Genomic DNA, 129167 nt, shown 5'->3' on the forward strand with positions numbered 1-129167 from the left:
CTCTAGACAGAGAACAATGGCTTGAAACAAGAGAAATGAGCTACCTGAAATGCAAACAGGCTGACTAACACTCAGCAAGGCAAGGGCTTGGAGACTCAAAGCTACCAGCTCCTTAATCAAGAGGGAATGATGCAAGGATTCACTGCTACACTGAAGGTTACAGAACCAGGTGTCATTTTTTGATGGGTTTCCCTAGGCTGAGCTGGTGCTATTTTCACGTCTGACCAACAGTTTTTCTTCCAAACAGGACAGTGCTGGAGGAACAGCAGCCATGTGCACCACACCAGTAGATCCCTCAACAGCCTCTGCTGCCTTAAACTCACTCCAGCCTGTGCAGGCAGCTCTGCCTGCCCACTGCCTTGCTCCTCTACATGCTGGAGTGCAGTGCAATCCCACCTCTCTGCTTCTGTTTGCTTAAACCAGACCCTTGTTATTTTAAACAGGAGTTTATTGTATTTAATACATTATAAAATTTGAAAAAATTGTAGGAAAGCAGCAGATTCAAACCAGAGCATCTCTACCAAATATTAATTATTCTGGCCCCCTTTGAAAAACACAAAACAAAACAACAAAAAACTCATTCAAAAGAAAAGTTAACCTTTCACATCTGTGAGGGCTGACAAAAAGTGTGCGACTTCTGTACAAACTACATTTAAAATTTCAGCTTTCCAATGCAATGGATGGTCGTCTCCTGAACACCTGCCCATCCACCTCTAAAAAAGACAGACATAAACCTCCATATGCAAATAAAGTTGAGTCAAGGTGTGTACACATTAAAAAGTGGATGGCTGTTCGGCAATGAAAATGGGTGAAGAACAGTCCATGAATCCCCCCCGGCAATGGCTTGTACACCGTTAAGTGGGCCCAGGAAGGGCCTGGGACACTTAATGGCCATCACAGCACCAACCTCATCTACCACATTTTGTCATTGCATTTCCTACCCTTTGACATATACATACATATATATATGTACAGACATACATATACATACATATTTTGTGTGTGTGTGTGTGTGTGTGTTTTCTTTTATACCTTGAGGTTATTATTATCACTACTATTCCAAGTGTTCCCATATGAATTCAGGTGTGGTCTCTATATTTGATATAAATGTGTCGTTTATTCAATTTTAGTTCCAGGACTTGTTTGGAGTCCAGACTGCACATGAAATGTCCCCCTTTTTGTTTTTCCTCTTTGTTTTCCTTTTTTTTTTTTTTTTTGCATAAAGAAACATGTCCATTTTAGTCCAGAGGCTCTTGCTTTATTCGAATGACAGAGGGTGCACGAGATGTCCTTCTGAGTTCTCGTCTCAGTACGTATTCACTGAATTGGGAAGAGTCCACCCCACCTCCACATGAGCCAACAATCTCAAACCCTCTTTGCTGTAACCTCTCAAGTACCTGCAAAAAAGAGGAAACAAACACCAAGGTATAAGTAAATTAACAGGCTATTTGCTGTCCAATGATAATAACTGTTGTTTTCAAATAGATTCAGCTAGGGGGAAAAAAACGTGGTTACATAGCTTAACTGTACTGGATTGATTTCTGCTGACTATAGCCACTAAGCAGTGAAAAAGAAAAAAATGAAGAAAAATTTATTTTATTTTCTTAATACTGCCAACAAATCCAGTCTTCTTCTGGCCACAGAAACATGAGTAGAAAAACACATTCTCTGCTTCACAGAATTTACAACACAAAAGAGCAAATACACGATTGCATAGCAGATGCTGAGCAAACACCACAACTAAATGGTGACAGTGTAGATAACAACAGTCCTAATTTCAGAAAACCTACCATAATGTTTAGTAAAGACTTAAAAACCAACTCTGTTACTTTTGTCACCATCTTCACCTGTTCTGGGCTTCCTTTGCCTCAACTGTGAAGGAGACTTCATGAGATTTACCAGGGTCAGCCTGACAGCTGCCAAACACAAGGAAGGGGCTGATGCTCCTGGACCCCAGAGGATGTGGGACCCACTATTCAGCATGGCCAGACATCACAAGGGTTGTGCTGGAATCTGGTGCCTACCATGGCTTTCCCAGCTGTTTCAGCAGTTCTCAAACTGGCTTGCATGCATGCTGGGCAACACTGGCAGGCAGAATGGCAGAAGACTGCAAAGGACTAGGGCAGGGGAAGAAGCAAGCTGGGGTTTAAAAATGCTTCAAAGAAGACATGCCACACCTTTATATAAAATGCTTCAGGTTGGCAAATGTCTTTCCAAAGTGCTTGAGCATGGCTAATTGCACAGCAGTCACATAAAAAAGGAAGGGATAGGAAAAGAGACTTGGAAACAGTGATCAAAACACATTTGATCTTTAGCTTTTAACAATATATGCCAAAATCCCCTGCCCCTGCCCAAATGTGTCAGTGCAAGCCACTGGAAAAAAGGCGAACTTGGGTCCTGAGAAAAAATGTGGTGGAAGCAACTCTGGAACCTAGCTCAGCCCTGGACAATCAATTTGATCTGTACCTCACCCTTCAGGTCTATTGGTGGTCCTTGTCCTGTCTCCCATTTTTATTAGTACTGGGAGATACTTATGTCCTCCCATTGTCAATGTGGGATCATTACACAAGCCTGTACATATTTTACCACTCTGACTGTATATATTTTGAAGCCTGTACATATTTTGCCACTCTGACTCAGGTTTTTCACATCAGTAAATATGCTTTGTAATTCTTATTTGTGCAACAAAAATGTAAGCATCAGAATGAGTAACAAAGTGCTGAAGGATATAACTGCCTTGATAATTATCCTATGATATAGATAAGCAGCTATCCTTGAAACTTCTTTTCAGTTGTAATCTGACATCTAAGGCTATCCTAAATTTGCATTAATCTCTAGGACAAAACAATTTTGATGTTTCAACATGACAGCCAAGGCCAGTAAGAGACAACTGTCCAAGCATAACATGGTCTAGATAGGTCTACTAGATCCTTGTGTTAAGCGCTAGCATGAGTGCAGTGGCTGGCCAGCCTTCAGAGTGTGACCCAGTGCTCAGCTTGCTTCATCTGGAGAAAAAGAGGCTCAGGGGTGACCTTCTCAAACTACCTCAAAGGAGGCTGTAGCAAGGTGGGTGTCAGGCTCTTCTACCAGGAAACCAGCAACAGGTCAAGAGGAAATGGCCTCAAGATGCACCAGGGGACATTCAGGTTGGGTTGGACATCAGAAAGAATTTCTTCACTATCAGGGTGGTTCAGCATTGGAATGGACTACCCAGGGCAGTGGTGGAGTCACCATCCCCGAAAATATTCAAGAAATGACTGGATGTGGCACTTAGTGCTGTGGTTTAGTTGATGTGGTGGTGTTTGATCAAAGGCTGAACTTGTTGATCTTGGAGATCTTTTCCAACCTTAATGACTGTGATTCTCTACCTGGACAGTGAGACCTGGCAGATGGAAATATGCCAAGTTCAGCTTGCAAGCCTGTTCTGTAAAAGAACTCACCCATAAGCCTGCAGCATTTAGATGTGTTTAAATCAAACAGCATTGATTGTGCCATTGATGATTCCACATGGGAAGTGCTGGCTATGCAGGATGTGCTAACTAGGGGCAGGCAGGTGTCTGAGGCTGGCTGCTTTTAACCAGCAAAGGATAAAAACATAACACTAACACTGAAGTTGATTACAATTATTCCAGGAATTACCTGCATTTTTCTCCCAGATCTTTTCTTATCCATTTCATAATATCTACTGATTTTAGACATTGCTACATTGCATAATTGAATACTTTGGGTTGAAAGGAACTTTTAAAGATCATCAAGTTCAAACCCTCTGCAATGAGCAGGGACATCTTTAACTAAATCAGGCTGCTCAGAGCCCTGTCCAGCCTGACCCTTGAGTATGTCCATGGATGGCGCATCCACCATCTCCCTGGGCAACTTGTTCCAGTGTTTCACCACCCTCACTGAAAAGTTTTCCTCCTTTTATCTAGTAAAAATCAACCCTATTTTAGTTTAAATCATTATCCCATGTCCTATCAATTGCAACAGGCCTCTACTATGCTATAAAAAATCAGGAAAAAACACTGGAAGTGAAAGTGAAGGGTTTTCTCTACGACCACAGAAAATTCTAACACTACTGTAGTTTGTTTGCAAAGAGATTTGGTGATACATGAATTGAATGGAGAAAGACAACTCAGCACACAGAAGTAAGTAACTTGCTTAAAGCCTCCAGCTGATTCTGCTCACCAAAGCACTCCAGTGACATGGAACAGGGTCAGCCCACTGGCACCTGGCCAGCAGCCCCCTTTCAAAAACTGCACGTGTGACGTCCTACCTGCACTGAGTTGAGGTGACAGTATCCGTTCAGCGGGAATCGGATGACATGTGTAGAGTCGTGGTTCCAGCCGGCGTTGACAGAATTACACATCACATCCCCGATCTCCGGGAACACCTCCTCTATCAATGACTTATCTCCACTCAGGGTAATCCTCTCGCCGAGATCTGGGGCAACTCGCACCACCAGGCATTCGCAAGACTTTGAGAAGCGGCCACTCTCCCGGTCCTGTTTCCACCGTTCCATCTCTCCTAGCATGGGCTGAAGCTGGAAATACTTTGCTTCTTCATATAACAAGCTGTAGTCCTGAAAGACACACACGTTACTGTGCACAATTAAGAGAGACATTGCTTAAGGTAGATGGATATTCAGGCCGATGGTGCTCTAGGTCTGGAACCCTTTGGACAGAGCTCCTAATGACTGTGTAGGAAGGTGTAATAAAGCAACAGTGCAAGCAAAAAATAACCAACAGCCACTTGGAACACAATGGGTATAGCAGCACTTGCATGAGTAAGGAAAGGCTATGCTTGCTCAACTCCCGTCTCCAGAAAAAAAAAAAAAAAAAAAAAAAAAAAAAAAAAAAAAAAAAAAAAAAATCTCACTTTTCCCCATATTTCAGCCCCACAGTGATGTCATATAATAATGATCTCATTGAACAGATGGAACAGAATTCAATCAGGATTCAGAAAATTCATCACTAGGATCCATTGTGTCTTACAGCAATACTAGCAGGCATTATAACAGGTATAAGAATGTAAATGAGGAAGCCTGCAATGTTTGTTAGTGTAAAATGATTCAGATATTTGCATAATGTCTGCACATATTAGTGCATTTTAAAAATTAAGTATTTTTTAATACTTCCCTATTTTGCCACTAGTATTGTTTACTACATCATCTCAAATGCCAGAGCAGAGGGAAGGCATTTCTAGGCATAGCCACTGCAGAAGTAATTTAGAACTGATGATGTGGAGTCTGCCTACTGCCATTTTTTATATTTAAAATAAATTTTTTAAAATATTGTTTTTCTAGATGTAAGAGCATAAAACCATTTGGAAAATATTTATACAGAGAAAAGAGATACATGAGAATTAGGGATGAAAGAGAAACAGAATGACAAGAGAAGCCTGCTAACAGTAAAAATGGTCCTGAATTTGAACTAGAAACCAAATACTTGATGAGGACACCAAAATCATGTTAAAAATACTGCTTACATTTATTGTGTAACAAAAATGTAATGTAACCTATGTATTTCTAAGAAACAAGAAACAGTGTTCATTTTAATCACTGTTTTTTTTGTACACCTTAAAGTATAACTGGGAAGGACACCCCTTTGAACTTGCCAGGAATTACATTTTTAATTTCAACACAGCTACAGTATATTTAAGTGTTTAAAAAGCTCGACATATGTAATTTCTTAATATTGGATGAAAGGTGGCTTTTCCTTTTTCTGTATTTCTGATGACCTGCAGGAGAAGTGCAAGAGCAGCACAAAGCCATGCTAAGGCTTCAACAGAAGGAAATGATGCTTATCTGTTTGCTCCAAACTCCCACATTATTCAGGGAGATCTGCCCTTGTCACTATGGGAGCAGCAAGGATGCGTCTACAGCAGATGATTCAAAGGCTGCTGAAATACAGCTCTTGAACTCAGCCTCACACCTGTGATGCCTGAACGCCTGTCTCAGCTGCAAGGGGAAAAGGACTGCATAGCAGCGTGAACTGCTGCATCCCCGCCTCATCACCTCTCCTGTTCAATCCCAATTGCTGCATTTCCTGCAGTGAACCAGGTGCACTGATCTGTGATCACTAAGTGAAGGATCTCTTCTGACTAAAGACACCACATATAAACCCTCATACCTACTAGCAGATAAACATCACATGGATTCTGAAGCTCTGCCTCTATAGCCTTTGTCTGACATTGAACTAGCATTAATTCAATTTGTTACTAAAACCTAAAACCAAAAAAGTAGGCTCTTTATTAAAGTTTAAATAATAAACATAGAACTATTCATTCCTGACTGCTCTAAAACTCCAAAATTAAACTTGCAGTATGCGTTCAAGAGTCTGAGGGAGAAAAGATTCTATGGCTTAATGCCCAAATATTACCATGTGTGCAGTTTAAGTTTATTTTGTCAATATTGTGATTCACACACCATTTTCTGAATTTCAGTGTGGGAGTGAAAACTGGAGCTGCTACAATCACTGGGGAAGCATAAAAATTCATGAGAAGACAAGTAATCAGCAAAGCTCATGAGCAATCAGTTTCAGATTGTAACATCATTTCTGTTTCCATGAGTATGGTACAACATTTCATTTCCCTGGCTCAAATCTGGCAAGGTTGCTTTATTACCACTATAGCCAGGAGGGGAAAGTTTAATATTGATGCCACTCTAGGAAAGGAAGACACCACTGTAGCAACCCCATTCTTACTTTTGCCATGTACCTGAAATCAAACACCATACCCTGCAAGTCCACCTTCCCTATTCAGGGCTCTGTTTTGACTACACACCAGGATACTTGCTTTACCAAGGTACATGCAAAACACCCAAGTCCCTTGAAATCTCACCTTGAAATCATCAGGAATGAGGAGTTTTGATGTCCTTAAGAAATTCAAGATATATCTGAACATCTGCCCATCTCTGTCAATGAAATAATGCTGCTTGAGACTGTCGAGGACAATGGGCTCCGTGCCATCGAAAAGCCGGCCAATTCTGGAGAGGAAACAAGAGACAAGGAGCACAGTCAGACCAAGCTCAGCTCAAGAACTGCTCAAATAGCCCAGCGCTACAAAATCCTCCCATGCAAACTTCACTGAAGCAGCTCTGTGGCTTTGTTTCATTAGAAAAGGGCTGGTTTCAAACCACTGTGTAAGCCACATATTTTCCAGCATGGCCTCACTGAGTTCCAAGCAGCAGAGCTGGAGAGGTAGAAGGGAAGAAGCCAGGCCAGCAGTCTCTCCCACCCACCTCACTGCCCCAGTCTGTATCTCATAAGATGACAACCCCTCAATTATTTTGGACACCTCTTTTGATATTCCCCTTCAGCACAGCCCATCCCCTCTAGATGCTCCAACGCCCTGGACTGACTCATTCTGCTTTATAGAGCATGACATAGGGAACTTGATTTAGTTTGGAAGCTGTACCTGAGGAGTAGTTTGGTTTGGTTCTTTGCTTTATTTTCAATTGTTTTTTAAACCCAGGTCACTTTTTGGATACCATTTACTGCAACCAACACTAGGGCAGGCACAGCTAAGATGAGGGGCAGCACACTGTGGTAATATAAAGATGGGGGAATATAACAGAGTTGATAATATTTCAGTGTGAGGTAATGCTTTAATGTAATACCTTCTTGTGGCAGGTATCAAGCAGAACACTCAAATAATACAGAAAAATGTCTCAGCTTTTAGACACCACCCACTGACCACCAGAGCCACGCAGCCACCTAGAGAGCCTCCGCTTGGCAACAGGTCTTGCAACATCAACCACTGAGTACACATACATTTCTGGATGTGGGCCTCCCAAACCAGCTTTAGTTAGAGCAATAGGAAGGGCTGAAAAAGCCAAACAAAATCCTCAGTATAACACCAAATAAATGTTTTGTCACTGCACTGAGGCATTTGCAAAACACTCCTGAGTCACTGGTGGTTTCCCAATGAAATGAGCAGGAGTGATTGGCAGGTCTGACTTTGTGTGCCTGTCCGTGTGTCTGTACGCGCAATGTGGAAGCACTTTTTGACTACAAACAGTCGTGGCACACTGTTTTTGTTTTGTTTTAAAAGCAGTGAATAAACAATGAACCCCCACTACCAGCAATAAAAAAAAAGCCACCGAATACTCAGAGGTGATCAGCCCTCCTGGCTGCACAAAGCACCCCAGGCTGAGATGTCCCATCCACTGGCCAGAAGAAGGGGATGTCCAGAAGGCATTCAAGAGGCAACAGACAGAAGTGGTTCCCAAAGAGGGGGAGGCAGCAGGGCTTGCAGCAGGGTCTCAGGGAACTGCAGAGCGGCAGGGCTCCAGGTGACCATACACTGTGTTGCATCAACAGCCAAATATCCTCCCTTTGAAACTGGCACAGGCAACCCAAATTGAGTTTGGAATGATGTCTGTGCTTGGAGCAGGTATATATATAAGTTGTGAACAGAATACAAATTTCATCTATAGTTTCTCACCAGCTGGGAGGAGACCAGAAAAGAAATAAAACTCCATTAACCCCAGCTACAATTCTGTAATAAATGCATGAATCAATTCATGTTGCTTGAAATCTGTAACATATAAGGAATTAAATATATTTTGCATCATGAGCAGGTACAGAACTTTTTTTTTTTTCAAAGCCATCCCTTGAACTATTCAAGCTTTCTTCCTCAAAGACTTGTTACTGCCTGCCCTGCTGCTCAAAATTTGAGCTGCGACACCCCATATAACACAGGCTCCTGTTCACGTGGTGTGTGAGCCACATTTTATGTCTAATATGGAAGTACTCAGCATTTAGAATTAATTTTCCCTTATACTCAAGCATGTCATCTTCAAATTTATCATGGAATTCACACACAAAACTTGTATTTGGCCAAGTCAGTCATTACTGAAATGTATAATTGTAATTGGTTTCTGCAGCATTTTCCTAGTTCTAAATTACTTGTATAATTACATATTTTAAACCTCTAGGCTTTTTGTCTCCATTTTATTAATTGTTTAGAGAAGAGCAAGATAGTATCAGAGGATGGAGCCTTCAGACAAAACCATAATGCTGAGGAGAGCGCTCAGCCACTGGGAGTGCTACCTGGGACCTGAATGGCTTTGGGAATGGACTGGAAGCGTTAACAGAAAGCGCTGCCCTAGTGCTCTGCTGCTCTGCAGCAGCAACAGCAGCAGCAGCAAAATCCCAGGAACTGCAAAGCCCCAGTTCCCTCCTGAATCCCCTCCCAGGATCACTCTGCAATACACTTTCACATATTAGAACAGCATTGGACGGGTAGACCCCCAGCAGAGAGACATCTGTAAAGAAAAAAATTTTTTTTTCCTTTTCAGATGGGAAAATGCAGATTCCAGCATCCTTCATGTGGCCTTCAGGGAAAAAACCTGAGGTACTATGGGATCCAAATCTGGTGACATGGTCCTGCTCCTGATCTGCATTTGCTACACCCATCAGGAGAGGAGACTGGGCTATGCCAGCATCTGGGGAACAACCAGCATCCTCACCTCCCAGCATCCTCAGCAGGAACTCTTGTGTTCCCGGGGGCACAGTGGGAAGCGCTCTCTCCTGCCTCACTTGTCACCTCCTCTGTACAATACAATTTGATCTCCATCCTCCCTGCCCCCCATAGCTTTGCTGGCACTCCTGCTTGGTCTCACACTGGGATTATGCATGCTTAAGAGACACCAGTTTGCTAGCACAAGAAAGGACTGGTAAGTCATTATAATTTCACTTCCCAAGAAAACCTGAAAGATGTTTTTCCCCATCTCCTTCTTGACAGTGTTGGCTGATGATTGGCAAAGACACCTTTCTGTTTTAAATGACAAATATGTAACAGCTGAATAGAGTTTCGAGACAGGAGAGCACTTTGAAGGAGGATTGTAAAATAAGATGATAATTATATGCAGAATTACCCAAATATCAAGGGTAAAGGATAAGAAACTGTAGTCCATTTACAAGAAAATGTGCTTCTGAAATATTTAATTAAAACTAACAGGCTGGAATTTTCCATATATCAGGAAAATTAATGTCCCATGGGTTGAAAGTGCGACCTCCAATGGGTAATAATTAATGTCTGTGGCTTTAAGTATCATATTCCACTGTCAGAAATCGAATGCTTCAAGGGCTGAAAATATAAGCAGTGGAAAACCCTGTTTCCGTGTGAGAATTTGGTTTTACATAAAGGACACAAACTAGGTATAGCTACAAGCCCTTGTTTACTGGAGAAAAAACAACAGGGAATGGAAAATATCATTGTTTTAATTCCATAAAATACTACAGGGATGAATCTTTCTTCCCACAGATCAGCACACCCATAACAGCATTTCTATACCAAAAAGCTAGCACAGGAAGATGACATTGTTGGCAGGATTTCTCAAATTCTTCAGAAAAAAGTCTTGCTTGTCAAGTATAAAAATATACTGTCTGCAGCAAAACTGTATACATAGTGCGTTTATAGCCTTGATCTCTCATTGTATAAATATTTAAATATATTATTATTATTATACACATAAAGAGAAAAGACTTCACTTTAGTATATTCTGCCTCAGCTGGAAATGTGGGAAAGCAGCAATAATTAGGAAGAAGATGGCCAGTAGTAATTAAACAAGTCAACTATTGCAAAACTCTCTTAATGCCAAGAAAAAATGACAGAGTTCTACAGATTGTTTTAATGGCTTCACTGGACAGAGCTAAAATTCTTCATTTCTGTAATCAAAAGGATCCAGGGAACATGGAAAAGCTGCAAGCCTTGATGTTTGCAAACATGCAGAATATTACATCACTTTCAAACTACGGCAGAAATAAACTTTTCTTCTGAGAAAATACAGGTTTCTTATAATTGAATATATTCAGTATATAACTTCTTATATTAACACCTTTATCAGAGGAAACTACAAACTCCGAACTAACTGAAAATCTTTTGCAATAAACTACTTTCAACAGTTCTGAGCCGCCAGAGTTCCGTGCTCCCCACGTCTTTCACAGAACAACAAAAAGGGAAGAAAACTGGTGAGAAGTCCTTTTCTCAACCCATCAGAGGGGGCTGTGCAGCAGGAGGAGCATCAGTGATGCCCTGGAACCTGCAATCCCACACTAATGGCAAGGCAAGTAACTGCCTGGATTTCACCAAGGGTGGATATTCAGCAGCTAGCAAAGAGCAAAATACTCATGAAAACACATCTCTGTCCCTCCAATAATGAATCACATGACAAAGTAAATGTACTTTATTTGAGATCTTACTCATCTGCTTGGAGCCACTGCAGCAAAGTGATTAGGAGTTTGGTTCTTAAAAGTTAAGTGCAAGTTTTATTATCACATCATTATATTTATGTGGCTAATGGGAATGCTTATTTAACACTCAGGAGTGTGTGGAGAGTGAGCTGTAACAAGCTTTTACTTTTTTTTCCTCTGCAACTTTTTAGTCCGAGCTGTCCTTATTAATTTCTTTTCATTTTCTTTCACTGAGTGCTCAAAGGCAATTTGCATAAGAGTCCATTATAAATTAGATCTGTTTAATGGTATGCTCATCTCATGGCTATTTAATTTTACTTCCTCGTATGTCTAAATTATATAATTTTGCACTGTCCCCTAGCAGCTAGTACAGCTGAAGTGGTGTCCCTGCCAGTGAGAAATGTTATCCTACCCAAGTGGAGAATTATGAGGTTTCTATTCTTTTTTTCAGAGAACCACTTTGACAGTATCAACCTGCTTTTCTTTTTTGAATAACTCACATCATTTGGATCCACAGAGACTGAATACATAGCAACCTTTATAATTCTGCATAACAAAAGTTGGCTCATAAGCATTACAGAATACATTTGCAATTTTCAGGAACATATATTACGAAAACTGCATTTTAACCAAATACCCTGTTGTAATCTCTTGCTCTCAGTGCTATTATAATTTGTTCTTATCTTTTTCCTCTTACATTTAATTTAAGGTTTCAAGTCCATGAGTCTCAGGAATTTCTTGGCACATACAGTTCCTATATTATGAGAAGGTGCATTAATACAAATAATTATAAAGCAAAGGTAACAGGGGAAAAATGTATTAAAACCTAAAAGCTCATTAAACTTCTATAGAAAAAGTATTTATATAGGAGCCAAAAGAGAAGAAGAATGTACGGGAAGAAGTATTCAAACACCAGTTCTTATGAAATTTAAAAAAAAATGTTACATGGCATTTTAAAGAATAGATAAATGCCAAATACTGAGTAAAAGGATGTCAAATCTTTGTAGAAATATTTGCTAAAGATTAAGGAACTGAATCATTAACATGGAGAAGATTTCAAATATCTTAAGACTGTTACTTCAGCATGACAGTGAAAGAAAAGGTAGGGGCAAGCTCAGAGGGCTCATGAGGCATTTAGAAGGAAGTGAGATCGACAAAAAGTGGTGAATAATCTTAAAGGCAGAGCAAAGCATGCGAGGAGCAGATGGGAAGGATCTGAAATGATGAGTGACATGGTATCATCAGGGAACAAACTAGAGACAAAAAAAAAAACCAAACCAAACAACTAAGAAAAAAGAGAGAAACATGGGATTTGCTGCAACCTGCCTGATCAGAGGCAGCATCAGGAGCAGAGATGAAAGCCAATCAGACATATTACAAAATTAACTAATAGTTGCTGGATCTAATCCAGATGGACAAACTGACACATTAACTGGAAAAGTATGAATTGCACAACATGGTGTAGTCATGTTGCAGGAATGCTCCTGACACGAGAGCAAACTACGTCTTTCTACGCCACAGATGAGCATGGAGAATGAGAGACGTGTATCGAAATGACAGTGGAACAAAGGTGGCCACATGGGTCACAGCAAACACAGGGGTGAATTAAAAAATGGACAGTCAAGGCACCACAAGTCAGTAGAAGCATCCTAACCTCTGTCTGCCCAAAAAAATAAGTTTTTCCAAAATAAAATAAAAGCTGTATTTTCCCTGCTAAAGAGGTGACCTAGCTACCTAGGAGTTTCACACCAGGACTAATGATTACACCATGAAATAGAGCTAATACAGCAACTCCCCTGATGTACAGAACATGCTGGTTGACAATCAGTCACCCTAGTGGGTGTAGGGTGCCTGAATGCTCAACAGAAGCCAGTACAAAAATGTAGTCTCCGTCACTGGCTTCCCTCGAGCTGTTCAAACCCTCGTTCCCAAACCATGGAATCAGGACCATCATCTACCCAGACACAAATGGCACTGGTAGAAATGCTGACATTTTAGAACAGAAAGGAGTAAATAGTTGGGATGGGATGTTGAGAGCTGCTGACTCATGACCAGAGAACAGTATTTGCAGGTAGATGGAAACCATCTCCCACATTGCAAGATGGTAACAAGGGTGAGGCCAGGAAAGCACTACCCCAGACCATGGATGGGCCAGGGAGTTTCTGTTTACCATATTCCTTCTCTCTCTGCTCTGGTGTACCAGGCAGATGCAGACTGATAAGAGGAACAGGCTGAAACCTAATCTGCATTTTTTCACACAAGGCTGGACAGGTAAGTGTTTTAAAAGCGATTTCAATACCATGTCAGCCAAACCTCCTGAATCTTTAGGTTGCATTACAGGCTTCAGATGTGGCTGAGGGGGGTCTATCCACTGCTCACCAGTTGTTCTCCCACCCCAAACCAGGAGCTTTACCCCACAAACCCCATCACTTTTCAGAAAGTGAGGTTCCTCCATCTGACAGACACTGAAGTCACTGACACTTCCCAAGACATGCACGGACCATTCACTTAAGAGCTGGACTCGATGATCCTTCCAAGTGGATCCCTTCCAATTCAGAATACCCTGTGACTGAATATATCCTTGATCCTCACAGTTCTGCTTGTCTTCACATACCAAACACACCTTCAAGTTTTTTTGCTATCATACAGATATGTCTCCAGAAAACTTAAGCCTTGCAATCCCCAAATTGGCGGACTGCTTGGCTGTTTCTTCAGCCAAGCCAAAGACTGGTGCCACAGCCCCTCTCCTCTTCTAGGACTTTAAGACACCTCTGGGAGCAGCCAGCACCCTGAGTCACCCACCTGCCAAATCTTGGAGACTCAGAGCAGGGCAGGAGGATGCAGACACCTGCCATCATCCCTCTCATCACGGGGCAATTTGCTCGAGGTATTTGTGAGGACATCAGGCAATAAGGAGCTACACACATGGCCTTCCCTGCACACCCAGGGACCATAGTCACAGCTTGACCACCAGGGTTTTAGCCTTTTAAAGTGCCATCTCTACTGTTTCTTTTCAGGCTTGTGCATGCACTGGATATACCGAAGAACAGTCTAGAAGCCTTTAAGCCCCACATCTCCTACAGTGTTTGGTATCTTGCAAATAAGTCCTTAAAAACTTCCTAGTTTTCCAGAGCATATCAAAACCACTTTTCCTAAAATCACTTAAACCAATGAAATGTTAAATCCATTATTCATGCAAATACTTTTGCCATCTCTGCTTTTTGTAACCAAGTTTTCTTGGCAATGATAACATTTCACAGAAAAATTAACAAATACTCTCTTTGCTTGCCAAGATGATTTTACTAAGCTTGAATCCGATTTCATTGAGGTATGTTATTTGTTTTATCTTGAGGGAAGCTGCCTATTAAGTTAGTAGCAACCGTGTCCTTTTGCTTATGATATGGTTATTACTGAGCTATCAGGAGTACCTTTAAGTTATTAGGGTGCAATGGCAAATTAAGTACTTTGCGTCATAATTAGCTAATAACTTTTGAATTATATTTTAATCATGTTTAAGATGGTCAGGTTGGCTGTGAGTACAGATAATGGAGGATAGGAGCAGAACAGGAGTGTTTATCATTCAATACCAAAAGCCAGAAAGTAGGTAAACCAGTGGATGCACAACATCCCAAAGGCCATGATAATCTATATACTCAGAACACTGAACTCCTTCAAAGGCAGCAATGTTAAAAAGTGGAACTTGTGTCTTAGGATCACATTTAAGTAAAAAGCAAAAATATATCAGTTTCAACTCAGCCCCCTTTGAGCCTGTCAACTTTTTTTTTTTTTTTTCATAAAAAGACTGTTAACAATACCCCTCCTCAAATCCCTGTTGATAAACCTGTTCATGCAGATTCCACAAAAGAGAGGATACCGTTAAAGCAGCTTGGAAAACAACTACCAGAGCCATTTCCCTTTCAAAACTCATGATCAAGAAAAACCAAACAACCAACAAAAAAACCCCTCAGAATAGGGGAAATCCTTTGATGTATTCTTTTGCACATCAAGTTTGCCCCTCAGCTTTCATGAATTTCATTCAAACCACTATTAGCTCTCAGTATTTCCTCTGTATCCTTGAGAAGACTCAGCGTCAAAATTCCACATACGAATCACTGGAAATCAGGGAACACTCCAAGTTTCTCCATGAAATGCCTTAGAAAAGTAGTGGCAAACAAGTTCTGGATCCAAACCCAGTAGAGACCCCACTACAGCATCTATATGCTTTGCTGAATCTGTAAGATATTGCTAATTCTGCCCCTTTCCAGGATGTTACTTTGAGAACCTGGCATCATTCTCACATGCCTGGAACCTCCTTCCGTATAAATTACAAACATGTCAATGAAACCATAATGAATTAAGCTTTCCAAGATCTTCACAACTTTGACTACTTAGCCAAAAATCACATCGATGTTGTTTTATTAACTGCTGCCTTCTGTAAGAGAAAGGACAGCGTGTTTCCATAGACAGGACAAGAACACACTTGCCTTTCCCTTTGCAAGAGTTGCACAAGCTCCTTCTTCATTGCAGCCCATAAAAGCAGGAGACTGCACAATTAACCTGTGCTCTGGTGGGGTTCTACAGGAACTGCTTTCTGAGAGAGAGAAAGAGGCCACTACTGCATTAAAGCCTAAGTAAAAGCTTCCCATTAATGAATAAAATTCAGAGAGACAAAGCACTTCTAAAACTTTTAGATGTCTGTGTCTTAACTATGTTTGTGCCTGTGTTCCCAGAAAACATCACCCTCCAGAGCCCAGAATGAAGGAACGAAGTATTCCCAAACATCCTCACTCTTCTGCTTTCAATAAATACCCATGAAAGTCACACACAAACTTTGTAACACCCTTCTTAAGTGCGGTTCACACAGAGAACAACAATTTGCTGCTGTTAGCTTGCGCAGCAGAAACCTGTAAAACAGATTACCAGGTCCCAACCCTGGGCTTGGACTGTCAGAATACAAATTTGCCAGGGAAGGTGGAAAAGATGTTCAATCTGCTTTTTAAAATCCCTACACAAACAGACAAAGGAGAAAAAACCACATGTACAAAGAACACTATTAAGGTAGTCAAAACAAGCTTCACAAGTTAAGATATTAGAGATGCTCCTGCAAGTCGCATTTGCAAACCTCCCTTTATGTGAAGGATTTCAGACCTTAGATTTTAATGATCCACTCTTTTCTCACAGCACCCTGAACTTGGCACTCAAGTCAGGTACAAGGCAGGGTTGTACAGCCTAGCAGGCTGCTGCCCACAGGACCCCTGCTTCATCTGCTGGAGCTCTAATGGGTGAGGAAGGGACTGCAGGAAGGGAAAATAGGTAAGGTAGATGGGGGCTGACCTAGAAAAATGAACTCTGTCCAAGCATGTGCCAAATTTCCTCTGTGATGCTATCACTAAGCACACTTGCCTTAATTTTTTAAGCTCCTTTGAGTGAAGCAAGAAGGTACCAGACTAAGGAACATTGTGAACAAAGCACGCAAGAATGACTCTTCAGAACAGGACTCAAATAATATGCAGAAAATACAGCCCAAGGGACACATGCTGAACTGAGGAGGAACAGGAGATGCTGATGACATGTTTAGTAAATAAGCAACACATCTCTCTGCACAGAGGCAGGCAAATGTATTGGAGATAATATTATTACACATACACTATGAAAACTACAAAGGTCACCCTGGCTGCCCAAATAATGTTCTTTTCCTATAAAGCTTACTTTAATTGCAATGAGAGAAGCTGCAAGGCTATCTACCCAATAGCACATTTATTATACTTCAAAAATTTGCGTTTTCCCTTTCTTACTTAGCCCACCTGCTCAGAGATTCCTCTACCTTGACTGAAAGCAGAACTTTCAGACTAATACTCTAGATTACAAATTATTCTAGAAGGGCAATCCATATAGCATACAAGCATACAAAACAGAGGCAAGGAAGAGGGGGGTGTTATGAGCACAGAATTTAATATGGGAAACACAGGACCGCTCTTTTCTTGAATAACTCACATCCAGTGCAATTACATTGCTGTGATTCCTCGTGTGGACACACACAAGTGTCTACATAGAGAAACGTGTTTATACCCGTATAACTCATTCCCATACATTTACATGTTTAATCGCTTCCATGCTAGAGGTTGAAGTCATTTTTGCACTTCAGTAACTAGAAATATCACACCATTAACCAAATCAGTTCATACAGAACCTGCGTGCTAATCAGTTAAGAGGACAGGAAAGTCCACCTAAAACATCTTAGACAGTGGCTCTGAGCAATAAATAATGCTTATTGCACAGGTTAGAAACGCCAAAGCCACACCTGAACATTTTGCTGGTGGTGGGGTGATAAAAAAACACACAGATAACATTATTTCCATTGACAAACTTTACATATACAAACCAGTGGCTTTATTGTTTATTAAATTAGATGCTGCCATGGTGTAATCATCCCTGCAGCCATACCAAACCCAACAGTAGGTTAGATGCAATCCTGTGGAGGAGGCAGAGAGAGAAGAAAGGAAGAGAAGTGAGACACAGCACAGAAGCAATACAGCCCCATAAACTAGTGGTGCAAGGAATAATTAATCCATGGATGTGAAAATAGATGCCGTAACTGTAGAAAGCAAAATCTGCAAAAATACCACATGACAAAAGTAAATGTTACAACATGGTTCCTTTAATAAACAACATCCACGATGTGATTCAGCTGCCTGTTGCCACTTGAGATACTCTAGGGCATCCCAAAGTGCTGGGTGATGGCACAGGGACACTACTGCAGGCTTCTGCCCTGCTGGAACAGCCACAGAGTCCAAGCACAAACTGTGCACAGGATTAGCTTCCCATGCCAAGGTGAGTGTATACCCCACTCACAAAAATGACCAGAAACTAACTGTACCAAATGAAACAAAATCTAACACTCTTCCTAGACACTCATTTCAATTTTTTAAAAGTCAGGCTCTATTAAAGAAAAATTTACAAATTTACATGATATTAAATTCCGAGCAAAAGTTTGTAGTGCTCCTAAATTGTATAAGAATTTGTAACATTTTTAATTTAAGAGTTCTTTTACCCAGCATTTCAGGTTACTCTCACGCAGAGGAGATGGCTGGTCCTTCTTCCTGAGCTACAGCTTCTCTACAGGAATACAGAAGAGCGACATCCGAAGTTATATTTAGGAGCCCTGCTTCCTAAATGCAGGCAGTCAGCCTCAAGTATTTGAGCAGGGTGTTGAGGCGAGCTGACTGTAGAATCAAGCTGCAGCCCACGGACAGACACAGACTCCCGTGGAGGGCAGCCCACCCACACTGGGTCTCATTCCACGCACACCTTGTGCACCACCGCAGCGGTGATTGTGCACCCCGAAGATTGCGACAGCTCTGGCACGTAGCAACTAAGAAATGCTGAATGCAGGGGGGAAATGGTCTATGGAGAAACACTCAAATAAGCTTAACTCCATCAAGCTGGAGGATTTACAGCAGTGAGGATACATGTCTTACATCCGTTGTGATCTTCCTGTGGAAAGCAGCACAACCCAACAGTGAAAATCTTCCTGGGGTGGTTCCAGGCTGCTAATAAACAAGAAGATGCCTATTAAGCTGAGCACTGCTTTTAAACCAGTAGAAATATGCTGCTGATGAAGCAGACTACTGCTTGAGTTTGTAAGTTTTTGTGATTTCATTCACTTAACTGTGAAGCTTTTCTCTAAAAAGAGGAAAATATAGCTACACTTGGGACAACAGAAGCAAATAAAGCACCATTTCCTAAAGGTCTCTCCATACTGCATCTGCCCTTTTCCCCAGATGCTACCAACACCACACAACCCTCACAACAATAAATTAAGTTGCAGCTTGCAGTAATACTGAAAAAAAACCCCAATTGATCAAGAATCAACCGAGGTATGTATACCAAAAGACAAGGATTTCCTTAAGAACAAGAAGAAACAACAACTACGAATTTACTGAGAAAAAATACTGAATTTCAAACCTACAGTGTTTTAGAAAGTGCAAGTTCTAATACAGACATTTTTGGGGACAGAAAACTGTTCCAGAAAGTTCCCCTCGCCTCTGCTGAAAATCAAACACATTACAACCACCTTGCATTATTCCCTCCACTTCTGTACTTAGTTAATAGCCTTTTGCTCTATATGTGAATGTAATAAAATTTTAATTTCACAGAAATCCAGGTGTCTTGGTAGATTTTTGATTTTTTTTCCTTTCCTCACTCCAAGGCATAGATATAAATTGTTTTCTGCTATCTTTACAGGAGATCTATGGAACCGTGTTATCGAAAGTTGCAGAAGACTGAAAATAGTTTAGGGTAATCAAGAGCTGCACTGTTTCATCAAAGCCCCATCTCTCCAAAAGCCACTGGTGTTGCAACAAACAGTTTGGGGCTATAGTTTGATTTTGATTATTTTCCATTACCTTCCTAAAAACCTCCTCTTTTCGTGGCAGGCAGAAGCCAATTAGCACCATGAAAGGAAGAAGTTCTGGAGACAGATAATGTGTTAAAACAACCAACTTTCACTAGGAAGTCAGACCATCAAATTAAATATTGCTAACTACTGCACAAGAGTCTGTATTTATTTGTTTTAACCTCACAGTCCTGTGATGGAAGCTGATAGTGCAGTTCTTGGCCCCTCACTTTTACACAGCTTTTCTTCCCTCAGTGTATACCACAAGACAACTAGCACAAGTAAAGACAGGCGGCAAAATGGACCTGGGCTTTCCAGCTGTCCAAGAGAAGGCAGAACCAGCACCATGAGGAGTTTTAACAGGAGGGAGAAGGCACCTGAGGTCAGACTGGGCTCTGCCATATCACCACTGACACTGCAGCAGCACAGTCAACAAGAGCAGCAAGACCACAGGTCTCATTTGCTTGCAGCTGCCCCTCGAATCAGATGCTTTTCCCAAGCCTCACGGCTCAGCAGCTGTGCCCACTCCAACCCTGAATCCTGCAGCCCACCGAGAGCTCCAGCCACAGTGGGTGCAGGCACATAATCCATCTTTGCTGCCTCTAATTGCCACCAACCACTATCCGTGTGCTTTGATGTCAGAAGACCTCCGGCAGAGATCTGCCCCGGGGATCTCCGCTGCAGTAAAGAACGAGTCTGCCATATTCACACGGGTAACACAGAGGCAGCGACAGCTTTGCAGGGATCCCGAGAAGTGTTTGTGAAGAACTGAGCCTCACAACAGATGACAAAAGGAAGGGGTATTTCTCCACTGCGCTTCAAGGGCTGGTTGACCTTCCAGGAAAATCCTCTGCTAAACAAACACTGAGGGGCACAGAAACAACCAGCACATGACTGTGACAGCAGCTCAGGCTTCTTTGCAGGATTGAAGTCAGACCAAAGCAAGTTTGCTCCTCATGGTCCGTGAACACAGGCAAAATTAAAATCCACATCTAATTTTAGGAGCACATCACTGGCTTCTTATTTATTAGAAACAGACACTCAGACATGACAAAGAAGCAGCTTCACCTCAACGCTGAAGCAGGGAAAGCTGACAGTAACACATTCTTGCTGGCTGAAGCATGTGGAGTCACTTCAGAGCAGGGGCATCAACTCCCTCCACACTACCTGCCCTACCATTGCCAATATTTTGTTACTACGGCAGAATAATATTAGGACATCAGTGAGGAAAATAAACTCTCTGTTGTGATGGATGTGCATTTAGTCAGCAATGTGCTACAACAAACTTGACCTTTATCAGGACTAGATTTCACTGACTGCTTTTTTGGGACCTCACCCCATTTATTTTGTTCTGTCTCTGCAGCCTCTGCAATTTCTAACTGATAAAAATTTCATCACTTTTCCCAGTGGAAGCACACTGCAAAGAGAAATATTCTGGCATGCAAGGTCAAGGGACAGAGCCCTTTCTGTGGTCTTTCACAGCAACAGAAAAGGGTATTGGAAGAAATACTCCCAGAAGAGCTGCAGATGAGTTGTCCCAATGTGAAACAGCCTGGCACGGCCCAGCAGAGCTTCTGCAGGCTCAGGTTCAGGTTTGCAGAACAACATGACTCATTTTTCTTCTCTGAATAGGAACTGCACTGCCAGCTTTACGTTTTTACACAGTACCAAACCTGTTATATGTTCTTCATCACTCCCAGGGCCATTTATGTTTATCATCTTTCCCGGATTTCATTCATAAACAAAAGGAAGAAGGACTTATGCCTCTGATTGGACTACTTTGCATTTTAATAGGAAATAATAAACTGATCCATGTGGAAGCTAAACACAATTGGAAGTTGCACCCATACCAGCTGTTTCTATTTTCAAACCAGTTCTTTATGCCTTGTAATGACAGCAGACAGCAGCGACTTCCAATAGCATCTTTTTCATCCTTCATTTTGTTGAGCCTACCCAAGAGAGAAGCATGAAACATACCTGATTAGGGCTTTTATTTCTACTTCCCAAGAGGAGAATTAAATGCTCACCTAGAATCAGACCTCTGTGGTCGGGAGAGCAGCATCCATTCAGCTACACCATTAATCCAAAGTGGAAATTGTAGCTCTGCTGATGAGTTTATCGAGGTTAGCTACTAAGCAAGGGAAGGCCAGTATGAGAGGCATGGCCCAAGGCCCAGCTTTATGAGACTGCAATATTAGAAACTGGGAAAATGAGAATGTCTGATGAAAAGTGGAGCCTCCAAATACGCTTTAGCTACAGAAAAGCAGCAGTTTTTCTCCTTTCCCTTTCCCATAAGCTCTTCCAAAGGGGAAATAAGCAGGCAGGTATCTCCCTAGAATAACATTTGCCACCACTTCTCTACTCATGCATCTCCTTTGCATCTCCAACGATGGACACTGGGCTTTTCTCTGTGGCAGCACAATGGAGCCAGAGCGGTTCCCTATGGCATTACTGCAGCAGAGCTGGAAGCTGCCATGAGCAGAGCACCACCCTCATCAGCTTTTGAAAGGCCACAGGGAAGATTATCACTCAGGGGAGCTCATACACAGGAGAAGCCAGTAAAGCAAAATTAAACCTTAATATTCTACAAAGGATAAGGACATTGTTTTTGGAAGTGTTAGCAAGGCACGAGAAAAACGTATTTAAAAGTCAGCCACTAGCACATCAGGAGTCAATCGTGTTGGGCAGCAAAATATTCAGGCAAAATATAAGATGAATATAAATATAGCTTACATGTTTGAAAGTTAACATTAACTGCTTTTCACATGCTTTATGGCAACTTCAGTCCTGTGCAGCTGTAGCCACAGCACTTGGAGAAAAAGCAAAACATCTCATTGTTTCAAACAAACATGAGCAGTTTCATGTGACAAGCTTCAAGTATAAAATGAAAAAAATATTCCTAAAACTCCCACATTATACCGCTAGTAAACTAGAATTTCATAGCAAAAGTCAATAAACAATAGCTTTTGAGGCTGGAGAAATTACCATCATGGTGACATCTAATCTCTCCCCAGAAGTCAAGAATTATGACTAAACCCTTCCAACATAGATATAGCCTGAAATTCTATGTCAGAAGTATGTCCAATTGCATTTGGCAATCCTTAGCCAAGAGAGAGGCTGACTATAATTGGATGAATATTTGAAGTGCTTCATTATTCATGTAGGAAGGCTAGGTAAAAAGTGTTTTGTAGTCCCAAGACACTGGAGGGTGTGTGTTATTGGGTAATAACCAATTAGGAATGTTGACAGCGCTCTGCCTTTGGGATCACCCTGGCCAACAAAGCACCTGGGTGTATGTTGTTGTGCAAAGGCACACACCCTCTGCCTCCTGCTCAGTTTATTTAAGCTAGGCTTTCACCAAAGGAAATGGAGGACACCCCAAAGGATGTGCGTTTGACAGCTCAGTTACATTCAGAAATAGTACTGCTTTGTTGTTCTGTCTTCCAAAAAAACCACCTTTTTTCAATAGTATTTTTGAATTACTGATGCTACTGGTTATTGAAAACAAATTCCAGTTCTTCTGTTTTACTGCTTATAATCCAGCAAAAGAGCAATATTTTTACTATTTCCAGTAAAGAAATACTGACAGCAAAAGATCAGCTCCTACCCCTGTAATCTGGTAAAAAAACTGTGCCGCTATAAATACTTCAAACTCAGAACAACAGAAATCAATGATTTTCCTTTCATGCTAGTCTAAGAAAAACATATGTATCATTAGTACAGGCATGCAAAAGATTTTTAAAACTTCAGCATTTAAAAGTTAACAATCCTGACACTTGCTCACGAGAACCAGAAATCCAACACCAACTGAGGTAATGGTAGAGCTGTTCAACCCTATCACTATCTCCCACAACAAGGGTAGAAGGTACTGATGGTACAAACACTGATTTTTATTTTCTCCTTTATTTTCTTTAGCATTGTAATAAATAAAAAATAAAACCCCAAACCTGCAAATTTACATTCTCACTGGAAGCAAAGAAATTACTTTTGTGGTAAGAAAGTCCAACAGTAGTTTCTTACCACAAAAGAAACACTCAAAACTTCTCCTGAAAGATTTGCTTGTTTCAAACATGCAAAATTCAGTATGTTATAAGGAGGGACATATCAGTTTTTCTGCAGCTCTCATTTTCTGGCTTGTATCATATTTAGCTTGTCCTGTGGCACTGAGACTACTGAAGCATTTTCTCTGAAATCCCCTGAATGCCCCTCACCCTCTCCCCTATGTATCACCAAGACGATGATGTTTTGATGAAGCATCAAGCTCCGGCCCTTGAGATAATGGATTCAATGGGATACACTTAAAAGATCATTTTTCTCTTTTGTATTGACTGCTTGCACTGCTCTAAGACAGGAAGGGCTTTCATTTTTTATGTAAGCTGCAAGACCCCCAGGGTCCTCTAAACTGTTTAAGAGGGATCAATTTTCAGATGGGTAGAAGGGGCCCAGCAGACTGTCACGGTTTGGAGCGCCTTCCTCCCCTGGTATCACCGACAAGTTTGGGCAAACCTAAAACCAGCTCCCAGCTGAGCCACTCTGGCAGGGCAGAGCTTCCCACTGTTTGGGATTTGTGGTTAGCACTAGAACAGAGCTATAATTTATAGCATGCAAGGAACAAAATAGGAAAAAAAGTTTCACAGAAGGAAAATAATCACAGGGGATGGCGGAGATAAACAGCAATAGAGCTGCTAAGCAAAGCAGCGCTTGGCACTGGCGTAGGGGCAGGAAACCATCACCCCATGACACAGGTTTAATGCAGTGACATTGTTGCAATTACACCCAGGCAACCTAACAAAACAAATTTATTGTATGGCACAAAATATTTCCAATTCAACATTGCAACATTTATTTTTAAATTACAGAACAAAGAACAACTTCTGGGGTGTGGAAGGACATAATCCATCATTTGCTCTGAAGTGACACACTTATGGCAAATGCTGTATATTATAACTTTCTATGCCACAATAAGCAACTACAAGCAATTTCTTTGGCAAGGAATGCAAAGGGTTTGGGTGTGGTTCTGTGAGATACTGCTTATCCTTCCATCTCCCTCTGTGTCAGCAGGGAGCCAAAGGCAAGCCACATGTTGCTGCACTGGGACTTCAATCACTCCTGTTTTACATGTGTCACACAGCTTGTGACAGCATTTCACCTGCAACATGCCTCATGTGGAAAGAGCTTTTACCCTTCAAATATGGCCTGAATAAGAACTTAAATACAATTTTTAATTAAAAGGAATGGGATGTTAATAGGTCACTTAAAGAACAATTATGTCTACCATTTGATTGACAGGCTTCTCATACTTTACCAAGAAAACCCCATTGCAGTCTAGGAGGTAGAATTTATCTTTCTAAATTGCTGAACTGTGGAAGTGTACCCCACTGCATTTAACACTGCTTTGTGGAACTATCTCATCTTCTGAACAAAACCCTTTCATCTTTCTGTCACTCTCCTCCTTTACCTCCTTTAATCCTTTGCAAACAGAAAATTTTTGATTCATAGAAACTGAATTGCCAGTGTTGGTCTCCATCACCTAATGCCTGTTCTGCAAAATGCAGCAGTGTGAAGAAATTGCAAAGATAGGTCTTCAGTAATTAGCTTGGGTACCAGACGTGGCACAGCTGAGTTTGCTGGAAGCAGGAAAAACGAGTCCAGGCGGAGCGTCGCGCTATATTGCTTTGAGCACCTGAGCTACCCAAGTGTCTACACACACGGTGCTGCACAGTGGAAGGACTGGATAGCAAAGTGACTCTGAGCCCACTGCTTTCCTAAAGGCATGTCCCTACAAAGCACTCCACAAGTAGCAGCTACAAACTCAGCTTAAATACTTTCAAACGGTGACAGAAGCCCGCTGGTTCTCAGAAGCAGGCAGAAAGGGCCTTGAAAGTGCCAGAAAAGTGCCCACATTTGCTGCAGAGAGCTGCAACTGTGCAGGAAGAGTCCTACAGATCCAAGCTAATGTACACATCAGGGCTAGAAACAATTTATTTGATTACTGATGTAAAGACTCAATGAAAGAAATCAATGTGAATGAGTCTCAGAGACATCACTGAACTGATGTCACTAAGAGCAAAAGCAGTATCTGAGATATTCTTAAAATATGCTGGCTGCTTACCTACTCTGAGACAGCTCACTATTAACAAGAGCCAGAAAACCATGTGTGGGGGGAAAAGGACAAGCAAGCCAGCAAGGTGCTTTGATCTGATCAGGTGAAGATCACTTGTGACCTCTGTGAGCTCTGACTCCTTCCAACAGAGATAGAAAAGTGTGTACAAAAAAAAAAAAATGAAGGCAAAGCAATGAGAGACTTTAGTTGACTGAAGTAGGGTCAATGCTCAGAGCAGAACAAGGACAGAAAAAAAGATACTGAAAGGCAAGAGTCAGAGACATCAACATCTTGCATTGTGTAGACAAAGGCAAAAAAAAAGGTTGAGAACAAAAGACAAAAGGAGAATAAAGCTTGCTAGATGACACTTGTCTGGTTATGATATTTGAATAAACTGCAGACTGGTTAAGTTAGAGGAAAAGTTCACATAACAGGAACCGGTGACATTCCCTTGGCCAACACAGCATTTGTGCTTTATTTGCATTAAAATGACTGCAGATAACCATTGAGTCCTGAGCAGTTTTCACCGTTTCCTATGCAACCTCTGTCAATACATCCCCAAATGGCAAGAATACTTGTATACATGAAACCCAGCCAGAAGGTTGATCATCACCAGAAAGAAGTAAGCCAGAAGTTGGAATCTATATCCTAAAGCTTCAAACACACCCAAGAGGTGGCCCGGGTGTTGACGGCAAAACTGGAAGCCAAATATGTTTGCTTCTGCAAATTATGTATGTACTAGATGCCAATTTGCTTAGCAACTGCATTGCAATTTATGAAAGACCAATGAAGTACAAACAGTTTATGTGGGAGCAGAATGAGAACCTTGTGCTAACACACTCCTTGCCATCAGGAACTTACTCTGTAAGTACAGCAAAAGGCAAAACAAACCACTGAACCTGACAACTATCGTTCAAACCTGGGCCCTATCAGAAGTGACCAATAAGCAGAATACTTCGGTGCCACCTGAGTTTCTAATGAGATTTTTTCTTATTAGGTCAGCAAGACCCAGAGACTCAGAATATTGTTTTATCTTCCCAGGTATTGGTCAGGGAGAGTGAGAAATACTGCTTGGGTGCCCTCAGTCTAGCTTATGAAACCCTGCTATTAGGCAGAAAAATACAAAAGTTGTAAGGTTCCTATCCACAAATTTTCATCCACCAAGGATTGCAAGCAGCCTTTGCAATCAAATGGTTTCTCAAAGCACAGACCCTTAAACTAGTTATTGACAACCTCCCCTCTGCTGGACTTACAGGCTGATCCAACCCCTATAAACCCACATAAGCCAACTGGCAAAGGAATCCCTACGCTGATTACATGGCTATGGATTTTCTTCTTTCCCCTCAAGAAAAAATGGTTGTTACTTCTGAGGATTACTAGCCTCAGAAATAAGGAGCTGAAGTCTTTAGCTTTCTAACACTCCTGAATGTAGACACTTATTCCTCTGAACATATTTCCTTAAACACTGCCATAGCCAGGCAGCCAGAACAAGCATGTAATGAACCCCTGTAGCATCAAGTCTGCACATCTACATTCCCTAGCTCTGCATATGTGCAAAGAGCTCTCCAACAATCCACCATCTTGATTTTACTGTCATTTTACAGATTTGAGTGCAAAAGCATTGAAGAAGTACAGGACACTGTTTTTTACCCTCCAAGTAAATACACATAAGCCCACTTTTACTGACATTTAGAACAGGAAGACAGACATCAATTTTGTGGCCCCTTTAAGTGATGACTCACCACCAGTTACTGACCACATGATGTGAGAACCTGCTAATCTGATGGTGCTATTTCTTTTACCAGTCACCAGCCACAAGCAACAGCAGCAACTTGCTGACCTTGCAAGTTAAACATATTACAGGGCTACAATTTGAAAAATATTTACTTCTACTGAGGCAACTGTGATGACTGACCTGTGGTGATCATTAATTGAGGCAAAACAAGGTCAATATATACCCTAAGTTCAATATACATACCTAGAGCTACAATTAATCTTAGTTCAGCCAGGACCAGAAAATACCCCTCCAAGCTTTTTATTGACAGATGTGTGTTGCAAGAGAGCTCTCTTTAAAATATCAGTTGTGTAAATTCTCTGAATTTCTTTAAATGGGCATAAAGTATAGTATCATTCACAGCTCTGTTTCTATTTTCTTTCCAAGTCTGTGTATGTGGTTACACCAACCAACACAACTGTACTGCCTGACTGTGTTGAGTCTGGTCCTCATGAATCAACAGTGAATTTTTTATTAATACATGTTACTGATGATACCAACATCATCAACCTCTATCTCAGTTACTGGATCTATAAATATTTATGCTTAGAGATAGTAATCTTTTACACTTTCAATCATCATCCCAAAGCACTCTACAAATTGCTTTTTTGTTAACCTTGGTAGGAAGCAAGTGAAGCTCAAAGTTAAATCAGTTATCTTGGGTCACAGAACAGGTCAGCGAGAGGCAATGTATTTCCCTATCCCAAGCCCTCACTTTTCCTTGCCACAAGACCATGCAGCAATCAAATGATGAAATGTAAATGGTGAATAACGAGATGAGTAAGACAAGATAGATAACAAAGACTGAACTGACCCTCTGCCAACTTTTTCTGCCTATTTCCCTCCTGCCAGGAATGTTACAAAACATTAAAAAGCTGTGACCTGGACCATTCATGCTAATACAGCAGACAAAGGTGGTTACAGCAATACTGAAAACTTTCACAGAGGCTTGCTCTTTCACAGAAGCTTACCCTTGACATTGCAATTCTAGAAAGATGCAGATAGAGATGTACCTCTCAGGAAGATAAATCCAAATAAGGACAGTGGAAATAAAGATGCAGTAACACCCACTCTCCCAATATTTCCTTAAAAACCCAAATCACCAAATGCTCATTAGTTAGAAAATTTTGTATTTCTTCAAGTTCAGCATAGCTTAGAGCAGTTTGGGAAGTACTTTCTAAGGGGAGTAGGAAATGTGTGACAAGGCTGCTTTCATGGAGGTGTTACACAGGGAGGCCTATGCAAAGGGCAGACCACCCTCACCTCAGCTCAGCAGGTCTCCTACCAAGACAGAAGTCTCCAGCATGGTGCTGCAATTTGCAGGAGTTTGAACTAAGGGCCATGTCGGCTTGTTTTAGAGCTGGGGACTGATAACAGAAACTGCCAGAGCTCTGATACAGGGAAGCAGCACTGCCTGATTCACAGCACGTCCTTGGAAGTCTACCTACACAACTTGTGAAGGATAAGTCTTTCCTGCAAACTGTTGAAAAAGGCCAAGGACAGTCTGGGCATTCTCCTAAGTAATTCTGTGCTCTTGATGCAAAAGAAACTCTTACCAATAAAAAAAAATAAAAAATGCCAGTGTCCTAACTGGATCCATGTGTGTGAAATTTAATTTCCCTGAGGGCTGAGAGTGAAGATTGGGTAAGAAAACTGGGACACAAATGGATTGGTTCATATGAAAACCTGAAATAGCCCTGGGCAGAAATATGGAAGGATTGTGAAATACTGTATAGGAAGAATCCATCTTCATATGCAGGGAGTAACTCAAGATGGGAGATGTAGCAACACAAACAGATACTCCAAAAGATTCTACAAAGTTATATACAAGGTTTTAAGTGAATTTTTCCCATTCTGTGGTGGGAGTATAGGATGTGGCAATCCAATGCCATGGTGTTATGCAAATATTTGTACCAGATAACTTGGACAGACCTAATTAAAAGGTCAGATGCTTTGAACATACGAGATAGACAACACTGCTGATATTGCTGATATCAGAGATATCAGACAGCTGATGCTTGTATGATCAAAGTTCAACATCTTCCCATTCAGCTCCGATATTCAGCTGAGGTTGCCTTAGCCTGGTACACAATATCTTTTGGTAGATGCCGTGCAGACAGCATTAAGGCTGAGAGATGTAGGAATGCCGACTCCAAGCAAAGGGTTTGATCCCGCTGCAAGATGATAATGCACTGGAAGGAGGATAGGCTGCTGGGTTAAATGTAAGAGCTAGCCAGCCAGTGCTTCTTCTCTTCACAATCATAAATCCTAACACCTCAACCCATTCTCCTCAAGCTTTTTGGTGACCACAGGGAACAGTGACACTGCATGTATGTGCCTGAGCTCTTGGGGGAGAAAGGCTCCTTTAGCAGACCCTCATCTTGGATCTTCATTTCCTGGAATACTTTTTTTTTTCCCTGGGCAGTGGAAAAAACTATTAAAAAAATTTTTATTTTCAAAATCCAATCCTTTTAAAAAAAGTTTTGTACACCCAAGTCTTTAACAGATAGCTCACTGTTGCCAGATACCAACCTGAAGATCTGGTAACTTCAAGTAAACCAAAGGCTGTACAATCTGTGCAGGGGTGAATGCATCAAGGTCTACAGTCTCAGTGGAGAGAGCTACATAGAAGGGCACCTGTTCCTCAGACTTTAAAAGACTCCTCAGACTTTAAAAGAAAATTGCTATTTATTTTAGCAGAGACACCTCACATTAGGTCTTCTTGGTAGACAGGCTGATTCAAACTTAGGCTTCTTCTCGAAGCCCAAGTATGGCAAATTGTATTATTGAGCTTCATGAGACCATGTTTGAGGCATGGTCTCACTGGTTTCTTGGGAGAACCTGAAGCCCGTTGATGAGCTAAAGTATTCACAGGGGGTATTCCTTGTGAAAACAATAGGTTCTTCCTAGTCTGGATTATAACTGGGCTCTTTGAAATTACATGCTACTAGATTTTAAAATTAACTTTGAGGGCTTTTTAAAGCATTATTTTAGTTTCAGAATTTATAATTCTAGGATTACTCAATTCAAACCATCTATTAGATAAGCTGCTTGTCTGTTGGATTGCTTCACCGAGTCAGCTTTTGCCCAAAACATACATCAGTTCTGATTCTTTGGCTTCTTGAAGCACAAGAGCATTTGAGAGAAACCCACAATTGTCTGTCCAAAGCAAAGGGCAGGGATCCAGCAGCAGTAGCAAGACACTTTTCCAGTCACACCAAGGTTTCTTTGGAGGAATGAATAGGTATCTGTCAGTAGGCATTTTACATGTCAAGGCACAAACCAGGTTGGGGAACCTAACAGAAGAATTATAGAAAATGATCCCTTCAAGCTACAAGTCTTTACCTGATATCATTTAAGGAACTCTTTTTTAAAGTACTCCTTCCAATTCATACTCTACTGTCCAGGAAGAAGAAAACAGCAAGGTACAGGATGAGGTGCTATTGGATCCCAAAGGAGAAGGAAGAGTACCCTTGCTCCAAAGCAGAGAGTGCTCTATCAGAATAGGTCTCCCTCACACCAGCAAGTCAGAGTGACTCCAGAGCTGCTGGTTTGAATATCACCCTTTCAATCTCACAAAGAAAGATGACTCTGGTACCTGGCCCACAGATGAAAGGTTCATTTTAGGCTTCTGGCCCTTAGACTACATGTAATACGAGTCAGAAACCTAATGACTTTCGTGTCTCAACCTGTTACATGCTGGAGCCTGCAACTGATGCCTTGACTCATCCCTGGAGCACTGCTCTTTCAGGCAAGATAATCAAGACCTTATTTTTCATAGACAATCCTTCATATAACAGTAAGTCTCAGGAGGTTTCAACTGGCCAAAAATATCTATGAGACCTTCCTTAGTTTTGATATCATTTACACATGTGATATTGGCAGAAAAAGAAACATATAAGCAATGTTGACAAAAACCTTCTGCTAAAGTTGAGTACGGAAGTTAAGAGTCTAGGTAGATATAAAACTGACCAAGTCAGGCTCCAAGAAACGATTTGTATTAATGTCCAAATATTACTGGATAATTTTTACCTAGCACTCACTCTATATAAATACGTACAGACATATATACATCCCAACCCTCCAGTGGAAAAAAACCTCATGGCAAAATCTCAGACAAAACCCAAACAACTATATCATGATTACTGGCATATTGCTTCATGCCATTGTCTTGACATTCAAACGAGTTTAATAATTGCTCTTTTGAAGCTGCTAATGTTTAAAAAAGTCTCTCAAGTTCTGGAAGTGGCTGGGAATTCCAGGTTCTAACAGCTATGCTGGAAATATTCACTCATCAAGAGGTTCAAAAGACACTGTCAGAACTGAAACACAAACACATGTCAGAACGACTTGAAACAGAATGACTCTAACTCAGAGTTTGGGTTTTCTTTATATTATGTTTGAAGAGCTTTTAAAATGTTTAATTTATTAAACTGGCTTTGATACTACAGGCATAGCTTTCACTTTCAAGTGCTACAATGGCTCAATTGAGCACAGAATACATTAAGCTTAAATTCCACTGCCACCAGACACATTTTTGAATGACATTTTAGTGTTTCTTCACTTGAAGTAATATACTCTCTGTGAATTTGACAGGAAAACAGAAGCAGCAGCCTCTTATTCTGCATACACAACAGTGTCAGACACCATCACTGCTCCAGCTACCAAAAAAAACACGAAGCAATCACAATTACTAGGAGCTGAACACAAGAAGCCTCTAAAAAAAAAAGAAACCCAAAAGAACAGATTTGGTTTTCGAAGAACAGTTCAAGTTTTCCCAGACATTACTTCAATCTCTCCTGGCAGACCCAGGCTCTGGCATGGCTTCTTTAGCTCCCCTCTGCCGGGCCTTCCTTGAGGAGGCTGTCACAAGGAAGGCCATGTGCCTCGCTGCGTGTAGGGCTCTCTTCCTCCAGCCCTGCCAGGAGCACCACTTCAGCCCACCTAACTCCGTGGGCTGATGATGCAGGGGCAGCAGCATCAAGTGAAACCCAGGCTTTGAATGAAGCCACATCCCATGAAGCGGGCTTTGTGCCCTTTGAAAACTCAAGTCAGAGCTGTGGGATCAAGAAACTGAAAATCTCCTCCCTCAAACTGGAGAGAACACAATGGGAACACTGCCTGCCCTCTAGAGCAGGATTGGGCAGCAAAGGGCCCAAGGTAGATTTATACTGTGGACACAATGACTTCCTGCTGTCTCACAACCAACCCTTAGAGTTACAGTACCACTGCACTGCTTGTCTGCCAGCCACCAGTAATGCCCACACACACTGCTGAACGCACTCTAGATTTCTTAGAGATGCACTCTTGTTTTAGCTACTCTACAGGCACCTTTTGCTCACACATGCAGCAGTTCTCTGACTGCTTCATACCAGTGAGCTACCAGAGTCACAAATACTTCGCTCAAAAGGTACATGAGAGTTAAGAACCTAATTATTTGAAAAGTCCTAAGATTCTATAAAAAATATTCAGTTAATACTGTCTTAGAGTTTATTTCATTCAACCTTGCCTTTGCCTCAAGTGACACATCTGAGATGGCATGTTGACAGCACAGGAGAGCGGTTACTGTTCCAAAAGAAACAAAACAAATACTCCAACACCCCCACCTTTGGGATTAAATACAGTATCACTACAGTTTTTGAATGTAACAAACCACAGCATGGGTGCCCTGGCATAAACCCAGAATCCTAGGTAGTAGAAAGTAAGCGCTCTTTTCTCTCAGCTTTGTTTTAGCACACACACATCAGCATTTGCAGAAGTGCCATTTGTCAGAAACACAGCGGAGCAGGGAAAGAAAAGTAAGCCTCTAACTGCCTACTAACAAAGAAACCTAATTTAATTTTGAAACAAAAGGAGCTAAATTCATCATTCTGAGACAGCCCCAGGACGTCCAAGCACGAAAAGGAAGAAAAGGAGTTTGCCAAAGACATGCAGAAGAAGCTTTTTAAAGTTACCTGGAATCGGGATATTTTGTAAGCGTGGCCAAGCTGCTGGTATACATGTGCCCACCCACATCAATGTGAACTGGTGCGTTGGACTTTGTGAGCTGTGCTGGAGTGGGGATGCCTTGATTGTTCAATGGAGATGCAGGGGATCTAGTGATCAGAGGTCTTGACATATTGGGCCGACTGTCCTGTGAAAAGATAGACCTGGGTTAATGATCTCCTTAAAAACCTTACAGAAACCCCCAGTCTTTGAATCAATAGGACTGCCTCATAGTCTCAGATTATGACTTTTATCTTAGTAAAGCATAGACAAATATTCGGCAGTTTTTAAAACTAATTCAGCTCCGAGAGTTTGAAATGGCTACATTTTAAACAAGTGGGGCAAAACGCACTGATGAAACCCACAAAGAAGAAATCACGTTCAAAAACAAGTTTTTCCTGAACACTATTCGCGACAGTCAATCCCTACCGACAAAAAGGGTCATTCTCATTTTTAAGAGCTGATGAAAACACTAACAGAAAGAGATACAGACAAAACGACTGAGAACAATATTTTCCTCAACTGAGACAGCCCCAGGTACACTTTCTGTTCCTTCCCAAGCCCTCCGTCACTGCCGCACCACCAGAACAGGAATACAAACCCTCAACTCCTCCATCCTGCACACTCTTCTCTTGAATTCCCAATTCACATAGCACAGCAACAGAAGCAGAAACACCTGGACTAGTCAACTGCTCATGGACTGCAGACCACTGGACATCGACAGCCTTTGAGAAAGACATTTTCCATTTAAAAGTTACACGTATGGCGCCAGCTGCCCCCGCGTGCCGCGCACAGGCTGCCGGCGTGCGCGGCTCCCGGGGCCGGCGGGCGCGGAGCGGGAGCCGAGGCTCCGCGGGCGGAACCAGCGGGCGGAACCAGCGGGCGGAACCAGCTCTCGGTCACGGCGGCAGCGCCGCCGCCGCAGCAGCAGCAGCAGCAGCGGAGCGCAGAGAGAGAGCAGCGGCCGCCTGCGCGCTGCGGGTGGGGCAGGGCAGGGCAGGGCAGGGCGGTGAGCAGGAGCCAGGAAGGCAGGCGGCAGGCAAAGTTGGGGATTAAAATAGAAATGCGCTCGAGAGCGGTTTTGAGGCAGCCCCGCTTTCGACTGAAGGACAGCTCCACGCGGGGTGGAATCTTATAGGGATGCCCTGAGAACTAAAAGCCCTTGCAAATGACCGAGTTTTACATTTAAAAGGTAAGCAAAGCAGCGAGAAGTCAGATACACTTCATCACAAAACTCCCTTTGTTCTTTCAACACAGTCTTTCAGCTGCACAGAGAATGGATTCCTTGTAAACATCTCGGAGCCAGGCAGCAAACCTCAGCAAGGCGGAGCGCGGCCATCAGAGAGTTACGGGACCAGCAAAGCCCGGCGCCGCCAAAACCCTCGTTTCTCCATTTTTCATGGCTGCTAAAGGGCTCCAATCACACAGGCAACATGAGCCAGGTAATCGTCTGGCTGAAATGATTTACAGGCCAACATTGCACAATAAATCCGAGCAGTATGTAACAAAAGGCATCTATAAACCACAAGGTACTTAACTAATTTTCTTTCATGCGCAAAAGCACGCTTAGGTCTAATACTGATAAAAACTAAGGGAATGAAGAAAAACATCTAGTTTGGATGTTGGGGGGGGGAAGGGTTGGGTTTCTTCTCTTTCTTTATAAGCAGAAGTTAATATAAATCTGCAGAAATACCAGGCTTAATCACTACAATTGCTGGAGGAGGTGCCTGCAGCGCAAAGAAGACAAGTCCAGACAAAATAAGGTACACACGCTATGCAAAACTAATGTCTGCTACAAATGCTATGTGGTACAACCACCACCCAAGATGCTACTGATCTGCAGAGCGGTATTTAGTAAAATAATGAAGAAAAAATGAAAACCAACAACTACAAAGGTGAAAGTAAGAAGTGAAGGACTGATACAAACTAGGGGTGGGGGGAGCATGCGTTGGAGGGTTAGCAGGAGGAAAGCAGCAGGTCTGAGGAACACATTTCAGTGCTTAAAAGCAGACAGTTTGGCAAAAATAAAGTAAAATTATCAGTGAAAGTTGAGACTAAAACGAAAAATAAATTCTGTAACTTGTACGAGACAGCCACCAGCATGTCCCTTCACAGGATCCTCTCTGGCAGAAAAAACATAGCTCCCTTGCAATTTAGAACAGTGCAGCACCACTGAGTCTGTCACAGTTTTTCAATTGGACACATTCTCCTGTATACCCTGCCTGGGGCTGCTCGAGAGAAAATGAACAGATTTGCAGGGTTAATATTGTAGTTAGGCTGGAACCTCATTCAGCGTAACTGTGATAGCACTGGCTGCACAAAACCGTAGAAGAATGTGTAGTATAAACATCACTGCCAGGATGGGAGATAGGTTGAGGACCGTGGGCATTTTAAAAGGCAAAAGAACCCACAAAGCATAAGAAAAGGGAACCAGTTTCCAAACCCAAGTCATAACCAAGCTGCCATTTGCACAGTTTACCTACTAAAACTCCCAAGAAATAAAAATGCTTTATAGTAAAACCTTTTGCTCTTTTATTTCACCCTCCTCCTTTTCAACATTTCCTCTTCAAGTTACCTGTGTTTACTGTGTGTCATTATCACTTGTAAACAAAGTCCTTCTTCTCAGTGTCTGATATTAAGCACAGTAACCTAACCTTGCTAATAACCTTGCTCCAGTCTCAGCCCACAAAGCACATTTCCCTGCATAAAAACAGTTCAGTACCATTTTGGAAATTAAAAAATTGCATTTCTACTGCAGTTGCCCCAGAGAAACTAAAGCAAAAATGGGATTCAGAGAAGCAAGTCCATAAAAAAATCCCATTTTTTTTTAATGTGGCACAGCTCAATAGCACTGTCAGAGCACAGAAGATCACCATCCAATGGGTACAACATTTAACAGATCAGAGTTATATAACTGCATTAGTTAAATCACTGTATTGTTCAGCTATGGAAAGGATAACACAGGGGCAAACAGTCTGAAGAAATACATGGCTTGCATTGGATTACTGCAAACGTGGAAGTGAACAAGCTTTGGTAAAAAGTAATTAAAACAAGGCACTGCTGCTAAGCTAAGCTTCCACCACCTAACGTGATTACAAATACAATTCCTTAGCAAGAATTACAGGTGGAGAGAAGGGAGTCAGAGAAACTAAACTCAACGGACTCCAGCAAGCTATCTGGAACAGCTGACAACAAAAAGAAACAAAAAGCTCTTCAGAAGCTTTTCTTGGTGTCAGGCAGGTGAGACATGAACCCAGGAACGGGTTCAGAGCTCAGCCATGGCTGTTCCCACACAGGAGATCACAGAGGTTGTTGTCTGCCTTGGGAACTGCATCAGCTTTGTTCATGAGTGGGTCACAAAGCATGGCCACCACCTGCACTGGCTGGATGGGCAGTGATCCTCCAGACCTGTCAACAGTCTGACCCCTCATAGCTTTCCTTCTCAAACATTTTATTATTTATCCTACCAAAAAAAAAAAAAATTAAGTAAGAACAGAAAATACAGTTTTATAACAGTGCCATGAACCAAAATACTTCAAATACCCTGTAAAGCATTTATCATTATTAATATCCAGATGATTCCCCTCCACCTCCAACAACTTTTCATAAAAATTAGTTCCCACTTTCACTCTGAATGAGTGCATGACTGAAACTATGTAATCAAAGTGCCAAAATCTGTGTGCTAGGCAGGCTAAAGGCAATTATGTTGTCTAAAACTTTTCAGTTTTGGTTTAGCACACAAAAGCACTGCTCTTAGAGCAGTTTGGGGCTCCTCCACTTCCTTGCTGATACTTGAAAGAGTCTTTCCACAACAAGCAGCTAATAGGCACAGGTCTTTAGAGTACATCTGAACCTGCTTCACATTTTCTGATCTAGGCAAGCCCTCCTGTAGGCTCAACAAAAGCAAAAGCAGTCCTGCCTTAACTGCTCCTCCCGAGATTTACAAAAATCTGTATAATTTAGAAGCCTTCTTACCAAAAGGGGGCCAAGGATCACGGAGAAGAGCTTACAAATCCCTTCTCCTCTCCCTGCCTTTTCTTCTATACCATCTTCTCCCTAACTCCTCTCAGAAACATCGTTAAAGAATAGATCTGGGTTGAAAAAAACCACAGTAGCTGCAGGGCTGAAATGTGCACTCGTGCAACTGGTCTGCCAAATGACCATAACATAGGAACCATGTCAATGTTCTGGTAGCAAGTGGAAGAAATAGGAGATATCTGAAGAACATGAGTCATTACAATGTGCTAAGTGTACAAATATCAAAGACATGGGAGGCTTACTCCTCCCCTCAAAATATTAGCACTGGTGTCCTAAGTGTTATTTACACTCCGTAGTCTTGAATAAAGTCATCCTGGTTCCCTTCTTAAGATAGAAACCTTGACAAAAACCATGCCACCTCAAGACAACCCAAGCTCAGGCACAGAAGGACCGCCATTCAAGTACAAACTGTCTGCTTGACTCACTGGACTGTGAGGATCGTTTTAGTTTGCAGGTCAAGACACCGCTGGCTGGAATTATTTTAGGCAGTGTTTTCCCTGTAAGCCAGCCCAGCTTGACCACAAGTGTATATGCTACTCAGTAGCACATATATTCCCTGTCAAAGCCCCAGCAATAATTACTGCTGAGAAACTCAAATTACACATTTCTAACTCCCTTGGATTTTTTGGGGGAGGTGAGGGCAAGCTTGTCTCATCTGTTCTAGACATTAGAACGAATAATCATGCAGTAGTTTATTCTAATGTATCAAGTCAGTCTGTGTTCATTATCCTTTCTTCACAACAGAGACACATGAGACAGATGCTTCTCCTCACAAAAGCTTGGTGCCCAGGAACAACTGCAAACAGCAGTTAACACATCCACATCAGCCACCTCCAGCAGAAGAGTCTGAACACATATATCCCACTGTATGGGGAATGAATCCAAGCGGCAAACAAACTTCAGAAGCTGGCGTCAAATCCCTTCTCCTCCAGTACAGAGCAGAAATCACTCAAGTGTCAGGGACATCTGTGTGCCTGCACTCTGAAATAAACAGCAGGCTGATGCTCTGGGGTGCTTGTGGGATGGGGGAAAGTGCAGCTCAAGAACCTCATCCAAACCAGGAACATTAGGACTGCTCTTGGATTTGGCTCCTGCACAAGTGTCCCCATTTTGAAGATGCACTTTTTCAAAACAAACATTTCATTAAAGATTAAAAAAATAATCATCATCAGGTCTCACCACAATGCTTAGACAAGTATCCCCCCCTTTTTTTGAATTCAGCAAAAAGAGTTGCCACAACAAAGAGGCTGGAGAAAGCATTTATTCAACATAAACAGTATCAGTGTAGTACAAACAGCACTTCTGGAAGGTGTAGCAAGCAGGCAGAGATATAAAGCTATGTGTCCAAGAAACCCAGGAGCTTATCCTGCTGGAAAGGGAAAATCCCACCCTGGGTACCTCTATGGGCTGGTGATGTCCTCACAACAAATTCTCTGGCTGTGGCTCTGGTACTCAGCATCTACAGGTGACACCAAACTGGGCTGGCCCCTCAGACAGAGCCCTGCAAGGTGGTCAAAGATGACCATGTGCACCACACAGAGCATGCAAACTGCATTTTGATCTCAAGGTATGCATGCCATCATGGTGCCTTCTCTTCACCTTCATTCTGAAGAGCCCAGAAGCACAAAGAAATTGCCCAGATCTTTGTCAAAAAGTCTTTACATGTAAGTACATCCATCCTTTTCTTCTGCTTCTTCACCCTGACACCAATGGACGGTAGCTCCCTGAGGACATGGTTGGGCTTTACTGCTGCCACTGGGTCTGCAAAACAAAGAAACAGCCCATTGTTTTCCCCAGCAAAAATATGCCGATTGCACTGTCATGTTTTGCCTTTCATCAATATAATACAACTGCCCTTTCTCTCACAGCTGCAAGGTTTAGGATTGCTGACTCTGAACATTAGGAATTATGTTTATAAGGCAAAAGTGCAGAACAATTGTGTTTGAGCGTCACATGAGAAATAGGCCCAAAACACAATCAGCTGCAATTCAATGCCACAGTAAGCCAAGACACCGCTGAGACTCAATAGCAGTACTAGATTTATTATTCTAAATCTCTAAAGCTTCGTTTTAAACCCTGAATGTCTGTCAATATACAACAGAAGGTCAAATTATCCTATGCAAGACTGTCAAATATAATGGAGAGCTTGAAAAGCAGGAAGGTTTTCTGGATATGCTGAGCCACTGAACTGCAGAAGATCTACTATGCCAAGCAGCTGCTCACTCCTCACATCACAAGTGCCATGCTTGGGCCACTCAGTATTATTTGCAGAAATACATGCAGCAATGCATTTTAGAAAGGTGGGTGTCACAAGGCCACCTGAGAGAGGGAACAGAGATACCCAGAAGGGTCCCTCATACCCAGAGTGTAGGGTATAGTTCATTGTGTAACAAAAACCTTGGCTGAAACTCTTTCCTGAAGGTGTCAGGAACAGTACTGGGCTGTCCTCTCTGTATCCTGAAATAGTCCAAATGCAGATCAAGCCTACAAAGGTGATAAATGCACCTCTGGTCACACCAGAGTGGCTACAGCAGTGGTGACTGGAGCACTTACCCGATGGGACAATTTTAACCGGTACATTCTCCTTGTCCCAGTGGAGAATGTGGGAGTGGAGCGCTGATCTGGCCCCTCAAGACAGGGGTCCCTTGCAGCACATCCCAATTCTGGCTGCTTTCAGCCTTCTCCTCCTTGAGATGCTGGCACTGCAGAGCACATACACACGCTAAGTGCTGCAAGCACTGGAGAGACGAGGTGGCATTTCCTTGGGAAAATGAGCCTTGCTGGGATTTCAGAGCTGACCAGGACCTAGAATAAATGACACAGGTGCAGAGAACCAAATGCAAGGCAAGGGGCTGAAGGAATTGAGGTATTTGTTTGTGCTGGGTGGAGAAAGTGGAGAAAGCTGCCTACCTGGAGACGCAGGACAGTTAAAAACCACCCTTGGACAAGAGCTTGGAGGCACCTTGGTAATTCCAGAGCCCAGGAGCCAAGTCTACAGCACACAACTAGCTTGAGCAGAAGAGCTCTAACCAGACTTTCATCAGAAACTTGTCATTAAGCCCTTAAGAAAAATCTTTAAGTGGAGAAGAAAAATTCATGGATAATGGCAGAAGTCAAATGAGGGCCTGTGCTTACAGCAGTAAAGGCGAGTCCAAAAACCTGGCAAAGTTTACAGAGACAGGATGTATCTTCTCAAGTGCTTATAAACTTCTCTGAAAACCTTCCCAAGCCTCGAAACTGCAGACAAAAGTTTAATACCTCCCTCAAAATATTTTATAAGTTTGCACTCTTTATGGAAGATTAACTCAGCCCCTTGCTTGTCTGAGTGAGCAGTGCTGAGGTCAGCCCAAATGTTGTCATTTATTACATCCCTGTTCTTCTGCACTGCCTACCCATTTCTCCCTTGGGTCAAGCAAATCCTTCTGCTGGAGGTGGCTGATGTGCACACTTGCTGTGCTTGGGTCAAGTGACTGGCAAACATGGGCAGCACAGAATCTGACTGAAGCCCCTAACACAAGCAGGACCTTCGGAACAGATCCAGCCCAGTGTATTATAAAAAATAACCCAACCAAACTTGGGGGTCCAGCCCAGATTCACTACCCCAAACACAAACACTTTGGCTTTCACCATGGAAGGAGAACTTTCACAGCCTTTAGAGGTGCCAATTCAATTCTCACTCAGCAAAAGCATCCATTTAATTTACAAGCAAAACCGGATTTGAAAGCTGCTCCTAGTTAGTGCACAGCACACCACTGCCCACCTGACACTCTAATCACAGGGTGTTCACCCCAGCAGGTAAAAACGTCCCCTAACCATGCTGGAGGACACAGTGTTTAGATGCAGGAGGACATGGGACCAAAGGTAACAGATCTGCCATGACGCTGCTAAGGGTGTCCTATGATAGGGGCAGACTGGACAGCTGGCATTTCAGGCCACTTGCTCCACCAAGGGCTTGTCTGTTCTGCACCAGCATCTACTCAAATTGGCAATGAAACCGATTTAGCAGTGACCAAACAAAAGTGTAACTCCCCAGCCTGAGCTGGACATGACCAGTTCAAAATATTTCATGAGGTACACAATGCAGTGCTTCAGTCACCTTCACTCAAACTTCATTACTCTCACTTGCAAAAGAGGAAAAGTATCCCATCAGATATTGCAGAAACAAGACAGTAAACACGAAGTGCTCCCTTGGTCTGAGCACAGAACAACTGCAGCCATTGTGGACACTTAAAAAAAAAAAAAAGAGGAAAACACTATTAAAAGATGAGCAGTCCCTGGGAAAGGCTTCTAGGTCTGAAGAGCCTTCAGCAGCCTGGCAGCCCTGCCCACAACAATACAGCTTGATACTAAAGTCTTTGCTTCTGCTGCCCTGAGGACAGTTTCATTTACTTTCCTTTAAACCTGGAAAATAGGTCGCTTTTCTTCGCGTACCTCTATCAAACCTCAGGTAGCAAAGAAAACGTGAATTTACTTGTACTTCATAGGAAAGCAAGCACACACAGAGGGAGTTTCACCTTTTGCAAAGGGCAGACATGACTGACTACTTCCCCACCATACAAGGCTTCACTCATTCCAGTGAGAAGCATAGATCCAAATATCTTGGACCACTTCATCCCTTCTGCAAGAGGTTTGCCAGCTACTTTGCAGATAGCATACCTAAATGCTCTGGGGCTCCATTCAAAGTCTACACCTCCTCCCTGAAAGAGGCAGCCACTCAGTCAGCTCTCCCCAGTCCCAGGGTATAGCCCAGCACAGAGCAGTCCTCCCACTGCCTCTGTGAGGGATGCAGCATCTGCCAGCTCATCTCCTGCACCAATGAAGGCAGGAATGTGACAGCCACCTTCATCACACATACATGGGGTTTGGACCAGGAACAGCTACGGGAAGGAACAGCTACGGGAACTCTGAACACTGCAATCCATCTTTCAACTGTTCCCAAGGAGACTACTTGTAGGTTGAGATTTATTAATAATGTAATTTTTAGTCAGACTTTTCACTCAAGTGCTGTTGCCTTTTATCCACTTCTAGCAGGCACTCTACACGTATTTTGCAAGAGTCTTCACATACGGATAAGGGAAAAACAACAACAAACACTCCCTCCTGGGTTTAGAAGGAAAGGACTTCTCTTTGCCAGAACCACGCTGGTATATTTGAATGCAAAGTCAAACAAATCCTTACAATTGGTATCAAGATTTGAGTGGGAAAGAAACCAAGTGGTTACATCTTCTTGGACCAAATTTGCAATCTGTCCAATAATCTTCTGGTGAGAAGTAACACTAAAAAACAAGCATTGTTAAAATCTGTTTTGTTTGCAAGGTAAGATCCTATCAGCAGTACATGAATAAAGATTAATGTCTTGGATTGCAGTTATATCTGAAGATTTCAAAGACCCATAAAAACGTAGACTTCAGTGGGATAACTGGAAGATTGTCATGAATTGTCAGAATTTGAGAAATGGGTTTTTCTTCTTTAGATTTGACTCACAAACTGAACAAAAAGAAGCCTGTACTGCCTTATTTGAAGTCAGTTTACACTCCAGTTTGAATAGCACCTGCCCTTGGGTATGTTCCAGAAGAACATCTACCTTTCCACAAAGGGAGGCTAACACCCATTGTAAAACTTCCAGAGGCACATTAGATGTCTGTTCTCCCCCCAGCAATTTCACCCTTAGAAGTAGAAGGAACACTGCCAGTTACAGCCTGTGCTGAGGAAACATGAGTTATAATTTTACCCTGGGAAAATTGCTGAACTGGGAGCTTCTGGTGTGGCATAGGTCTTGCCTTCGCAATCCAATGGTTCTTTTGATTCAGAGAGGCTTTGAAAGGGTGGTGATGAAAAACATAGCCTCTCCCTTTGAATCAGCCAGCTGCCTGCTTTCCTTTGCACTTTTAAATTTGGTTTATTAATTTGCCTAGGAGCAGAAAGAAATAGCACTGACCCATCTAGAGAAGATATCTACTTCAGACCCAACATGAAAACAAAAAAAAAACACCCCAACCTGTGGACTATCTGAAGAATTTTTTATCTAGAATTGCCTTTACTACGCTAAGAAAAATACAAGAAAGTCTTTACTAGGTCTCCTGGCCATATTAAGAGGAAAAAGGTAAGGGACAAAATAGAAGGATCTGATAAAAGCACATCCTTGAAACGTTGTAAGACACAAGAGCTCTAAGCACTCTCCAGATGTTTCTTGAAGCAACCAATAATAAAATATTCTCAGCTGGAATTGCAATTTTGAAGACATTGAGTCCATTTGGTAATTATGGCAGTAGTCAGTAAAACAGACAGCTTCATCTATAACCTGACTACAGGAAAAAGGCATGAAAGTGCTTTGAAGCCACACATTTGTAATTATCTAATTTATGATAAAGATGTAAACAGAACCACAATTTTGAAAGTCACAGCTCAGTCTCGTAGAGAATTAGAAATAGGGTGTGAAATTGTAATATTAAATTATACATTCTTCACTCCGGGATAAATGAAACACCATGAGCAAAAAACCCTGACCTTCAGGACCCCTGTGTCACTCAGTTTTCTTTCTTTCTTTCTCATCTATTCCCCTTCCAACAAGTCTCTGAAGCTGAACTTAGCAAAGCAACGTCCCAGTCTCACTAAAATGATAATTTATCAAAATCCCACTAGAGGGACAGAGACTGCCAAGAGGGAGAACAGTGCAAGGAAAGGGTAAGAGTTGAACTTACTGAGATGACAGGCTTTTTGGAAATTCTTGTCAAGACGGACTGCAATAGGGAGCATTTACCCTCCTCTCCCATGCATTTCCAGGGCTAGCTGGGAATTTTTCCTCTCCTTTTGTAACTCCCATTAAAATTATCAGCCTACAGATTTCATAACAAGCAAGAGAATGAAAAAACCCAAACATTATCGTGAGAGAAATCGTATTATGATTAACTATTTCAAAATGCCTGTGGGTTACTTAATACCTTGGGACAGGCAGCATACCACCACAGGGGTGTCACTGCATGGGGACAGGAAACAGCCCTCTGCTAAAAGTATGCACGAGGCAGCACACAGCAATGGGGGTCTCCTCTGGGGATGACGAGAGCTCTGGGAATGGGCTATGCATATGGCACATGAAACCTGCACTCAAATCCATTGGTGACTCAGACACTTCTCTACCACTGCCCTGCTCCAAAATCTGTCCACCTTTGGATTTTTAATCCCTTACAGAGGAAGGTATGGTTTTGGGTGGCTGGTAGGAAGATGCTGAAGTCCCAAACGAAGCTAAATACAGCTGTGAGTAAATTCAAAAGGCTCCTTCATTGCAGTATCACATGAAGTTTTTTTATTTCACTTTGCCTCTTTTCTGGTGTTTGGAGTTTTCTTAAATGCTGGAAATGTATTCAGGGGGAGAAAGTCATATGCCCAGCATTCCCTATGAGGGTCAAGCAGCAATTCTGTTTTGTTAGTGTGAAGGACAGGATTCAAGGAAAGAACACAGGAGTCTGCTCTGGCAGGCAAAAAGAGTGCTTGGCAAGACAACGACCATATGGCACATCAACAAAGCATATTTTAGATCTGGTTCATTTGATTCCATTATATGTAAAAGATACTCTAAGATCCATGGCTAAGAAATACAATTTTGGTTTTGTTTTCAGACCTGTAGGGATTTCCCCAAGTAGTCCTTGTAGCTTATATGATAAAAACATCCATTTGGCAGCTAATTTTAGCATTTTTTACCCTCAGGGGTGATTAACCCCAGACCTATGTAACCCTGTGCTATATGCTAACAGCAGCCATCATTGCCTCTGCCAATCTCATGAAGCAGCAATCCACTATTTAGTTGTGGACAGACAGACACTGCTAAATGGCTCGGCAAACTCTTAATTTTATATTAAAAGGTTTTTACTTGATCCAACACCAAATCAGACCATGCATACAACCTCGGAAGAGTAGATGAAAACTACCTTATATACAATATGCACTCCTTTGGATGGCATAGCCTGCTTCTAAGTCTGTGGTAATACTTCTCTGGTCATTACTAAAACACAAAACACCAGTGGTTGGGCAACAAAGGGACCCAAAAATGTTTAAAGAAGCAGGAAAATTCATGCCCGTCAATCAAAGATAAATGCCTGTCTCACTTTCTCTAGCTACTAGCTTTTATTGCCTCTAATGTACAAGACATGTCAATAAAACTGAAAATAAAAACACATTGGCATACACCAATAGTCACCCTATCTAAGTCATTGCACGGAGAAGAATCACATCCTTAGATGATTCCAAGGGACAGCTCAAACTTAAACCAGCAAACAGCAGCTTCATCAAGAAAACAAAAGATAAACATAATAAAGGTACATTATTTTCAAAACACACAGAAGTTAAGTGAGACAACTCTGGACATGGGCTGTCATTGCCACAGCTGGACCAGCCACCAAGGGGCAACAGGCATTTGGCTATGAAATAAATGTCTCTTCTTCAGGCTGCCCTGTAACGGGGCTCTCGGAGAGCTGGCAGTGGCCAGCAGGCTCAGCTCAGCTCACTTAAACTGCTGTTGAGGCAGTAAGCTTTAGATGAACTCACCCTCATCCAGAATAATTCTTGAAGAAATCTTTTGTTGGGTTTGTGGGAAAGGAGGGGATGGCTTCATCTAACCAAAGCCAGAGGAAAGAAACTCACTGAATATCTTGAGTACTAAAAACCATGCTGCTAGGGGCCTCTCCAGGCCCAAACAAAGTTTTGAAATTATCTTCTGCAATACAGAAAAAACAACTTTAAAGAAGGATAAGGACAAAAAAGATTTAAAAAATCATTAAAAGAATAGTTTTGAGTATCATAAGCACGAAAGGGGTCAGGTTTAGAAAATCACTGACTACGATGAAATAATTTTTTTAAACCATATGCAGGAAACCCACCACATTCCAACAGGGACCTGAAAAATGGAAGAAACATTCACAAGAGGAAAGGCTGACAGCTAAAGGAAAATTGTATATGGCAACACATCCAGTTTAAAAAACCAATCTCAGATAAAGTATGGGAGATAACTGTGAAGGATTTTGTCTGGAACCAGGTAAATTTGAGGGAAACATTAGGAAGGCCTTACAGCTTGTGTCTCACTTCATGCTTGCCTCCCACTCAGGAGCAGTGGAGGAAACCATCAGCTCTCTCCCTGGTGTGGAAAAGGAGGAAAGCAGAGGCTGAAGCACTAGATTTCCTGAAATGGGCAAGGACAGAGTGCAACAGAGACACCAAAGAATCCCCTTTCAAAACAACAAAACCTTGCAAGGAAAAGGAAAGAGCAGATAGAAGAAGGAGAAGGCATTAAATTGCTAAGAGTGGGGGGAAAAAAAACTAAAGCAAACTCCCCCCAAATGCCAAACATTTCAGTTCGTAGGTCTCTCCTCCAGAAAAAATATTTGAGAAGCCTGGCTTCAGGAACAGAAGATATGTAATGCCAGAAATAAAGGAGCATTTGAAACAAACAAGAAGGGTTTCAGGAGTCTTGCAGTGATTGCCCAGTAGAGCGTAAGATAACTTCAGTAACAATCCCAAAGTCGTAGACTGTCTCAGCTATCTTCCATCCCATTACAAATACAGTAAACTAAACACTTGATTTCTGATGAACACCATCTTAGAGTTGAAGAACCAAAAGGGAATAGCTTGGGGAGAGGTTTACCTGTGGGGAAAGGGGCTAGAGTGGAAGGATCAATGGCTAGATTTTGTTTTTCAGCAGAAAAAACAGATCTTGTGATTTCCACCCACACTGCTTTGCACAACGAACAGAACTTCAATCCAGAAATCAACAGTGGGTGAGGGTATGTGTGTGCCTTATTCCACACATTTGAAAAGCAGCATGGAATGAGGTGTGGCAAGTGGAATTCCTGACTCCAGCCCTGGCCAGGAAAGATGGCTTGATGCCAACCACACCATGAAGGTCTTGTCATCTAAAATTCAACTAAGTCCTGAGGTGCCCAACACTTTCTCACACTGAGGTGTGCCACAGACACAGAAAGAACTTCTATCAGACTCACAGGGTTTGATGGCCACATGAGTCTTGCCTGCCACATGCTTGCTTCAACAAAACCTCTTAACCCATCTCACAGTGAGGAGTCTTACAAAGTGCTCAGCATCAAGTAGCTCCACCAAGAATAGCCACACTCCTGCCAACAGCAGCCTGACTTGACCAGAAGCAAGTCTGGAAGTTTCTATGATGCTGACACTGTGGAATCCAGTAATAAGGATGGAGGTTCACCTCGTGAGGGCACAGTGAAGCAAGCCAGGAGGTTCATCTAGGACTAAGAAACCCAGGAGAAATGTGAATGCATGGCTGAGCTTAAGCAGTAGCAGTTACATTATAAATGGTTTTAAACACGACAAAGGAATGGAAGATAAGCAGACAAACTCTAATACTCATATGCAAATTAGAATCAATGATGATGATTGATTTTTAGAAAGGTTCTAATGATACAATGCCAAATAATTCTTCCCACTTGCAGCCTGGCACCATTTAGTGTATATTTAACTTTTAAAAAAAAATTGAGTATGTTTTTTTCTTCTCCCCCTTTTTCCATGTTGACGCTTGTTTGCATTACATCTATTTTGAGCTAAATTAAATAGGAGAAGCAGAGTTTTGATTCAGTAGTAGCAATAAATGGGGTTAGCCTGGCATTGATCTGTGTAAAGGGGCCAAAGCTAGGACTGCCAGAAGCAAAACATGGTCAGTGAACTCTACAGCACAAAGAGTGACCCTGCAGCTGAATTCCTAGCCCTGATTACAACAGAAAGAGACTTGCTTTCCTGAACAAAGAGTATTTCAGGCAGCAGATTAGCAAGAGAAAGTCTACTTGCAATGGCAGTCAGAGGAAACTGACCAAAATTAAGAACCACAGCAGACTGGAGGATTTGAAAAAGCCTCTGAACAGTCCAAAACAAATGCCTGCCTTACTCCACGTTTCTTGTATACCATCATCAAGTCCAAATGCTGAAGAAACAATATTTTTCTTTTGCATCTCAGTTAAATAGCTTTAAGTTAGTAAAGCGTGCAGCAGGGAAGATGAGCCAAAATCTTGTTAAGGATAACATGCCAAAAAAGTTCCCTTGAAGACTAAGAACATTTATCTTGCAGCACTACAGAAAGGGCAATCACATTTACTCTAAGAGGAAAGGCCCTTTTTATAAATCACGCCTTAAATTCAGCCAGCAAATTTGCACAGAAGAAGAATTTCACAATCCTTAGGAAACACGGATCAAATTTGCTCGCTCTCTGGGTGTTTGTGCTGTTGTGCAATGCAGAACAGGGAGAGCACAGCAGTAAATCTGGCCTCATGACTACCAAGTTTAATCACAGTTTATCTACGATGGAGAACAAAGTGCCTCTTATTCCCACTGCACTGCGATCCCACCAGACCTCAAGCCAAGCAGGGTCGGTTCAGGCCAGCTTTTGGCTAGAGGCTGGCAGAGCACTGGAATCAGCCATTCCGAGGTTGAAGCAAGCTCACGTCTCACTTCCAGCGAGGCCAATTCACACAGGAGGAGCACACAAGGTGTTGGGTACGCAGTCATCTCTAGCAGCACCTTCAGCCACTGCTCCCAATGCTTTGGCAGGTCCTCTGGCTATTCACAGGTCCTGCACACAGTGAGAAGCTGGCAAGAAGCACAGCCCTGCCAAGTGATCCAAGGCTGTTGAGCAGCAATGTTTCTTTTATCCTCATTTTTTAACCCAGGACATTTGGGTGACATGGTGCAGCATGCCCAAAGCTCACCCATGCTGGAAATCCTGAGGCAGGGCTGATGCCCAGCAGTGCAGCCCAACTCCTCAAGCTGGCTTCACCAGCAGCAGTGGGGATCTCAGCCCCCAGAGCAGTGACAGAAACAGAGCAGCACTCATTATCACTGCTTTGTCTTTCAACCTATTTCTTTTCCATATTTTACATGAGCATTTCCTTAAAAACAAGGATCACAAAACATTGAGTCATGTCAAATCCTTATGTATAAGCTATTAAAGATCTTCAGCCCATTTTCCCTGCACAAAGTCCCATCTGCAATTTTTGCTTGCTTCTTTACCAAGCAGAAAGAGGCAAGGTGGAGACCCACAGAGGAAAGGGGGGAAGGTTTAAAGAGTCTGTTGGCATACTGACAGCCTGCAAAAAATTAAGTCAGAAATCTGCAAGACAGCACCTTGTTTTTTTTAATGCTGCTTGTTTGGTTCGCCACTTTTAATAGGGGTTGATTACATCCCTCTTGAGTTTTGCGGTGGCTGCAATGTCAGAGTGTGGGACATGGCTGTCATGACTGGGAACTTGCTGACTGATTTACAAGAACACACAAAGCCACATAACCAGAAGATTTTTATTATTCACTCATGTTCTGAATGTTCCTTTCACCTTTCATGGAATAAATCTTGAGAAAGTGAAGATTTATTTCTAGTTTTAAATTCAGCTTCCCTTTTGTAGAAGGGTGCCTAAGCATAATATACCTTTGCTATGGAAAAATCACCCCACAATATTCCTCTGAACAGCTCGAGGTCAATATACCTACATTGGTAAGAGCATCTTAAAATTGTCATGTTAACTGTTTAGTGGGCAGTGAGCCATCTCAAATAGATCAGTTCATTATTAAAAGTGGCAATTATTGTAAATTATACTCTTCATAAGAGCAGCTACCTAAGCTTTAAATATGTTATGATACTTCCCTGACCATTCCCTTTAAATGGGGATAGCTGAGGGCTCAGACATCATCATGCAGCAAATAGCTGTGCAATTTCGGACAACTCTTTTTTAACCACTCCTCTCCCCAGGGCTACCACCCCCATAGCACAGCTGGCCAAACAGACTACATGCCCCTGCCTCCTCTTCTCCAGTTCACAGAATAAACATGGCAACTCAATTTACCAGTGACAATGACAGCACCCAAAAAATACTAATCCCTTGACCGGGAGATTTGTTGTAGCTGCTGAAGTGCAGGCACATGGTTCCTTTTGCTGACTCCACAAGGGAGCAAAAGCCTTCCACAAAGGAGGAGGGCAGCCGAGGGCAGTAACATCAAGCTAAGATTTGCCAGGGCTTGTCTGTCAGAGGACAAAGTTTTGCATTTTAACCACTTTTGGCACATTCCACATTTGGTATTTTCAGGAGCTTTCTAGGATGTTTATGAAACAACTGCAGGGTAGGCAAGTAAATTGATGGCGGCACAAAGAATGCCTTCCCACATTCTTCTCCCATGCTCCTACCATTGAAGTAAATGAAGATGTAGTTTATGTTTCTGTAATTACAGTTTGTTAAAAGGAGAACAGGTTGTTAAGTTATGGTAAGGAGCCCATGAGCCTGTCCTCTGCTTTTAATACCACAGCAATGTAGATTTTACTGAATAAAAAGACCAGTCAAAACATTACTCAGAGAGGATCTACACTCTGATGCCATCCAGCATAATCTGCAATAGTCACATTAATCAAACCAATCAATTGGAAATTGTTCTTATGAGAGCTGTTTTAACATAAGTCAACACTGTCAAGTTTCAGTCATCTAATATTTACTGAAAGGATACTACTACATATTTGCTCTATGACATTTCTGTACCATACATCATCAGCTGTTTCCTTTTAATCCTGCATTTCCCCCATTAAATACTGACAGCATTTATACAGCCTTGTAAAGCTCTAGTACAAAAGAATAAGCCACCAGAACTTTTCCCCATACATTACTTACCAACTTAACTATGTAACACAATGTGAAAGGTTTATGCACACCAGCTGGATCTCATTACAGCTACGTTTCTGTCTTTTTAAAGTGTACTTTATCTGGAATATTGAAGTCCCTTAGAATTTCACTTAAAAATACTAAGCTGACATACACACAACTCTTTACTGCAGGATGCTAACTCAGTAAAATCAAACCTGTGGACACTAATTTCTGGAGTTTAAAATGCATCAGGTTCAATTCAAATATCTGAAGCCAAATGAACAGACACCTCAGCCTAATTCAGCCTTCCCCTCCTAACCATCACTACAACTAGAGTTGTACAATACGAAAACCAGCAAGAAAAGTGAGAAAGGAAGAGTTGCAAGATAGCATTGATATCCCGACCGATGGGTGCTAAGGCTCAGAGGTACACCAGCTTTATATAGCAAGATACATCTAAAAAGCAGGAATCTGAGCTGTGATGAACTCAATAGGAAGACGATCAAAGAGTTTGCTAAATACCCAGATGAACCAAAGAAAGCTTGTCAAACATTTTGGTATGACCAGTTGAGAGATTCCTGTTCATTCGCGAGGCAAGAATTGTGGTTTAATAAAAGCATAGAACAAAACCAAGCATAAAAAACATCATGTGCAGTGATTTTATTTTTGTTGTATATTTGACTGTAATTACTGTCTTAAGTACTTTAATTGCCTGGCATCTCCTCAAGTACCTTGCCTGTGGGGAGGGGAGGCAGGGCAGTTTACAGTTTGTTATTAATGAATGAAGTACAAACAAGTTTACCTTGTCTGTAATCAACGTTCCCATCAAAACAGTTTGAGAGGAAAATGTAAAGGGGTCCATACATCCCACAGGCCCAATGTGACTCTGTTAATATCTGCTTCTCAATGGTTAATGTGCTTCTGACATGTCACATCTCAGAGGGAGAAGTGGCAAACATCTTTGTAACACCCACATGAAAAGCATCACCTATCTGTCTATTTGTGTTCTCTTCTACAGACATCTGCTCTTGGCCACTGATATGGGGATGGGGTATGGGGACAGGCCCCATATGACCTTCCTTGCATGCATTTTAGGTGAGAAAATGGGGTATGCAAGCAAATCTGTAGGGTCAATTATAATAGTGTTGGAATGACACACATCCAGCCCTTCTTCACTGGAAATAATTTTTGCCTGGAGTGGAAATGGAGTGGAAGGAAACAAGAATAAAATATGAGAAGCAGCTGACACGGGATAAAATAAAATATAATTGTCTGCTTCATTAAGAAATTATTAGAGACAAGAAGCCATAAGTAAAAGTCAGTGAGTTATATGAAAAAGATGGTAAAGCCAGGAGGATGGAGAAGCAAACTGCTATTTTTCACAATTAGTGAAAGACACGGAGCATAGAAATTTGGCCATTAGTCTTGTTTTTCCACTGAAATTGGTACAGAATTCTGTTGCTTTGAGGTAACATCACATCACAGCCTAGCAGACCACCCAGGCAGGAGGTGCACCACTGGCAGAGCAAGCTTTCTCCTGTGGCTGTCACCCTGTCTTGGTGAGCTGGTCAGGAGCTCACCTCTGGGGCAAGAGCAACTCTTCACCACCCAGGCTGCCAACAGCAGGGACAACCAGCGTGAGTTCAGTAGCTTCCACTGCAAGGACACTTGCCCACTAAGACCCAGACTGAGACTGCTAATTTTCTCACAAGTCACCAAAAAATGTGCTTTAGGAACAGCTAACACGCTTTCCATTTTTACAGATGGGGACCTTTTTCCCCACCCCCTTTTGTTTTTTTGACTCTTTCACTAGTGCAGCCAGAATAACATCTCTGCCATCTATCTTGTGCCTGCGTACAGCCTTCCATTAGCTGGTACAGCATCTCCAACATTGTCATCTCCTGTGTCTTGAAACACAACTTACTTTGGTGGCACTGTCGCACTGACATGCAGGCAGCACACTTGTTGCTCCAGGGAGGCTTGATGTTGTGGTGGCCACTTTTCTCCACAGTTAAACACAATTTTCAAGTCACAAAATGACCAGCATATTTGACAGTTTCTCCAAAGTACATTCCTTATACAACTGTGCTCAAAGCATCCTCCTATCATTGTTAAAAAACGATCTGATCTGATTGCTGATCAGATGAACGTCCTCTTTAGTAAGTTTCTTATAAAATGCACAACCATGTATCTTGATGTAGCTGCATATATAAAGCATGAAATCAGACCCTGTACATTTTGATTTGAACCTCCTACTCATGCAGATGCATAGGCAGAAACTTGATAGAAGAGATCATAAAAGTTTAAAATATATTTATGAAAAAAGTGGAGCACGGTATGATAGCAACTCAACTTCTCAAGAATGGGTTGCTGAAAGCTAGCACCCAGCCATCTACCTACCAACAAGAAATTCCTGACTTCTCAGAGCTGTGACACCATGTGTTTCCTTAGGGGGAAAAAAAAAAGTGTTTTGATCAAGCACAGTGCCGAGGCATTTAAGGTTGTCATGTAACATGAACTGACTACACAGGAGAAATTCAGGCATTACCATACAGAGAATAGACTAGCATGCACAAGTCATTTTGGATGCAGACAGCTATTCATGCAAATAATTCAACAATCCTAGTATTCCACTAGAAAACTGTGAGTCAGATTAAACCTGGGAAAAACAAGACACTCCAACTGTCTCCCCTCGACCCCATACACTTCCCAAGTGCCCTCCCTGTTTGGCATCCAGGAGGGATGAAGCTGTCTTGGAAAACAGGAACCCACCGGGGTTCTTCTCAGGAATTTTATGAAGTAGCTTAAGGATTAAGAGAGTTTATGACTAGCTTCTACAGTGCTCTGATCAAAAACATGCTTTCCCAACTTCCTCAGAGAGCTTTAATAAGATGCGAATGAGAAATTGATCCAGACACTTTAGTTTATAAGGAGTATTTCAAGTAGCTTGAGGAAACTACTTTATTGTCCATTAGGCATAAAACCAAACACAATGCTTACAGGCCATTTTACCACCGTGCTGACAGCAGATTTCTTTCAGAAAACATACCCAAGAACCAAGGCTTACTCCAACACAAAACTCTACAGGAAACCACTGTTTTAAATTTCACATTTTTGAAGGTTAAGGAAAAAAAACCTTTAGATTTTAGTTCCCCTAAGAGGCAATAATACAACTCACTTAATTTAAGTCCCACTCACTTTTTTTATTAACTTACTATATAGTTGAAGAAAACTCAGACTTCCCTCCCTGCCCCTTAACTGTTCTTTTATATTTTCCTCTAGCTGTTCTACTTTAAAGAAAAATATGCACAGTTCTTTGCCATCCCTCTGGGTCCATCTTTTCCTTGATCAGATTTTGTTTCAGTCCACCTACTACATTTGTTATTTAGCATTACGAAAGAAGAATGGTGGTTTTTCCCCCTTAATTTCTTCCTCTAATTTTAGCCCTCTCCAAACAGAGACATTATTTTTTGCTCCTTGAATCCATTAAACTAATCCAGCAGAAGCACACTGGCATACAGAAGTTAATCTAATTCCCCAGCTGATATGCTGCAACAAGATAGTTGGTAAGGTATTCTCACCCTGCTTTTCCTCCCCTTTTATTTTCCATTTCAACTTATTACTTCCATCTCTTTCGTCTCACAAAGTAATCATGCTCTGCCTTCAAAATCCTGCTAGCTCCGTTATTTAACCTTTGTGGCCGCCAGACAGGTTGAAAAGCTCACATCTGCTCCTTTCCCCTCCTAAAATCTACTCCTTTCAGATAAAGTAAATAACAGCTATTTCAGACCACTATCATTAACATTAAAGACAAAGCTTTTCAGGGTGGGGCTTTTTTGGAGCTTTTTGATTTTATAATCAAAAAACTGGGGTGAGAGGGAAGACATTTTAATTTTTCCTTCTAGCATTAGTTCCCTTTTTGGGATGAGAGCCTGAGAAGATTCCAGAACCCTGAGCCACAGGTGGGGCTGCATGGCCACAGCTCCAGTGGCAGTGCTGTGGCTGGAGCCTGAACCAGCTCCCTGCAGGAGGGAAGGGACACGGAGGGCACTGCCACCCCCTGTGCCAGGCCAGGGGCAGCTGCTGGCAGGGTTAGGGTAGCTGGGTATCTCTGGCAGCTCCGCTGCCAGTAATCTATGCAGAACAATGCCACAACACCACGACACCAGAGCATTTCACAGCAACTAAGTTGGTAAGATCATATCCCTGTAGCAAAAGAAGCGTCCAGTCAAATCAGTCCAGCACTTTACAGAAATAAAAATGCCTTAGTAAGTAAGAATAGTCAGCTGAGTTACCAAGCAGGAGGAGGAGGAGGAGTGTGTTTTGCTGTTTTAGGAAAAATTTGGACATGGGCTTTCTGTATTTAAAAAAAAAAAAAAATTCTCATCTATTTTATTTTTTTCCTGGAAAGATACATATTTGACCTGATGCCTTTGTATCTCTCAACAATTAAAACAACATACACAAGCTTCTGAATATTTCACATGACAATCACAGTTACTACCATATCATTATCCTGTGCTGCAAATCCAGCCTACTATTACATTCATGATCCTGATTATATCCACTGGCAGTCTGGAAGCGAATATACTGAGACTGAGAAAAATGGAGTGGTTAAATTCTACTTTAGCACGAGAAGGAGAGATCTTTTCTTAATGTATTACCACAATGAACTCTGAAGTGTTGAATTATCCTCCTCTGTACCATGGGGATAATTTTGCCAGTTACACAGTAGTGTAGTGCTACTTCCATACATCAATACAATGCATTAGCAACTCAACGAATATTACATTTAGTATTGAGTCACTGTACATTCTACATGTCATGCTCATTTTGACACATTTGTACTTCCTAGTTTGAATAAACCTCATTTTCCTTAGCTTTTTAAAAAATTCCTGACTTTTGATACTTTCCAATGCCTAAACCTGAACAGAACAGCTTGTATCTAGAGTACTGCCAGTGGAAACAAAAAAAAACAAAATTGTATTCAAGTGCATCTCAAAAGTAACACACAAAGTCTCCCAAAAAAGGTAACTTACAAAGACTCCTAAGAGATAAAACCAGTAATAAGGTTACTTTGAAAGTGTGTCAAATACCCCAAAAGGAAGGCAAAACTACAAAGTTCTGAAAGGACATTAAAGTTATTTTTGCTTTTCAAAAATCAAACTGTAACTGTGTTACACATACTGCTCTGGATTGGCAGCAGCTTCAGAAAGCTGATTTTGCAGCAGTTTGAGGCTGACACCGAAACCACGTTAGTCCCATTCTGCCTATTTTATTTTCAAATGGTTTTGGGGCAGGGGGGAGGGGGACTTGGAAGGGAACAGATTCAAAGGCTGAGAAATTTTGCATTGCCATCCCTGCTAAGGAATATAACTTTTTCAAGTGTTTGTGCTGGGGGAAAAAAACCCAAATCATATTCTTACCAGATTCATTCAGTTCTAGAGAACTTAAGTTTTCCTCACATGGTTTCATGGACCACATAGCTTTGCCTTATCTGCTCTTCCTCAAAGAACAATTACTTTTCTACTCTGAAGTCAGTCAGTCACTGATCAGTGTGTACTTTCACAGAAAGTGTTTTGGTTTTTGTTTTTTTTTCCCCTAAGAAACTGTATTTTCAAAGATAATCAGCAAGATACATACTTCAGCATTACTAAATTAAGAGACAAGTGAAAATAAACTGAAAAGCTCAACAGGTTGTTCTGAACTGCTGATTAGGCAAACCGTGCATGCTTAGAGCATCATTATTTCCACCATCCCTTAAAAAAGCATTTTAAAAACTTGAGCAAAATGTGAGCCTGGTCTTGAAATAGTCTAGGGAGAGCTTCCAGAAACTACTGTATCATGACAAGAAAGACACCATATTTTCTAAACCCAAGCTGGAAACTAGTACTGATCAGCTTGATAAAAGCCTACAAAAAGCATCACCACAAACAGCCAGTATCACTGTCATATCTGAGATAAGGCGAATAGCATGCAAGCTTTTTTTTGTGACTAGCCAATGCTGCTAGTTATAAAATCATTAGAAACACAGGAAAACCCTCAAAAAGGCAATCAGTTGAAGCAGGCTCCCTCTTTATCTGAATTTCAAACAGTTTGTACTACAGCCATAGGATTCTGTTAGGACATCTGTGCTCCCATTTACACTTTCCAACTTGTCAACCCAACTCTCAGCTAGGTCCTCCCAATTTGGCATCAAAACTAGATGGGTTAATTATAGCACTTCAGATGACTCGAATTCTTCTGAATGGGGCAATTCCAATACAAGGGAAGGAATTTATCAGGCATGTCACAGGTGAAACAGCCAGCCCTTGTTGAGAAGGAAGGAAGCTATTTAAGTCAACTTCATCTTCCTTGCTTCTCCTCTTCAACACATTTCAGACAAAAGAGTCTCAAGCCATCCCAAATAGAAATGAAGTGAGGAGGGCAACACAAGCGGATTTCCGCTTCTCTTTCACGCTAAACCCACACACCCATGCTCCCACCCCCACACTGGCCAGACACACCACACGCTTCTGCTGCTACTTCTCCAGGGCAGCTTTCAACCAGAGGATGCTCAGCAATTAACCACTGGTGCTACTGAGCCCAAGAGTTTCAGTGCTGTCCCTTGGTGTGCACTGCAGACACCTCACCATGAAAAAGAGCTCTCACCAGCAAGGTGAGGACATCTCCCATCCAGTCACCCTGCATCAGAGTAAGAGCTCAGTATGACTACACTGGATTTGAATGACTCAAAGCCAAGGCATCAGACACAGGATGCTGCCCTTACTGCAGACCAACCTCCCTCTGCCACTTTTGAAGCCTCCTAGAACCATACAGAGAAAAATCAACAGCAGCAAAAGAAGCAGCTAAAAATATCGTTGTGGTGAGTAAAAGCTCAGGATTCAACTGAAGGGTGTTGAGAAATCACTCTTGAAATTTTCCCAGCAATCTCTAATTTTGAATAAACATAAGCGCACACACACACACACACAAAAAAGGCTTAAAAGAAGGTGTTTTAGGGAAATTGTACATTTATGCATTATATTTCTGACAGGCTGACACAGAAGTACTAACAGAGTACACACAGGTGCCAATTGGCAGGGGAGTCTGAGAGCTGTGGCTCCTTCATTGGAGCTACCAAGCAGAAGAGTCTCAACTACACAGGCTCCTCTTCCTCTCACTCCTGATATCAAAAACCAAACTGAAACAAAAAACAGCATCATCAGACCTGGTCCCTGGGCACTTCGAGAAGGAGAGTGAGAAGTGAAGCACTGTGGTAGAGTTAAGCTCGGCTTAGAAATCACCCCAGCACCTCCACAAGACTTTTTGGATATGGAAACAGGAAAAGGAATGCCAAAATTCCTTTGGAAAGGAAAGCCAAAATTCAGCCTCACATCTTGCCTCCTATAAAGAGTTTTCTGCTCTCTTCCCTTTACACAGACAAATGCTCCAGCCCATGTTACCTGAACAGCACCTACCAAACAACTTCCCTTCCACCACGAGCTACCCCCACTACCAAAAAAGTTCCACTCAGCCCTCATCTCCTACACCCACCATGTAGCGTAGGTTTCCTACAGCTGATGACACTGTTTGAAGAGAAGTGATTACCTGTTTCCAGAAGTCACTAATGCATTATATCCAGACTACATGACCTATTTTAAGTAGCAAGAACACTGCAAACCACATCAGAACACTCAGGCTAGGATTCGAAGCAAGTCAGAAGTCCCAAGGAGATGCTAGCTCAGAACTGTGCTATATGGAGCAGAAATGTCCTAAACATACAGAGAAAAAAAAAAAAAAATCCATATATTGGTAAAGTGAATGGGGCTTTAAAATGTCATTCCATTTCCATTTCATTAAAATGATCTGTCCCAGCTACAGAAGTGTACTGGTGCACACCATAGGTAAGCTTATCAATTAACTAATAATTTATTGGAAATGTTTATAATACATTTGTGCACTACAATTTTGATTATTTTTGAAACTAGAAGTTGCATTAAGACCAACACATCAAAGACACTTGTTCTTATCAGGGATTAAGTCCTTAGCAAGTTTGAAGGTTTTCAGATCAACTAAAACTGGCTGAATGCAAAGCATGTAAATTTCTAAAAGCCCAGAAAAGCCATTTTTCCTTGTTGATAATCCCCAAAAAACAACCAGAACAGAATTCAATTGTACATCTTCCAATGTTACTTTCAGATCAAGGTATTACGAGAAGTTCCAATCCCTTCCTTATTCCCCATTCTAATGCCTAGAAGAATCTGAAAGCATTCCCTGGAAACATGATTATATATTTTTACTGTCTCAACACTAATAAATCTCTTCCACATCAGATAACATGCAGTTACCAACACTTGTCCCTTGAATCCAAAATATGATAAAAAAATTATCTTGCACGTACATATTTGGCTTCATGCCCTTAACAATTTCCTTCTGAAAAGAAGGGTGTATTTGTTGCTTCAGAAACAGAAAAGCAAAATAATAAGAAAGGACACAGAGAAAAAGATGAACAGAAGGGTTTCGAAAGTGACTGAAAATCTACAACATCTCTAATTAGGTTCCAGCTTCGAACACAATAGTGGGGGTACCATGGCCTGTTATCAAGTTTATAGCCAAGGGCACAAGACAATACAACCCCACATTCAATTTAATTACAGCCTATGGCTTTTGCAGTAGTGGTATGTTTCAAAGGGTTTAAGCACTCATTTATTTCTACACCATACATGAAATAAGGCAGCTCCCTGTCACACAGACTCACCAATTAGACTGAGCAGTTTCTGATCTCTTGCTCTCTAGAAACAGAGCAGTGGGCAATGGGAAATCTTTTACAGGATAATCACAGAAGACTTTTTATATATATAAAAAAAATCAGCTCTCTGCTGCCTTTAAGCTTGTGCATTTTATCTTTGATGTGCAGAGAGTACCAACATAGTCATTTCAGATTCTATAGGATGTAAAAGAGTGTCAAAATACAGCAGCACCTTCAGTGATGGTTTTTTTTTTTTCTCCTGATTGTATCACAGAAGTCATATTCATTTGAGCTACAAGGAACTGGTCACCTCTTGCATTCCTGCCATCTCTGAAGGCTGGATAAAGCAAGTTCTCCAACCAGCTCATGTGATGCAACTAAATAAAATTAGTCTAACTTGTAAAAAGGAAAAATATTTTGAAAAATTAAGTGATAGTAGAAATCTGAAACAGTTGCAGCATTTAATACCTCCAACATAACATGCCAATGCAACCAAGAGGACCTACAAAGAGAGTATTAGACCTTGGAATTAGCTCCACAGCCATGATTCTAAATACATGTATCAAAACACCACTCTTGGATCTGCTCTGAAATACTCTCCCAAGTCACCTTAAATCAACTCCCTAACAGCTGATTCAACATGGACCAACCTCAGCCAAGGAAAGAAAAACCAATTCCCTTCATTCCTTTCAGAGCATGTACTGCCCCCAAAGCTGTATATAAGATCACTACACCTAATTTCTATTCTGCTTGTCTTATACTCATCTTGGGAAACACTCACATGCCTACCAAACTTCATGTTCATTTTAAGGAATGTAGCCTGGGATACCCTACTTTCTTAAAAAGAAGAACCCTATCTCTCTTCAACAATCTTTAGAAGCACTCAGTTACTAACAACACTGACTTCCACCCAAAAGAGCAACAGCCAGGATTCCTGCATTTCAGTATGGAGTTTGATAAGAAAGCTTTGGGGACCATACTTGACACCACTACTACCTTATCCCCCTGCCCTCCAAGGATTTCAGAGGAATTTTGATGAGTATCAGGTAAAATAGATCCTTCTACAGTTCTACTTTCTACATCTGTAATTTAGCAGAAGACGAAAAATCTTCCTCATTAAAAAAAACCTGTAAGTAACAAAGTAACAAACAGCAGTCTGTAAGTTACATACAGTTTCTTAAACCATAGATTAAAGTTTCTTTAACCCTTACCTTCTACGATTTTAACCTCAGTGCTTCTCTTAAAAAAGACACCTAGCAAATTGTGGATTTTCTTGCAACCTGGGATAATCCAGTAATCAAAGAGAAGAGCAGTAACTAGGCAATAGGGCAGCCAGCACTAACCTCTGAAACCTGATCAATAGCAGTACTGTCACAAGAACTAACAAGGTCTTTAGCAGTCATCAGTCTTAATAGCCACTGTACTTCAAGCCCTTAAGATAGGGATATTGCCGCATCTATTACCCTGGTAGAAATAAAGCCTAGCATCTTTACACCACTATCCTAAGCGTCCTTCCCTGAAGTTACCTGATGAATTCTCCTGCCCTGCATACCGGGAAAGCACCTACCAACGATTCTGGTCAGAGTACCAGAGATACTTTTACAAAACACAAGTCTTTTTTCTGGCCATTTAAGGAATGTGCAGGATGTTCCCAGATCAATTTCTTATCCACTTCCTCCAAAATCCAAGACTAAAAAGAGTTGGACTTGTTAGCTACTTTTGATTTGCTCCCGGTTGTGCCTACTGTCTACTTATATTCCTCATGTGCTATTGTTCTGCCTTCTTTTGCAAAACCTGCAACCAGAACTAGATTTCTGGTTCAGGTCAAAGAAAGCCCTTCAAAGAGAATGTAAGGCAATGAAAAGGCATGTGCCAGATCAAAAGACAGCAAAAAGGGCAACTCTGAATTTAAAGCAGAAGGAAAAAAAAAAAAAAAAAAAGAAAAAGAAAAAAAGAAGAAAAAGGCATTTCAGGATTCCCTGAAACAGCTACGACAAATGCGCATGGATCAGATTTTAATGGCCAAGCTTTTGGTATATATCTCAATAGCTAATAAATTCTTCACAAACAGGACAGAGAAACACAACAGAGTTACAGAACAAATGTAACCAAAGCATTTGCAAGTGACTGGCAACTCTCCTCCCCCCTGGCAGAGGTCAAACTATTTTCCTACACCTATTTTTGGGTATTACTACTGTAGTAAGTTCAGCATGTACCAGATCTATAAAACCCAAAAGCTACCACCACATTGTAGCATCAAAAGTTCAAGCTTTAGCTATTGTTCATCTTTCAGCAACATGGGAGATGAACAACAGCCAAATTACATCTCTCTGTCATCAGCTTGAACTGAAGTACTGCTGTCAGTGGCAGGAAAATTGCTACACTTCAGAGCAAATAAGGACTGAAAAGAAAGTTGTGCCATGATGGCAGTGCTGTATGCTTAAAATACGCTATAAATGCTGCTCTTAAGACTGAAACCTAAAGCAATAGTTGGATCAAGACAAACATTTAATGTACCTTTCCTGAGCTCTGGAAGAGGCTCCTACAAACTCAGTGTTGAAAAGACAATTTGGGGCTAAACAAAAAATGGGAGCTACAACACAAAAGCATAAAATTAACATTCTTGCCCAGATAGTCAATGCAAATTGAAGATACCCCATTTAGTACTTTCATTTTCCAAACTTTGCTAAATGCTATTAAAAAAAAAAAAATCAAAACTCACAGTATAAGGAATATATGCTAAGAAACCCACACATTACGCCACCACTTTTTCACCACAGCATTGCATAAATCCATGAGTTCTGCACAATCTGCCCCCTGGAAGACTAATTACAAAGGCAACCAATAAACCACAAACTTATGACCTTCATGTTTTCAAGGAATCAGTAATGTTTGTCAACAGTGGAATTTAGTGTCATGGTACTTGATGAGATATATTCAGTAAAAAGGCCTAGAAACTCTTTGTTTATAATTAAGCAATAACGATTGAGGGCCGGGGCATTTCCTGGGGATTAATGACCAGGCTGGGAGAGCCAATGGCTTGAGGCAGTGCCTTGGGCCATTAACCTTAGCCAGTCATCAATTTCCCCAGGAAATGCCCTGGACCTCGATTAGTGTAAGTATCATAAAAGGTAGCTAGAGAGAAAAAGTTTAGCATTAACAGTCTCCCAAGGAAATCCATTCCACAGCCAGTATTTTTTCATTTTGTCACATCCCAGAAGTGCATAAGTTAAATCTGACACAAGAAAAATTGGTGACGAAAATGGGAGGGGAAAAAAAAAGACACTTTTTTTTTCCTATTAAAGATCTAAATTAATGAGATTTGTAGCAAAGGCAAGATTCAGCTACAAAAATAAGTGGGCACCTTGTTTAACTCATGAAATTGTGAATGGAAGCGAACGTTTCCACATAATTACTGATAAAACTCACATTGTCTACTTCTAGTACCCTTGCTGATTGCTCATCTTCTTTCCTGATACACTTAGGAAGAGAGCAGATGCCTGTGTACTCTATTTTAGCTATTTCTCCCTTTCTCCCCACAGCCCACTGTTAACGAGAATTACAGCTCCGAACGCTTCCCGTAGGAAGCTCAGCTTTGCAACAAACACTACAGCAGCTGCATTTCTCCTCGCCTAAGCTTTATGAAAGTGTGAAGGGATTTGCGGGCCAGGGTAGAGATAGAGTTCTCTAGTCTGACAACTGGAAGTACCAAGACACCTCATTTAACAGGTTAAAGACGCATACATTCCCGTGACCACTGACTGCTCTACCCAGTTCCCTCTTCCCATTCTGAGACGCACATGCAGCGCTCCTCCTAAAAAGCTGAACTGTGCCCGAAGTTTCAAAATTACTTTCAAGATCACTGAAAGCAAGGGGAAGAGGAATCTAGGGTTAAATACAGCGAGGAGCATTAGCTTTTACCTGAAATAATGAGCTAGAACAAAAACATTATCTGCACATCATCAAGCCTCCGAGCCATTCAGAGACACCAGATACACACAGCAGGGGATCAAGCTACAGTACTCCACTGAAGTGGTCCAAAAAAAGCCCCCCTGAAAGAAAGGAGAGGTCACAGGTATCTTAAAGAACATAGATGCTTATGCAGGCATTCACTGGGAGCCCTGCCCTCCCCCTCCCCACCCCAATTAGCCTTCAGGCTGGTTGATTAGTTGGCAAACTGTTTGAAAGGGTCAGTCTGTCCAGAACTGGTATTTCCACTCGGGAAACAGCTCAGGCATGTCCTATACCTGTGCCTGCCCAGCGCCGTGCTCCCTGGCTGACGGCTGCGATCTCTGTTATTACTTGACACAAGAATGTCAGAGGGGTTTTGTAATCACGTAGGGCAGCCAGCAGTAAAGTTCTTGCCTCAAACGCGGCATTTTATGGGGCACAACATAGCTGCGTACGCTTTACACATTTAGTTAGAATGGCTTCCAAACTTCAAGCCAATTGCAGAGGTGCTGTGAGGCTTTAATTGAAGTAATTTAGCTCCGGCGCTCAAACACCCGAGAGGAAAGAACTTTGGGAGGGGATGGGGAGCAGGCACCAGCACGTGCTGGCACACAGCGGAGGGGGCTCTGCAAGGCACACATCAAGGCACAGCTCAACAGCGTTTTTGACAACACCGTTTTACCTTAACGAAACACATCTAATGAATTTGGGCTCATTCCACAGCTGAGCTGCACCTAAACCCGTCTAATTGTGCTCTTACTGTATATTTCGCCACTATGGTAACTAATGCAACTAAAGGCAATTTGCCTCAAAAAAAAAAAAAAAAGAAAAAAAAAAGAAAAAAAAAAGGATCACTGCCAGGAAACAGAGCTATTTTAAATAAACAAATACAAGATGAATGCAATTGCCGTATTAACCCTCTTGTTAACTTCTGAAGTTTAAAATTACACCCTCATTACTAGTGTGTAATTGAGTATTCTCCCGGCTGTTTCTTGCATTTGAGGTTATTCAAATAGTTCATTAGCACATCAAGAACACCACACACACTAATGATACCTGATGCTCCTATCTACTATTCTGGCCCGACTTTCGTAAGTCACATCTCCCGCAAAAAGAGAAATACGAGAGGGGGAAAAGAAATAAAAAAGGAGGAAAAGGGGAGCCCGTTGGGCTGAGCTGTCGGTGCTGCAGCTGAAGGGGAGCATGGCAGCACCCAGGCACCATTCAAGTCCAACACCCAGGCACACAGTGAGTGGCCACTGGACCAGTGGCGGGGCATGAAGAGACTGGGGGGGCAAGTAAGTTGGATAACTCGCGTCCGGGCTCTTTGGGTGCCTGAAGAGTGAGCGTGACCCAAGAGCCACCCCAATGCTGGCAGTGTGCCTCAGTGCCCAGCCTTGGGGCAAGAAAGGAGGGGGGCAGTGCAGACTATGTGAGGCAGGGTGAGGGGTTGCCACTTATTTTTTTTTTTTCCTTTTTCTTTTTCCGGTTACCTGTGTGGGGGAAACAATAGCAGGTGAAACTACTGTGGGTGAGGTGGTGCTTCTGTGCCCATTTGCTTCGGGGAGGAGGTGAGGCAAGGGGTCATGTTTCACTGAGACCACCACCACGGCGGGCGCAGCGGCATCCAGGGGCTCAGCGGGGCGGCGGCAGAGTCTTTTTGGGGAGGCAGAGGGCCCACAAGCATCGCCGCCGGCCGCAGCCCCTGCCGGGAACACTGCCTCGTAGAGCGCCCGCTTGGCCGGGGCCACTGCGGCCGCTTCTGCTTTCACTGGCGCAGCGTCACTGTCTTTGGGCAGCACATAGGGGTTGGCAGCGGGTGGCCGCGGCCGAGGTCCACCATTGAGGGCGGCAGGGGTGTAGCAGCCCCCGCCAGCGGGGTGGTGGAGGAGGTGGTGGTGTTGGGGAGGGGGGTGGTGGTGGTGGGGTGGCTGCAGTCCTCCCAGCTTGGTGCCAATGCCAGCGATACTGTTGAGGGTGGCAATGGAGACGGCACCAATGCAGTGGTTGGTGTAGGTCTTGGAGAGCTTGGCCGCCTTGGAGAGCATCTGCATGCGGGTACCCAGGAGGTTCTTCCCGATGGCCTTGTTCTCATACCAGGTGATGTCACCCTCGCTGCAGTGGTCCCGCGGGCGCTGGAAGAAGGCCTTGCAGAGGGGGTTGCGCTTGGAGAGGTACTTGACAAAGCTGGCGTAGGGGCAGAACTCTGTGCCAGTCTCATACATACGAGGCAGGTTCTCCTCGTCGCTGCTCTCTGCCCGCTTCTTGCTCCAGGAGGACGAGCGCGACTTGTGGTAGGGCCCCAGCGCCTTGAAGTAGACGAACTTGCGTCCATCCTCATCCACGGCCAGCCCAAACGAGTCCTCCTCCAGCTCTCGCTGGTTCTCCCGACCCCGGGTGCAGAAGTACATGCAGGTCTCAAACCAGACCTTGTTGAGGAGCCCGAAGGGGCTCTGGGTGCTGAACACGCTGCACGTGTAGAGCTTGCGGAGGTCGGCGCGGGTGATGGCCTGCTTCTGCACCACCGGCCCCGCGCCCTGCTCCTCCAGCTTGCGGATGACAGCGGCCAGGGTGAGGTTGGCGGCGCGGAGCTCGGGGTCCTTGGTGAGGTCGAGGGTGCGGCAGTAGGGCGGCTCGTTGAGGTAGCGGTTGAGGGAGCTGCGGATGCTGATGAGGGAGGACTTGGAGTAGAGCTGCCCGCTCTTGGAGCGCGCCTCGGCGTAGAAGGAGCGCAGCACCCGGCAGAGCGCCCCCTTGTCCATGGTCTCGAAGTCGGGGCTCTGCGCCTTCTCGCTCAGGTACTCGCGGAAGATGCGCACGGCGTAGCGGGTGGCCAGCCGCGTGTTCTCGCTCAGCCGCGCCCGCTCCGGCCGCTGCAGCAGCAGGGCCGCCTCCAGCTCCGCGTCCTCCGCCGCCCCCCCGGGGCCGCCGCCGCCGCCGCCCCCCGGGGCAGCCGCCGCGGCGCCCCCCGGGGCAGCCCCGACGCCGCTGCTGCCGCCGCCCGGCGTACGGCCCGGGGCGGGCGGCAGCGGCTCCGTCTCCTCCTCGCCGTCCCACTCCAGACCCATCTCCTCTTCCTCCTCCTCCTCGTCCAGCAGCAGCCCCCCATCGGCTCCGTCCTCCTCCTCCTCGTCCCCCGTTATCTGCACCTCCTGGATCTCATCCTCCTCCTCGCCCTCCTCCTCCTCGCCGGCGCTGCAGTAGCGGTGCGGACGGGGGGCGACGCCGCGGCCGGACGGCCGGTCCCCCGCATTGTTCCCGCCGCCTCCGCCGCGTCCGCCGCCCCCTCCGCCGCCGCCGCTCCACTCTCCGCCGCCGCCGCCGCTGCCAGGCATTCTCGCCATATTGCCGTCTCCCTGCCAGTCCTCGGGCAGGGCGCATGCGCTATATTGGACCGCAGCGCTGGAGCGCTTTTGTGTTTTAATGACCTTCAGCTACCGGGAGGCAAAGCCGGGCTCTTAAAGGGGCCGCGCTCCCACTGGCGGCGGCGGGGAAGGGGCGGGAGAGGTTGGGATGGATGGGGAGGAGGCTGAGTCGCGCTGAGGGGGTACCGCGGGGAAGGGAGCGCTACTTACCGCGCCCGCCGCTCACCTCGGGTCCGTCCCGTCGAGCAGCGCTGATGGGCGCCGGGCGCGGGGGAGAACCGCCGGGCAGGTGCGCCCCGACCCGCAGGTTCCCCCGCCACCCCCGGCGCCCGTCCCACCTCCCCATCCCCGAAAAAGAAAGCACTCCGCGTGTGGAGCGGCTCTTTCGGTAGGGACGGACGGCCACCGAGCTGCTACGACGCCTCGCACCTCCTCATTCCACAGTAACTTAAACCCAGACCAAAAAGAAAAAAGAAAAAAAAAAAACACACACACACAAAAAAACAAAAAAAAAAAAAAAAACCCACAAAGCGATGAAAACAAAAACCCAAACCCCCCACACAAAAGGCTCGGGCTGTGCCTGTCCGCAGCACGGCTCAGACCTCGACAGGATGCTGCCGGGGAGCGGGCGGAGGACCCGGCCCCGTTCCCCGCCTGCCGTGCCGCCGCGACATCGCCTGCCGCCGACCTCGCACCTTTAATCGGGCGCCCGGATTTCGGTCGAGGGGCTCGGGAGGAGACGGACGCTCGGGGCATTGCATCCGTGCGCCTTGGCGTCCGCCCGGGAACAGCCAGCTGGGAGCCGCGGCGCTCGCTTGGCTTGCGGGAGCCCCGGCGAGGCTGGCTGCGGAGAGGGAGCAATAAGGACTCGGGGGCTGACGGGCGCTCCGGGCCGCCCTCTTGCTCGCTGGGGCTGCAGACCTTAGGGCAGCCGGAGGGGCCTCGGCCCCCCCGAGCCGCCGCTGCCTCCCATCGCGCCCGGGTCCTTCCTCTGCTACCCTCCTCCGCGATGGAGCAAAACCCGAGGGGACTCCCGCAACTGCGCCGGGGTGCAAAAAGGGCACTTTGCGGGTGTTCTCGCAGAGGGGAGCCCCGGAGCGGCGCAGCGCGGGCGGGGGGCGCGGAGCCCCGGCTCAGCCCTGCCCCCGCCGCCCGCGGGGCGCTCCGTCCCCCGCCCGGCTCTGCCCCGGGAAGGCGGCTGAGCTTGCACGCTGCCTTCCTTACTCTTCCTTCCCGGGAAGGGTCCTTGCCCGGTCTGGGATCGGGCAGGAACGAGGGCATAAGCCTACGGCCGCGCAGCGCGGGGAGAGGGAGCCTGTCCCACTCGGGACGGGAGGGAACGAGGTGGGTCCCCGCTGGTAGCACCCCAACTTTCCAAACCAAACTACCCCACAGAGCTCCCCGCGCTATTTAGCCGAGGCATTTCTTTTATTCGGTACGATGGAATAAATATTCATTACGACTGCTGGCTACACCTGAAATTATAGCCCTAATTGCAGAGCTGTTGGCCTGAGTTACCACATTTGCTGCTTACTCATCCGTAAGAATTGCTCAGCGCCGGGCCCCAGCCGTGGTGGTTCCTTTTGGGGGGGGTCGGTGCCCGCAGGTGCTGGGCGGTGCCGAGCCCTGTGGCCGCTCCCCCGGGGCAGAGACCGACGGCCACGGACGGGGCGGCCCGGACAGCCCCAGCTCCCGTCGTCCGGGAAAACGTGGGATGCCAAAGAAGGGATGTGCAAATTGTTGAGCAAATTAGGCCAATTCGAAATAAATAAGCACTGCGGGAAGAGAGCCTGCCACTCCCGGGAAATAATTGAAGAGAAACCCGGCACTGTTATATTGATGTAAGCCTGGAGTAATTACACGGAGGTCAAAGTTGTTGCACGCATTACAGAAGTTGTGCTCACTCTGTAGTTTGAGAGCGGATTATGTTCCCTCTTAGGTCGGTGGCACATGTATAAAATTCTGCATTTTTTTTTTCTATACACGTAAGAGGATATAAATAAGGAATTTTTTTTTCCCTTTCCTTGTCAGACTCTATCTGTAACCTAATCCTGAAACAAAGTTTCAAAGACCGTCCCATGAGATGGACCGAATGCCGAAACAGATAGCTAAAACAAACAATACCTTGTTGTGGTTAAAAGCTAAATGCCCCAGAAAAGCTCCTTTTAGGAGCTATTACAACCCACCCTAGAAGACAGATAACTGCAGGGCTTGCAGCGTAAACTTTTTTTACAGACATTATTTTTCTTTATTGCTCCTGTAAATGCTAAAAACTACGTGATTGGCATTGACCTTTGATTCTGTCTTACGGTCGTGGAAGCCACTTTTTTAAAAAGACCTTTTCAGAGCCATATGAGTGCAAAAGGTAATTTAATATTTTTTTTAACTTTAAAAAAGATGAACACCCGGTTGACAGCTTCTTTACTTGGATGTTAATTTAATCACCATTTTCTGATTACAGGAGGGGAACTATGTTGACAGACTTGCAGATGAATATGCAGCCCAGTATACAAATAGTAAGTGTAAAGGACATAAAGAACTTGCAGTGAGGTTGGAGGGGAAAAATGTATACAGAGCTTCCGTATTACACACGTCAACTGGAAGCACCTCAGCAGCCAGGGGGAATTTGGAGAGTAGCAAGTGAGGTGTTCAGAGTGCTGCAGGTGCCCTTAACTGGGAACGCACATGCATAAGTTATATACCTGTATAATCTATATGCAAATAGGTAAGATAATCATATACATATATGTTAACTTACCTATCTGTCTATGTTCCTAAAAATAGCATTTAGCCTAGTCAGTTGTATTCCAGAAGTTTGAATCCTATTGTTCAAGCTCTCCAGTTAGATAAGGTAATCGAACTGCATTCCAAAACTGACAGAGTTGCACAAGGTTGTCTAATGTGAGCTGGCATATAACATTAAACTTACATCCACTCCACCCTCCACGTCACTAATCAGAGGTTTATCCTGCCGAGAGCTCTGCGCAGGCAGAGACAGCATTCTACATTCTCCCCTAGGACTCAAGGTTTGAGGCTGATTATCAAATAGGTCCTGTCCGCACTTGGAGAATACATTTTATTACTGCTGTCAGTAAAGAAGATGTGATACCCACAGAACACTAATAATGGACTGGCCTCACTACGGATTATCCTTAGGACTACTTGGAGATCAGTTCATGTACCACAGAATGAGCCTGCCAGTTTAAAAACCAGAACAACCTCCTCCATGAGTCAGTTGGTTTATAATAAAAGTAGTGCTTGTTACCACATCAGCAAACAGTTTCAGGTCTTTCTTCACTTCTTTTTTAAGCTACTCTTGCCCCTGGCCTCGCCCCTGGCAAGCAGAGCTAGAGCTGTGTTCTTTGACAATCGGCTATTGTGCTGAAGCTTTCCACAGCTCAATCCTCCTTTAGACTAACAAAATCTACTTCGACGGTAGCCTCTGTAACTGGTTATTTCCTTACAGCCACCTAAACCTACATGCTTTGGCGAGTCTTGGTAGGTGTTTCATCATGACGCTTCACGAGGAACTAAACTGGAGTACCCCAAAAGTCAACAAGCAAAGAAAAACCATTGGGTCCGTTTGCTTCTTAGGATCCTGTCTAGGCATCTAGAAAAATTTGTTTAAAAAACACTGCTTAAAACAAGCTTTTGGGTTAACCCTAATGCTGGCCACCAGGCATTTTTAAAAGAAAATTACTTCTCCACGTACACTTTTACTGTTAGTTTAAATACAATAAACTTTTTTTTTTTTTTAAATGTCGTAATACGTTTTCTAAACACAAGATGTTTTCACTGTAGGGGCAGGCTATGTGGAAATTGGTATGAGAAATCCATATTGACACTACAGAACTAGAAGGCAAATAACACTTGGGACTCTTGGAAAATACACTTAGGGAAAAATCATGTCCTAGAAATCCTTCTCCCACCCAGAAACATGCAGTTTTGAGATAAGCTTTTTTAGCATTTCAGAACTGTCACTTCAAATGCTAAATCCATTTTTATTTTACTGTTTTATTTTTGTATATGATATTTCTTGTTGTTTCATTACTTCTTCATACTAGGGACAGCTAATGCTAGCATGTAGTGTGCTATAACAGATTTTAAATCTCCTTTATTTAAATATTTTTTCTTTTTTCTTTTTTTAGCATCTCCCATCTGTGTGGCAATGAAACAGCTTCATATAACTCAACAAAGGAGACATTGATTTAGTAAACTGAGGATGTATCCATCAGCACTAAGTTGCAGCTGTTCTTAATGGATTTGAAAATACAAAAGCTATTTCACCTCTTAGATTGTCATATTATGAAATGTTAGTGGTAGTTGCGCATATCAAAGGACCAGCCACCAGCCAAACCTTGTGAAACGTGAAGGCAGCATCAAGCCAGCCCCCTGTGAAGCTCCCCAAAGCCAACTGAAAGCCTATTTCCCTAGTACGCTCCTATTTTTTTTCCCCCCCACCCCGCCCCCGCAGGTATTTGCCGTTACTCACTCACTGCTCACTGCTATTTTTTTTTTTATCCTTTTACAAAAGCAATATTTCTGCTACTGAAGCCACGGTTTGTTTCCCAATTGCTTTGTTTTCAAAATCAACCAGAGAAAACCCAAGCCATCATCTTTGTAAGAAAGCATACATTTAGTGCTTGGCAAACTAAAAGGCAAGACTTTGCAAATCACCTTTATTTTCAATGTCAAGCAGCTGGAGCACTTTTGCTTCCAAAAATATGGAAGAGCTGTGTTGTCAGACAGCTTGGAGAGAGGCAGGTAATAAATTGCATTGTGCTGCATAAAGGTTTTAAGGGTCTTTTAAAATGTGCTGGAGGTAAGTTGCCAGGAGATATATTAATGCTTTTATTTAGCTGTATTTCAGTTCGTGTTTGTCTTTGCTTCTCTGGTGTTGAGATCACTTGAAACAAATTGGCTGGTCTGTGTGGCACAGTGGTAGCTGGCTAAAGTTGCTCTTGTGGTTGTCTGATCATTTCTACGAACTACTGATACCAAGCAACCTGGTGTGTTAGAGGCATAAAGTTTGTTCTCCATGGAGGCAGAAAGAGCTCTTTCTATCCAGGCTGATAACTGGTTGGTTTTTATTCCTTCTCAACTGAGTCCATACATTCTACATGAAAGTGAGGGAAGTTTAGAAGGACATAGCCAGTAACTCAAGAAAGGGAGCTCCAAAGAGAGGGATTCCTGTGAAATTACAAAGGTTACAGGTGTTGTAGCTCTACGTTTTTACTTTATAGAATGTTTTAAGCACTATGTAATAGAGCATAACTTTATGCTGTATTGGATATGGGGTTCTTGAAATCCTATTTTCTGATCATAATCTTCCAGTAGAAGTTTATTTGAAACTATGAGTTCTGGCTGGAAATCAGACTGGGCTGGATGAGGTCTAGAAATGCAGGGAGACACAACAGGTTATTTGATAACAAGGTCTGGCTAAGAAAACTCCTTAAACATTCCTTTAGGTAAAAAGGGAAAAAACCCAAAACCCTTGAATCCAAACAAGAATGTAATAACATGAGACTGAAGAAGTGCACTTTCCAACTTGCTTCTGTACTGTATGGATTTTATCTTGGTTCCTTTTACCTTCCCCATTGCATGACTCACATTTCCTGTGTTGCCATGAGGTGTGCTGAGCACTGATTCTTGCACAGGACAAGAGGTAGAGCTTTATACCCCATGCAACTTATTCACACCAGGCTTTTCTCAGAGGCTCCTCAAGGGACAGGACAACAGCTGGCCCGCAGTCCAGCATGGAAAAGGGAATCTTCTTTTGACCGTCAACTAGTGGCTTTAAAGCCTCTTTATAGAATGAATTCACTGTCAATATACTTTTGTTTTGATTTAGTGACTGAAATAAACTGATTATTCCCCTTTTCCACCAGTATTGTGTCTGTGTCATCATGAATTTGGAAATTCCCTTTCAGGTATTTATGTAGCAAAAACCCCAGTACCAATGGTCTGTCTTCTTGGATTTTCTCTTCTCAATTGAGTTATCTCAGCTGGGTTGACACAAACCCAATTTAAGCAACTTTAGAATTGTGTGAGTTCAAAGGAAGCCCACAGAGGGTGTAAACACACTGTTAAACAGTGTCACAGCCCTGCTCAGGCTGTCACCCAGACCCACCTTTCCACTGCTGTTGCATTTTAAGTTACACTAACTTGTAAAGCAGCATTCAAGTAGAAGGGCATAAATTCATGGGTCATATGAAAGAAGAGTGCTGGTATAAAAAAAGTATTGCAATGTTTACTGCCAGACCCCATCACCTCCTTTATCAGTGTGCTTTGTTTAATTCATACCAAGAAAAAAATGGTAGAAAATGTGGCAGAATATTAAAAAATAAGGGAAGTCCTTTATGCAAAACCTTTATGCATGAATTAAATGTTCCTACTGTATCTGTCTTCAAATGAAACTGGGGAAAAAGCCTCGGGATACTGTCAGGACTTTCATTTGAGGTTTAAAGCCAGAGGCCATAAAGGACCTTTCAGGTCTCTTTGCAGTTTGCACCTGCATTTTGCTGCATTTTAAGTTACAGAGAGCAAAGCCTGGAAAAGCAGAAAACCTGAAATGATTCAGAGAAAACAAAAAGAAATTTGATAAAGTTTAGTGAAAAGGACTGGATGTATTGGATGTAACTCTCTTTTTCCAGCATCAGGTAATAAAACAGATGAAAAATACCTTCTAGCATCTGGTAAGCATCAGTATTTTGTAAGAGTTTGACATTAAAAACATCCTAGCAAACCACTTCTGCAACTGTTGAGAATGCTTAACTGCAAAGCCTTTTTGTCCAGCCCTGAATTGTACTGTGCTTTGAATAGCCTTGCTTTTTCTATCTATGAAAGGCTAAGCTGGGCGTGAATCAAAGTTTTCTTATTTGAAGATCAAGGCTAAAACTCAATTTCTTTTTGCAGAACAAAAGGTATCATCAAATAAATTAAAATAATCTTTAAAATCCTAGAGCCAAGACTTTGCACATTCATGAATGCACATTCAAACAACTACAAGCAAGTAGTTATTTGCTAGTAAAGACCCTGCTTTTAGTAGGAATGAGCATTGTTAAAATAAGCAAGAGAAAAATTACAAGCTCTTCCTTTGCCTTGGACAAAACAAGGTCACATTTGCAATTTGCAGTGCTTGATCTCTCCCTTACCAATCTTGGCAAAGGTTTATCAGGTTATTCTGAGTAATTTCCTTCAAGTTATGAGTGTGTCACTTGGTCTGTTATGGACCTGTTCCTTCAGTTTACTCTGCTGTTTACCTGTGAATTGTCACACTTGTTCTTGCAGATCAGTGTCAAAAGAAAAAGAAAATAAAGCAGTGTTTAAAATCAAAGCTTCGGTGTGGAAGGATATAAAGTGTGAAATCCAGACCCATTGCTTTCATTCTGGCTTTAGTGATCATAGAAACCTGCTGTAGGGCAGGACTAATCTGCCAGAAAATTATTATTGAGCCCTGGTAACTCAGATATATGTGCAGACTTGAAAACGTTGTTCTTTGTGCCAACTCCAGGTCCTACAAGCACCTCACACAGTATCCTCCACCTGGCTCAGAAATACGGTTCCACTGTAAAGAGGAGGAAGTTTGTTAATTCCCAAGCAGCTGCGAACAATTTAATCTCTTTGCAAACAGCCCAGCATCCTATTCCAATTGTGAGTTTCTTGGGGGATGGAGAGTTTGAAGAGCTGGTGAGAGATAATAGGATCTTTCTTTCAAGGCCATTCCTATGAATTTGGCCTCAACAGTAGCATCTTGATGACAGGGTTGCCAAATCTCAGAGCCTCACAATACTTGGTCGGAGTTTCCTCCTCCATATGCTGGAACTGAGAGGTTTAAAATTAGTCTTTGGCAGACAACTTTGAAAGCTTGAATTACTTCTCTGTAAATACTTGGAAATCAGGAGGCGAGCCACAGTTTTGCAATTTTAGGAAGAAGAAATAAATCCTTGTAATTTTAAGATATGATTAAGATTTTATTCTGGTGGTTGTAACTCCTGGGATTTCCCAGATAAAATTGCCTCTGAGAACTGAGCTGATAACTTGAATTGGTTTTCTGGGCAAGTCTCTAAATTACTGACTTCTTTGCCTCACATAATTTCTTAATCAAAAAATCACCATCCAAATCCTATACACAAGCCGTTTTTGCTACCTCTTTGGCAATATATGTAGAAGAGTCAGAGAATCACAAAGAACTACTTCAAGAAGTTCATCCCCAGATTTCTTGGAGTTCTCAGAACCAAGAACTTTTTTGTTCTGATTATCAGAAGGTCTTTGCACTCAAAAATGGTTGTATAGGTATTTAAGCCAGCTGTACTTTTAAACAGGCTTGCACCTGATACGGTTTCCATGGGAGCTGCTTGGTCCTTAGCCATTTGCAAACATGGCTGCTTATGTAGATAATTAAATTAGAGTTAGTGAACACAGTGTTCTCCTGGACAGCTGACCTTCGGTCTTTCTGGCACATGGTAGTAGAATGAAGGGAAATACATTCTTTCTATGGTTTACATTTTCTGTACCACATTTTTCTTTTTCTTAAGACTAGCTAGATGTGACTTTCTGGATACTTTACCAAAATCTACTATTTCAGCCGTTACCCTTGGATCGTTCTGCACAACTCCAGACAAAGCATTTAATCATCTCAGTTCCTCTGTTTTCACTGGAGTTCAAAAATTTTCAAGCTTTTCTTTTGTCCAGCAAAATATATTGGGCTTGGCTTACCCTAAAATGTTTCATAATATTATCTAAGATCTAGTTTTATTCAATCAGAAAATAGTGGAGTTTAAGTTCTTAGGAATGTCAGTCATATCTAAAGTGTAGAGGCAGAATTACATGGGCTTTGTTTGTAAAGCTAAATGAATCAAAGTACCTGGAATAATTTTTAATTTTTTGAGGGCAGGCACTGTATTTCAAAGGAAGTTGTAGATTAATTTTTTTAACCCATTGCTTCAAATGGGTTTGTCAGATCCCATATCGAGAGGGACAGGATTTTGGCTACTGAATTCCAGTTTGGCCACTAGTGCCTGGGCTAAGTAGGAATGAGGAGAGAGAACCCCACATGCAGCAGAATAGACTAGAAAAGTCCTGATGTCCTACTGAGGTCAGCAGCACTAATTAGCATCCACAGACAGGAAATCTGTTTGAACCTGCCTGCTTTGCTTCCTGGCTTTGATCACACCCAAACTCATACAGGAAAACGATTCTGAAGCTGTATCATGCCATAAGCACATGGTGGGATGCTCATGGACCAGCCTGTCCACCCAGGACTTTTATAATCATTCTCACTTACTGGGATTGCTGAAATTTTGTTGTATGGAGGATACAAACCCAGAGGCCCTTTGGCTGCTCAACAGAATGAGTTTGACCCTTGCAGGGGTACCTGTCTTCCTGTGAAGTCCAAGAAGCCTGGTACTATTCTAGGACGTCATGTTGAGAATTCCAGCTCCCTGCAGTAGTACCAGACATACACACAAGCTACAAACCACCTCCACATTGGGGAGTTTTGCTAGATCTTCATGTCTTTATACTTTCTGTCCATGAACTCTGAGCTTTCATGAAGCTTCTCCCTAGTACCATGGACAAATGCCACTACTTCCCTTCTCTGCGATGCTCAAAAGCCCACCTGAGGTATAGGCTGCTGAATTCTGGTTTTGTTCATGCTCTCTTTGTTCATGCTCTCTGAAGGACTGCTCCACCTCTTAAGCTTTCTCTAGAGCTGGGTGACTGTTGATAAAAAAACAAATATACATAAATCCAATACTTTTTCAGTATTTTTGGTTAAATTAGTGGAGTAATATCTGAAAGCTTATAGTATGTTATCTGCTGATCAACAGAACAATTTTGATATTAAGAAATAAGAAAAGTTTTCACCACTTAAAAGCTTCAGAAATGTAAAGCAACATTTTCCAACATAATGAGAACGTAAGCACTGTGGTATTTATATTAGGCAAGACTCCTCCACACAATACATCAGTAATAATACATTTTTAAATGAAAGGTGGCAAATACTGGCTCTACAATAGTAGTTTCTCAAAGTCCTATGTCTAAATGATTATTTTAATAGGCAGTAGGCAAGCTATCACTTGCCTGTGAAAATTTATCCTTCATTTTAACCTCAGAGAGAGAATCGTTCCTCTCAATTTCTTCTGCTTTGCAGAAAGAACATGAAACAGGAAATGTTGTGAATGTTCTACAACTTCAACAAGAATAAAAAAATAAACCAAAGCAAAAAAAAACATTTCAGCTGAAAACTGGCTAACATAAATAAGGAAACAATGAAAAACAGTTAATTAAACTTCTGGCTTTGATGACACAATTGTTTTACGCAGTGCTAAAAGAATGTATCTCTCAAGTGTGTGTAAAATGTTGCCAAATCACAGAATAGTATGCAGAAATGGGCAGGGATTTTATTGTATTGACATAACCAGTTTGAAGACACTTGGCTGGGTAATGAAGACCAAACTTTTATCATGTGGAAATTACTTATTGCTTATAAAGCACCTATTACCTAATCCTGCAAAGTACTTCAAGAAACACTCCAAAAGCAAGAAAAGAGAATCTAAGACCACTGGTTGCACCTGTCTCTTTGCATCCAGCCATGAAGAACATCCTTCTGTTCTGGGCTGACACTGCCTGAGTTGACTCTGTTGAATCTGCCAACAGAATAAGGCTTAGCAAATAGACTGGGGAAAGGAGAATTCTGTCTCAGCTGTTTGCAGTCATCTGAGAGCTTCTGGTGATCCATGCCACTCTGTTTGTGCTCGCTGCAAAATGCATACACCTTGGGGGAAAATATTAGTAATCTGGGCACAAGAGCTAAAAACTTTCCGGTAGAATAATTTGAATCACATATTTGGCTTGGTTTCCTCATGGAAGAAATAGAAAGTTCCCTTGCTCTGTGAAATCAACCATCATTCAACTGACTATTATATTTTTAAAGGACATTCTCAGTAAACTGCAAGGATGCCAAGACTGCTGCTGTGCCCTAATGATATATGTGAGACCTTAATGTTGATACAGAGCTCAGGGTCATGAAGATTTTCTAGGAGAGAGCAAGAACTCCAGAAAATCTACCACCACATTAGCAAAATTAGCAATGTTGAGAAGAACTCTTCTTGGACTCATGACAACCAGTCTGACCCACTGTAACTTAAAAGTCATAACAGAAAGAAGTAAAATTCACCATGGACATTCCTCTTGAGTAAAGACCCCCCCCTTGCCAAAAAAAAACCAACCAAACCCCACAGAAATCCAGACCAAACAGATGTCTCTTTCCTCCATTAGCATCCTGTCTTGCTCCTTTTGAACCACTGCCACTGCTGTATCAGGGAAGATTTGATACTGGGATGTCAGGGCTGGGCTGGGTTAACCAAGATGGAACAACAGCAAACAACAGGAAAAGGTGGGGGGCTGGAGTTGTACCACAAAAGGACATTAAACAGTTCTGAATTTACTCCCACTCAGGCTGTGCTTTCCTCTAACAATCCCTGTGTCCTCTAAGTTTGTTGGCAGTTAGCCAAGCCTTTAGAGCCCTAAAGCCATCCTATTATCAAACTGTCTACAATTCTCCTAAATTTTGCTGAGAGGAGCATTTAAGGAAGGAAGATGTGGTCTGGTTGCCTGCAGTTCTTCCCATCAGCAGACCCAGTGGATAGAAAGAAACACTCTAGTTACTCTTGTAGCCCTGATCCATTTATGTTCCTTTGGCACATGCAGGCATATTTAAAACAGGTGAATTATTCTCAGCAGCACAACTAAATTTGAACTCTTGTCCTAGTAAAGGGCAGGAGTGGACAAGGCTCAGGGCAAGAGGATATTTGACACAGAAAAGGGAGGGGACAGATGTAACTGAGGCATAAAAGGATAAAAGAACCAGATTTCCTTCATCCCACAGCTGACAAGAGGTGGGATTTGCCTCTTTTCCCTCCCAGCAGTGACTCTGTCTTGGTGAAGGCAGCAGCAGGAGCAAGTCTCATTTTCTAGGGCTCTGACACAGATGATGTAGACTTGGGACCAGAGCTGATTTGTTCCTCAAGGCAAACTGCTGCCCTCAGCAGCTTCTGTGTTGCTAGAGCCTCAGGTCAGCTCTGTACAAAACCTCCAGCAACCTTCTCTGAAGACAAACTCCTGCAGTCACAGGTGAAGCCTAAGTAAATTTGCTGTGCCTGCAGAGGCAAGAGAGGATTTCTCCTGGGACACCTGGTAAGGACTCCAAACAGTGGTGCCAAGCAGCACATGTCTTGCAGTTGCCTTCATCAGACAGGACCACTTCACCCCAAAGGTGGCTGGAAGTGAGCAAAAAGTTGCATTTAAGGCACACCAAGGGTTCTCTAATTTGCCAATCTCACAACTCTCAGAGGAGTACAAAATGTAATAGTTTCTCTTTGTTCACTCCAGTTGAAAGAAACTAGAAATTTAATTTTGATGCCACTGTCAACAGTCCAGGCTTGAGCTGGTAAATCTGGCTCATAATTATCCTTGACCTGAGACTCTTCTTTCTTAGTCTTTAAGATAAACTCCTCAGTTTTCCCCCTCTTCTTTGTGCATCACACCCAGGTAACTGAAATGCTACACATCAGTCCCAGCTTGGACAGTGCTTCACCTCCTCATCCATCCTCTGCTCTCTCCAAATCACCTCATGCCCTTTCCTTCACCATGCCCATTCTCCCATGCCCTTTCCTTCACCACCTGTTCTTCCTTTGGGAATGAGCAGAATTACATACCCATCTGCCTTAACTGTTTCCTACATTTCTGCTAGGAGTGATTGGAAAGATGAAAGACAGGGAAAAGTGGTGCAGAAAATACTGAACTGATATGTGAAGCTACACTGAACATGCCTTGTACAATCTCCTCCTTCTACTTTATCTCTTCTCCTTTGCAATCCTGTGGAAAACTGGAGGAAATAAAACACTGCATGGCTGTCAGCTTCAAAGCAGGAGAAAAGAAAAACCCCTTCCTCTTTGAGCTGTGATTACATCTCATGATAGATGACTTCCCACACTTCTCTGGGAGAATCCCTGGCTGCTCTCTTGATCCTATGGGGCCACACAAACAGCTGAACAAACAGCAGTAATATCTGTGGGAAAGACAGGGTGATTCTACCCCTCTTTCTCTAAGTTTCTTCATTTTTCTATAACCCTGCCTGCCTCCTCAGGAGGTTCCAGCTCCTCACCTTGGCACACAGTGCTCAACAATTGTGACGCTCTACTCAAGGTGGCCCCAAGCACTGCAGTCCTGCCAGGACTGTTGTCCCTAGCCATGTGTGGGGGAATCTCTCTGCTTTCAGCCACGTGTCCTTGCTGGTGTTTGGGTAAAACAATGCTCTTACTAATCTCTAGTATTCATGACAACGTGATGTTCCAAAACAAAGCATGAAGAAAGAGATGAAACCTGGATTATTTTTTAAACTGTGTGTTTGGGAGTAGTCACTTAACTTCTGGGTTTGAGTTTTCAGACTGCAATAATTTTGAAGTCCTGTTCTACCTTTCCCTTCTCTTACTGCCTTATCCGTTTATCCTCCACCTCAAACATAAAGGCTAAGTATCCTTCATCCCAAACATAAAGGATGATTGTTTTTCCCCTTTTAAATCCAGGAATCTCTTTAATCCTAGATGTGAGACAATGGGAAACATATTTGGAGGTGAGAGGCTTGGCAACACAAGAGAGAATGCACTAAACCAGTTATTTATTTTCCAATCATTATACTCCACACCCTAGAGTTACTGGTCTTTATGGCAGCCTGGTCAAATAGAAAAAGACACAGAAGGGCAGAGGAGAAAGGTCCTATATTTCCAAACTGATGCATGGACAAAGTGCCAAATGATTGCATTTCATTCATTTGCCATAAACTGGGTTAGCTTTGAGCTTGAAGGAGAGAGAATAGCAGGTTTTAAAGTACTGCTTCTGGGTCTGGCATCAACATTTCTGTTGCCATAATGAGTCAGACATCAGAAGCAATACACATGAAAGGATGCAGGCCAATGGCTAGGCAAACAGAAGTGGGAAAGTAGAACTGAAAAATAAGTGCACGCGTCAGGGAAGGACTCCATCCTCACAAAGCTTCTGAAATTACAACCTCAATTTCCTTTATTTCATCAAATATACTCACTTTAAAATAAACCCTCTACCACCACCACTACCAATAAAAAACCCCTCTAGAATTCTGGGCAACGTTATTTTGCCAGAGGCAGAGTTTGTTCTGTTAATGGCCATTTGCCATGTACCAATGCCACAGTCCCCAAATGCTCTTGCACATTTCCCATCAGGCAAGCACACACACGATTAAGAACATTTGAGCAGTCATCCTTAGAACTGTGAAAAACATTAATCCTTAAATGAAGGGAAATCAGTCTTCTGAGCCACAGAAACCATGGCCTCAGATGCTCCTTCCCTCTGCCTATAGCAGAGGGCTCCTGAAGGGCTGCTGTATGATAAGGGGTACACAACTGGCTCTGGCAACAGACTGTGGGGTGGGAAGTGCATTCATAGAAAATATTTCAAACACTGATTTGCACCCTTGCTTGGGAGCTTCACTTGGAACTCAGAGCAGTCCAGGGACATGTATTTGGCACTTTTCAGCTGTGCCTAGAGAGTTTATATGCATTGCTTGGTACTCCTCTTTACTATACCTTGTTCTTGCCAACACTTTATAAAACATAAGTGTAACAAAGAAAACATTTATTCCAAGAAGTTTTAGTGATCTGCTAATCAACTAGCACAAAATATCAACTACAGAACTCTAGAAGATCTCCCATGTCCCTTGCTGTGCTCTGTAAATAGGCTTCCTTTACTATATCAGGACTTGTCTGTTGATAGTTTTAATAACATTACTGATTGATAGAGAAGATTTCATTTTATTTTGACCAACAATTGTACTGATAGAGTCTCATCACTGTTAGCACAGTTGTACTGATGTGAAGATACAAGTGGGCATCACCTCCTTGATCTTAGTTAGACGAGAATTTGGGAATCCATTTGGGAATCAGAGCTGCGAAATTTTGTCTTGCAAAATTATGTGACATAAAAAACCTCTACTAAAGCACACAGAATTCAATAACCATGTATATAACCCTCTGGTACCTCCATTGCTACAGTGTTAGATGGTGTTGATGCAACACAAGCCAAAATGGTGAGGTCACTGCTCCAATAGGAACACAGTAATGAGGTCCAATATCCACAAAGAACTTGCACTCACATGTCACTGTTCTGGAGTCAGTTAATGATTAACATGGATTAGCTCCTTGTGCCTTATGGACATAATATCAGGGGTTCTCAAAAATGTAGGGATACACAGAGACACTGCAGGGATTTTGAAATAGATTCTATTCTTTAGTGCTGGAAAACAAAGATCTTACAGAATATTAAAAACGTGTTGAATTCCTGACTCTGCTGCCAAGAGTCAGCCACCATTTTACATGTAGTGCCTTAGTATCTCAGGCCATGCCTGCCTTTTGTGATCCCACACATGTGCCGAAAATAAAAAGAACGTGATAAGGCAGCAGAAACATGATTTAGCTTTGATCTGAAAAGGGATCCTCACTCTCTTAGGCTGCTGAGAGTTTGTGGGCACCAAAGAGAATATGGTAAGTCTGCTCAGCAAACTAGAGGTGTGACATTAATACTAGTTACCCAACACTAGAGCCTTCCACAGAAGCACAGCTAAAATAAATCTGTTTCCCCACTAATTAGCTTAAAGCCAGCATAGCTATGTTGCTTCTCCTACTGCCACATTTTCTTTTGCACTTAACGATCTAATCACATCCTCCTTTTTCTACAGGGCCTTTGCCTCATTCAGTGCCCAGGATGGATGCTACTCATTGAATAGGCATCTGTAGTCCGGCAGTTTGTCTCAGATTTGCCTGGAGCTGAAGATACATCCTTTGATTATATCCCTGGCTCTGCTGCAAAGTTTCTGTCTTAGGATACTGGACTAGTATCTTAAACCAAAGCGGGCACAAAAACCTTCTGCTTTTTTTTTGCTGAGAGTGTCTGACTGTAACAACTTGAGATCTCATTTGTGAAAGAGCTAAGTGCTCATTACATGCAACTGGGGCAGAATGCTGCAAAATGCTAAATACTCAGAAAAAGACAGACACTCAGAGGTTCAAAATTAAAATTAGTAAGATAGTGTCATCCGTGATCTCCCTGGACTCCCTTTCCTGCATCCAAAATACTTCTTCCAGCATAGGGACAGTGTGACAGAAACAAGTACATATCTGGGAAATGGCAGTTTTGAGGTTTCAAATCCCCATTAGGACAAAAGGAAAACCATTCTCAGGTCTGAAGGGTGTACCTCTAACTCATACAGGTTCCAGGTGTTTAGGCTCTTCTATGTAGTTGCTCAAATCAGCAGACTTTTGGTACTCCTAGATCATCTGTCCATTCAGTTTAACCAAGAAGGCTTTTCCCTTTGTGATTTAATCAAAACTGAAAAATTCCTGCAAAAAACTTCAGTTTTGACAGACCTTTTCTTGTCAGATAACTGTTTTGTACATATTTCCTGCCTGAGCTGCTGAGACTATGGCAGGGCTCTGGGATGAGCGTGCCAGTCCCACTGTACAAGTTTTTGTTTGCAAGAGTTGTTGCTCTGGGAGAAGTCAAACTAGGCTTGCAAAGGCACGTCTGGAGCTCATCTGAACTCTTCTGTAACAACTACAGATGCTCTGCAGTTCCAGGGAGCTCTCCTGGCCAAGGTCATTATGCCATGCTACAGACACAGAGGGTCATCTACTTCCTTGGTAAGCCCAGTAACTCTGGGCTGTCCCCCCAGCCTCAAGGCCCTCAGGTTTGCCCAGAAGGCTACATTGCTTCAGGCTTAAAGTGGTCAATGGATACAACATTACATAAACCATTTGAATGAAGCTGGCACCTATGTAAATGTCAAAGTTTCATACCTTCTTCACATACATACACCCTGTCCACACCACATCTGAATCTCTTCATCTTTAAGGAGAAGACTTTAAGTGTCTCAGAGAGGGATCACCTGTCCTTCAAGGCTGATGTCCAAGGGCAGCAAGGAGCCTCCCAAGCAGCCCTATCACTAGGCACTACAAAGCAGGTGTAAACAAAGCTGTTCCAAGGGGAGAAGACACTAATCTCATCCCTCTTGGACTCCAGCCATGTATTTCTATATCCTTTTCCAGCAAATCTTCCCACTTTCAGAAGACAACAAAATTTAGGCAAGACTACTAAAAGAGATGGAAATATTTCAGGAGGCTGTGGCAGCAACTACAGCCTTTGCTGTGTGGGTTCTGTGCACATCACCTCTGACAGGGATCAGTACAACCTGGCATTTCAATAATATTACTGTGGGAGCAGTTCTTTTCTGTAGCATGCTACACTTTCTGTGCAGCATCAAATTTGGGATCATTTTGACATCTGGTCTGTGGCACTCATCCATCTGTTGTAACTGAGTAGGTGTTGGGTGGGGTTGACAGGAGAGACTTGTTTAAGTGCTTGTTTTCATCCTGTAGAGGAATGGCAGAGCCAGTTCAGTAATTAATTAAATACTCATCTTAGAAAAAGGGGGGGGAAAAGGAAAAAAAAAAAAAAAAAAAGGAAGGAAAAAAAAGGTGCATGCTAATATTTTAAAGAAATTGTGAATAAGGCAGCTGGCACTTCTCATTGCTGAAATGTGGGGACATTGTTCCCATTTCTGCTTGGTTCCATTTGTTTTAGGATGCCTTCCTCATTGGACTGGCACTCTGGTTTCTATTCCTGACTCAGCCAATTGCCTCCTGGCTGAATTTGGATAGGTCATTCCATCTTTTGTGCAGCACTTTCCCTCTCTGGAAAATACATCTAAAGTAAAACACCTCTTTTTTATAAACTTTGAAATCTGCTGATAAAAAATACAACAGTATAGGTGGCCAATATCATTACTACCATTATATTAATATATGTTTATTCTATTCAAAATAATCATAATTTTTACAATGACTTTGCTGTCATCTGTTCATAGCAAAAGAAAGGATTTGAGCACAGTGAAAACAAATCCACAACTTCTATGGCTGACTCTCTGTGTCTTTTGGGAACTTGTTTCTCTCATTTCCCTCAGAACAGAGCACAAAAATACATCTCCTTGTTTAACTGTCTGCTCATAATCTTCCCACCATTCACAAATGCATGGTGCACTGAGCAGCCGTGGTGCACTGTCCTTCCCTGTGAGTGACTAGGGAAGGTTCCACTGTTTTAACTCCTGAACAGACCTTGGTATTCATTTCTTTGTCTTAGGACAGTGACTCCTGCTGTTCTGTCTGACAGTCTACTGGCATGTAGTTGTGCTTTCTATTTAGCAACCAGTTTTACCCTTCTCAGTTTATGGATTGGAGAAGTTATTGATAGCACTTGAAAATTACTTCAGTAGAACATCTAGTTGCAAATGTACTAGATGACCAAGAAAACAGGGGAACTCACTATGCATAACTAAATATAGCAATTTTTGTCCAGCATGTCTAATCCTGTGAGGTTCTGACCACCTCCACAAAACCCAGGCACAGGCAGGGATGCTCAGATCAGCTTGCAAATTGCTGTTTTGTGACTGGCAGATATGAATATCACATACACTAATCCCAGAATATATAAAGATGTGCACCAAGCTCTGGAGATTACACAGTCTGTGCTTGGGAATGGAAAACTGGGCGATGTGGCTTTTCACTTTCCTCCTTCCCCTTCTCCTGTACAAGAGGTGTTAGGTGTTACAGGAGTCTCTGTAGGAGAGCTTGTGGGAAGGCATTGGATATTGAATGCTTTGTGTTTTCTGGTGGCCTCTAAAGCCTGGAATCTCAGTGCTCCCAGAGTTTAGCAACTTTGCACCTAAGATTATCAGTCCTGTTATAAAAAAACAGAAGTCAAATCCTGGGCTTTCAAAGGTAGTTTCTTCTAAAATACTCTGTTAGAGAAGATCAGAAGCATCCACTGGGGACTCTGATGAAGAAGAACAAAAAGCAATCTCTTTTTTTCTGTTTTGTTTTGTTTTAGATAATAAAAAAATTCAGTGTTGGTAATATCACCCTGAAGGTGTGTACCATTTTACCTGTAATGTTACTCTTTACCAGAGAAAGGTGGAGGAATTAAATGGATTGTATTTGTAGATCAGGTTAGGCAGAGAGGTTTCATATGATTATTTCTTAGCTTGCAGACTAAAGCATGTACTGTATGCTGGAACCGAATTCCGTTTCTCTACTGTGATTCGTGTCATAAGTTTCTTCTCTAAATTATTTCCCTCTCTGTAATTTCATCTGGTGACTCCTGGACCCTGAAGTGCCACTAGCTGCAAAATTACAGATAGGAGTATTTTGAACTTCAGAAATTCACAAGAAATTCATAATCCTGACATCCCACAAATACTGCATTTGGTGTGAGATGAAAGGAATTTATTCACTGCTTTAATCATGTCCTATTCATTTCTATAAATGAGGATTTCTCTTTATTCAAGCATCTCTCCATTTCTTTCTTGCCCACTCCAGGACTGACAAAATTTCAAACAACTCATAACAAACGGAACACTTTTTGCAGCAGAATATGATCACTGCAGGAGTAAGGGAAGGAAAATGCAGAAGAGCAGTGAAAGGAACCTTTGGATTACAAAACTTAGTAATTTTTATTAAAAAAAAAAAAGTGAAGGCTCCACTACCATTCTCCTCAAAACTGGATCACAGCTTTGTTGTAAGGCACTCGCACTAAGTCCCACTTTTGTACAGACTTCTCTTCCGTCTGTCTCCTAAGGACCAACCCTGGGTGAACCTCACTGTGCCAGTCCATGCTGAGCTGAATGACATTTGCTGTCAGTTATAGAATCTTCAAATCATAGAATAGTTTGGGTTGGAAGGGACCATTAAAAGTCATCTAGTTCATCCTGCACCAGGGAGTTTCCATCAAAATATAATTCCTCTTATCAGCTTTAGACTTTCTGGATTTATGTTTCCTTTTGCATTTCTGATCTTTGTGAGATCATTACCCAGGCTGGCTCAGAATGCAAAGGCAGGGAAATAAACATGGAAATAGGCAGGCGTGATGCTGCAGCCAGTTCTAGCCAAGAATTTAGAAGAGCTGAGTCTTCCAGGAATAACAGTGGTTTCTTTTCTACAAACTGCTACACAAAAAAATTCCTAATATTGCGGCAGAGCAAAATGAATGATTGAATTTATTTTCCCAACCGTATTGATTATATAATTTACTTTCATGATATGTTTCGTCTCCTCTCTTAACAAACCAGCTCTCTTGGTGCATTTTGGGTCCATTCTGTGTTTAACTCTTGTTCAGCAGGGTGACCAGACCAGCTCACTTGGGTGAGGAGCCTGGCTGTGTTAAGGGAGCCCCTCTCGCTGCCCTCCAGGTTCTGGTGCTGCCTGGAGCCTCTCCAGCTTTGCCTTCAGGCGACTGAGCACCAGTCTGCCCCTTCCACCTCTGCTCTGCTCTTACCTGACAAAGAAAGTAAGAGGGTTTAAAAGGCTTTTCATAACCTGAGAGTGTTTTCAGAGAACACAAAATATTTCCTCTCATATTTAGCATTTTCCGTGTTGGCAAAGCAATAAAATTAATGTCACCTTCCTCTTCAACTCAGTGTATTTTGGTCCCCAAGTTTTTCAGAGTTGTCTTGCCCTGGGAGACCAAGGGGCCAGATGATTTTCCCAATGTTGTTATGTTTATATGCCCCACCTTATTGTTCTGATAATTCATTAACGTATTCTACTGCCTTCCTTGCCAACCCTTCATTTGTCATTCCTGCAACACTTTGTTTTGTAAAACAGATCTAGGGCAGAATTTCACATCTCATTTCATAATTTAGATTTTCTTAACAACATCTTCTGAGATAAATAATCAAAGACTTTCTGAAATTTCCTTAAAACTTTATATTAAATGGTTCTGTATAATCACTGAGATCTTCAAGATTTTTTTAGGAAATTATAAAAGGCATGCTTCACTGTTACTGGATCAGCCATGCTTAGCATTAAGCAGATTTTTTTAGTTTGCTAACATACATTTCAACATTTCTTTCTTTTTCTTTTGATTGAGATGATCCTGGTTTTAAAGTAAAATATATGCAATGTTCCATTGCTTTGGTATAGCAGAATAGCCTATTTGTAAGGGGAACTTGCATGATTTTGTTAACAGCTATCAGTCTTGATTGATGCCATCTGCTCTGGGAGGTTTGTTACTTTAGCATGTCAATCCTGCAGTTTTTCTTCTGATACCTCAGTGTTTGACAGGCACCCATCTACAGTAATTAAATAGACTATCTAGAGACTGACTGCATTTTCAATTGGTAAAGACTGATGGGAGGATATAATGTAGTCTCTATAATTGTATCTTGTCATTTTTTAACTGCCCCTTTGATCCAGCCAATTCACTAATTCTGTTTTAGATATTTTAATTTCTCGTTTGTTTGTAGAAATGTGTCTCTTTGCATTTGAAATATCCTCTCAGCCCTCCTGTTTCCCGTGTTTCATTTTCCCTTGCCAGTTTATGTTCAGTCTTTTGGGTTAGCCAGGGCTAGATTTCCTTTTCCTGAAGGTTACCTGTTTGGTTCATCATGCTGTGTTTGTTTTTTCTAGCCTTCCTGCTTCCTTTTTGGTTTCAGGGTATGCATACCTTCTGTGATGCAATTATGGTAAGCTTAAGTAGTTCCATGTTGAGGGTGAAGATTGTAATGCCTCCACTTCTGACTCGTCCTCTGCACTTCTTTCCAACCCTCTCCTCCCTCCAAATGCAAGAAATTTAAAGGATTATATTTTAATTGCAGCGCAGTTTAAGTGTTATACTGTCATTAAGCTTCTATCTGCACCCCAGGAGGCAGATGTTTTGTTTTTCCAATACGATGTTTTGTATTTCTTGCGTTTCACCAGGCTGGGGGTGTAATTGTTTATTAGCTTCTTTATTTAGGACTGGCCCAGACCCAAGTCTCTACACTTCCAGAAACTGCATGAAGTGCAGTTGTGACACAAACAAGCAACAAACACGATTTCAAAAAAAGGTCCTGCCAAGGCGCTTTGAAGGGAGATTATAAATTCAGATTGGTCAGACCATTCAATGCTGGAGCAGGTTTCAGTGAGTTCAAGGGCACTAGCAGGGTTTTGGAAAAAAGTGGGGTATGTTATCAGGCTGGTGGTCTCTAGAAAGGTAAGAGTTGCTTTGTTTTGTTTACACCATGATCCTGTTTAACCATGTTTGCTAAACAAGTAACTGGGAAAAAAGAGTAAGAAAAATCCTGGTTTAAGACCAAGAGAGACACACATGCTTTGTTTTAGCATCTCTCTGCCATGGTAGGACAAACTGCTTTAATCAGTTTCAAAAACCATGCACAGCTCTGGAACCCAGAGGAAAAATAGAGGCATGTAAAAGAAAATGCCCAGAGCACTGAGAAAGCGAGTAAAAGGAGGAAAGAAGAGACATCTTGCTTTCTGCTCACACACTGACCGGAGGAATATGATCTGTACAGGAAGTAAAAATTAGGGAAGGGTCAGGCAAAGCTCTGAATATGAACAAATGGTTTGCATGCAGAGCCTGGCTATGAATGACACCAGATCACCAGACTGCAAAGATGCAACCAAACCCACACAGGCCCAGCTTGGACTGGGTCACCTGGGAGTGCTCCAAGTCTGGATGAGTTTGATCCAGTTCCATCCCAGCTCCCTTCCCTGTGGGTGAGCATGGCAGCCAGGTGGGAGCTGTGCACCCTTCAAGCCACATTGCCAGTTTGGGCATCTCAGGAGCACAGCAGGGCAAAAGCGTCACTGCACATGGTGGAGGCCACTTCAGAGAGTGTCATCGACTTCAGAGAGAGTGTCATTGACTTCAGAGGGAGTGTCATTGACTTCAGCACAGTGGGGTGGGGCCTATTTGGCAGTGGCTCATTGAAGTCCACCGGAAAAGTCTCCTTCACGAATTAAGTGCAGGATGGACACCTTTACAGAGAATAAGCACCAATCTCCAGCTCTGTATTAAGTTCTCTGTGACCATGGCAGTAAGACAACATTACACTCACTGGAATTCATCTTTGAAAGGAGTTGCATAAAAGAAAACAATAGCACCACCATACTTTTTAGGAGAAAACTAAAGAAGAAATTTTTTTTTTGAAACTGACCCTTGGCGGCCTGTTTAAAAGAGCTTGAAACTATCTGAACTACACAAGAAGAAAAAAAAAATGAAGAAAGAAAAACATGCCCACAAGGGCTGAAAAATCACTTCAGTAATAGATGGCTTTTAACTTTACATCAGAAAATGTTTGGCAGGCATAATTTTAAAGTGTTAGGAAAATGTGTGTGATGACTGTTTGGGTGAAAGAGCAAATGTAGTCCACAGTGAGATTTATCAAATGTTCACATAAGCAATCAGGATCTGGCAGGGCCAGCCGCCTGTAGAGAGGGGCAAAGAGGATCACAGCTCTAAACTTTGAAAATTTAATGAAGCCCACTGACTTCTCACAGGAAGTTTTTTTGAGCATGTTCATGTGTCATGGGAATGCTAGTGAGCAGAAGGCTGTGACAAAAATGCCAACTCTAAGGCATAAGGGAAACAAAGCACTCCAAACCCCACCAAAATCCAAACCACCCTTTTTCTTTTCTAAAGCTGCAAATATTCTTGATGTCTCAACACCCAAGAGCATCCTTATGTGTTATCCTTAATCACACAAACAAGTCTATTGACCTGAATGGGGTTATCAGGAGTCTTCCAGGATTGGCCTCTTTTCACAGAGACCACAAGAGCACCAAAATTCCTGGGGCTGGCACAGGAATATGTACAGAGGCTTGAGCTCCAGTGGAAGGAGCAGACAGTGCGGTTTGGGGGGTTCATGAAAGGAAGAGCTGACTATCTGTTTACAAAGGGAAAGAGGGACATCAAGGAAAAAAAAAAAAAAAAAAAAAAAAAAAAAAAAAAAAAGCTGTGGGGCTAGGGGGAAAACAAGCAGACAAACAAAAGCAGTGGAAAGAACAATGTAGTTTTCCTTAGTTTTATGCTACAAATCTACAAATGTCAAAGCAGCTTGCTTTTGTCATTCTGCTGGAATAGCACCCTATCAAAGTGTATTTTTCCAACATCTTTTGTGGCACAAGAAGATTTAAAATGAAAGGTTTCATAGTTCAGACACCTCATAGATCTCTCCTGCCACTGCTTGACACGTGACCTTTTTGCAGCAAGCCATGACACTTGGGAAGGTGTGTGCTTGGGAGATTCCTTGGAGTGTACAGCAATGTACACACATCCAGAGTGCTCCTGGCTCCTGTGTGCCAGAAATGAGGCACCAGATAACACATCCAGGCAGTAAGGTGTCCAGACCTGATGTGGGCTTTTTGAGAGTGACAGAGGTACTAAAAATATGTAACAGCCAGGCCCTGCTGTAAACGTCAGAGGAGGGAACCAGATGGGTGAGTCTTATGCTTCTTGTAAGAGCCTTGACAGGTTGTGGATAATTTGTTTGTGTAGACTGGAGGCAAGCCAGCAATACCTTGGTCTAGATCCCACATGTGGGAAGTAGGAGTGGGAGTTAGGTGTACCTTGTGTCTCCCAGGAACAGGCTGTGTCCTACATGTAAAAAGTCAGAATTTCATCCTGTTTTTCACTTTCATCAGGACTGTGCTGACTTTCCAAATCCCCAAGGATACATGAAAGTCACGTGTCTGTTTGGCCCAAATTGCTAGCAACTCATACTTTCCACATGAAGCTCACCATAAAATAACAAAAAAGAAATTACTTAATTGAATATGTTTGGAACCTAATATCGGAGGAGTGTAACAAATAGGAAACAGTCAAGCACCATACAATCAAAGAGTTAGGGAGAAGTTACAAATTTCAACACACATGCAGCTGCCTTGTGGAAAAACAATCAAAACCACTACATTTAACATGGCTATGCATCTAGAATATTTTCCATCTAGACATGGAGAAACACTTAACATATTTTGCTTGAGATTTCCCTGTTGTATTTTCTGGAACTAAAAGGGAAACTGTGAAACTCTGCAGCCAAGTGATTAGTCTAAGGTCATAGGGCAGGAGATCTGGAAGAAGAAATTTGGAGACTCAGTTATATACTTTAACCACAATACCATCCTTCAGTCTCTTTCACGCTGATGACTTTGGAACTAGCTTTAAAAGATCCAGTGAGAAGCAAGATGGGAGTGATAGATAGCTACATTAGATAGCCAAAGGCAACAAAAAAGATTAGAGACATGTGGGGGTATTTCTAAACAAAAAGATTAAAACCAGAACTATTTCATTTAGAAAGGAAAACAGTAAAAGATGATGGAATTGAGGTAAATAAAATAATGAATGGTGTGAAGGAGAAATCAGATGTCCTTCATAAAACAAGAGGACACCTAATGGAATTAAAAAAGGCATTAGCTTATAAATGAATAAGGATATCACTCTACAGCTTATCTCTCAGCAACCTGTGGAACTCTCAGTTGCAGGACATTGATGCAAATACTTGAGGAAGACTAAGGAAAAAAGGAAAAACTGTACACAGCCAGTACGCAACCTCTGTCTCTGAGAAGGACTAACAGTTTTATTCCTGACCAGAGTTCTTCCCAAAGAGGAACGCTCCTGCCTACTGGTTTCTCAGGAAGTCTCTTCCTTGAAAAAGCATTACCAACCTTAGAAATTCAGTTTTCTGCTAATAGCAAAAATCATGTCCTCATTTTGCCTCCAGGAATCCCGAGCTATTTTTGTACCACAGAGGCCACTGTAAGGAAAAGCTGGAGGATATGGAAGGTTGCACTTTCTCATTTTGTCTCTCAGCTCACATCTGCAGCCATCTTGAACTCCACTGCTTCCTTCCCCTTTCTCCAGAGCCAAGCTGCAGATCCATGGAAGATTTCACCTGGATCTCATCCGTGACCAGCTCTTGAATGCCTAGCTGGTCTTTTGTTCACACAGGCTGGAGTCCCCCCTTCCCCCTGCTCTCCCTTTTGACTCTGAATTCCTCCCTTGGGCTTTCACCAGTCTTCAAGGCTCTCCCTAACCTCCTTGCATCTGTGAGCCCCTTTTGACAACCAGGGTGTAAATCGTCCTTTTAGTCAGCCCTTTTCCCATTTTCTCCTGTAATGGTCTCCATGCCTTCAGCTACAGCCACGGGCTGGGACAGCTGCCTTGACATCGCTATGGGCTCTCCCGTACAGATGTAAAACCCCTCTCCTGCCGTCCCACTTAGAGCAGAACAGGCTGCTGCAGATAAATGGTGTCGAACCTGCCTGTTAGCGGCAAGCCAGGAATGTCTGTTTACCTTGTGTGAGTGGTCCTTAGCGCAAGGATTATCTCTCTTTGGTGTTCGGGAAAGATTCGGTGTAACGGGCACATAATGGGCTAAAGACACGATAACGATCTGTGAATTATTCAGCACCGGTCCCTGTGCTGGAAGCATGGCCCATCAACCTCTCTTAGGGCAATTTAACTAAATCTTTAGGTGAGTCTTGCCTTGTTTAGAAAACATCTCGGGGAGACTCGCATCGGTATTTTAGCTAGAGACCCCATTTCATTCCAGTCCATTCCCTAGATCCTGGCCATCCGGGCGCTCCTCCCTCCTTCCCTTGACAGCTCTGGGATCATGCTGATGGACCTGTACTCCCTTTGGAAGCTGCGCTACGCATCTCTTCCACCCAGTGCCGCCGCTAAGCTCCGTTCACGGAGGGAAATAAAGCTGTTTTAAGGCAAAGTGCTCTTAGGAAGCAAACTTTCAGCTGCTTCGGCAGCCCTTGGATTCTTTGACTTCCAACAGTTATTGGAGTTATACTCAAAGCCTACTGCTCCTCTCCTCTCCCTGCTCTCCTGGCAACACTGATGGCAAGAGATATTTTATATATATACATATATATACACACACACACACATACATATATATGTATATAAAATATATATAATATATTTAAATATATACAATTGTTGAATACCTGCAGTGCTCTGCTGCAGGAGGGGAGATGGTCCTGCCTCACCGGGATTTGCAGACTGGGCATGAAAGCAAATTAGCGCGCTGAAAGTTGACTGGGTGACTGGATGATCGAAAGGATGTTTTAAAGTTAAGTTTGCAAGAAAGTGATGAAAAGAAAAAAGGGCTTTTTGCTCATGTTTCTTTGATGAATCTCCCCCTCTCCTTCTTAGAGAACGTGTTGAAAATAAAGTGAATGCCACTAAAGAAATAAAGGTCTAACTTGGAAAAAATGAAGAACTATAGAAAGAGAAATAGTTTTGCAGCTGGAATGAAAAAAAACCTAAGGATCCTATGTGAAGAGCAAATCAGAAATTCATCCCATTGACAAAACTTATGCAAAATTTTCACTGATTGCAAAAATAGATTTTGATTTTTTTTTTCTGTGAAAAATTCTGTGTTTTAAATATGTTTCTGTCAGTTGGCATTTTTCAAATTTCTATCTAAGGAACATTCAAAATAAATCGTGGTTTTCAGGTATGGAAGTTGATTGTTGACACATATATCTATATACACACACACACAGACATATATAAAAATGCTTATATCCTTTAAAAAAGCTACCTATTTTGTTCACTGACAGAAATGTTGATGAAAAAAAATGTAGTCAATTGGTCTTAGCCTATTGGTCAGAACAAAGGTCACAGAGGTACCTTTTTTGGAAATATTCTCCAAGTAGTAGGTTTTAAAGGCATGCACAAAACAGTGTATTACCAAATTTAAGGTCTCACTTTCAATGCTGCATTTTCTAGATAATGCATCTGAAAGTGTTCTGGGAAACTATTGCCTAAACAGGCCCAGTTGATATCCACGTTTATTGTCATTTATTTTGAACAGCTACTTCTCTCCTCTCGGGGATTCACTACCTGTGTGACATGAAAGGAAATTTTCATATCATTTTGCAGATTACACATTGCTAGAAAGGACATTCAAGCCTCTTCTAATCTCCTTTCAAAAGACAGACTGTCCATTCCCCAGTCAGCCTTCTAGCTGTGATTCCAACCTAAGCTCGCTCTCCTCAAAGATGCACACTTGGAGATGCTTGGAGATGCACACTGCTATAGATTAAGTTTCACCCATGACTTATTCAGGAATACTAACATTTCCTCCTGTCTGCTGGAGAAATTTTGCCTGAGACAACCTCCCATCATTTCTGCCTGATCCAATCTTGATGTGGCTTCAGAGATCACCTGTGGGAACTAAAAGCTGACAGGTGAGCTCTGGCAAAGCCTAGTACAGCAGTTCTGTTCCCACACCAGTAGCCTGTTAGAAAGAGGCAACCACAATCAGAGTCAGAAGTGGGATGCACACGCCTGTGGCTCTGTCCTGCAAATCATCCTGAACTATGCCAGGGAAAATAAGGGAAAACCCATAGATGCTTATCCTGAACCTGAGGTTTGAGGCAGAACTGAGTCATAAACGCTGGCTGAGGGGGAAACAACCACAGGTGGAAAGGTCTTGTTTGAGAATGAGAAGCAGAAAGAGCCATTAACCTGCGTGAGACGGAACTCCTTTTCCTATCATCTTCGAGCAACCCTGCTGCTGAAATGTGGGGGTTTTTTTTCCAGTTTTGGGGTTTTTAAAAGGCATTTCCTTATCCATAAGTGCAGTGGGCAAGGAAGACTAGTTGAGTAAAAGCCACTAAATAACTTGTCAGGGTGAGTTGTTCTTTGCCCCAGCAAGCACTCCTAAACTTTGTATCCCTCACCCGCAGACTTCGGCTGCCTCCGGACCGCCGGCAAAGCCGCGTCTGCACAAACCTGCCAACCACATCAAACCCGACTGCCACCGCCAGTGGGGCAAGGCAGCCGGAGGAGGAGCTGCCAGCAAGGGGTTATCAGGTGAGCCATTCACTCCATAAACACGGGATTACAACTGAACTCTCTGCAGCATCAGCTTTGGCTCATTTGGATATGGGATGTTCATCTGATTCCTGGATTAAGAGCATGATTGAAATGCACATTAGAGAACCCAAGATTATTAAAGCTACAGCATACATCATCAATATGGAATGTGCTAATGGCTTTCACTTCTAGATTTTTTTGGAAGGTGTTATCAGCTAGGAAGATAGTAGCTACTCCCTTCTCCTGCCTAGACATTCTCTAAACATACAAACTCAACCTAATTTACCAAAGAAGTAGAGGAAGAAGAGATCTTTGCCTGCACAAGTAGTAAAGGTGAGCAAAATAAAAATGAAGACGTACACTTTATGTTTGTCTCCTTCTAAAATCAAACTTCTTTCTTAAAAAAAAAAATATTCTATGGAAAGTGGGACAACAGAAATCTGTATTTTAACACAGAAAAACAAATTAATGCTTTGTGAAACAACACAGAAGTCAATGGCACTATACCAGAGATGAATTTTACCCAGGCTGTAAAAAGAAAACATAAATGCAACACAGACCAACAGAAAAGATTCCATTTAGAGTAAGAATTATGTTTCTGTCAGGAAAAAACCAACAACTAACTAAATTTATTTCCTGGAAGGAGATCCAACTTGGCTCTGCTGCAACAGCGTAAAAGGATCCAAAATAAGTAACAGCAGGCATCTCTGCTAAAATTTGCTTCTGATCATTATTTTTCCTCTGGTATGAGAGAAGAGTTGAACATGTACTTAAAGTGAGGCACAGTAGTTTACTGCACAGAACATGAGAAAGGAGGCTAAAGCTCTGGCATTTAAAACTCTGCTCAGCCAGGGAGCAAGTACAAGGCCTTAAACAAACCATATGCACTCTGTGGAGCTAATTCCCAACTAAATGCTTTCTATTTCAGACATGTAAGCTCAAATTGGAGCAGGGGGAGGGGGTGGAATAGTCTTAATTACACCCAAATTCTATGCCTGCTTCCCCACACATGAGGATGTCAGGTCAGACCCTCACTGCAGCGATGTCAGCAACACTTGAGGGAATGTCCCTCCCTGAAGTACCAGCATCTCACTGAATTCATCTGATGACATGAAAGCAAGAACTTCATACTGTGCTTTAGTGGAGGCAGTTTGTATATACCAGCACACATTAATAAATGAAGAGTAAAGTACTACAGCCACAATCTGTATATCTGTGTCTGCTTTATGGTATCCTGAAAATATTTCTAAAGTAGTTGGAATACAGAAAGCAGAAATTATCATTCCTTCCCAGCTAGGTTCATGTGAAATGCCATCTGACTGTGACTGGCAGATTTGGTATTTCATTAATTGTGGGAGACCCCACTTTGAATAATGTACAAACATTTGTTATGATCAGTGAATATTTCCCTTCACATCGCATTTTCTCCATACATAAACTTACCATAATCCAATAAAGAGCCTATGTGAGCAAGTCTTCTACATGCAGCCTTTCCACTCTGCAGGGGAAAGCCTGGCTGTTTTTTGCAAACAACGTTCATGCAATTTTTCATTTCTGCCTGAGTGAGATCTGCAATGAATGGAAGTTTTCCTCACGTAAAATCTTAGCGTGTTCTTAGGGTGTTCCAACATAAAACTGAAGTTTTCATTCAGAGACATCTAGTAAGAAATGCTTCTCAGAATCCAGTAAAAAAACCTGCACTAGATATGAGGAAATTGTTCATTAAAAAAAACCCCACAATATCAAAACCCAACTAGGGAACTACACTGAGGTGACAAATGAAACTGTAATGGAGAGAAAGAAAAAAAAAAAAAAGAAGAATAATCAAAAGCCAACTGAGTCCTAAAGTTTCACAGTAATTTGTCTTTCAAAAGTGGATGTACACCAAATACTCCCCTTAAAATCTTGCATCTAATTCACTCATGGTCAAAATGGAATTTACATTAAGTCAGTGTTTCTAAGGACAGAGGAACACATAAGGTCCAAACTTTGACTTAAATCCAGAAGAATTTCACTGAAATCAATGGTTACAGCAGTGCAAATCAGCAAGAGATCTAAATCTGTCCTAGCTGATTCCAGATCTATCTTTTATTTGCTATATGGCTTCAGGCAAGTCAGTGACCTTCTTTTTATTTTTCAGTTTCTCCATCCGTAAAATGGTGATAATATTGTTGTAATACATGAAGACTGGGGGGACTAATTAGTTCTCCAACACGGTCTTGATATGGAAATTTCTCGGAATCAATGATTTTTAGTCACCTCCATCATCTTTATTGACTCTTTATAAGCTTAATACTTGGCTTTTTGCTTGCTTGCATGTTTCTCTTTTAAAAACCACAAGCCATTGCCTGGCATCCTTGTTCAAGTTTTACGCTGTTTACCTCCATGGCAGGATTCACGTGAGAAAACCGAGTACAAAATTTGGAATTGGCCCCAGCAACAAACGGTGAGGATATTTAAAAAAAACCTCATAAATCACTGCATGAAATTAATACTGTTTACGTTCCTTTTTTTCAAGAGCGCAGTTTATTAACTGATGCCCAAACAAGCAGGGCACAAACAAGAAAGTCGCAAATCTTTCTTCACCCTTATTTGAACAAAGCACGCTGCGCTGGCATTTGAAGGGCCAGCCGGTTTTGTTCAAACAGTTAAAGCGGGGAAAAATAAATAATGAAGAACAACCCAACCTGAAAACACCCTAACGTCTGACAGCTCTGAGAGGGACCTCTAGCGTGTGCTAGAACATTTTGTGTTGTGCTTCGGGCGCAATTAATACACCAAAATCACCGCAGTCATTTTGAATAGGCAAAGGGAAGTTTCGCCAAGTGCCTCCGACCCGCGGGGCCTGCAGCATCCTTCCGCGGGCGCTGCCGAACCCCACCCGCAACTATTAAACTGACACTTTTTTCTTTCTCTTTTTTTTTTTCTTTTTTTCCCTCGGCGTGCGCAAGGAACCAACTTCCCCCGATCACCCCGGAGTTTCCCCACGCCCGCAGCGCCCAGCCCCCTTCCACGGCCCCCGGGCCGCCTCCGGGAGCTCGGGGGCAGCTGAAGCTGGAAAGTTGCGTTCCAGGCCCAGCCTCTTCCCCGGGCTCGTGACCGGGAACAACAATTACGGGAGCCACCAGCCGCACCGCCCCCCCCCGCGCACCGGGCACTGCCTCCGGGCACCGGGCGGTGCGGCCCCTTCCCTTCCCTTCCCATCCCTTCCCGACGGCAGCGGCGCTCCTCGGCAGCCCCCGCCGCCCGGGAGAGGGAAGCGTTTCGCCCATCTTTAATTCCCCCGAACAGTCCGAGCACGCTTGGTGCCCGCAGGGCACGCTCACACAAACTTGTACCGCGCTGATTGGAAACAGGCGGCGGGCGGCTTGCTTTCTTCTTCCTTTTTCTCTATTATTTTTTTAATTTTTTTTTTTTTTTTTTGCGGACCCGGCTCCCTCATCCGGGCCGGCGTCGGGCACAGGGGACGGGGCAGCGCTGCAGGTCCCGGCGGGCACCCGCGGTCCCGGCGCGGAGCGGGCAGAACCGCGGGGCCGCCCTTCCCTCCGCCGCCCCGGCAACAAAGGGCGCCGCGGGGGGCTCCGCAGGGGCGCGGGCAGGGGGAAGGTGCCTCCCGCTCTCGCACACACAGACACACACACACAAACAATGGCGGCCCCCTCCTGCAGCCCGGCGAGAACAATGCCAGGCGCGCAGCCCCAGCGCGGACACACTCACGTTTAAATGAAACACATCCCCCCCGCGCCTTCCTCCCGCCCCGCACACACCGCCGCCCGAGTCCCCCCATCGCAGCGGCGGGGAAAGGAGGCGCCCCCCGCGCGTCCCCCTCCCTCCTTCCCTCCTCCGTTCCCTCCTTCCCCCGCTCGCCGCCCGCCTCCCCGCGGCGCTGCGCGGGGGCGCGGGTTGCGCGGGGGAGCGCGGCGGGCGAGGCGGCCGCGCCGCGTCCCCGCGCGGGGTGCGAGCGCCCGGCACATGCGTGGAAGCGAGAGGCGCCCGAGTCCCTCCGCACCCTCCGCTGCAAACAACAACAATCCCGAGCAGCCCTTACCTGGAACATCGGAGCCGCCAAAGTGTCCCTCTTTTTTTTTTTTTTTTTTTTTTTTTTTTTCCCCCCTTCTTTCTCCCCTTTTCCCCCCCAACTCACACTTCCGATATTTCTCTCTCCCGGCAGCGGTCTGCTCTCCTCGCTACACCAGAGAGAAATGCAATAGCTTGGCTAAGGTAGACAGAGCAAAATACAGAGAATAGTTGCTCCAGGGCTTTGAAACCCCTCAAGGCAAGGATCAGGATACAATTAGCTCATGTCTCTACCTCCAGTCTGAATCAATCTCCGAAATAAAAGTTAAATTAAATTAACTGATCACACGGGCATAAAATTGATCTCCTTCGAAACGTGCATATAGAAAGATATATATATATATAACGCGTGTATATTTTTTTGGATTTTTTTCTGTGGAAAAAACAGTCTCATTCCAGCCTACAACTTGCTTTTTACTCTCCTCTTGCACAGAAAAGCTGATTTTAATCGTTGTGATTAGTTTTGATGTAACGTTTCCGCGGGCGATTTCTGCAAATGGATGGAGTGTTTCTTTGCCAGAAGAGGGAAAAGCAGCAGATGATGATAATTATAAGGATTGTTGGTTGTTTCTTTCTTCCTTTCTGTCTCTCTCTTTCTTTTTATTTGTATTTAGCTCTGTCTCTTCACTTTCCCGAGTTGACCTGACATTGCCATTGCACTAAGGTCGCACAACTTGTTGATTAGGATCACCTCCCGTTTTGATCGAGGGATATGGGATAATTTGGCAGTGGAGCAACACATTTTCTGTTCCCTTGGCTATATAACTTCCCAAATGACGTGTATAAAAATAAGCACATGGAGTCTGCTTTGCCCCAGTCAAGTCTGAATCAATGCCTGGGGGTGATACACAAACTCATTTCAAATGTTCAACCATGCAGAATTGCAAAAAGATTGAAGGAGTTGCACTGCATTTTTAAAATTTTTCTATATGTGTCTATCTATATTTATTTTTTTAAGCAGCAAAATTAAAAGAAAACAAATCCGTGTAAGCAAATCCTGGAATTTACCACTTAGGTTCATGTGACATCTTTCCAAATGCTACTAACTTTCCTTCTCCAATTACCATGGAGCCTTGCCTTTTGAATTTTCTTTACCCTGCAGTTTGCGGCTGCCTTCTCCCGAAGACAACGAAACCGTAAATAGACAAAAAATTTACAAATCTTATACTTGGTCACTTTTCCCTTATTCTACCTTTCTTCGCCTCCCACGCCACTGTGTATCGCTTTGTTCAAAGCTTCTGCGCATAGAAGCTGTATTAATTTGTTGTTGTTCCTGTTAGAGTGGACTATTTTGTCATAAACCCACGGGTCACCTCCCATTAGTGTCACATCCTCGCTGTATACTTTTGTGAAACGGTATGTTTCTAAGCACTTCACAGTCCATTAATTCAGGGACTTTACTGACATTTCTTAGGAGAAAGACCATGCTACGAGGCCAAAATTGCCCAGTAAAGCCCCTGAATAGAACCAGACTTGCCCAGAGAATATCTGCAATTAGCTTTTTATGATATGTTTTTAGTATTTTAGAAAAAGTAATGCAAAATATAACAATCGTCTTTTCTCCTACGGCAGCTGCTGCAGCCTAAGGAGTGACTAATTCTCTTGCTTAAAAATGCATCCAACCCAATGCATTCTTTTTGGTTTTCCTCTTTTCTTTAAGTGATAAGCCTAATAATATGGTAGCACTTTCCGTGTAGGAATCTCGCACCATTTGCGAATGCTTTGTCATTCTGTTGTAACGAGAACAAATAGGTTAATTAACCAGGAATGGCTGACAGAAATTAAAAGGAAAAGCTAGAGTAATCGCACGCTTATGTGCCCCAAGAAAAGTGGCTTCATCTTCAAATTCTATTTTTAATATTCTTCCAAAAACTAGTAGCGCACAAGGGGGAAAACTCCCCTCAGCCATATGTGCCTTCCCCAATTGGGTCTGTATGAAACAGGATCATTGCAACCCTTACTAATGTTATGCAGCTTGAGCACAGTGATTTTAAAGTACTTAAAGCTGGTTCAACAATTTAAAGGGTCTCATGGTTTGTCGGTTCACAGTAAAGAAAAATTTCAGTTTTCCATTCAGATGAAATAAAACCTTACATAAAGTCCAGTACACTTGTGTCGTGACCCAACTTTATTTCTGTATTACAATGTGTCAACACACACACACACACACACAAAAAAAAAAAAAAATTATGGCCTGTGTATGTGACTCTTAAATGCTTCACTGCTCTTCTCTTTCTACTAAATAAATAAAGCCTGGCACTCATTAGCCACCTGCATAATACAGAGAAAAATAATCAGTAAAGGAAGAAAGTTTAATTTCAAGCTAGCAAATGGCTATTATGGTGAAAGGTGAAGAAAAATAGCAATATAACATCCTCTAAAAATATGAAAAATATCCTTGTACAGTTATTTTACCTGCAGCGAGGAGTTTATCAAATGATGTCAGCACTAGATAAGAAAAGGTATATTTTCTCATGAAGTAAAAAATCATATTATTTTTTACCTTAAGGAGGCTCATTTGGTAAAACTTTCTTCTCCAAGACAGAAAATCATGGGCTGAAGTGGGATAGGGTAAATGCCCACAGGGGCAGCTGCAAGCCCTTTTGGGAAGATATTGCTGCCTCAGTTTGCCCGCTATCATATCAAGATGGGACTGGAGCCTGGTTCTTCCCTCTACATGGGGATTCAAAATATAAAGGCACATGAATAAAATGGAGATTTACTCAAAGAAGTCGATATTAACTGCTCCGCTGAAGTACTATCTGCATCTCTTTTCACATGCAAATTAAACGTTTCCATAGTAAGTCCCCAGAAGAGGAGAGAGACTCTGGTTCTGGTTATTCTTTCTTCTCACAGTTTGCAGTATCCTCAGCCTTCAATCTAAACTCCGGCCTGAGTTTACTACTGATGAGGCCAAAGTCTGATCTAGAGATGTATTTTGACATTGGTTATGTTCACAAGATATAAAAAAACCCCATACAGGCTGCCACGTATATCTAAATAAGATAGCAGTGTTTACCTTTATTAACTGCTGGGAGGTAATTTGCATATAAAGGAGAACACATTAAACCAAATTCTGTTCAATTTTACTTGGAGTTATCTTTTTTTAAACAGGTTTATAAAAACTACAACATGTTTGTGCATTATGAATATTTTACTGATGCTGAATAGCAACCTTAATGAGCTCAAACTGAGCTCAGTGTTTGACTTCTGAATTTTTCCTCAAATCATCACCTGTTCACAATTAGCCTCTGGAAAACTACAGTAGTTTTTCCATATCACTGTCAATGTTAACAGTTTGGAAAATTGCAGCTTTTAAGGGGCAGGTTTTCCAATGGCTGCAGATCATGTGTCCACTTGCTAAAGGGCATTATTTCTGATTTAGCTATAATCCTGTCTGGAAACAAGTACTTTGGCTCTTCTCAGGAAGACCCTCTTGTCAGCTTGACCTTCTCTTAAATGTTCCCTCCTGCAGTTCATGGACTTCATGTGTGCTGCAGTCTTGTTTCAAAAATACTGAGAAGAGCAGCTTAGTGTGGACATATAAAGCTAGCAACAGTTGCCTGCACTAGATGTTTGGTGAGTGGCTCTTTTTTCCTTTGAGAAAAATAGAAAGGATTTTACATTGCATTTAAATGGGGGAGATTTATAAGCACAATTTTTCAGACTGGTTTTCCCCAAGGAGTGTTAAAAATAATGTATATTTTTCTTTATTACCAGCAATATTTTGATGCAGTATTTTAAGAAATAGATTTTGTTTTTTAGCCATTAAAAGGATTGAACAGTGTGAACCCTACCAAACAGTGAAGTAGCCTAAGCAACAGCATCCCTTCTGCATTTTTGAGAATTACAGGGTGTTGGATCTTCTGTAGGAAGGGAACTGAACTTGAGTAGCAGAAAGTGCTTCTACCATATTTCTACAATAGTCCTTGTGTACTGTTTCACTTACGTCCTTTTGCTGCTGGTTAAACAAGACAAAGTTGAACAAAACTGCATCCCACTACACTTCCTGGTTAAGTGGTTGTCCCTGTGTTATGCAATGCAAATCCATACAGAAACAGAAGGAGTGGTGGATTTCCTTAGCTCTTCCCTTAGCTCTGGCCTCATGTCATGACCAGATATGACAGTTCTGCCTGCCACTCAGTGTAAGAGGGGGTAATGTCTCTCTCTGTATCCCGACACCAAAATCTCTTGTACTGCCAGCTCCTTCAGTTGTCTGCTTCAGAAAGTAACACCAGACTTGTTTTAAGGTGAAATAGCATCACTATAATGGGACATGAAGCTCATTTTTTTGGGTAATTTATCATTGGTATGAAAATTCCCAGAGTGAACTCCCTTCTCCAGAAACACAAATTTTTACAGGAGTGTACAAAACTCTCCTGGGAGCTTCTTGTTCCCTTGTGAAGCTATGGATAATCTGACAGCCTGGATGGGTAATCAAGGGATCACAGAGCAGTTTCACAGAAAGCCTCTCTTCAGGTTTTGGGGGCTGTTCTGTGTCTTTTGGAAGCCTTTAGCTCTTCTAAATCTCCCTGCCAGCAATGGAGGCTAGAGGTGCTAAAACCTCTAGCAAATCACGACACTTGTGGATAGGTTAAAAAGGTTAGAGTATTGCCTTTGAGCACGTGGGTTTCAAAATGTGAACCCTGGTGTCATTGCCTCCTATGTGCATATGCATTTATAATTAACTTTGTGAAATTCTCTGCATTTCTCTCATGCTCTCTGTGTTTCTCTTCCCTCCCCAGTTATTCTTTCCCCTGAGAAGCAGCTCCTCTGCTTGCTTGGTGATTGCAGAGGCTTTCTGGGGGGCACAAGAGGATAGTACCACGCTTTGTTTCCTGCCTTCAGACATTTCTGTACAGAAAACCTGTCTCTGCTGCAATATAGGTGAGAAAGGACCCATTCTAAACAACTTGTGAGGGCAGAGGCAAGTCAGAGTTCACCTCTGCTCCTGCTTTCTTTTGCTCTGACTGGATTTCCCCAATGCACATTAGAAACCTCTACCCCTCACTGCAAACCAGATGGTTTTTTTTCAGATTAGTCAATACCCTTTGCAAAAGGATTAATGTACTCCTTCAGTTACTGGAAGCTTTTCTGGGCTGGATCATGTGAAATACAGCAGGGTTGAATATGGAAGGAGCTTCAGATGGTCTCACTGCTCAGAGAAACTGTGCAGAATTCAGGGCATAACTGATAATGCATCTCATGAGATTGTACAAATTGCTCTAAGATCGGTCTAATTTAACTGCTCAACTCATTCTAATTAAAGACTGCACTGAGGAAAATGTGGGTAAAATGTGCTTTTGTGGGTATGTGTGTGTATGTTGGGGGAGAAGAAAAATCGGTAAGGAGAAAAAGAATAATTTGATTAACTTCTTTTGCTTTTTCATATTTCAATAAATAGCCTGTAACAGAAAACATGGTTTGTACAGGTAATATAATCTGCGTCATTCTCAGTTCATCTAGTCCAGAAACAGTTTTACTTTGTGGTCCTATTGCCTGGCCAGGACTGCTCATGAGAAGCCCTATAATACAATGGAAGTACCTTCAGAGCACCACAGAAATTTATGTTGGTGTATCTCTTTGTGCATCCTTTGGGTGTCAGAATCTCTCTGCATTCCTACCTATAAAAATGATTCCCTGAGCACACCTATATACACAGACACAATGAGCAGAGGTATTTGGTGTTGTTAAATAATAAAACACACCCAACAACCTTCCCTCATGGATTTTTAACATTAAAACTACCATTCTCAGAAGTGTTACTCAAGTGTACCTTGAGATTTCAGAAAGAAAATTGACATTGATGTTCAGCATTCTCTTTCAACAGATATGTGTTTCTAAACACTCTCCTCCAGAAAATGTGTGATTCAGCATAATATGGAAATACATTGAGATTATTATTTGAAGTATGAGCTTCTACCCAAGATACCATCCTACTGAACTGAATAAATATTTCAGAGTGATACACAATACAGCTGCAAGAGAAACTCAGGCTGTGAGATCTGGATTTGTGTCTATGGTTTGAATAGCCCAAAGTCTTTGAGTGGGATTTTCAAGGATCTGGATAAAGAAAGGGGCAGATCGCAGAATGTGAATAGGGCTGTTGCTTCATCCACCCTTCAGGAACAGTATATTCCAAGTACTTAGATTTACAAAAACTGCTTGTAAGGAGTAACCTGCAGATTTTGAAACCAGACTAATTTTCTAGATTCATTGTATAGTAAGTGTATCTTGTCAAAAGGATATTTGAAGGACATACTCACTACCCTTCTGCTAAAGAAGCAGCAAGTGTCTGAAACAATCCCCTTTCCAAAGCAAAACCATGTTATCATTCGTGTTATATTTATGTGTGGCAGAAATGATGTTATGCCTTTAACATTATACATGAGCTTTGAAAAACTGATGTTGTTAGCATCTCCTGTTCTTTCTTGGTAGAAACAGGAATCTGTGGAAAGCACTGGAGCCTTTCTGTTTTGAATAATTTGGAGAAATCCACTTTTAAATCAATACTGTTTTTCTCCCAGCCACTTCCTGAAAAGCATCAGTTTTTCACATACTGATTTTATATCACTGAAATTTTCTGGGTTTGTAGGGAATTACAGGACCTGGGCTACTCTGGCCATATTTGATGGATGAGTTTATGCAAAGGAGGGAAGTTGCTCAGATGTTAAGGTATGTGTGTCTCCTTCTTGGTTCCATATATAGTGTATATATCTCAGCTGCAGTTCTAAAGGTAATTTTCATGTTTTACTAATGTCTCAGTAGCTATTTTAATATAAGAAAAATGTATATAGTAGGTGGTGATAGACAGCAGTATTTTTTTGGGTAATGATAGCAGTCAGGGGTATGAGCCTTGTGGCCTCACCACAATCCATATTTGTTAATTTCTTGGTCAAAACCAGTGGCTTTACCAGAAGTTCATCGATATTTTAATCCATGCCCTGCTGGTCCTATCACAGCTGCTAGAGGGGCATGAAGAGACCTACAAGTTAAAGAGGATTTTAGTTGACTGCCTGTGAAAATAAACACAGTCATATTTCCTAAGGCAGAGGCTGAAAATGTCTGCCAGGGAAAAAATGTCCATCTGGCAAAACTCTCCCTCTCATGCCACAGTCAGTGAAAATTGCTGTGCTAGTTCATGCAAAGGCAATACTGCCATACATACCTCCGGGCAACCTTTCTCCATGCAGACCAGCAGAAGACAGATGTTGAGAGAAGTCCCTCCTGCTAGGGTGCTCTGCTTTTTTTTTTTTTTTTTCTGGTATTTCTTCTAGACTTCAGTGTTCTGGTGAGCGACAGAACCATGGAGAGTACACAGGAAAGGGGAGCTCCTAGAAAAGAAAGGACATGATGATCACCAAATATAAATCCAGAGACAATTCAAGGAAGGTGGCACGAAAGAGGCATCTCAAAAGTAAGAGCACATCAGCAGGAAAGCACTGCTGCCAAGGTGACACATCTATGCTAGGAACACTTCCCTGGCAGATGTAAAAGCAAACAGTGCTGGCAAGGAGTCAGTGGCTTGATGTAGTTGGCGTAGTTGCTGGTGCAAGGAAAGGAGAAGGGCTTGGCCAAAGCAGGTGACTGCCTTCTCCTCTCCACTACTTGTGTGCACTGAGAGCTACTCCAAAGCGAAAAACAACTTACTGCAGATGCACCCACACTGCCAAAGGCTGCTTATCCCTCTGTGTTCTGAACATCTCTTCTGCAGGAGAAAATGCTGCTAATGCAGCAGCAGCCACCTTTGCTCTTATGACATCAGACAACAGGGAAAAATAGTTCTCAAAATGATCAGGAAGGATTACAAATGCTGGGAAAATATTCCTTTGGCTTTGCCTGGTGATTTGCTGCCACTTATCAATGGCTGTGATACTGTCTCTTTTGGTTTCTCTCTTAGCTTTTGTTTTCAATTTGCCTTTTAAACTCAGTGGTCAGCTAAACCCACACTGATGCCTAGGAGTGATCCTCAATTATTTCTCTATTCTATCATACAGATAGACATCAAAATGTACTGGATGTGACTGTGCAGCAAATTCAAGCCAAACTTAAAGTAAAAGCTATGAGGTCACAGAGAAAACCCTGCCAATGTTTATTCCCTTATAGTCATCCAAGATAAATTTCATTTGATCATCAGTCATCCCCAAATTCAGGATACACCAATGCTTTTCAGTTCCTCTCAGGCCTCTCACAATCCTCTTCAATGGCATGGAACAATAAGTATCAGCAAGTGTCACTCACTCACTGTTTATTTTCCTCTGCCAGCTCACTAGTGCAAACGCTTATTGAGGGAGGTTTTGGTGTCCCCTTTGGGAGCAATTAATTGTCCTTCTTTCTCAACAGCAGCCACACCCAAATCCTGAAGGACCTGGGCAGGTCCTAGGGTCCTTTGTAGCTGTGGAAAGAGAGTTGGTGTATGCAGACTTTTCAGGAACAAGTTGAACTAAACTAGTTCAACTAGTCTGTGTCAAAACTGGATTAATTTTTCTTCTGGTTTTCATTTTCTGTAGCATGCCTTAGAGTTTATTGGTCATGACTTCCCAAGTAGCTGTGTCCCTGCTTCCCTGGGAGAATCCAGTGAATACTCTTTCAGCTGCTTTGCAAACATTGACTAACTAATCCATGCAATACCCCTCGAGATAGGAAAACGAGGCAGAGAGATTATATGACTTGCCCAAAGCTACAGAAGGAATAAGTGTCAGGGGTATTATGAACAGGGCCTATAGATCAAAGGAAATACAATGAGCACTCAGGAGTTCCTGTCTTTTGCTTTTTACAACAGAGGACAACACTACTTTTCTACTGTGTAGCTTTTACAGGATTTTTTTACTAAAGGATCTTGTCAAAGCTTGAAGGAAATCCAAATAAATCATCTTAACTATACTATATTGGTGTGGATGACTTCTGTTTGTGAAAGGAATTTGCGTGCTTTCCAGATTTCAGTGAGAAATGGTGTTGTAAGATCACAAAGGCACAATCTATTTCTCAAGTAAAGTTAATACAACAACTTTCCTCTATGGTCTAAGCTATACAGCTGTGGGATTTGTTTTTATGTATGTGTTTTCAGTCTTCTTAACTAACTTAGCTGCAAAACTTTACTAAGTGAAAGATTTAATTTGTGAACTTCCTTGTAATGTATGCTTGGCTTTCAATCACAGCACTTCAGGGAATGAGGAACCTACAAATGGTTGTGTACCATGTGAGATACAAAGTTGTGTTTCCTGTCAGGTACATACAGATAGTGTGTGTAGTTGTGATTGCAATTTGTGTGGAAACTGACCATGGGACAATTAAAAGATGAATTCTAAAAAAATAACTGTGGGAGTAAAGCATGGAAAAAGGCCTTGGAAATTATCTTTTGTTTGCAAATAGCATCTGAATTAAAGCTTTAATTATGTTGCTGCTGGACAGGAACTTTCTGCACGTAGCTAAGCATTTAAACATCTTTGCAATAATAACCCTTTTTTTAGAATATTGCTTGTAATAAGGAGCTTTAAAAATATAGGTTTAGAATCTATGTAAAGGAAATATGCTTATCTCAACACCTTAGCAAAACAGTAAAAAGCAACTTGAGAAAGGAAGTTGAACATCAACTCGAGGATTGATAAGCTTCAAGGGAAGCTGGACATCACCGTCATGAGATTTATAGTCTTTGCAAGTAAAAGGTGGACACACATCTGGAGTTTTGGACCACACCAGCTGAAAGACTTCTTACTTCTTTGGGAAGTCGAACCCCACCATCTGGGGATACTCTGAGAAAAACTAACTCACAATAGTGTATAGAATTGTGATGTAAAAATTGGGAATAGAAACTACCGGGAATCGAAACTGCTGAGAAAGCTGTGTGTACCCCTATAAATACCTGTAAGCCTCAACCATTGGTGTGCAGTTGGAGGGAAAACTTCCCCCACTGTACCCAGCACTGTTTTGCTCATATTTTACCATATTAATTAATAAATTGATTGTTGCTTGAATATTGACCTAGTCAAGCCTCTCATTTATAACAACCACATACCACCCTTCTGGATTTTTTTGACTGTTAGTTGGTACTTCAGGGGCTCAACAAAAAATAATTTTCATGGCAACTGTACTCCTTGTCAAACTGAAGTCAATAGCAAAGTTCCTATAGATTTAAATACCCCATTCCTATCTTGATCTCAAATTAATTTTACTGTGGGGATCATATCACAGATCCCAAGTGTAAGCTTGTGGAAACAAGCATACTGCCATTTCATATTACCTTTAGTACTGGCAACAAATATGTTGTGTTACCTTTTTTTTCAGGCTTTAAAAATTTCTTGGCTTATGAGAACTCCTTTTGAGGAGTAGTAATACTGAATACTCCTCTGTGTATATAAACATATACATATCTATCTGTGAGCAGCAGAGTCAAAGCTATGCACAAACCCTCTTCATTTCCTAATTTTAAAATTATGAGCTACACAATCAGTGCTTTGTTCAGAATGGCTTTCTCCAAATCAGTTTCGGAAAAATATTTTTAAAGAAAGATGGGACAATCAGAAAGACTGCTCGGCAGACTGTGCAGAGAATTGCAGGAAGATGTGTGAACACCATAGTCTTAAATGGCTGAGTTGGATCACAGACTGCCTGGAGGCTCTCTCGAGGTCCAGGTGCTCATTTCCCAGCTCGGCCACTGGGTGCTCCTGGGTGACTGCAGATGGCAGCCAGCCCTGCACACAGTGGGGTCGCCAGTCATGGGAGGTGACATGTCTCCTGATCAGTATTTGGAGATGATCTCGTCTTTTCAAAGGGTGTTTTCTGAATTTGACTTGCTGGATTCTGCAGAATACTGGCATTTGATTGCTTTTTACTCATTCTTTTCAGCATGGAAATGCCAATCGGAGCCTCCTTAGAGAGACTCCTCACAACACCTGAATATTGTGCTCAGTATTGGGCTCCTCACTACGAGACATTGAGGTGCTGCAGGGGGTCCAGAGAAGGGCAATGGAGCTGGGTGAGAGTTCAGAGCACCACTCCGATGAGGAGCAGCTGAGGGAACCAGGGTCTGGAGAAAAGGAGATTCAAAAAGGGAGACCTTATCTCAAGTTGCACCAAGGGAGATTAGATTGGATATTAGGAAAAATTTCTTCACCAAAAGAGTTGCCAAACACTGGAACAGGTTGTCCAGGGAAGCAGTTGAGTCACCATCCCTGGAGGTATTTAAGAGACATGTAGATGTGGCACTTAGGGTTTAGTGGTGGACTTGGGTAATGTGTTGGACTCAGTGATCTTAAAGGTCTTTTCCAACTAAAATAATTCTATTCCATGATTTTATAATAGCAAAAAGTTCATTCACTGGTTTTAAGAGTTTTATTTTGCCCTTCAGCCCTGCTTATTCTTTTGCACTCTTTGCACAAGAGCAATGATATTTAGGACATGTTTAAATGCTTTGATGAACTGGGGCCTAAACCCTCCATATTGAACTGATTATTACACTGATTAAGGTGGCAATTAAAATTTGCTGTTTGGAAAAAGGAGTTATTTTTGACATTATTGTTAGGACGGACATTAATTTGAGCATACTTACTACTGTATGACTTGACAGAAATGCATGTTTTGTTCTTCCAGCACAAAGTGAAAATAAACAGAAGCAAAAGGGAAAAAGGGAAACCCCTTGCTTGTGGGGATGCTGGTGCTTCCAGAATGTCTGGGTCATGATATCTCAGAAAAATGCTGCTCCCAGCCAGCCATACAAAATAAGCTGGCAGTAGGTAAAATAGTTGCTGTCCTTGCCATGCTGAATTCTGCAGGTAATTCTGTACCAGTTTGCCTTTGTCTGTATGGAAAGCATTCCTTCTAATGTCACTTGCTACGTCATTTGAGCATGTGTGTAACACACCTGAATTCGTACATCTCTTAGCTCTGATGTTTAAATAAACACAGTCCCGACATGGTTTTTTTTTTTTTTTTTTTTTTTTTTTTTTTTTTTTTTTTTTTTTTTTTTTTTTTGTTGTCGTTGTTGTTGTTTTGGTTTTTTTTGGAGTCTGTTTTAATATTTTTTTCAGTTTCTTAATGCTTGGTTATACCCTATGCATTCAGAGGGTAAATGCCTAAACCCTGCAGTTGTATTTAGTTTTGGTTTGCTGAGCTTCATTTCAGATTTGAGAGGACTCTGAAAGGTAGGTGATGTGCCACCCCAGGCACATTTTGGCAGGTGCTGGCACAATTTCCAGGACTCCTGGGGACTGCAGTTCCCCTGCAGGCATGGGCGGGCCTTTCCATTGTTTCTGCCTCACTGGGTTGAGAGCTTAGCTGGCTCACCTTGCTTCCTAATCATGCATTTCTTTGCTTTTCTGCTGTGCTTCCTAGCTGGAGAGTGCTGCTTTTTCACTATTTAACTGAGTATCCTGAGAGGCAGTCATTGCCTCCTTAGGTTTACCTTCTTAACTCCTGCTTAGAAATGACATGAACTCAAAATATCTGAAAGGTGGACAAACAGATCTGTGTGGAGACAGAGTAAGACAGGTAGGTGTAAGAAGGAAAATTTTGCTCTTCTTGCATGAGTTTGATCAATTTACCGTTTGATTTGTTATTCTGATACCAAAGCCTTTAAGGGAGAAAAGAGGTCTCATCTGATTACACCCAGCTGACTCCAGCAGTGATTTGTTTACTAAGATGAAATACCTTTGAATTTGGATAACACCTCCCTTGTGAATGAGATTAATACACCCCGTGTGAATGTGTAAGTGTTGCTTCATCCCTTGCTGTCACAACTGCATTGATGACATCTTCCAGGAATCAACAAAATCATCTTGGACTTACCATGAAGATTCACACGGCAGGGAGCTAATGCAGGGAAGGGGCAGCAGCCCTGGTTGAACTCCAGGCCAGCGTGTGTCCACAGACACTTTGCTTTCATGGAAATGTATAAACAGTGGTAAGACGATTTTATATTTTGGGATGAAAAAAAAAAAGAAGTAAGATCCAGCTACCTAGTAAGTGCTTCAGGGTAATGGCAAATGCAGGCTACAGCCCTGCAGGATGGAACAGCCTCATGCCTGGCTCGTGTCAATGACAGCACAAGGTTATCAGCACCATCAGCTCTGCCACTAAGCACATTCAAGCCAATAAAAGCAGGGATTCTCCTGGTCTAAGAAAACAGCTCAGTGTATCTCTGTCGGATGCCTGACACTTTTGATTGCCTTAATATCATTGTTGCTGATATTAAGATACAAATATTTGTTCTTAATTAAGAGTGATTGTGGGAAAAGACACTGAGAAAATGACTGTCTCATAGTTGTCTCGTTGACCAGGGACTACAGCGCCAGAAATGCAGATTTGTGGTTTGTTTCAGAGCAGAGGGGCAAGAGAAACCAGGTTGAAAGTAAAATCTTGTAAACACAATAAAAAATGCAGTTAATATAAACACTGGTTTTAGTTGAGCTGAGATCTTTGTTCCAAAGTGAAGTAGTTCACAAGAAATTAAATCAAAAGGATTATGAAATGATGGAGTTTCCTTAAGCTGCTCCTGCTCTTCTGGGCCAAAACCTCAGAAGGCATCAGCACCCTCTGTAAATGAATCGTTCATCATGGAGCCTGCTTTTACTTTTATTTTTGGCATCCCAATGAATAAAATCAATTTAACATTATTTACACAGACACACTGTAAATGAAATAGTCTGATTTATTTCATCTGAAGATCTGGACCATTATTATTTACGTTAAAAAACTTTGTGTAGAAAGAATCCTCACAATTCTTGTCATTTCCCTAAATGAACCTAAATAATGAAATGTGTGTCGTGAAAAGAAGTACAGAAGAAAGGAAGAACAAGCATCTTGATAATTAGTCTTGTCCCCTTCTCTCCAGCCAGACTATCCTTAACATCCTTTTTTTAGAAGATGCAATATTAAAATGTTCCAAAGCAGTCTTCTCTAATTATCCAATGGAATTTACTGTACAGAAATGGTGTAGTTGTATAGTGGAATCTACAGTGTGATCATAAACCAGCCTTGCCGTGTCCTAAATTTTACGACACAAAGATTGCTTGAAGGAATAACCCCTTTTGTTTGGCACATTGGAGCCCAGATTGCCATGACTATGGCTCATGTTTTGTTCATGTGTATACATATGTATATATTTTCACTTTCCGCTTCTTTTCATTTCTCTTGGAGCGCTGAGGCTTGTGTATTCACTAGTTTAAAATTTCTGCAGTAGGGGAGCTGAGGAGTTTGCTTTTTATTTTTTTCCCCCCCCGTTTGTTCCCTGAACTCTTCTTGCAGTTTAACAAGTCAAATACAAAACACAGGGGGAATAAACATCCACATGACGGTACCATGCGTGATATGGCATCATTGATTGGATATACTGCATTGGAACATCACACAAAAGAGCCTGTAACGAAAAAAAATCAGTTGCCTGAAGCTTTGAGCTTTCAAATTAGGCTAAAGAGGTTCCCCTGATAACCAGCAGTGTTGAAGCTTTCAGTTATTATTTAGCTGCCCTGGTATCAGTAACAGTTTTCAGGTAGAAGAACCCAGAGACCTAACACACTGCTAAGGTAACCCACCTGCCCTCTCAATACTTTGGGATCAAAAAAGCCTATCTAAAGATCTCCAGTTTACCAAGCATGACTGGGAGCGAATGCAACTCTTCCCTTCTTCAACACTATCTCTGTCTGTGCAGCCTATTTTGCATCAAAAGATCCATTTGAAAGTAGAGATCCCTTAGAGCTAAATATTCTAAACTGACAGAAGAATTTCTAGTGGCACACCAGCCTAGAGCCATATTTTTATGAGGACATCACTTTCTATTTCTAAGCTTCAGTATGCACTCATGCTTCCTCATTGCCAGGAGCCATGCCACATCAAGTTGCCTCCTCCCAGCTTTTATGTTTTTTTTTTTTCTTTTTTATATTTTTTTTTTCTTTTAATGGAGTCCAGTTTTCTGCTGAATTTATGGCTATTTCCTTGACAAATTGTCAGACACCTATGTCCCTGGGATGGAGGTGTCCTGGTGCAGCACAAGCCAGAAAGGACATTGTAGGTGTCATTAAAAAATTTATATGGAACAACCATTTGTATGTCTGATTGGTCTTGAAGGTTGGGAGAGGTTTAAAAACACCCCAAAACCCAGACACGATATGCAGTATTCAGTCCTTAAGTATAAGTTAGGAACTCGCAATAGACAAGAGCTTTAAGTTCATGGGGCTGACCCTGAACTGCTTGGCACCTCACAGTGTTGCAGAGGAGGGGATCTGTGCTGGACCCTTGGCACCAGCAGTGCTTTGCAGAGCTGCCCCTGGGTTACAGTCACCTTGGGGCAAGGCTCTGGACTCCTTGGATATCTTATTCAGCACTGAGCAGGCTGCTTGCGCTGAAATGAACTGCCGTGGCTTCAGTGCCTGGCTAGAGCCTGGCGACTCACACTGCTGGGTTTTAAGAAACAATAGTGGGCCTTCCTCAATTTCATGTCATGGGAAAACACTGCTTTTCCAGTAATGAAGCTGATTTTTTTCCCCAGTGAAAAGGCATCAGGGTTTAGCTTCTCCCACTCAGTGTCAGGGAGTTTAACATTCGCTAAAATATTCTCAAGGACTAGCACAGGATTTCAGTCTTAAAAATTTCACATTCATCAAAGAAGGTAGGAATTTTTATGTTAAAAGAAGAAAGATGTGCTGTTATAAGTCAGCAACTTAAAATGCCTTTATCTGTACAGCCTGCAAGACATCTGCAGAACATTCAGCAATTAAATATGCCCCCAGCTGAACAATAATGTTGCTACTTGGTCTGCATATAAATTAAGAATGAGCTAAGGGTGTGTTCAAGATGGGCTTTGTTGTTGTCAATATCCTCTGCCATAAGCTGCCCTTGAAATCACCCTGGAGTCTGCTAAGGGCCCTTGTAAAGGTCCCAGCCACACATCTCTTCCCTGCTCACCCCAATAAAAGAGAGTGCAGATCGTTGAAAGAGGGATAAGTAGTAACCATTCATCATCTTAGATAGCTTAGATTTTTCTCTCAGCCTCCCAGAATATGCTGGTTTGGGAGGGACACAGGAAGAAGAAGAAGAAAAGGTGTAATTTATCCAGGAGTAAATTTATCCAGGTCCCTATTTCACGTGAGTACCAAGCAAGGTTGGGAGTGTCTGGTGAAGTTCCCCTCTCCCTGCAGTACCAGGGTTTTCCCAGACTGTCACCATAACTGGAGGCTGGTTTTTAGGCTGCTGAACTCTCTGCAGCTTTCCTTGCTTGACAATTTTGACTGGAGGGCCAACAGTCTGTGTTTACTCCCTGTAGCAAATGTCCTGTCCAGCTGTGGTTTGGAGCTCCCAGGTGTGTGTATATCTGTGTGTGTGTGTGCTGGAGGGGCTGGAAAAAGCCAGCTGGAGAAGCCCTGCTTTTCTTTCACTGCATCATTTCTGAGGGTGACTAGAGGGTGTTGGCACACTTGGCTAACCATCAAGACTTTACAAATACATATTTTCTCTAGTGCCTTCTGTGTAAGGATCCCAAAGTATGTTCAAGATGTTAAGGTGCTTCCTGAAGCTGCTGTATTGTTCTAGTGAGGCAGACACCCTGGGCAGGAGCTATGGGTGCCCGCTCACACGTGGAGCAGAAACAGCTGCTGTTGCTCAAGGGACAGCAGCCCTTGCTCAGGTGGCTGCCTGTCTCCTGTGCCAGAAGTCACCCCTTGCAGGAGCAGAGGGAGTGAGACAGACGCCTGTCCAAGTGTCTGTGGCTCCCGTGGCTGCTGGAGCAATGGTGTACATCCATCCTGGACCCCCAGGAAAGCACAGGAGGTGGATCAGGGAGGGCACTGGCACATGTTGTGACCCTGTGACCCTGCTCGCAGGAGGGACAGGAGCATGTACATTGGCAGCAGCAGGGATGGGGTTTGCTGGAGCTCATTGTTCAGGATCCCAAGGCATTAATTTCTGCTATGACTTACACCATCCTTATGACTGTAGCACCTTTCTGTTTACATTGAATTGCCTTGAAATTACAACAGAAGATAAAATTAAAAAAAAAAAAAATTTAGCTTTTGCCCATTGGGCCTTATTGTCCCACAGAGCAGCAGAAGCCACATCTGTATCTGAAAAAGAGAAGCACTCTCTTGCTCATTGCTCCTGGTAGCTTTGTGTGGATAATCTGGAGAGCACATACAGCTACGTGGCACAGCATATGGGCCCAGGCACATGTGGGTTTACAGCAAAAAATGTTGGAGACCTCCAGTTGGAGGTTTTCTTCTGGGCAGAGCTTTCCATGTCACCTCTCAGCAGGAGAGAGCTGCTTATTCTATACCTGGATTCTAATTTTAACAATACCTTTCTATATAAGCACTACAGAATAGCTGTTTTCTTTCAGCAATCTTGTAACAGCAAACAGGTTATACCTCTCTTTCCTTGTCAGATTTTTTTTCTTCTCCTTCTTTGTTATTCCTATTTTTGGGCTATTTGAAATTTGCCTGATACAAACATCACTTGGCTTGTTAGAGGTGATATAATGGGGTAAAGAGACTTAAAGTGTGCAGGGAAACCAGCATGTCTTGATAACCACATAATCTTCTGGGAGAAAGGTACAGAAACATCCAGAAGCAGTAAATATGGTAAGGTATGCATAGGGCAACTCCAGACCATTAGCTAGGGACCCATAAAGGAACATTGGTATCTTTAAAGGCATTTTTGTTTCTACGATTTTTATGACAGTTTTGTACCTACTGTACTTCACTGCATCACAGTGATTCCTTTTTATCTCTTGAGATTTTTCTGAGACATTGGGATGTAATATATGGAGAGAAGAGCAATCGTCGCATAGCAAGCTACACATAAAAGAGTCATATAATCAATTGTTCTGATGTCATAAAAGTCACAGTCCACTGATCTGATATCACTGTGATGGATTGGGAGTTTTAATGCTTCATTTATGGTGTTTAAAAAAAATGTGGGAAGGGGTGGTTATGTCAAAACACATGCCATTCTTAATGTGGCATTAACAGAGCTAAATGGGATGCAGTGATATTTATTTATTTGACCGCAGAAGTGTGAGCCAAGATCAGTGTTAACAGCATAAATGTGACTACTTCTGTGTGCTTTCAGAAACCAGTGGGCAAGGGCCAGGAGCAATGAATATTTACTCCAGCTGAGGATCTCCTCTAATGATTTAATTAATAATAAGGGAAGTAAGGGCTCCAACTTGACTTTGCCCCAGGTCAGGGGCACATGGCTGTGGTATCCAAAGAGCAGCCTGGGAGGTTGTGGCTGGTGGTGTTGTGGTCTGCTGCTCCTTCCCACATGCTTTGGCAAAGGAAATACCCCCAGCTTGCCCTTCCCTGACTTACAGTAAACCAGCGGATAGGGAGAAGAGGACTGGGGGCTGCAACAAAGGTCTGTGGGTATTGCCGTGGACAGAACTGAAGGGACACAGTCACACACAGGTGGCTCTGCTCCCTTCACCGTGGCCCACACCTAGGGAAAGTTGCTTGAAGAGGAATGTGGCATGGCCCTTACTTTTTAGGCGAGACAGTGCAAGATGGGTCATGTGGGGCCATAAGATTCAAGACATCCATAGGTCACATGCTCCTAGGATTTAGGATTGGAAAACTGTCCTGTTTCAGTGTTTGCACTCCTGAGGCAACAGGTCGTTCAGCGGGGCATGGACTGGTACCATTTTTGTGGTCACTGTGTGGTGAGCAGAGGCAGTATATTACTTTTATGGTGGAGGAGCTTGAGGCTGGCATTTCCCATCCTGGCAGTCAGCCACAGCCCTCTACTAAAACACATTAGGTGGCTGTTTCTGCTCGAACTTTTATTGGGCTGGTCTTGAATATGTCACTGACAGGTTTCAGGGTCTGTATGTGCTGGGGACATGGACAGGTCATGAGCCCCAGAAACTGCTCTGGACTCACAGGACTTGGTTTAATTTTGACTCCTGTTAAGAAGCTTTTATTTGCAACTGAGAGGACTGCAAAAATGAAAGTCCCTCCTTATCAAAAACCACAGCTGTGAAATCGCCATATACATGGCTGTTATGCATGAGAGCACTACTACCTCAGCTTGTGATGGGCACGTGAGCTTTTGCACCTGGCCAGGTGTACGTCTGGAAAAAAAATAAAAGTCAATCCTATGCAACATTTTTGCTCATCCTGGCTGCAGTTAAAAGATGATTTTGTGCCATTGCCAGACAGAGAAGTTATCACTCTTCTGCCAGTGCTGTTCTCAGCTCCTGTCTCCCTCCCCTCATCTCCCCTTTCTCCAGTCTCTCCTCTTTCACTCCTTTGCCCATAAAGTCCTTTCAGCCTAGGAGTGTCCCTCCTGGCTCAGCACAGCTGGAAACAGTGACTTTAGAAGCATTTCAAGCAGTGTCTCCAGGGCATATCAGCCCAGCACTGCAGAGGACTTGTGGGAGTGCAGACAGATAACACTGAGCTTCCCTCTGCAGTGGGACAATTCCCAGTTAGTGCCCAGTGATGGCCAAAGGGAACACAAGAGCTCACTTGCAGAGCGGGATCCTCTGACTTCACTTGGAAACCCATTGTGGGTTAGCTGGTCAAAACTGAAACACTCTCTTTATGTTCTTGTTCTTCTAAGGCTTTGGAGTAGGAATTTCACTGCCACCAGGAACCTCTAACAGAACAACTGCCCTGTGCTGGTCTGCATCTTCCCCCTTATCCAGCTTATTTTCTCCTCCTTAAACACAAAGTTGGAAAAGAAGCCAAGGGATCCATTGCAGAGATCTGTACTAATGTGTATTTTTTTTCACCATCATTTTTGAAGTATCATACAGTCTCCTTCCTTCATGTTGAAAGCAGAGTAAGAGAACTCCAATTTCATGCCCTCAGGCCTGAATGAAAGAATAAAAACAACACAACATTTGCATCTGTTTAGCAAGCTCTGTTCTAGAAGTCTCCATGCAGGAAAAAAAAATGGGGGCAAAAGCCCCATCATTTCAGGTGACATGGAGCTGTCAGAGAGTACTGAGGAAAGGAAAGGCACAGAAGAAAATTATTGTCATAAATGACCTAAGAATTCATGGGCTTATATTGCAAACACAAAGTCTAAAAAGGTTACATTCTCTTGCTTCTCTGCCTACCCCCAATATCAATGAACATCAGCTAAAGGTGGCTGAAGAACCAATTTCATGCATCTACTGTAGAAGGAAATGAACTGAGCCAAGGGCAAAAATAAAATTATACAAATGTTATTATAGACTAGCCTGCTTCTGTCCTAGTTTAATTCAAATTTCAGTGCTGCAGGCTTTGCTGCTGGCAGTAGCCTTCCTGAATAAATCAACATTTGCTTACATCTAAATTATTAGAGAAACATGTGACTTTGTTTATTGTATAAATTATACGCAAGGTTAAAGCATTAACTGTTCAACGGGCTTTGTGCAGCCACACAATCACTCCCATCCCCCCCAAACCTTTCTCCCCCAGCACTGTTTTGAGGAGGAGGCATCCAGGCTGGGCTCGGTGGGGGCTGCCTGGCAGGAGTGCAGCTAAAGGCATCATTTGAGGGCCTTTCCTTTCATTGTGGTGCCCCGGGGGGAATCACTCACTGCCGTGCAGAGCACGCAGAGGATGTAAAGCACCCTTGTGCTGGCTGGGTAGCTCTCCAGACCTACTTTGCAGCAGTATTTATGGATGTAGGAGGTAATGGGGAGAGAGAAGTTCAGTACCTGGGCACATGTAGAGGCAGAAGGAAGGAATCTGCTGCTACCAGCACGTGTGATGGGTGGTGGGGTCCCATCTGCCACAGCCGGGCTCCACAGCAGGTTCTTGGCTGGAACCACAGCAGCCCAGGGTCTGGGGCCACAGCAGCTCTGGGGCTCCAGCGAGCTTGTGTGCCACAATCTCCAGACTCTTTATGGGTTTTCCAAGTTTCCTGGTGACAGCTGATGAAGTTAATCTGGATAGGTGCTCATTAAGAAGACCAGGCAGCTCTGCTTCCTTCACCATGCATGTCCCAGCCCTGAAGGAGTCAGGGGCTGCTGGGGCAGCCAGATCCCCATCCCCTGGCTGCCAGCTCTGTGTCTGTGTAGTGACAACTGGTGTGGCCCCTCCCAGCTGGACTCCCTTTCCATAGCTGCTCTCCTTACTGCTCTTCACATAATAGAAGCACTTTCCTTCCCTTGGGAATGCAGTCCTGTTGCACAGCAAGGCTCTGCTGCAGCAGTCCTCAGCACTGCAGCAGCGTAACTTCCAACTGCAATATCTGGGATTATTGCTGCAAAGTATGGAAGGATCCTCTTTATAAACAAAGCAAGGAAAAAAAGCCCAGAGGAGCTCTTCTCCCACAAAGCCAGTAATGTCTCACAGGCCAGTTGGTGTGGTGCTTTTTGTCACAAGTATATCACCACACAGCAGCTGTGTCAGTCTTTTCCACAAAGGTATCAGATGCCACTAGCTCGGGGTCTGGGATATGGAATCCAAATATATGTCTCCTGGGTTCCTGCCCTGAAATATTATCAGGATGTCTCTGTGGCCGTACTGAACTGAATATTTTGTTTTCATTTCATTTACACTTACAAATTAATATATACATTCAATGCTGTTAAAGGGCCATTGAACAGAGCTGTAGTTTTATATTCAGCAACAGGATGTAATTTCCCTATCAATAAAATTGTTTGTTTTTCTCTGCACTAGATTATTATGGAAATTTCACAGTTTCTCAGCTACAGTAGTGTCTAGTGAAATGAGCAGGCCATTTATGTGGAACTTTTTTCAAGTGTCCTTACTCTTTTCTATTTATGCTAATGTTATTTCATGCTAATAGCAGACTATATTTTGCTTTGATACTATTAAAACCTGGCTGGCTTGAGTAAAAGGAACATTTTTTATAGTGTTTTCTGGAAATGATCTAACACAGTAAAATCATCTCCATTACAAGTGTGGGTTTAGAGGAGACTGTTTCCCTACCCTTCAATCCAAAAAGTGAAAAATCCTTTAGGCATAAATTAATTTCACTGGCTCCTTTTCCTATTTTTGTTCTTTGTAAATGATAACTTACTGTGTAATTTAGCTATGCTGCAAGGAGTTCTTCTTCCAAGAGGAATTCGGGAAGCATATATTGTTTATCTCAGCCTGTGAACATGAAGTTTGCAAATCCCATTACCAAATAATGGGATTGGAATTCCTATTTCAATTTTTATGCATCCTTTTGCAAAAATGCGACCTCCTTCTCCATTCTGAATAGCTGGGATCTTCCTTCTCCATTAGACAGGGCTCTGCACCTGGCTTCCTTCCTGGGCATTGCCACAAAAATCTGTGGGATCTTTAAACATGAGAAATTCATTGTCAGCCTGGAATGGAAGCTAAAGAGAACTCCAGCTCCTTTGCCTGAAATTTATGTCACACCTGTGAGAGGAGACTCACTGAATGAGATGATTCAAGGCAGAAAATGTAACCAATATTTAGGCACTTCTAATGACAGAGTTACTCTGTCTTCTATAGTGGTTCTGTTTGCACCTGCCTTCAGATCCTCCTACCCCAGTGGCACTGGAAAAGTGCTGAGGAAAATGACTTCAGGGTCCCCACATGCACCCCACCAGGGGAAGGGTCCCATGAATCCCATGGCAGTTTTGGGGGAGATGTCAAAATGCAAGCTAACTCTTCCTTAGCCTCATGCTGCTGCTCCGAGCTCGAGCTCTTAAACCAGGGATAAAAATCTGGCGCAGCAACATCTTCCCTCGGTTGGAAAATTTGCCTCATCTGACTGACAAGCCTGGGCACCGAGGTCAGCTGGGAGGCCTGGCTGAACAGAAGGCTGTAATGAAGACATTTTCTCTCTCCTGGCTGACCTCCTACAGCCGACAGATTTGAATAGCCTCTTCCCCAGCTGACAGAATGAAATGCAGGCTAACAGAGATCAAAAGCACTTACCATTTATCTACCTAGTTATTCATAAAGTCCTCCATCACCATGGTATCTGAAAGCCTCCAGTGAACTGGGGAGAGTTCCCTGGGGCTAAGAGCCTCCAGTGCTTCCTCACAGCAATCAAAATTGCTTCCTGAGGGTTGGTTTGTTTTTTTCCCTTTCTCCTGCTCATAATTTTTATCCATTACTGCAGATCATCATGGGGATTAAAAGGAAGATTGAATCAACTGGGCAAAGGCTTTGACTGAATTTGCATACACTCTCATCCAGCTCCAGTACTCTAGCTTCTGGTCAAAAGATTTATTGTAACAGTAAAAAAGTGGCTGAAGAGAGGAATTAAAAGTTCCCAGCCACAAAGTCCTATCTGAGAGAAAATTAATAGAGACAAGACTACCATTTTAAGACCAAGACTAAGCATATTTTACACACTGAAAAGACAAGTAAATGCACAGCTGAAATATTTTTACAAAAAGGTACAGAATTTTCTGTTGGGAGTTTTCTCCTTGCAGTTTGCACAGTGCTTTGACTGTTGGTCATGCAAAGCAAATAACTCAATGCTGTTAAAGAGAAAAAAAAAGGACAAGTATGAAAACAAAAAAGAGCATTTCTTTGAAAACATTTCTATAATTTTTACACTAATCTCATAATTTCTCAAAATCTAATTAATGATTACTGAAATTTACCTCTGACTGTTAATAAAATTCCACGGCACAGATTTTTCCAAGCAAAGACTCCAGCTTTATATAAAAGCAAATATATCTTTGGTATCTGATATCAAAAGCCAACCTGCAAGCAGGTTTGGCTATTGACTTTCATCTGTAGCCTGTTTTTCTTTCTATAGTCTTTCAATCTAAACTAAAACCTAATCCCAGGACTGCAAAATGGTTGTCAGATAGGAAAAACTGATAAACAGCCTACTCTGCCTTGGCATTGTTCTTTTAGGACTGAAAGCAAGTTTTTAAATTGATCTTTGCTCTGCTTCCTACTTGTCAGTCTCTTTTTACATCACTCTTGGACTTTCCCATTGCTGCTATGAGACCAAATCCTTCATTTTTTGAGAGGTGCTGGGATGCTTCAGTGACAAACACCCTGGTGCTTCTATTAACACACGATGAAAAAATTTAGTTATGGGATGCCACTGTTTTCTTCTTCTGATTCATATTAAACAATCAGTGATTTATTAAGAGCTTGTTAATTAGTAATGTGGCAAACTTGATGATTAAAAAGGAACCCAAAGCAACAGAGAGGAGAACCTCTACTGGATTATTTTATGAAAAATGCAATCAATCTGTAAAAGCAAGCTAAAAATAAAACTAATGCCTTCCTCATTGACCTCAGGCAGTTGCAACTGGATAAAACACTCTTCAGTTTGTTCCCAGCAGTTTTGTGCAGTGTTGTTCTATGATAGGACTGGCAAGTGTATTCTGCTTGGAGGAAGATTCATCTTGGCTGAGTGTGTGGGAATTTTGAGTTCAAGTGAAGCCTTAGAAGAATCATATTTCAGGTGCCTACAAGTTTATAAACAGAGGTTCATAGAGAAGTACCTACTTACCCCTTTATTTAAACATCTGAATGGCATGAGATGTGGTACAGGTCATTAATGTGACACAGCAAAAAAATGGTTTAAAATAAATCTGTCTGTTATTGCCCAGGTGACAGGGCAATATTTTATTTTGTAATCTGGCTCTGTTGGAAATTGTAATAGCAGAGCTCCAATTTGGTGAACCTGCTTGGGTTTTATTTACAGGATTTGCTTTGTCATTACAAATATATTAAACTATTTAAAGTTTGCGCCAGACTTTACCAGAACAACTGCTGTAAATACATAGTAGTATAAAGTAGTATATACTACAGTGTATACTATGTTATAATCTACCATATTAATCTACCATATTACCACACTGTAGTATATAAAACTTTACTTCATCTGTCAAGGAAATAAATCTAATGTCTGAGGATGTATCCTTTGCTAGTTTATATGTTTTTATAGTCTTTAGTCACATAGCTATTAGTTTACAAAAATCAGTATTTCATAGTGGGGCTTCCACTACCTCTTGCTAATTAAACAAATTGGAATGTATTCTGAGCAATAAGCCCTCCTGCCCACAAGGGGTATATAAATTGGGCACAGGGCAGTGCAAAAGGTATTAATCTCCAGTGTCCTGTGTGTATAAACAGTCTTGATTTTTTGGTTGGGAGCATAATGTTCTATCACATGAGAAACCTGGGCTGTGGTGTTAACCTCACCTAGCTCAGACTTTAGGAGCATCACAGAGGTGATATTTTCAGCCTTGGAGGGATAATGTATCATACTTGAGCACCTTGTTCACAGCAGTGCTGCAGTCCTGAAATAGGCTATCATCACTTCTCGGAGCTGATGGCTTTCTGCTGCAAGGTAGAGTGTCACCTAATACTGTGAGGCGAGGGGATGAGGGTGTGGAAGGACAGAATTTAATGAGGAACAATACTTTGCAGCAGTGCTTTAAATGCTGCAGGCTTCGTGTCCTAGCAAGCTCCGGATAAGTGAGCAAAGGCACAAATAGCTTGGACTTCCAACTAAAAAAAAAAAAAAAGTTTATTTGGCTTACAATTATGCAGGGATCATTCAGGGAGCTTTACTTTTTCAGAGAGTATCTGCATGGTTTCAGTGCTCTGCAATTACACACAGCCAGACCTAAAGCAGGTTTTTGCTTCAGCTGGCACACAAACCTAAACTCTGCTCAGGATAGATGAGTCTAAGTGACAGTGCCATGAAGTTTCCAGTTCTCTGCTCCCCTCTGTCCAAGGGAATTCAAGCTCCTCTCTCATTCCAGGCTGGAGGGAGCCCAAAGGATAAGGGTTTTTGGGTTGTTCCTCCCCACTTGCTGAGTCCTTCGTACAAGGTCAGTTCCAGCTGTTGAAAGGACCAGCTCCTTTTCTGACAGCTGCTAGAAAAGGAGTCCCATGACCCACTTGGAACAGGAGTCTAGGCAGTGGACCCTAAACTTATGTTAATTGTGTATTACAAGATATTAAATACCTCAGGACAAGAAACAGGCAAAACTGAAGATACACCCATTTTCCCACAGTTTCGTGTCTTGTTGCATCTGTGTTTTGGCCTCGGTTATGTGATGCTCTCTATCTTTTGTCAAGCACTCTGTAGTGTCTTTTGGCAGAATCTTTTGTAGTGAACAGATGCTCAAAACTTAGCCAATAGCAAATGGCATGAGCCTGCCCAAAGAAATTCTAGGTAATTTTTGTGCCTCTGAGATGTGAACTTTGAAGCAGTCCATAAGTCTGTGTTAAGAAATTGGTTCAGCCTTGACAGAGAAGTGTGGTACCTGATGTGGCAGTACTGCAAGCTCACGCATGATGCTGCAGTAACACAAACATGGCTTTCAGGCCAGTGACTTCCAGTAGGGAACCATGTCTGGCCCACTGATGACTCTGTCATTTCAGTGGGGGATTCAGGTGATCAGTCTTAGCTAGCAAAAATGGCAAAATCTGAATCCCAAACAGTATGAGAGCAAATGGTTGCATGGATTTTAAGACTGTCTGCATTAAGTACTTGGTGTCCCTTTGCCAAAGCTATAAAAGTAAAACCAACAGAAGCGAATGCCAAATCTAGACATCTCCATTCTTGTTGTAGCTACAGAGTTTCTGAGATGTCCACAGTAAGGACAGAATGCATGTGCAAGAATAGTCTTGTATCAGCTGCTGGTGCTGCAGAGTGAAGCTCTAGGGGTGTGTTCATGCACTCTACAGCCCTGGATGAAGGTGTTCCTGTCCTAGTTGCTGGAAGTTGTTACTCCTGCCAGAAGACATGATTCAGTGAGAATTCCTGAGCAAGGCAGCTGAGTGAGGTTGTATAGATGAGGAAGGCAATTTTTCTAACTGGCTTGAAGCAGATAAGGAGGGACTTGTGTGCCCCTTTCTTGGCAGAGCTGAGGTGACAACGCTTTCTGGTAGTGGCATGGTAACCCTCAATTAGGAATGATAGTCTTTGACAGGCACAGCTGTTTGTAGAATCCATGACCTAGTATCAAGGCTTCAAGTGCCACTTGAAAATTAGCTAGACAATGGCAAACAATACTTACAGATGGGGAAAATCTGGCACTACAGGCTTTAGAGGGCTTGGCACACAGTACTCTGGCAGCCGCAGGGTTGCAGGACTCCTGGCTCACATCTTCCTCCGGCAGTCTTTCGCCACTTCCGCCTTCCAGCATCCCCCTGTGGCAGGGTCAGATGGAGGGGTGATCCTCCCTGGGATGTCATCCGGTTTGGTCTGTCCAGGAGCAGTGCTCCACACCTCTGATACTGAAGAAAGTGCACACACAGCCTGCAGTTCTGGCTGCCTGCAAAAGGAAGTGCTGGCCTTCAGCCCTGGCAGCTGGAATGCAGAAGTGCTAACTGAAAGAAACAAAAGCACTGCTTCCTTTCTCTCCTCGTTATCTGTGTACTCAGTTAGTTCAGATGGTTCAGGATGCTGTCTGTTCTGTGGGTAGTCTGTCATCCTCAAGCTGCTGTAACCTTGATTAAATCCAAGTACTTTAATTAGGAGAGAGCTGTGTCTCTGCATGGTCGTCCCCCACTCTGCAAACAGCGGTAGGGAAGTACAATTACACATAGTGACAGATGGAGAGCACTAACGTAGGTGTTAAACCCAAGTGCAGCTCACAGCCCAACAGGGCTGGCTCAGCCCCATGGCTCTTCAGGGAGAATGAGCTGGAGACTTGGAAGTTGACAGAGTGCATGTGTCTTTCATAGTAGGACTTAAAAAGTGAAGGTACAACACCTTTCATATGCATAGAGGCCTGCTGGGGAAAGCTTAGTAGTACCTACCCCATCCCCTTCTGGCCATTTTTCCCAGAGATGAGTCCTGGTTTTGTCATATTTTGGGAAATCATGCAAAAGAGATTTTAGTAAGAGCCTGCTTTGGGTAGGTAAACTAAACAAAATGGAAGATGGTTTTAGCGTTGAATTTTTCATCTGATTGTATTAAGAACTCTTATAAGCTGAAGAGTTGATCTTCAGCTCTCCTCTTTTATAGTATCATCATTCTGAGTGGATCCTTCACCCTTAGCAAGTCTGAGATCCATGAACTTGAAAAGGACAGAGAGAGAGACAGAGAGAAAAAATAAGATCAGAGGTATTTTTTTATCTCTTGATCAGCATCTTTCGAAGAGAGGCACTTGCAGGAGTTTCCACTGCATTGGCCGCAGTTAATGAGGCTGCAAGGGACTTTTTCTCAGCAGGTGACAAGTCCTCTTTTGAGTGCTCAAAGTGGTCAGAGTAACATCAGGTAGTATTTCCAGACATAGCTGCCTCTTTTGGAAGCTGGGCTTTGCGACATTCCAGGATGGCAGCTATGGCACACAGTCCAGTGACTTTCTCATCATCGATTAAAAGGCTAATGAAGTAAGTGTCCTTGTAGCTGTACAAGCTGGGTTTTTCTCTAGGATCTTCTGTGTCCCCACAAGGAGAATGGGGAGAAGGGTGAGAGCTTTCAGCCTCAGAATGGTACAAACAGTCTTATTGGTGTGGGTACAGCTGTGGAAAACAGAGGGTTTATTGTTTAGCATGCCCACATTTCATGCACAGCCAGGGAAGTGCTGATGAAGCAGTCACACCTGGGGGAAAGGGAGGAAAGTGCATTGTTTATTCAGTAGGAAATTATAGAGACATGGACAAACATTGCTCCTGCTTCTCAAAAGTGCACCACTGCTCAAAAGGCAACATCTGAGTTCATCTATTAATATGACTTATGCCACTGAGCAAGCTGTCTGGAGAATACAATAGAAATTAGTTACAGAGCACCTTTGCTTCCTGATACTTTTGCAATCCAAACAACAAAGTCAAGATTGCTATCTATATTTCTTTGAACACATAAACTTCCATCTCAAATCTGGCCAAGGGTAAGTAAATGCCATCCAACTGCAATTTTTGCTCTCAGTCTGCTTAAAAATCAGCACTAAGAATTCCTCCTTGACTTTAATAAGGGTAAAAGGGAAGGGGTAGAGGAAGAAGGAAGCAACTTTCCAGTTACTTCAGCCAAACCACTGGCTGCTGCACAGGGTTGTGAGGTATAGGCACAGTAAGAAAAGCTATGGTGATACAGTTTCTGGGATGCAACTCTATCTCATCTCAGGAATTGCTGTTGGCTGGAATGCTGCTGCTCCCACATGGGAGCTGGAGTCAGGACATTCCTCCTTGCCGTCCCTGCCCTTTTCACTCCCTACAGAAAAATGCTTCCATATAAACCTTTGCTGCAGTTAAAGGTCTGCCAAGCACATCACTGCTTCATATTCCCCCCCCCCCCCCCCCCCCCCCCTCTTTTTTTATGTTTTTGGTCTTTT

General features: G+C 42.5%; 1 protein-coding gene across 3 annotated transcripts; it reads right to left on the bottom strand.

Annotated features, from left to right (window-relative positions):
• Positions 1-430: 430 nt before the first annotated feature.
• KCTD1 (potassium channel tetramerization domain containing 1) lies at positions 431-67566 on the bottom strand. 3 transcript variants are annotated; one of them, XM_041399432.1, is made up of 5 exons: positions 67379-67566; positions 33419-33597; positions 6835-6979; positions 4271-4576; positions 431-1397 (listed from the first exon to the last, which is right to left on the bottom strand). In XM_041399432.1, exons 2-5 carry the CDS (start codon positions 33580-33582, stop codon positions 1239-1241), a joined length of 774 nt encoding a protein of 257 aa, XP_041255366.1. In that variant the 5' UTR covers positions 33583-33597; positions 67379-67566; the 3' UTR covers positions 431-1238. The 3 variants fall into 3 exon arrangements, with proteins under 3 accessions (XP_041255366.1, XP_041255364.1, XP_041255365.1); XM_041399430.1 differs by lacking the exon at positions 67379-67566 and adding an exon at positions 65297-67176; XM_041399431.1 differs by lacking the exon at positions 67379-67566 and adding an exon at positions 34051-34168.
• Between the last annotated feature and the right edge of the window lie 61601 nt (positions 67567-129167).

Source organism: Onychostruthus taczanowskii, unplaced genomic scaffold, assembly GCF_017590055.1.
Source record: "Onychostruthus taczanowskii isolate IOZ18803 unplaced genomic scaffold, ASM1759005v1 scaffold16, whole genome shotgun sequence".
Lineage (NCBI taxonomy): Eukaryota > Metazoa > Chordata > Aves > Passeriformes > Passeridae > Onychostruthus > Onychostruthus taczanowskii.

Coding starts and splice junctions, on each gene's coding strand:
- KCTD1 (XM_041399430.1), bottom strand. CDS start 67,147: ATGGCGAGAATGCCTGGCAGCGGCGGCGGCGGCGGAGAGTGGAGCGGC. Junction 33,598..65,296: donor CTATTGTTTCCCCCACACAG/GTAACCGGAAAA, acceptor ATCTTTTCACAG/GACAGTCGGCCCAATATGTC. Junction 6,980..33,418: donor ACAAAATATCCCGATTCCAG/GTAACTTTAAAA, acceptor TTTCCTCTCCAG/AATTGGCCGGCTTTTCGATG.